The 144,179-nt window shown below is 43.0% G+C and overlaps 1 protein-coding gene across 2 annotated transcripts; it reads right to left on the minus strand.

Moving 5' to 3' along the window:
• Nucleotides 1-4,447: 4,447 nt before the first annotated feature.
• RASGRP1 (RAS guanyl releasing protein 1) lies at nt 4,448-88,707 on the minus strand (the record flags this gene model as incomplete). Of its 2 annotated transcripts, XM_082834781.1 has the most annotated exons (17): nt 4,448-4,582; nt 11,506-11,891; nt 12,728-12,880; nt 13,620-13,656; nt 14,428-14,572; nt 15,292-15,401; nt 16,252-16,356; nt 20,875-20,955; nt 22,452-22,727; nt 25,012-25,128; nt 26,126-26,299; nt 29,796-29,949; nt 31,876-32,007; nt 32,950-33,018; nt 48,969-49,089; nt 83,999-84,183; nt 88,673-88,707. In XM_082834781.1, 17 exons carry the CDS (start codon nt 88,705-88,707, stop codon nt 4,448-4,450), a joined length of 2,415 nt encoding a protein of 804 aa, XP_082690907.1. The 2 variants fall into 2 exon arrangements, with proteins under 2 accessions (XP_082690907.1, XP_082690908.1); XM_082834782.1 differs by lacking the exon at nt 16,252-16,356.
• Nucleotides 88,708-144,179: the final 55,472 nt, after the last annotated feature.

The raw sequence follows: 144,179 nt of genomic DNA on the forward strand, positions 1-144,179 counted from the left end.
CCCTTTGAGGAAATTTGTTCAGGATAGGAAAACATAAATTTTTTTGGTTATTCTTAAGCTTAGATTTTAAAAAAATTTTACATGTAATGAAGAGACTTAATTTCATTTGTGATAGTTGAAGAAAAGCCTTTCCATATAAGGAAACACTTTTATCAGTAGCTATGAACTCTGAAAAATAAATAATTTTTAAAAATATATATGCAAAGACCACTGGAGTAAAATATTTCTAAAAAGTTATTACTTAAACTGTTCATTTAAAACCTTTACATTTCTGCTTCATTTCTTTTCAGGAGCTTTAGTTGCTGATACAGGACGGGTTTACAACTACTTTCAGCTTCTTTTATTACTAAAGGTTTATGGCTAATAATGGTAGAAACATTAGTTTATTAATTTCTGTAAGATTTCTTTGTACCTTCATAGGAGTGCTGTTGGGTTATCTGCTACTCACTGTAAATCTTATCCAAGTTTAGCACTTGCTCCTGGAATCTTGTTGGAGCCGGAACCATTCTTATTTACACATTCCTATAAACTTCACTTGAATGAAAAGCTGAGTGGTCTAGAACCTAATATCTTATTCTTTCCTGTGAGGTAGGATTTTCATGAAAATCTTCTTTCAGTAAAAATTTCCTTCATAGAAAAGTTTGCTAAGCAATATCTAGAATAGCAATAAGGCAATTTGGGGCCTTAATGTGAAAGGCCATAATGTGAAAATGCTTTTATAAATTGAATGCAATACAAATGCAGAGTATGATGAATGGCACTTCACTGCTTCCTAAAATCTAACACCTTCTTCTGTGCCACCTCTTCATCATTCTTTTTTGCCTAGTTCTTAATCTTATTTTTTCCTACTACCTCATTTTCCCTCCCCTTTTTTCTTCTCCCTGCCTTGGTCTATCCTGTGGTATCTAATAGCACCTATAGACATGATCTTACTGGGAGTTTCTGGATTAAAGACGTAACTGACCTGTTACCTGGATTTGTCCATCCATACATAATTACCACAACATTACACATAAGCTCTCGGTAAAAGAAGAGATGAAGTATTTCCTTTTAACCTGTTCCCTTGTGTTCTGCAGATCAGGGAAATCTTGCCTCACTAAACAGAAAAAAACATCTTAAACCAAAAAGCATTTAATTACCTTTATGTGTGTCAAAAGAAGGTATGATAACCCCCAAAATATTTGTGATGGAGAATGTTCTGAGGAATGATACAATCTATACCTTGTAAGGGGCACAGGGTAGAGAGATTTGGAGTGGGAATTGTGGGTGGAGGAGAGGGTAGGTAGTTTAATCTCTCTTCTAGGGCCAAGTTGTCAGTGTGACTTCATTGTTTTGTATGAAGGACTATGAAATGCCAAAATGATAAATATACCACATCCAAGTGTACCAGAATACATTCCACCATGGAATTTGAGTGATTGGAATATGTCCCTGTTCTCCCCCCCCCCACCCCCCTTCATTGGTCTAGTTAAACAAAAGTTGGGTGATCACTAAGGAAAAATCACAGCTATCTCTAATCACTCTAGATAATCATGAGCATAAATGAATTGCTCTGGGTGATCTGTCCACTAGATTGAACCATCCTCTACCAATTCCATCCATAGCTTCAAAGTTTCTCTTCTTTACTTGCTAGTTTTCTTAGATAGAACTGTGGAATTAAAGCTGAAAGCCACAGGAATGACCACCTCAGATTTGTCTCCTTCAGTGTTAAGTATTTGTAGATATAATATTTGGGGATCACTGTAAGTCATTATGCAATAAGATGGGAAAAGGTTGAATATTTCTATATGTTACTACTTCATGTTATAGAAAGATTTAGAAAAATGTATACTGAATAATTAGTTGCTTTGCTTTTCCTTTCAGGAAGACTCAGTTTGGTTTGGTTAACAGAAGTAGGGAGTGGTCTCAGCTGTCGATTATAGTAAAAATTCAGGTGAGGCTTCTATATGTTCATGAACTAGAAGAAACACAGGACATCTATGCCGTAGGGATCCTAATGTCTTTTATCATACAAATATTACACAAAGAAAACTTACATTAGGTATCAAAAAAAACCACCTTTACAATCTGTACATTTGTTTTTTCCTTGCAGTTCTTTTACATTATACATCTTTAAACAGAAATTCACATTTGGCCAGTAAAACAGCAAATCAATTACCAAAGAAAATAAGAAATGACACTGTTGTTAACAAGATTTGTCCTTGTTTCAGCAGATAAATATATGCCCAAATTTATTTCAAGTTGATACAAGACACAAATTTGTATCCTAGGCTTGATGAACAAAAAATTTGTTTCCTATTATTTCTGTAGATTTCATTAATCCCATGTAGTTCAGAGCAAATAATATTAATTTATACACTATACTTATTTGGCCCTTGCTGGACTGTAAAGACTTGTGGTGAAACTACTGCTTCCTGTCCATTTCAGTGATAAATTCTGGAATGCTTGAGACTTTCTAGCCATGTTAATTTGACTAATTAAGGAGACTGTGACCTTTTGAATTCCTCTAGATCACAAATTATTTACATAGAAACTAACCTGGGCTCTGTATTTTGGATCCTGGGTAACAAGAATGAAAAAATTTAATTGTGTTTCGTAACTATGCTTAAAGAAATTGCATTGTACCGTCTTTGGTCAGAGGAAAAGAATAGGTGAAGAATATGAATTTTAAGGATGATTATAAACTCATATTTGTTCCACATAAGGTAAATAAGTAGCAAAGTACTTCTTATAGGATTATATACCAAGTGGTGGACCTAAGCAGCCCTGCCATGGGGATTTCTGAGTTTGGATTTAGAAAAAGGTAGATTTGTGTGTAAAGTGATTCCTTAAATCACTAACTGAAAGCTAGTCACTAGCTTTTTCACTAAAGCTCAGTTCAGTACAAGGAGATATGCAAATGGGAACTGGTCTTTCATCAAAGAAACTTCTTAAATGATATGAATTCTCCAAGGAAGCTTATACTATATATATAATTTGTTTCTGATTAAGACTTGGTGTTGTTGGCTTTAGGTTTGGAACTTTTGGTTGCTGAGATTATATGCTTGGCAGTTGGTCAACTTGTGTATGAACTTTAAGTCAGCTTGGTGTCAGGCTTTCCAAGCATGGAAGGTAAGTTCTCCCCACCAAAAGAAAATGATCATATGAATTTTTTTTAGAGAAATAAGGAGTCTGACAAAGAAATTTGTGAATAGTTGCCCAGATAATTAAATGAGCCCATTTATCATTAACCTTAACAGAAAACTCACAGGACTCTTGTGATTTTTTGCCAAACAATACAATTTACATTCTGAGCAATTTCTTGATCTTGTAGCAAACTGAACTTCGTGAATTTGTGTACATGACCAAAAGTCGTTTAACTCACACATTTTACTAAGGAAGAAACAGAATTCCAAGCCACATGCATGACTGATGTTGTATATACATAATATGTACATATGTACATGCTGTCAGCTGTTATTGAAGCCTCTGATCCAATTAGCTTATTTCTAAATAGTATTAATAGTGAAGACAATACAAGCACAAATTCAGTTCAGAAACTTCAAGAAAAAAAAAATAGGATGGCATATGAGAGTTAAACATTTTTAAAAAGCCATAAATTCTTCATTCTATCCAGTGTAGATCATATGAGGGACAAACATCATGTTTGCATTATGTTTGTTTTAGCTAATTAGCCAGCCATGTGTGAGGTGCTAATAGCCACATTTCCAGGTACTTAACTTGGCTACTTCTTTTATGACTCAGACTAAAACTATGAGTTGACCTGTAATTGGATGATGTCATGTTGTTTAATAGTCCCTTCCTGCTCTCCCCAAATTTATGGCTACATCTCTAGAAGTTCTCTTCTAAGCAGATATCCTCATGTGTGTTAGAACGTAGTGAGGAAGAAGGGGAAAAGGCAAATTGATTAGATCTGAGGTAGTGAAGTGGGAACCAGATTTGTAAAGAATGCTGAAATATAGAGGAAGCGGTTCTACTTTTGGAATGTGAGTATTTTTCCACTATAAGCAAGCTTTGGATGGAACAAAATAAATGCCTCAGGAAAAAACGGGAAGGAAACAAATTCATTTTCCAGGGATTTTAGTTCTAAGGAAGAAGCAGCTGGGCAGGCCACATAGAAGCTATCTTGTCAGAAAACTATAGTCATGTTTTTTATCATGCTTTTGGTATTAGTCCCGGTGGTGGTGGTGGGGGGGGGTAAATTGTGGTATGAATGGCAAATACTTTGCATTCTTCAGCTTTCCTCCCTTTGATTCAACTGGCTGGAAGAGAAAACCATACCACACAGTTGGAATCTTTTAAGTAACAAAAGAGTAACCAGCTTTCCTTCTTTAAAGTACCCTTTTGAAAGCCAGTCAGTCTAAGGTTTCCCAGGTCTTTGTGTTAAGAGTTTTAGGGAATGAGATCTCTGATACACTCTGCAGTTTGTGCTGCTTGAGTTTCTGGGCTAAGAACAGTCACCCTGCTCCATCTGAGCCAAGACGTGATTGCTTCTTGCAAGCTGGAGGGTTTCTATCTTCTTCTGTGCATATTTCAGTTGGATCTTTAGAGCATTATTATCTGTTTTCAGGGTGTTTATTTCCTTTAAAAAAAAAAGAATGAGGTATGTTAATAAAGCAGCAACGAATGGCAAATCAGTTACAGTACTGGGAGTACTACACTTGATTGGCATCTATTCACTGTGGCTGAGAATTAAAAAGTGTTTTCAAGGCATGTATTTTGCCCTGAATAAAAAATAACACATTAAATATCAAATGAACATGTGTAAACAACAATTAGTTTTGTTACATCAAAGATGTGAGTGGCTAGCAGGCAGAATAAACCATTCCTGAGCAATAGATGAATAATGAGAAAATCTTTGAATATTGTGTAACAGACCTAAACTTGGCAGAAATAGTCTTGGTCAGGTCTGAGGTATGAAAGCAGTGACTTGGAATTCTATAATATGTGATATTATAGTTCACATGCGATATTACATATATAATCATATTACATATTTTCTCCTCCAAATCATTGAAAACTAACAGACTCTTGAGAAAGATAAGAATTTTATCCCATCCCTGTAAACTGGGATTTATTTAATTTGCAGTGATTTAGTTATAGAGGCAGCTGTTGATTTCCAGTGTTGTAAGTGGCAGAATTTCATTCTTTGTTTATGGCTGAGTAACATTCCATTGCATGTATGTATATGCATATATATACATACATCTTCTTTATCAATTCATCTGTTGATGGACACTTAAGTTGCTTCTATATCTTGGCTATTGTAAATAATGGTAAGAACATTGGGGTGTATCTTTTTGAATTAAGTGTTTTCATTTTCTTTGGATATATACCCAGGAGTGGAATTGCTGGATCATATAGTAGTTTTTTTCAGTCTTTTGAGAAATCTCCATAGTGTTTTCCATATTGGCTGCACCAATTTTCATTCCCCCCAGCAGTGCACGAGGGTTCCCTTTTCTGAACATCCTCATGAGCACTTGTTATCTTGTGTTCTTGATGATAGCCATCCTAATAGGTGTGAGATGATATCTCATTGTGGTTTTTTTTTTTTCTTTTTTTTGCGGTACGCGGGCCTCTTACTGCTGTGGCCTCTCCCGTTGCGGAGCACAGGCTCCGGACGCGCAGGCTCAGTGGCCATGGCTCATGGGCCCAGCCGCTCCACGGCATGTGGGATCTTCCCAGACTGGGGCACAAACCCACGTCCCCTGCATCGGCAGGCAGACTCTCAACCACTGCGCCACCAGGGAAGCCCTCATTGTGGTTTTGAATTGCACTTCTCTGATGATGGGTGATGTGGAGTATCTTTTCATGTACCTGTCAGCCATTTGTATGTTTTGTTTGGGAAAAAAGTCTATATAGTTCTTCTGTTTTGTAATCAGATTTTGTTGTTACTGAGTTGTATGAGTTCTTTACATATTTTAAATAACTCCTTACCAGATATATCATTTGCAAATATCTTCCCCCATTCAGTTGATTGCCTTTTCATTTTATTGATGGTTTCCTTGCTGTGCAAAAGCTTTTTAGTTAATGTAGTCCCATTTGATGATTTTTTGCTTTTGGTGTCATATCCAAAAATTCATTGCCAAAGACCAGTGACAAGGAGCTTCTTCCTTCGTTTTTTTCAAGGAGTTTCATAGTATCAGGCTTCATGTTTACCTCTTTGATCCATTTTGAGTGAATTTTTATCAGTGGTGTAAGACGGGGGTCGAATTTCGTTGCTCTGCATGTGCTTATCCAGTTTTCCCAACAACATTTGTGAAGAGACTTTCCTTTCTGCTTGGGTGCTCTGGGCTCCCTTGTTGAATATATTAGTTGACTGTATATGCAGGGGTTTAATTCTGGGCTCTTTTCTGTTCCATTGGTTTATGTGTCTGTTTTTGTGCCAGCACCATACTGTTTTTATTACTGTAGCTTTGTAGTATAATTTGAAATTAAGTGTGTAACCTCCAGCTTTGTGCTCTTGCATCAGGATTACTTTGGTTATTCAGGATCTTTCATGGTTCCATATAAATTTTAGGACTTTTTTTTCTATTTCTGTAAAGAATTCCATTGGTATTTTGATGAGGATTGCATTGAAGCTATAGATTGCTTTGGATAGTATGGATATTTTAAGTCTTTTAAAAAAATTTATTTTGTTCAAGTCTAGTTGATTTACAATGTTGTGTTAGTTTCTGCTATACAGCAAAGTAATTCAGTTATACACATATACATATTCTTTTTTCATATTCTTTTCCATTATGGTTTATCACAGGATATTGAATATAGTTCTCTGTGCTATACAGTAGGACCTTGTTGTTTATCCATTCTGTATGTTAATAGTTTGCATCTGCTAATCCCAAATTCCCAATCGACCCCTCCCCCACCCCTCCCCCCTTGGCAACCACAAGTCTGTTCTCTGTGTCTGTGAGTCTGTTTCTGTTTCATGGATAAGTTCATTTAGGTCATATTTTAGATTCCACATACGGTAAGTGATATCATACGGTATTTTTCTACTGACTTCACTTAGTATGATAATCTCTAGGTCCATCCATGTTGCTACAAGTGGCATTATTTCATTGTTTTTTATGGCTGAGTAGTATTGCATTGTGTATATATATATATATATATATATATATATATATATATATATATACCACTAAATCCATACTATCTCTTTATCCATTCATCTGTTGATGGGCACTTAGGTTGCTTCTGTGTCTTGGCTGTTGTAAATAGTGCTGCTGTGAACAGTGGGGTTCATGTATCTTTTTGAATTATAGTTTTGTCCAGATATATGCCCAGGAATGGGATTGCTGGATCACATGGTAGTTCTGCTTTTAGTTTTTTAAGGAACCTCCATACTGTTTTCCATAGTGGTTATACCAATTTACATTCCCACCAACAGTGTAGGAGGTTCCCTTTTCTCCACACCCTCTCCAGTGTTTATTATTTGTAGACTTTTTAATGATGGCCATTCTGACCAGTGTGAGGTGGTACCTCATTGTAGTTCTGATTTTCATTTCTCTAATAATTAGTGATGATGAGCATCTTTTCATGAGCCTTTTGGCCATCTGTATGTCTCCTTTGGAAGGAAAGAATTCAGGTCTTCTGCCAGACCTTTTAGCAATCTTAATTCTTCTGATCCATGAACACAGGATGTCTTTCTGCAAAGTCTTGTAGTTTTCACTGTAGAAATCTTTCATTTCCTTGATTAAATTTATTCCAATTTTATTGTTTCTGATGCTATTGTGAATGGGAAAGATTTCTTTTTCAGATGTTTCGTCCTTAGTGTATATAGAAATGCAACTGATTCTATAAGTTGACTTTGTATACTGCAGTTTAACAAAAAATGTTTATTAGTTTCAACAGTTTTTTTTTGCTTAATCTTTAGGTTTTTCTATATACAGACTCATCATCTGCAAACAGTGACAGTTTTGCTACATCTTTTCCTGATTTGGATGCTTTTTTACTTTCTTGTCTTGCCTAATCGCTGTAGCTGAGACTGTCAGTACTTTGGGTCATATTTTAGATTCCACATGTAAGTGATATTATATGGTATTTTTCTGACTGACTTCACTTAGTATGATAATCTCTAGGTCCCTCCATGTTGCTGCAAGTGGCATCATTTCACTTTTTTATGGCTGAGTAGTATTGCATTGTGTATATATATATACACCACTAAATCCATACCATATCTTTATCCGTTCATCTATTGATGGGCACTTAGTGGTGAGAGTGTTCTTGATCTTGATGGAAAAGCTTTGAAATTTTCTCCATTGAGTATAATGTTAGCTGTGGGTTTGTCATATATGGCCCTTATTATGTTGAGGTTTATTCCTTTTATCCAGTCTGAGCAGGGTTTTTATCATGAAATTTTGTCAGATGTTTTTCTGCATCTGTTGAGATGACCACATGATTTTTATCTTTCATTTTACTAATGTGATGATTACATTTATTGATTTGCCTATGTTGAACTGTCTTTGCATGCTAGGGATAAACCCTACTTTTCATGGTGTATAAAAATCTTTTTGATGTGTTCTTGAGTTCAGTATGCTAATATTATGTTGAGAATTTTTGCATGTATAGTCATCAGTGATACTGGTCTGTAGTTTGGTTTTCTTGTAGTTTCTTTATCTGGCTTCGGTATCAGGGTAAAACTGCCCTCGCAGAATGAGTTTGCAAATATTCCCTCTATTTTTTGGAAGGTTTTAAGAAGGACTGGTGTTAATTCTTTGAGTATTGGGTAGAATTTGCCAGTGAAGCCGTCTGATCCTGGGGTTTTCTGTGTTGGGAGGATTTTGATTACTGATTCAAAGACTTTGTTACTGGTCTGTTCAGATTTTCTGTATTTTTCTTGATTCAGTCGTTTTGGTTGTGTATTTCTGTAAACGTATTCATTTCTTCTAGGTTATCTAGTTTGTTGGCATATAATTACTCATAATAGTCTCTTATGGTCCTATGTATTTGTGTAGTAACACTTGTAATGTCTCCTTTTGTCATTTTAATTTTACATATTTGAGCCTTCTCCCTCCCTTTCTTTCTGGCTGTGTCAGGTCTTAGTTGCAACACGCGGGATCTTCGTTGTGGCATGTGGGACCTTTCATTGCAGCGCATGGGCTCCAGAGCACGTGGGGTTAGTTGCCCCACGGCATGTGGGAATCTTAGTTCCCCGACCAGGGATTGAACCTGCGTCCCGTGCATTGGAAGGCAGATTCTTTACCACTGGACCACCAGGGAAGTCCCTCTTTTTTCTTAGTGTGAATAAAGGTTTGTCCATTTTGTTTATCTATCTTTTGTCAGTGTACATGAAGCTTTGGTTTGCTGTGGCACAACTGGCTGTTTTAAGGGCAGTTACTGCTAAATGATTATCGATTTTATCTTTTTTGTGGATCCTTTCTATTTGTTTTTCTGGTCTCTATTTTATTTATTTCCAGTCTGATCTTTTTCCTCCTGATAGCAGCAAGTTGACGTGGGGCAGGCTCACCAACTCCCTTGGCTTCACAGCCCTCTCTGAGGTCCTGTGAAGCTATTCTCTTCTCTGAAGAACAGGTGGGTAGAAATCTACTACTGGGTGGTCTGGTGTAAGGTGTAGAGTCACTTTTGTTTGTTTATGAATGACCAGTTTAGCTGTAAATAAAAGGAGAGAGAAAAAAGGAGCAACACATGCCACCGTGATGCTGATGTTGCTGGTCTTCAAGACTTTGAATCTCGTGTTTTTACCTTACTTATACCATACTGATTACCCCCCCCAAAATATGGGAGGGTAATTTGGGGTACATGAGTTGTTTCTCAACATAAATTACCTAGATAGCTGTCTGGTAGCTACTGTGTAATATTGAGTATTTGCTATGTGCCAGGTACTGTGTTACATGATTAATAGAGGTGGATATAGTATCAGACTGGGGATTTGAACCTAAGAGGCTTTGCATTTTCTTTTGTCCTGTGGTGGCTTAGAGGTATACACATACTTAAAATAATGTATAATATTTATTAATTATAATATGAATATTACATATTATTTTAAATACTCTAAAACATGCATAGTGAATTCTGGTCCTTAGGTCCCAATGACAAGGATAAAAGTAAAGAAAGAGGGTTTACCAGCTCTGGTATTACCGGGTAGGAATGAATACTGGACCTAACTAACTCAGTCACCTGAAATCTTTCTACCACCCACTTCTTGCAGCAAGAAGTCACTGTTGCCAACAACTACATTGCTCCTTTTACACGGCATGTAAAATGTCAGGATCTGAAGCAAGCTGTAGAGCGCATGGACTGTATTTTACAGAGGACCAAACAGGTCACAGAGTTTATCAGCAGGAGTAAGAAATATCTGGGACTAGAAGCACAGATCTTTGTCCCCAAGACTGAAGTTCTTTCTACTCTATCAAGTTCACTTTTCAAGGTTTCTTTCATTGTTCTTGAAAGTTGATTCTGGCTGCTTCTACCGCTAGAGAGGGCTTTGTGTCACCCGCATCGGAAGATGTTCTCATTGATTCTTAAAGCATGTCTTAAAATAGTCTGAGTGACTACTTTTAATCCAGAAAATCTGTTCTTTTCTCAAGCGTTCCTCCTAATATTATGTTTTTGTTCTAGGCACCAAACCAAGAGTTTCACGTACATTATCTAACTTGTTTCTTCAATTCCTGGGGGTCTGACAGGGAAGGTGCAACCCTGAGGGCCAGGTAGGGAATCCTGAGAACCTCTTGGGCAGTTTTACTATGTAGTGTGTAGAATTATGTAAGGAATTCTACTCCTACTTTCTTTTTTTCTATTCTTAACCTTATTATCCCCCTTCTCATCAAACCTTGGCATCATATTCTTCTTGGTAAACCTTATTTTGTCTTTTCTAACACCTCCATTAGATAACTTATGATTAGGACATTGTGAGCCTAACAGATAAAAAGCAATTCTGCTACCACAATTCTGTTACCATTTACTACATTATATTGCTATAGATTATAATCAATGGTGCATTTTCCAACTACTGTTGATTTAGCTGTGTGTGTGTAAAATCAGCACATCCCCTGATGTTTTAGAGAAGAGTTCCCTCTTTCTGCAGTGAGCTAAATACTCCCTCCCTTTTTTTTGATAGCACGGTGATCACCTCCTTTTAGGAAGATGTCCAGGCAACCATGAAGGCCCCCAAAGACCTCTAGGGAGGGAGGATTTAGGCAACTTGCTTTTAAGTCTAGAAAAAGGGTGTGGTGTCACCACAGTAAAGCTGATCAATAGAAAGTGGTTTTTCTCAAGGAGCCTACTGTGCACAGAGCTTTGGGCCCTGGTACCAACACTTCGAGATTGTACCTTTATGGCACTAGGAGCCCTGTCTATCCTGTCCTAGTTACATAATGTGAACCAGGGCCCCCACTGGTTTCTTTGAGACAAAGCAGAATCCTTTGAATCCTTTCTTTTCCCCTTTATCTTTCTAATAATCAACCTGGTCTGAATCTTCAGTTTACATGTTCTTCCCTGGTTGAGCCCCACTTTTCTCAGAGTCTGAAAAAAAGGAAAAGAGGGTACCTGTTCCAGCTCTTGGTAGGTTGGGAGTCTGAGGTGACGGAGCTCCTCCTTTGATTTTATGAGGGATTCTTTATTCTCCCACTTGACGAAAGCCCGCTTTCTGACCAAGACTGGGCTGGGGCATGGAGATGTAGTGCTGGGAAGTACATACAGAGTATCCTGGGCCGTCTTCCTTGGGGAAGATAGCACAAAGTGACTGGAAGGGCCCTCACTGCCAAGCCAAGACAGTGCTTCGGTCTGGGTGGCCTTGTGGGCAACAGTCCTCTTCAACCGAACAGAAATCTTCTGTGAGGACACTCCCATGAGCATGATGGTCCGATCCTTACTTTCCTCATTGTGTTCCACAGCCTCCCCATTAGGGAATGTGAAAGGTCCTTCCTCTGGTGCTGTAGGAAGGTACGTGACATGTTAGTACTTTGGCTCAGAAGAGCAGAGACTCAATACTGACACATTAGTTTCAAATGAGACTTTTCTTATTGGTACAGGAATTCCATAGGCCCAAAGTGGACTCATTTTCAACAAGCAGGCAGTTTAGGGGGTAAGGGGGCTGAAATCCAGGGGCCTTGCTGGCCAAGCTATGGCCACTGGTGTCAGGCTGCATCCACCCTGAGGAAAGGCCATCCTTAAAGGCTCCTTTTCTGTTGCTTTTTTCTATTTGCTTGCTTTCTTTTGCTCCCCAAAAGGTAGCGTGCCTAAGATTCCGTCCCAAGCTTTCTGTATGTCTAGGGTTTATATTTACCATTTAATAGATAACAGCGATAACCAGTAGTCGGTTTTTTCACTACAAGCAGACCATGCCAAATAGCACTTCTACAGCAATTTTCATTTGTTGCCCATGATACACCTATGTTTAACCTACCTATTAGTCTACTTCCTGGCAGTCCTCCTCTTGTCACTATTGGGCAAAGCTCTGGGGACTGGGGAGAGATGGTCTGGAGAAGAGAAACCTCTAGGTGCAGCCCCTTTCCAGGCTTCACTCTGAGGCCGCAGACCTTCATGGTGCTCTCTGCCACTTTTCTCCCAAGAAAGTCTGCATTGTGTGTGACAGAATTGTGGTGTCCACAGGTGAAATGGAACTCTTAAAATACAGGGTGCATAATATACAGGCATGTTTGTGGTGGTTTTTATTACAAGTAGGAAGGATAAAGGTAATCTTTCCTCCCCGAAAGCCATATTCTTCTACCTTCACTTCCCAAGATGAACATTCCCAGTGCTTGCTTACCATGGTGCAGATCTTTGGCTCCCAATGAGCAAAGGTTGGACGTTGGCCCCACAGAGGTGCTGTTCTCTGTGGGAGCTGTTGAGTTCTTGGCTCGCTTCTTGCACTCGAACACAACCAGGTCTTTGCATTGTTTGTGGCAGTTCATCCCACAGTCTGTGGACAAGACACCCTGATCAGGAAGTCTTTCACTTTCTCCTCCAGGGTCTCAAAACCACATGCATGCAGTGCTCTCGTCACACATGCCTGTCCTGTCTTCTGGAGCTAGGACACTTAACACTTCTATTGAACTTAGCATTCTTCTCACTGGGTCAACCCTGGATCTCACAACCTTGTCACAGCCCTTATGAGTCTGGGAATCAGAAGTGGCATCCTGCTCTCCTAGACAGAAGTGGTGTTTTTCTTGGTCATCCTGCACATACTGCCTACTCTAAGGAGACCCTCTGGAGGCTCCCAGCTGTTAGGTCTTATTCTTTCTTCCTTGCAGTAAAAGGTCTTTTCTCCTTTACTCCTGAACTTTTCTAGTCATAAGGAAGGACAGTTATCCTGGGATATCTACTGATAAAAGGAAAGCTGACAAGGGCCTTTGGTAATCACTTATCTTTTGTTTCAGAAGTGATTCTGTGCCTGTCTTTGGGGACCCATGACCATATGAGAGCATAATCTACCAGTCATCCCTATTTCCAGGGCAAACAAGGCAAAGTGAGGCTCTTGTAATGAGCTGCATAACTAGTCACCCAGATTCCTCTCTTCTTTGTGGTGGCAATCACTCTCAGGGGGTGCTCTAGGGAAGCCAGTTTGAAGATGAGGTTGTGAGGTGTGCTGAGAAGCTGTGGACTGAATGGACAACTACTATGGGTAGAGAGACAACACACTGGACAAAGCTGGGCCTTACCTTTACACCGATACCCTTGTTTGATCACTCCCCAGAGCTGTGGGACAAAGAAGAGACAGTTAGAATGCACCACAGGTCCTTCATCTACCTGGTAGGAGGCTAGACATCTATTACCACAGGTCCTTCATCTACCTGGTAGGAGGCTAGACATCCATTCTTTGTTTTGCCTCATTCTACTCTACCTCCAGTGGGAAGGAAACCTCATTTATCTCTCATGTGTCTTAATCCCTCCTGGCCTTAAACTGAAAACAGGAAAAGTTTGTGCTGATCAGAGGTAAATGTTCTCAAGAAGCTTACTACAGGGGATTTATGACCCAGGCCTGAAGTGGATGAATCACAGGACAAATAGGCTTCTGGAGACTCCAAACTAAAGAGCAAGTATACAGAATCCTGGGGTCACGAACTGAGTTTAGGAGGAAACTGTTGGTCGGGGTGGGACAGGGGAGGGGCAGAGCCCAAGTGACTTCTTACAAGGCAGTTCCTTTTGAAGGGGTGAGGATGTCTCATATTTCTCTTTTCTAACAGCATATGGATATAATACTTTAAAAGTATATCCCAAATTCAACATTTCCTCACCATTTATCCCAGGCCCTTCTACCAGAGGAGAAAATAAATCAGGAAGAAACGGGAAAAGATGAGTGCAAGTAAAACCCATGCATTTGAGGACGAGGTTATTGTAGGTGTTTGCTTAGGCTCTAGGCAGGAAGAGTTGATAAAGGTGCATGAGGTCTGTACCTGGCTTAATCACTTTAAACTGTCTCATACCCCTCCCCACGTTCAACCCCGAAGCACTCTGAGAACAACTCACAAATCCAGCACAGTTGTCACAGAAAGTGGGCTTCAGGTAGGTTGTCTCTTGGAAGTTGTGAGGAAAGCCCAGGCCCAGCTTGGAGTAGATGGAGCTGGCCCTCATGAAGTAGGCAGTGATCTCTTCTCTGCTGATGAGACCTTCCCTGCCCGCAAATGAGAGAGAAGGATGTGAGCGGGGCTGGGTAGCAAGGCAGCTTCTAGCCTTAGAAACTCACTCTCTTTGTATCCTTGAGGGGTAGTACAGTATGTATTACCTGACACTTACTACCATGAGCCCTCCTTTTAATAAGGATATCTGGGTAGCATGCGTAAGGAGGTGAGATGGCATTACTCATTTCCACAGAGTCACTCTTTGGCTAAACCAGGTTTTCCTAACTAACTTAACCACTATCCACAAGACTTGAAAAAGAAGTGATGGAAATGTGGGTATAGGGAAATATCTTATGCTGAGGTTTCTGACTTTAGACAGCACCTACTATATAACTGTAACCCACCAACCAAACATTTGGTTTCACACAACCAACTTCTTGAGAAAAGTAAATATGCTAAATATTAGTAAATATTAGTTGTTCCTCATAATCTGTAAGGACAAAGCAAGAAGGAAGACTAAACTTTTTCTTACTTACAGTTGACTAGACTATTCCTAAACTGGCAGAATTATGGAGTCTTTGCATTTAAAACATGCATTTTTCATGGTGAAGCCGGACAGGCATCTGCTTGATAACGGCTCTCTTAGCACTGAGATTCATTAAGTGGCCACATCAGCAACACATCTGAGTTTACAAATTCTTCTAGTGACACACCCATAAAGCGTTCTTACCAACAGGTTCACAGCCAAATATTCCCATACACAAACCCTCACCTGTCTTTGTCCATCACACAGAAGGAAAATGGAAAACTCGCAGCAATCTTTTCAAATTCTTCCTGGGAAATGTATCCATCCTGGTCATGATCATAGTTCTTGAATACAGACTGTGAAAAAGGAGTTTCTTTGGTGATTATGAAAGAGAAACCAATCATAGCCAAATGACAAAGGGGCCAGAACACCTCAGTCTGAGTGAGAGGAACAAGGAAACCTGCTCCTTAAGCTGCTGCCTGAGATTCAGTGGGCCACACCCCAGGTCTCTGCAGGAACCAGCATCTGGAGGGTGGCCAGATGCTTTCAATTCCATTAGCATGTCAATATGCCCTCACCCCAGCTGCTCTGTACTCCTAGCTCACTGCACTGGGGGATGTTCCCCCTTCACTCTGCCCTTTCTTCACTGCACAGCTCAGATTGCCACTTCTCTGTGTAGCTTCTACTAACAGCCCAGTCGGAAGTGCTCCCTACCCCCTCTTAATCCTCTACCAATTGTTCTGTCACTTGCTGGCTCGTTCTTTTCTTGTTACACTGGAATGGTCCACAGGATAAATGTAGAAATATGAAGGTATGTACCCCTCCTCAGCATTTAGCACAGTGAATTGAATCAAGCAGTGTCACACTTTTCAGTTTTAGATTCTCATCACCCTTACTTACACTCAAATCTTTTCCAGCCTCTCTCTGCCCCCAAATCAACTGCCAACCTTTAAATATATGATCTCTTGCTAGGCCTTTAAGAGGTACACCTCCCCCCAGAAGAGGCCAAAGTGTGTTGGCAAAATGTAACTTCTGAACTGTTCTGCAGCCACAATATGAGAAGTAACTGGTTCCCTGTGCTCACATAGGAATGAGTTTCAAGTTTCTTACCTTTGTGTTTCTACCACTGTGCTCCCCTCTCCCCACACACAACACTAAGCCAGGCAATGCCTTGCTTTTCATCTGTGCAAACACAGCTGTACTTACATCTACCATCCTCTGGACGTGTTTGCTTATGGTCTTTGGATCAGGTTTGGGAGATACTCCAGAGGCCCAGTCCACAACTACTGGTGGCTTTGAAGGTGTTAGTGGCTAAAATGAAATATTCAGAGAAATCCCCATGACTATAATGCAATGCTATAACCTTAAGCTCCTTCCTTTCCCATTACCTGGTAGCTGCAGCTGTGGACAACCCTCAACCATGTGCAGTGGCAAGGAGCAGAGGGCCCGCACGTAACTGAAATCTAGAACAGTAACCTTGCCTAACACAAGTGTTGTGCTTTACAGTTTACAAAGAGCTCCTCACATACATTGTCTCCATCTAAGATAATTTAAAATTTTCAATATGCCTGGAGTTTCACTTCCCTCTCTATTAAAGCTTTTGTTGAAGCTATCGACAAAGAGTAAAGTAGATCATTTAAATTTTCTCTTTCTAAAGCAACTACAGAAAGAAGAACAAACAAAACCCAGTTAGTAGAAGGAGAGAAATCATAAAGATCAGAGCAGAAATAAATGAGATAGAGATGAAGAAAACAATAGCAAAGATCAATGAAACTAAAAGCTGGTTCTTTGAAAAGATAGATAAAATTGATAAACCTTTAGCCAGACTCATCAAGAAAAAGAGGGAGAGGGCTCAAATCAATAAAATTAGAAATGAAAATGAAGTTGCAACTGACACCACAGAAATACAGACTACTACAAACAACTCTGTGCCAATAAAATGGACAACCTAGAAGAAATGGATAAATTCTTAGAAAGATACAAGCTTCCAAGACTGAACCAGGAAGAAATAGAAAATACGAACAGACCAATCTCAAGTAGTGAAATTGAAACAGTGATTTAAAAACTTCCAACAAACAAAAGTCCAGGACCGGATGGCTTCACAGGTGAATTCTATCAAACAAAAAAAAACAAAAAAAGAGATTAACACCTGTCCTTCTCAAACTCCTCCAAAATATTGCAGTGGAAGGAACACTCCCAAGCTCATTCTAGGAGGCAACCATCACCCTGATACCAAAACCAGACAAAGATACCCCCCCCGACCGCAAAAAAAAGAAAGAAATTACAGGCCGGTATCACTGATGAACATAGATGCAAAAACTCAACAAAATATCAATACTAGCAAACCGAATCTAACAATACATTAAAAGGATCATACACCATGTTCAAATAGGATTTATCCAGGGATACAAGGATTTTTCAATATCTGCAAATCAATCAGTGTGATACACCACATTAACAAACTAAAGAGTAAAAATCATATGATGATTTCAATAGATGCAGTTAAAAGCTTTTGACAAAATTCAACACCCATTTATGATAAACACTCTCCAGAAAGTGGGCATAGAGGGGACCTACCTCAACATAATAAAGGCCATATATGACAAACCCGCAGCTAACACCATTCTCAATGGTGAAAAGCTGAAAGCATTCCCTCTAAGATCAGGAACAAGACAAGGATGTCCACTGTCTCCAGTTTTATTCAACATAGTTTTGGAAGTTCTAGCCATGGGACTCAGAGAAGAAAAATAAAAGGAATCCAAATTGGAAAAGAAGTAAAACTATCACTGTTTGCAGATGACATGGTACTTACTATACACAGAACATCCTAAAGATTCTACCAGGAAACTACTAGATCTCATCAGTGCATTTGGTAGTTTCAGGATACAAAATTAATACACAGAAATCTCTTGCATTCCTACACACTAACAATGAAAGATCAGAATGAGAAATAAAGGAAACAACCTAATTTACCATCGAATCAAAAGAATACCTAGGAATAAACCTACCTAAGGAGACAAAACACCTGTACTCTGAAAACTATAAGACACTGGTGAAAGCAACTGATGACACAAACAGATGGAAAGATATACCATGTTCTTGGATTGGAAGAATAAATATTTTCAAAATGACTATACCACCCAGAGTAATCTACAGATTCAATGTAATCCCTATCAAATTACCAATGGCATTTTTCACAGAACTAGAACAAAAAATTTTTAAATTTGTATGGAAACACAAAAGACCCCAAATAGCCAAAGCAATCCTGAGAAAGAAAAACGGAGCTGGAGGAATCAGGCCCCCTGACTTCAGACTATACTACAAAGCTACAGTAATCAAAACAGTATGGTATTGGTGCAAAAACAGAAATATAGATCAATGGAACAGGATAGAAAACCCAGAAATAAACCTACACACCTATGGTCAATTAATCTATGATAAAGGAGACAAGAATATACAGTGGAGGAAAGACACAGTCTCTTCAATAAGTGGTGCTGGGAAAACTGGACAGCTATGTGTAAGAGAATGAAATTAGAACATTCTCTAACACCATACACAAAAATAAACTCAAAATAGATCAAGACCTAAATATAAGGCTGGACACTATAAAACTCTTAGAAGGAAACATAGGCAGAACACTCTTTGACATAAATCGCAGCAAGATCTTTTTTGATCCACCTCCTAGAGTAATGAAAATTAAAAACAAATAAACTGGGACCTAATTAAACTTAAAGGCTTTTGCACAGCAAAGGAAACCATAAAAAACAAAAACACAGCCCACAGAATGGGAGAAAATATTTGCAAATGAAGTGGCTGACAAAGGATTAATCTCCAAAATAAACAACTCATGCAGCTCTATATCAAACAAAGCCACAAACGACCCAATCAGAAAATGGGCAGAAGATCTCAATAGACATTTCTCCGAAGAAGACATACAGATGGCCAAAATTCACATGAAAAGATGGTCAGCATCACTAATTATCAGAGAAATGCAAATCAAAACCACCATGAGGTATCACCTCACACTGGTCAGAATGGCCATCATCAAAATGTCTACAAACAATAAATGCTGGAGAGGGTGTGGAGAAAAGGGAACCCTCCTACACTGTTGGTGGGAATGTAAATTGGTACAACCACTATGGAGAAGAGTTAAAAGCTAAAAATAGAGCTACCATATGATCCAGCAATCCCACTCCTGGGCATATACCTGGAGAAAACCATAATTCGAAAAGATACATGCACTCCAGTGTTCACTGCAGCACTATTTACAATAGCCAGGACATGGAAGCAACCTAAATGTCCATTGACAGAAGAAAGGATAAAGAAGATGTACATATATATATGATGGAATATTACTCAGCCAAAAAAAGAATGATATAATGCCCTTTGCAACAACGTGGATAGACCTAGAGATTATCATACTAAGTAAGTCAGACAAATATCATATGTCACTCATATGTGGAATCTAATTTTAAAAATGATACAAATGAACTTATTTACAAAACAGAAACAGACTTACAGATATCAAAAACAAACTTATGGTTACCAAAGGGGAAATGTTGGAGGGAGGGATAAATCAGGAATTTGGGATTAACATACACACACTACTATATATAAAACAGATAACCAACAAGGACCTACTGTATAGCACAGGAAACTTTACTCAATGTTCTGTGATAACCTATATGAGAAAAGAATCTGAAAAAGAATGAATATATGTATACGTATAACTGAATCACTTTGCTGTACACCTGAACAGCAGGTACACTCCAGTAACATTAAAAAAATTTTTTCCTCTCTGTTCTCTACTTACTATTTAGTAGAGACAAGGATGAGGAGAAAAATAGCTAAGAGGCAGGAAGACACGCAAGAAAAAAAAACAAGAAGTGAGGCCTAGACAAGCTGAGATGGAATCCATTCCTAAGTATCTGAGACTTGGCCCAAATTAAAATCTCTTCAAAAAATGAAAGAAGGTCCCCTTTTCGTTGGAATGCCCTCCAACACCCTGAAACCTGCCGAATATGTTCAGTGAACATCTTTGGTTACAATAGTATGCTAGAACTTGGTCTTTCTGTATAGAAACAATGAAATTTAGCCATCTGAACAGATAAGCTGAATTTCTCATGTACAGGCAACTCTCTACCCTTGAGTACCACTTGCTTGGAGCTGGGGAGCTGCCCAGGAGACTGTGGGAATTATTGGTTCTTCAGAAGGAAGACTGAAATTATTTCACCTGCCTGTAGGAAGCCAGGGCCAGATAACCTGTGAAGTCCCTACTGTGCAGCCAGGACTGTGCACAGGACTTCTCATCATAAGAGGTCAAAAGACCCAGCAGACTGCTCTTTCTGACCCACGTGGATACAAGATGTGGGGGCTTTTCTATCTACCAAGTTGAAAGTCCTCTGAAGCTGAGCATCTGATTAATATACATATCATTATCATCAACAAATGATGAAGAGAAACAACTGCCTTGAGGACACTTTATAATTAACAGGAGGGAGAGGTCACTCCAGCCTACCACGCTATATCCCTTCTCTAACTAGTAAACCACTGGCTGATTCCCCCACTCCTTCTGACACTCATGGCATGTAGTTATTTACTGTTCACATATTAGTCTTATCCCCTCGAGTTGTGTACAAACTCTTTATGGTCAGGAACTATTCCTAATACATATGCTAAAGCTTTTCTTATTCCTAGCACAATGTTGGGCACATAGTAAAAAGATAATATGCTTTTTAACCTGAACTAAAGTCCATTCCCAGATGGATGACCTTGATGAGGCTTGTAAAGCACCTGTTACACGTGGGCGTCTTAATATGAAAAACTCACCGGGGCTTTGTGGTTCCTGGGTTCCCGGGCATAAGAAAGCTCGTAGATTTCGTCTTCAGTGTAGTAGAGATCTAGGGATAACTGCAGATCAAAGGAGAACAGAGTTAATTGCTAGGATGCTGTTTGCCTTTCCCAGGGCCGATGTGTTTCTTTCTTGGTTCTTCCTCTCTAGTGGTTTACCCTTTTAGGCTGTAAGTCATTTGTTTTTAAAAATTCACAAAATTTTGGGGGTATAACATCTACCATTGCAGTAGGGCAAGCGTTAGTTTTTGTTAAAAGTATTTTTAAACTTTGGAGAAGTTTCAAGATGCTCACTTTTAAACTATGGTTTAATAGCTAAGCTTCTAGGCAGAGCTTAGGCCAAAGGCCCTATCTAGTCATATGGTCCACACCTCACGTGTTCTCTCCCAAAGCAGATGGATGATCTGAAAGGACAGTTTGCATGGCCTGATACCATTAAAATTTGATTCCAGCAACAGAACCCAGTTTAAATGATAACAGGTAATATCAAATAATATTAAGAGTTTCATATAAGAAAAACTTTAGAGGAGAGAGGTCTTAGAAATAATCTTGTTCTTAATCTGGATTCTATGGATGGGCTTCAGGGGGTTCAGAACTCAAAAACATCCATATTTTTGAGTATATATGGCTTAAGTATATTTTGGGAGGGAAATGCTTAGTTTTCCTCACAGAATTTGTGAACCAAGAAAGTTAAGGTTCAGTGCCTCTTTCCTCAGATGATGCGGTCTAAGGCTGAAACTAGCCAAGGTCACCTGGACAATTAGCAAAAGGGCTGGGATTAGACACCAGCTGGATGCAAAGCCTGAGGCACTATCAGAATAATCCTGTGAGGTAGGGAGAGGCTACAGTGATTATTCCATTCTGCAAAAAAAGCAGATTAAAAACTGTCTAATTTTAGAACTGAAAGAGAAGGGAGAAGTCATCACAGAGATGAATCCCTCTGATTTTACAGAGAAGGAAACAGAGAGAGTTATGTGCCCACAGTCAGTCACACAGCTGGTGAACTACAGAATCACAGGTCTGGAAGGGAGTTCATCTGATCTCACCCCCCACCCAAAGTGCAAATCCTGGTCTCCTGCATCACTACAAATGTTCGCCTGCCCTTGGCTTAAATGTCTCTGGGATCCAAGCCAGTGGTAGCAGAACCCAAATAATGAACCTATTTTTTCCTTTTCTTTTAAACTCAATGCCTTGTCCTTTTTTTAAATGAAAACCGACTGTCTCCAATCTCTTACCAAGCCTTGTATCCTGATTTGCTATCAGCTCCTCCCAGAGAGCTTAGGACTGGCTTTTGTAGGGGGAGGGGAACACTCCTAGAGGTCCAAAGGGCATGGTGCTTAAGAGCACAGCCCCGCAGTCCCACCACCCGGGTCTGAGCCCAGGATCTGCTGCTTAATAACATGTGGCTTCTGGCAAGTTACGTCTTTGTGCCTCAGCATCCCCATCCATAAAATGGAGGTAATGATAGTATCCACTTCATAGAGTCCTTGTGAGGCTTAACTGAGCTGATCTTTGATGAGGTAGTGCTCAGTAATTTGTCTCCCATGAAGCCTCACCGTCAGCAGGTGCACCAGGTCCTTGTTGGCCTCCAGGGGTGGGGCCACCTCTTGCAGCTGGACCAGTTCATTGATATGATTGTAAAGGGCCAGCAGCTTGTGGACGTTCACCTTCCCCTCCTCCAGATAGTCGGGCATGGCTTCATACAGGGAGATGAGGTCCTTGAGGTGTACCCCCAGGATGGGGATCTTGAAGTGGGTGCACTCCCCGTAGGCACGCCGGTAGTTGTCATAGTTTCTGCAGGAGGACAGCAGCTCGGTCATCTCACCCAGAACCTACAAAGCAGAGGAAGGGAGCCAGTCACAGGTACCATCCAGGCAGGCTGCGTTTCTGCAGTGGCTGCCTTTTACTCTCAGCTCCTACCATAATTTCACCCCATCCCTGATTTGTCAGGCAGGGGGTGGTCCACCTAAAGGTGTAGATTCTGACTCCCCAGTTAAAACTCCAGCTTATGTCAAACATCGCAGAGTAGATTTAGAAAACGCAAGGTGTGCTTTACAACATAACTGGAAAATTCTAAATGAGGTTTTACTTACCATTTTTATGCTAAAATTGTTCTTTAAAAAAATAAGTAAGCACACGATAAAAAAGATTTTAAAAGTACAAGAGTATACAGTGCATAGTAAGTGTCTCTCTGACCTCTACCCCAAGCCATGCAGTCCCCTTCCCTAGTGTCTTCCGAATGATTCCAGAGACACTGCACCGCACAACACTTCAAGTGTGCTGCCCACGCAGCTGGCGCGGGGAAGCGTGTTTCCAGCGTGGCGCTTTAGTCACCTGTCAAGTGTTGTTATTCCTTATGCTGCGCTCTGTGGGCCTTGGCTCGGTGAGTCTCAAGATGGGCCTATGCCTAGGAAGCAGGCGACATTCCACCCATGGACCGAAACCCTGGGTAGGGAGACTGAACAGACTAGACCAATTCCCAGCAATGGACCTGAGAGAGGACGAGGCAGAGGCCGTGGGGGGTCTGCGTTAGAGCCTGTGCTCTGCCGTGGCCAGAGGGCGCGTGGCCGCTCCCAGCACAGCAAGGGCACAGCCAGGTCTGCTGTTCCTTCCAGTGCACCTGCTTTAAGTCAGCACGCAGTTCACAGAACCCCACCCCCACGTGTGGTGACCAGCCTTCTCAGAAGCAAAGACAGGAAGGACAGACTCACGTCACAATACAAAACAACCATTTTAAACACTGTGCCGGAAATTCCTGTAATAAAATCGTGGCCTAAAGAAGTACCCTTTCTCCCGATGAAGAGCTTGAGGTCTGGGAGTCAGCCCCCGGCAGCCATATGGTTGCCAAGAGAGCCTCCTCACACACCTCTAAGGAAACAGGGCGCGCGAGTGTGGAGTGTGGGAAATGCTCACAAGACGAGAGACTAGCAGCAAAGATGAGAGGTATTTTTGTTCCCCTTGGAAGGTGACATAAACTACTGCAGGACACTAGCTTTAATTCTGGACTTAGGAATTCACTATGCAGACCACCCTGCAGGTCAAGCAGCTACAGACAGGAAGCACTGCTATGGGGGGACCCCAAGCTGCAGAGCAGCAAGCTACATCTCGTAAACGAAATGACACGAAGGCCCTTTAAATTCTGTGATTCTCTCCTTCCGAGACACAGGCAGTCTTCAGTTGTTCTGCCTGCTCCCAGCCAGCACTATGAGGGAATTATAAGGTGACCAGACCACTGGGAGGTGGGGGTGGAGCGGTGTCCCCAGACCCCAGCATTGTCAGAGCAAGGATGATTAATAAGAGGCTTTCTGAAAGGAGGCTGAACACCTGGGAAAACGGATGTGGCAACGAGGCTCATACATCTCTCCCTAAGAAGAGAGCTCGCGGGGGGACTGGGGTTTGAGTTTAGTAAGGGAGGCCAAATGAGATGAAATACCCAGAGCAGCTGTTATCAAACCCACACCATAAGTAGCTGCATTTATACCTGTACTATATCATAGTGGTTTACATGTGTGATAACAGCCGTAGGTATAAAGGATTAAAGTCCTTTCTATAAAATCTAATTAATAACGTAGGAAAGTACATAGGACACTTAAGAAAAATGTTCCTCAATAAAATACCACCTATTAAAAAATGGTACCTGAAAAGCTCATTTCCAACTATCTGGAAAAATTCAGCTCTCCATAATGTCACTCTCCAAGGGTTCCAGCTAGCTAGGTTTCTAACGTGTCACTAAATAACCTCACTTGACATGCAGACTGAACTATGGTCACTGAACCACTCTTCCTTGCTAGAGCAAGTGAGTTCTCACTAAAGATGGTGACTCCGGATACTCAGTGGCATACGAACATGGGAAAGACACACACATTGTTTCAAATCACCAGCGGGAACGGGTGCAGTAACACTGCGGCCAGACTGAGTCACAGTCACCCTCAAATCTGTGACATCCCCGTTCCTGTCCTGTGGGTTTTCTTAGGGGTTGCTTCCTTGGTATTTTGCCTGGTTGAAAAGGGATGCTTTGGTTCGGAAATGCTCTCTGGGCTGCCCCTCAAGGAGGAAACGCTGACGCTAGTCCTAGGAATGCTGCTAAGGGGCCCAGGAGGAGACAGGAGCACTGACCTTATTGATTTCATGCGGGACATGTGAACTTGTCTCCTTGAGCCTGGAGATTGAGCTGTGACAGAGCCCTCCTATCACAGCCATCAACGTATTGAAGTTCTGTAGTTGGTGGAGCTTCTGTGACACAGAAAACAGAGTCACTGTACATGTCAGTTACATGGGAGCTTAGATGCTGCTTCTCATCTCTGTGTTATGAGTCTTCCTAATTCTGGCCAAAGGCTAGCAATCAGGTATTGCAATTTTCTGTCCATTTCTTTCCTAAGGCTTAATTCCAGACCAGGAGGTCCCAAATCTAGCAAAGCCTCATGTCTTCCTCCTTTACTTTCAGCTGGTCTGTGGACCACCCTCTACAGCAGTGGCTTCTAACACCCAAAGTACTTAACACAAAGATTTCTGGACTCAAGTACAGATGTTCTGATTCCCCAGATCTGGGGTTGAGCTTAGGGATCTGTGCTTTAGTTAACATCAGAGCAGGTGGTCCATGTACCACACTTTAAGAAACGCTGGTCTAGAACATCTAGAGATGAAAAAAATATATCGTTCAGCATAATCCTTTATATCCTTCACCCCGAAGTAACCAGACTTTTATTTCTGAGGGCAACGCCAATGCCTATATAGGACAGTAAGTGGGACAGAGATGCTAGAATCTCTGTGAAATTTCAAATATGTGTTCACAGTATCTGCTTTTCTCTTATCAGATGCCTAAACTCTGCCCCTCAAACACTAAACCCAGCCATTCAACACAACATGGGCTCACAGACCTAAATCAGGCTGGTCCAGCTCCACTAAAACCTGAAATTGCCCTTTCCTTTGCCATGTGGGCCACATTTGGTAAAACAATATAGGCTGGCAAGCATCTTCTGAAAAATGTGAAAGATCTAAACAGATCTAACCATATCCTGACCTTGAAGGTGGCCTGTAGGGCCCTCTCCATACGGCCCTTGTGTGGGATGTAGAAGAGTCACCGTATCTAGATCTGGGGGCAGCTAAAAGTGCACAAACCCCACCAGGAGGCTCATGATGAGAAAGCAGCTCTAACGGATAGACGAGGCTGGGGGAAGAGGGGATAATCTACCTCTTAGCCCAGGCGCTAAGTCTTAATCCAGTCACTCACCTGAGCCACCTGGATGAACTTGATGAAGACTTCAGCTCGGAGCTGGGGGGTGGGGCGGCTGAGAACCATCAGTTGTACCCACTGGGAGATGCCGTTACACAGGGCAATGGACCGCTCCATGGTAGGGTTCTCCTTCACGCAGCTATTCACGAGGTAATTCTGATAATCGGAGAACTGGGGAAAAAGAAACTCATCAGGACTGCCGCTCCAGTATTCTGGGAGACCCGAGGGGCATATTACCTCTGCTGAGTTGATGGCTAGAATCTGCTAAGGGACAGATGAGCTCTTGGCTTTCCTCTCCTGCAGACAAGGATGGTAGGAAGGACATCTTTCTTATTCTACCCACAGCATGGTCCCTCTACATCAAACGTCATTAGGCCTAAATGGATGTGTACACATACAAGTTAACCCCAATATTATGTTGAGTAGATAGGGATAGTGCCCCTTTTAAATTCTAAAGAATACAGTATACAAGAAAAATCTCAGTACTAGTTCCAGCTATGTTGCTGAAGGTAAGGGGAAAAAAAAAGATCATCTCACAAAATCTACTGTGTCACACACTCTTTTTCTCTCTCTCCTAGCTGTTTTCTTAACTTAAAAATGGGATAGGGCTTCCCTGGTGGCGCAGTGGTTGAGAGACCACCTGCCGATGCAGGGGACACGGGTTCGTGCCCCGGTTTGGGAAGATCCCACATGCTGCGGAGCGGCTGGGCCCGTGAGCCATGGCCACTGAGCCTGCGCATCCGGAGCCTGTGCTCCACAAAGGGAGAGGCCACAACAGTGAGAGACCTGCGTACCGCAAAAACAAAAACAAAAACAAAACCGGGATAACATCTGTCCTATTTAGGACACGGAATTGTTAATAAGATCAAACATGATAACCTGTGAAAGCACTTTAACTTTTCAAAGTACTACATAAGTGTGAGGTGGTGCTAACAGGATATTATTAACCTCATGATCAAACAGACCTGTTTGGATTTCCCTCTATTCGCCAACTCGAGCAGGGGCGAAGTGAGTGGGGTACGTGACACTGGTTAGCTATTATTTGGGGACCACAGCTTCCCATTCACCTGGGCAATGGCATTCACTATGGCTGACGCTGAAACAAACAGCAGATGTGAAGGTGGAAATGTCCCAGAAGATCAGTGTATAAGTCATGACTGCAGCTACTGTGTCCCTGTCACAAACAATCCTGCTCAAATAGTGTAACAGAGGGAGGAGAGTTTGCTCTGCTCCAGTGTTCCCATGGGAGTTTTCAGTGCTGTTCCCCAGCTATTTCCAGCTCTCCATTTCTCAGCTCTGCCCTTTGAGATCAGGTGTGACCACATGACAGTTTAGCCAGGAGAATGTCAGTGGAAGTGACGTGATGACTTTTTTTTTTTTTTTTTTTGGCAGAAGCAAGGGAACTGTTTTAATAATGATGTTTATATTAGTAATAGGCACATTCCAGAAATAAAGAAAAATCCTCTCGCTGGGATTGTATTGGAACGAATGCTTTTCAGGGAAATTCTTTTAGAAGTTGAGCACACTATCATTTCATACCCTAAAGATCTTCAGATATTTAGGAGTTGCTGATAGATGTGACGACTTTTGAGATAGAAGAGCCAGTGAATGATTGGCTATGTTGCCTTTCCAGGCTGCAGAGATCGTGGAGATCTATGTCAAGATGAAGCCTCCCACACCCAGGCTCTGAGCACCTGTGGTCAGCAGAGGCCCCTGTGTAGCAGGAGTGAAAAATAAACTTTTGCTTTGTTAGGCCACTGAGATTGGGTGGGAAGGGTTGAGGGGGTTGTCATCAGTGTACACACCTTAGTCCTGCCTGACTAGTAATACACTGATGAGAAGATCTCATAACCTGAATAAAATGAATGCAAATTAACTGAGCCCCATTTTTCTGTGCTGTTTGCTGATGGGTGGAAAAATATGAGTAGACCAAACCTACTCCTTAAGGGAGACATATACAGCACAAATCTTACCGGTTCTAAGAAAAAGTTCCCCGATTCATTCCAGTGAATACATTTATATACCCCTCCCATTCGAAATGTAACATATTGAATCCACTTGTTTTTTAAAAGAATTATCTCAGTATAATTCTTCCCCCCTCCAAAGTATTATAATAACAAGCAGAAAATATCAAATGTCACTCAATTCATAGCAGAGATAAATTTCCCTCCCACCCTATGTGGGCAAAACTGTTTAGAACTGTGTAGGTAAAACAAAAAGATCCCCCCAAAAGTCTTCTACGAGGTGACCGTGACATTCAAACGAAATGAAAGTTCAAGCTGATGTCTTCATTTGCAGCTAGAACCCTGCACCGACACTGGGGGAGCACTGGCGCAGAGGCCTTGTTCTGCACTGACTCTTCCCTTCCACCTCCACTGATCTGAGCCCTGGCAGGGAGCAGACAGCCCACAGGCCTGACAGAGCAGTCCTACCAGTTGGGCCCCAGTACAGCTCAGATTTCCAGTGTGATAAATGGCTCTTTTCAGTGTCCTTCCCCCGTGACACGACAGGCACTGCCAAATGGAAACCCCCCAGGGGGAGCGTTCCAACTGGGGCCTGTGGTTCTGTCTGAGGGGAGCCAGTGAGGAGACTGGAGGTCCCCATGCAGATGAATGCTTGGAGACGTATTTCCAAATTGGGCTGCAGAGGGTGGGGAGGTTCCTGGCTGATTGGCAAAATAGCTGTGTGAAAACAGGGAGGCTGTCAACATTATGGCAGAAAAGCTATAATAACCCCTGTAACCTGGTTTGCAGCTCTCCTTCCAAACAAGCAGCCTCAATTAATTGGTGCTGAGTGACCGAGAGAGGCTTGTGATCCTGGTCTCAGCTCTGACTCTAATAAACTGTGTGACCTGGTCCAAGCCACCCCTGGGCCTCCATCACCTCAGCAGGGAACAGGTACATCTAAGAAATGCATCCAGCAACTAGGTAGTCTCTACTTTTAGAGCAAAGCTCAGAACTGTATCTTTCCACAGCGGTGGGGGCTGAATGGAGTCATTTCTCAGGAAGTCATGTCGGCCAGTGAGGCTCTGTTGGCAAGTTCTCTTGTGTGGAGCTGGTGTTCTTTGGTATCACATATGGAGTTTCAGTGAGCAGGGTTTGTGTCAGCACAGTTTCTCTCTAGAATCAGGGGAGACTGCTGGACCATGTCAGCACCACCTCAAGGGTTTAGGTAAATTCTGGGCTAGACCAGTAGCATCTGATTTATTTTGAGATTTCCCACAGCCATCCAAAGCCTATTCTAGAATGAATTCAAGTCCTCTTACAGGACTTAGCCTCATTTTTTTGGAGGAAAATTAAAAAAAACCATTCTGGAAGCCTAATGATTATCAGGAATAAAATGTGTGTGTGTGTGTGTGTGTGTGTGTGTATGCGCATGCATGCTGTGTGTACACTCACGTGTGCAGGGTACCATGTGTGCCCACAGTATTGCCACTTGAGCGAGTGCTGGGCTGAGGGAGGTGGGCTTGGAGGATGGGAGCGTGCAGCAAAGCAGGAGCAACAAATAAGGCAGCGTGTCCTGATTTTCCCAACGACACAGAGTGATGGGAAAGCCTACCAGCGCTGAGGGGGCCTCTAGGGTTAGGAGGTGGATGGCCTGTTGAATTCCTCTGCTTATTTTCAGAGATATCCCAGGGAAGCTTTTCTCCGGCCCCTCGGGTACATACAGATATCCTCCGGAAGGACTTGAACTCCAGGTAGGTAAGGTGCTCGGAGAGCTCTTCTGGTTCCAGATGGTCAAAGAGCAGGGAGACTTTTCGTTTCTTGCTGGTGTTCGATTTTATCCTTTGAGTCAGTTTCCTGGACCAGTCACGGGCATTGCTTTTGTGGGTAAAAATGAAAGGGAGAAGACAGGGAAAAAGAATAAATCAAAATTGCTTTTTAATGCAAAATAAATCCATTAACGCTTCCCGCAAGACTACGCAAAGCACCGTTACCTAACTTTCCTTGGTCAAAGCAATGCATTAACAGTTTCCCCACATCAGTTTTTCCTACGGTGGCGACTAGGAAGCTTTGATGGTTTTCCTTGAGCCTTCTGAACGTGCCATGGGAACTGGGTAAAATGCATTTGTCTTAAGCCTGTGGGAAGGACAGAGTCTCGGGCATTGTTCACAGCGTCCTGGCTCCCCTGTGTAGCCCTGGCAGGTCTGCTCTCTCCATGCCTTCTGTGTGTTTCCTCATCTCATGAGGGTGATGGGGACTCTATGTGGTTGGAAATCTCAAGGTAGTGGGGCAGTTTTCATGCCAGAAAAGCACAGAGAGCCACAGAGAGGAGACGCCATGCTGGGTAATCATGTGTAGGAACAGGTGGTCACTCTGGGCAGACTTGTGGCATTTTCCTCAAATGTCCCCAGCCACTGAAATGACCAAGGAAGTCTAGCTAACCCTAGAGTTAGCCCCCCCCACATTTTCTTGTAATCAATCCACGTGTTTCTTACTCAGTTTCAATTTCCTACACTAAGGAAGCAAAGAGAAAGGTAGCAGGCTGCAGATCTGTGTTTCCCAAACCTGTAGTCCTGAGAACCTGGTCTCTTGACAAAAGGGTTCTGTGGTCAAATGAGTTTGGGAAATGCTACAAATTCTGCAGCCCCCTTAGCCAAAGAGCATATTACACACTCTGAGATGCATTGCAAAAAGGAAGTTCGACTCTCTCTTTCTCAAGTGTATCTGGTCGGGCAATATCCCACTGACTAATTCCTGAAGAATATACCGTGGAAAATATTGGTAGAGGAAAGTCAGCTAGGGGTGTATTGGGATAAGGAAATCAGGGTTTGAGAACTGCCCTGGGCCCTGTGTGCTGCATTTAAAAAATGAAGACACTGTTACTGTAAAACCTTCTTTTACCTCTCAAGTTATTATAATTCTAAACAAAGAAGTACAGAGAGTCCAACCCGCTATGTAGATTTAATTGGGACTCTGACATGTGATTTGGAAATCATTTCCACACGGCCACAGCACAGGGCACTGAGGGCTCTCACAGTCCAGATTCTGCTCTGCCATTAACTCAGCTAGCTGTGTGACCCCAGAGAAGCAAGCCTTGCTGAGCCTGTTTCCCAGGACGTTGGATAAAATCATCTTGAAAATATGTTTCAGTCCTAGAATTCTATGTCCTAGGGATCTGTATTATTCTAAAACAAAGGGGCCACATTGTGAAAACCTTAGCATATGATGAGTGTACTCTCCTCTCCCCAGATTAGGACAGGCATTCATTTTTCCAGAGTGGGACCATCTCATAAATAAGAAATCCAAGGAATAATATGCAGTATTCCTGAGATCCTTTCTATCTCTGCATAGGTCTAAGTGTCTCTTGCAGAACTTTTTGGCCTACCGAATATGTTATAAACCCTTTGCTCGATCCATTTTCCAGCAGTCCCTTCCCCATTTATAAGTGCAGGGGCCCTCCAGGCGTTAGCTGCTGAAGAGGCACCAATTTAGTCACCACACTTTCAGTTTACTGGGATTTATACAAATTTTAGTCAATATCTGGCTTCCTGATTTCTTTTTCACTGAGACTTTTTTCCTACTCTTGGATATTAGTCACGTACACTGTTATCACCAGGGGGCTTCTCTGCTTTCCTGCTACATGTCAAGCTTTTCTCCTTCATGAGGCCATCTGAACCTGCCTGAGGGCTTCTTGGGGTGGGTAGAGCAGACGTCACAGCGGGACGCAGAGCCTTGCTGAGCGGCCTGGGTTGTATTACAGGAGGGAGGTGGTTTCGAAAGAGGCGTCAAAACCACGACACTCACATTTGAGTTGTGTCAATCAGGCGGCAGTGCAGCTCCTCGCCGTTAGCTTTCACCAGTTCCTGAAACTCTTCCATAGTGCTTGCCAAGCTGGCATCTATTTTAAACATGATCCAGAATTCTGTTATCCAATACCTACATGGTGGGATTTAAAAAACACAAGCCAAAACTGAAGCCAAGGACTTACATTGTGGTGGGTTCTTCCCGCAAAAAGGATTCAGAAAAAGACGGGCTGGTTTGTTCTATATTCCTGGGAATATAGAATCTATATTCTCTACACAGAATATAAGGAACTGGAGTAGGGGTGGGGGGAAGAGAAGAAAACCACCCACTGACAGTCCTCTGCGCCCCACATATTAAATGCTATGCTATGACAAGATGAATCATAATGAAGGAAGCCACTGCAAAGATTTAGGCACAACCATGTGTATCAGAGAGAATGATAAATAAGACAATGGCAGACAAACCAAACGTCCAAAGATTGGACAATGCATCTGTAAATTACACTTTATTATACCTCAGGATATTACATGGCCATTAAAAATAATGTTTACAAAAAGTTTTTAATGACTAGAGAAGATTCCTATGATTTAAAGTTAAGTGAAAACTACAGGATACAAAATTTTGTATGTATTTTGATCTCTACTATGTTAAAAAACCTACTTGGAAAGAGACAAGGGAAATATACCAAAATAGGTAGTTGGATATAAGTGATTATTACTATAGTTATATTCTTCTTCTCTATATTTTCAAAGTGCTCTAATATGAGCTACATTACTTTTATACTTGGGAATAAAAACAAACAAAATAACCTTTCCCTTATGTCACTTGATACCAAAATGCTGGAAGGTTGACAAAAACATTGGTATAAAATATTAAGCTCAGGCACATCAGAAAAAACCGACTATGCTCTTTGAGGAATTTCCAGTACTAACAATTGCCCTTTCTGGTCTGTCCAGAGGTGTTGTATAGATGGTCAGAAAGGGAAAGGCAGGGAGGACAAGGAAAGAGCTAGAGTCTCTGGCTCTTTCATTTCACCCCACTCCACAAAGTCCCAAGTGCATGCAGAAATGTTACCTTACAAAATAGCAGATCTTCAGGCAAAGCCCTGGTGAATTCTTTGCCAAGGCATCCTTATAGGTATGGCTGTGGTTAAGGGAAATGGAAGCCTCTGTTATAGAAACCAAACAACCTTTCATCTTTGCAAGTATTGCTAAAACTACCCTCCCTCCAGCCCCACAAATAGTTTCTTTTAATGTTTCTTCTCTCCCTGGCCATAGGATAAAACCAACTCAATGTGTGCAGCTGTATGCTTATGAAGGGCAAAGATGGTGACTTTAGCCCATGCTGAAGCCGCTTATGGAAGAAGGCCACAGCATCTCCTCTGCAGAAGTAGGAAGTCAACAGCACAGCAATGTCCCCACACAGGTGACCTGTAAGAAGTAAAGAAGGGGCAAGTGACCTCTGCCCATGCCCAAGACTAGGAGTCTGCTGGAGACAAGCTAAAAAGAAGAGCTTGTTCTTATCTTTTCAGCAACTGATAAAAAATCTGTGCATTGAATTAGAAGAAAGGGAAGGAATAAATATTCAGATGTATTGTAATGATTATCAAGGCAATAATAGGAAAATGATAATACATGCCTAGAAAATGTCAGTAGATTGATCTTACAGGTTGTAATAGCAAGTCAGAAAAAGCCATGTGAATGATCCAAATACAACTGGAGAGCACATTAAGGATCAATACCATTCGGAATATTCCACGAGAATGATGCCATTCTAAGAACAAGAAAGAATAGCAAAGTTCCACCAAGTTCACGCATCTCTAGAGATATAGGGAAAGAATAAGTGTTTACTGTAAAGGTCACAGAAATGCAAAATCCAATCCAGTGACGAACCTGGGTGGTCCTACCCTCTTCCATCAACATACTGAGGAATCAGGCTATGTGGGCTGTGTGCCCCGCAAGACACTGCCCTCTTTCTCCTCTAAAAACCATGTCAAATTAACCACAATCCAGGGCTCCGTGAATTTCAGCAGGGCCCCTGAGAGGAATCCACTGAGCAGCCAGCAGATGTCTCAATTAACTGGGGCTGTGCAGTCTTCTTTCAGTGGCTATGCATATTTTAACCCTTGGAAAACTCAGACTTAAATATAGCAAAGTAAAAAACAGGCCAAATCATATTACTGATTTTTTTATTAGGAAGGGATCTATGCCTTTTGAAATCTTATATACCTTAATGTTTAAGAGCATATTAGAACAAGAGTCTTGAAACTTCAATCTGGAATATACAATTAAGGGATTTACACTTGTGATTTTAAATTCAAATCTTATTAAGTTTATGCATAGCTTTGGAACATCTAAGGTAATGTTAGCTTTACTGTTTATAATTTTAATTTACTGAAGTTATAAAAACTATTTAGAATTCAGAAAAGCCTCTGAAGTATTTAAAAAAATCTAAGATTTAAAATTACAAGTACATACCTATCAATAATTACTTTAAATGTAAATGGACTAAATGCTTCAGTCAAAAGACATGGAGTGGCTGAATGGATACAAAACCAAGATCCATATGTGTGCTGCCTACAAGAGATGCACTTCAGATCTAAATAGTTAGACTCTTCAAGAAAAAAAATGGGAGGGCCCGAATCAATAAAATCAGAAATAAAAAAGAAGTTACAATCAATACCACAGAAATATAAAAGAACGTAAGAGATTACTACAACCAGTTACATGCCAATAAAATGGACAACCTAGAAGAAAGGTACAAATTCCTAGACATGTACAATCTTCCAAGACTGAGCCGGGAAGAAATAGAAAATATGAGCAGACCAATTACCAATAATGAAATTGAATCAGTAATTAAAAAAAACAAAACAAAAACAAACTTGCAGCAAACAAAAGTCCAGGACCAGATGGCTTCACAGGTGAATTCTACCAAACATTTAGAAAAGAGTAAACACCTATCAAACTATTCCAAAAAACTGCAGAAGAAGGACCACTTCCTAACTCATTCTACAAGGCCAGCATCACCCTGCTACTAAAACCAGTCAAAGATATCACAAAAAAAGAAAATTACAGGCTAATATCAGTGATAAAAATATGATGAACATAGATTCAAAAATTCTCAACAAAATATTAGCAAACCAAATACAACAATATATTAAAAGAATTATACACCATGATCAAGTGGAATTTATCCAATGAATGCAAGGATAGTTCAATATCCACAAATCAGTCAGTGGGATATACCTCATTGACAAATTGAAGAATATATAAATAAAGAATAAAAATCATATGATCATCTCAATAGATACAGAAAAGGATTTGAGAAAATTCAACAATTTATGACTAAAAAAAACTTTCCATGAAGATGTATAGAGGGAACATACCTCAACATAGTAAATGCCATATATTATAAGCCCACAGCTAACATCATACTCAATGGTGAAAACTGAAAGAATTTCTTCTACGATCAGGAACAAGACAAGGATGCCCACTCTCACCACTTTTATTCCTAGCCAGAGCAATCAGACAAGAAAAAGAAATGAATCCAAATTGGAAAAGAAGAAGTAAAACTGTTACTGTTTGAAGATGACATGATACTATACATAGAAAATCCTAAATATATCACCAAAATACTACCAGAGTTCATAAAAATTCAGTAAAGTTGCAGGGTACAAGATGAATATATAAAAATCTGTTGCATTTCTATATACTAACAAGGAACTATCAGAAAGAGAAATTAAGAAAACAATCCCATTTAAATCACATCGAAAAGGACAGAATATCCAGGAATAAATCCAACTATGTAAGTAAAAGACCCACAGTCAGAAAACTTTAAGACACTGATGAAAAAGATTGAAGATGACAGAACAGATGGAAAGATATACCATATTCATGGATTAGAAGAATACCGTTAAAATGACCATCCTACCCAAGGCAACCTACTGATTCAATGCAATCCTATCAAAACACCAATGGCATTTTTCACAGAACTAAAACAAATAATTCTAAAATTCTATGGAAAGAAAAGTCCCCAAAGAGCAAAACAATCTTGAGAAAGAAGAATAGAGCTGGAGGTATCACACTCCCGGACTTCAGACTATACTCCAAAGCTACAGTCATCAAAACTGTATGGTACTGGCACAAAAACAAACAAGTAGATCAATGGAACAGAATAAAGAGCCCAGAAATTAACCCACACACTTATGGTTAATTAATCTAAAACAAAGGAGGCAAGAACATACAATGGAGAAAAGACAGTCTCTTAAATAAATGGTATTGTGGAAACTGGACAGTTACATGCAAAAGAATCAAACTGGACTATTCTGGACACTATGCAAACTGGACACTATGCACAAAAATGAATTCAAAACTGATTACGAACTTAAATGTAAGACCTGAGCTGCCTGGAAGCAGAGAGGCAGCATATCCAAAGGGCTGCCTCCATAGTGTGGAGTTCAGGAGTTTGGAGAGCCCTTTGGGGGTCCCAGTTTTACCTAAGAGATGTCAACTTGAGAGTGTGCTGAACTTCACCTTATGCTCCCATATCACGTGTAGTCATCAAAGTGTTTTCTCTGCGGTTTGGCAGACATTCTCAGAGGGGAATCAGGAAGATGGTGGAAGAATAAGAGGTGGAGATCACCTTCCTCCCCACAGATACACCAGAAATACATCTACACGTGGAACAACTCCTACAGAACACCTACTGAACGCTGGCAGAAGACCCCAGACCTCCCAAAAGGCAAGAAATTCCAGACATACCTGGGTAGGGCAAAAGAAAAAAGAATAAACAGAGACAAAAGAATAGAGATGGGACCTACACCTCTGGAAGGGAGCTGTGAAGGAGGAAAGGGTTCCACACATTAGGAAGCCCCTTTGCGGGTGGAGACTGCGGGTGGTGGAGGGGAAAAGCTTCAGAGCCACGGAGGAGAGCACAGCAACAGGGGTGCGGAGGGCAAAGCGGAGAGATTCCGTCACAGAGGATTGGTGCCCACCGGCACTCACCAGCCCGAGAGGCTTGTCTGCTCACCCGCCGGGGCAGGCGGGGCTGGGAGTTGAGGCTCGGGCTTCGGTTGGAGCACAGGGAGAGGACTGGGGTTGGCGGCGTGAACACAGCCTGCAGGGGGTTAGTGCACCACGGCTAGCTGGGAGGGAGTCCGGGGAAAAGTATGGACCTGCCGAAGAGGCAAGAGACTTTCTCTTCCCTCTTTGTTTCCTGGAGCACGAGGAGAGGGGATTAAGAGCTCTGCTTAAAGGAGCTCCAGAGACGGGCGTGAGCCACGGCTAACAGTGCGGACCCCAGAGACAGGCATGGGACGCTAAGGCTGCTGCTGCTGCCACCAAGAAGCCTGTGTGTGAGCACAGGTCACTATCCACACCTGCCCTCTCGGGAGCCTGTGCAGCCCGTCACTGCCAGGGTCCCGGGATCCAGGGACAACTTCCCCGGGAGAACACGTGGCATGCCTCAGGTTGGTGCAACGTCCCGCCGGCCTCTGCAACTGCAGGCTCTCCCGCATCCATACCCCTCCCTCCCCCTGGCCTGAGTGAGCCAGAGCCCCCGAAGCAGCTGCTCCTTTAACCCTGTCCTGAGCGAAAAACAGACGCCCTCCAGTGACCTACACGCAGAGGCAGGGCCAAATCCAAAGCTGAGCCCCAGGAGCTGTGCAAACAAAGAAGAGAAAGGGAAATCTCTCCCAGCAGCCTCAGAAGCAGCGGATTAAAGCTTCACAATCAACTCGATGTACCCTGCATCTGTAGAATACATGAATAGACAACGAATCATCCCAAATCAGTCCAAATTGAGGAGGTGGACTTTAAGAGCAAGGTTTATGATTTTTTCCCCCTTTTCCTCTTTTTGTGAGTGTGTGTGTGTGTGTGCTTCTGTGTGAGATTTTGTCTGTATAGCTTTGCTTTCACCATTTGTCCTAGCATTCTATCTGTCCGGTTTTTTGTTTCTTTTTTAAAAAAATTTCTTAATTATTCTTTATATTAATAACTTTATTTTATTTTATCTTACTTTATTTTATTTTATCCCCTTCCTCCCTTCCTTCCTCCCTCCCTCTCTATTTCTTTTTCTTCCTTCCTTCCTTCCTCTTTCTTTCTTTCTACTTTTTCTCCCTTTTATTCTGAGCCGTGTGGATGAAAGGCTCTTGGTGCTGCAGCCAGGAGTCAGTGCTGTGCCTCTGAGGTGGGAGAGCCAACTTCAGGACACTGGTCCACAAGAGACCTCCCAGCTCCACATAATACCAAATGGTGAAAATCTCCCAGAGATCTCCATCTCAACACCAGCACCCAGCTTCACTCAACGACCAGCAAGCTACAGTGCTGGACACCCTATGCCAAACAACTAGCAACACAGGAACACAACCCCACCCATTAGCAGAGAGGCTGCCTAAAATCTTAGTAAGTCCACAGACACCCCAAAACACACCACCAGATGTGGACCTGCCCACCAGAAAGACAAGATCCAGCCTCATCCACCAGAACACAGGCACTAGTCCCCTCGACCAGGAAGCCTACACAACCCACTGAACCAACTTTAGCCACTGGGGACAGACACCAAAAACAACGGGAACTACGAACCTGCAGCCTGCAAAAAGGAGACCCTAAACACAGTAAGATAAGCAAAATGAGAAGACAGAAAAACACACAGCAGATGAAGGAGCAAGATGAAAACCGACCAGACCTAAAAAATGAAGAGGAAATAGGCAGTCTACCTGAAAAAGAATTAAGAATAATGACAGTAAAGATGATCCAAGATCTTGGAAATAGAATAGAGAAAATGCAAGAAACATTTAACAAGGACCTAGAAGAACTAAAGATGAAAGAAGCAACAATGAACAACACAATAAATGAAATTAAAAATACTCTAGAGATGGGATCAATAGCAGAATAACTGAGGCAGAAGAATGGATAAGTGACCAGGAAGATAAAATAGTGGAAATAACTACTGCAGAGCAGAATAAAGGAAAAAGAATGAAAAGAACTGAGGACAGTCTCAGAGACCTCTGGGACAACATTAAATGCACCAACATTCAAATTATAGGGGTTCCAGAAGAAGAAGAGAGAAAGGGACTGAGAAAATATTTGAAGAGATTATAGTTGAAAACTTCCCTAACATGGGAAAGGAAATAGTTAATCAAGTCCAGGAAGCACAGAGAGTCCCATACAGGATAAATCCAAGGAGAAACACGCCAAGACACATATTAATCAAACTATCAAAAATTAAATACAAAGAAAACATATTAAAAGCAGCAAGGGAAAAATAACACACAAGAGAATCCCCATAAGGTTAACAGTGGATCTTTCAGCAGAAACTCTGCAAGCCAGTAGGGACTGGCAGGACATATTTAAAGTGATGAAGGAGAAAAATCTACAACCAAGATAACTCTACCCAGCAAGGATCTCATTCAAACTCGATGGAGAAATTAAGAACTTTACAGACAAGAAAAAGCTGAGAGAGTTCAGCACCACCAAACCAGCTTTACAACAAATGCTAAATGAACTTCTCTAGGCAGGAAAAACAGGAGAAGGAAAAGACCTACAAAAACAAACCCCAAACAATTAAGAAAATGGTAATAGGAACATACCTAGCGATAATTACCTTAAATGTAAATGGATTAAATGCTCCCACCAAAAGACAGACTGGCTGAATGGATACAAAAACAAGACCCATATATATGCTGTCTACAAGAGACCCACTTCAGACCTAGAGACACATACAGACTGAAAGTGAGGGGATGGAAAAAGATATTCCATGCAAATGGAAACCAAAAGAAAGCTGGAGTAGCAATTCTCATGTCAGAGAAAATAGACTTTAAGATAAAGACGATAAGAAGAGGCAAAGGAGGACACTACATAATGATCAAGGGATCGATCCAAGAAGAAGATATACCAATTGTAAATATTTCTGCACCCAACATAGGAGCACCTCAATACATAAGGCAAATACTAACAGCCATAAAAGGGGAAATAGACAGTAACATATTCATAGTAGGGGACTTTAACACCCCACTTTCACCAATGGACAGATCATCCAAAATGAAAATTAATAAGGAAACACAAGTTTTAAATGATACATTAAACAAGATGGACTTAACTGATATTTATAGGACATTCCATCCAAAAACAACAGAATACACATTTCTCTAAAGTGCTCATGGAACATTCTCCAGGATAGATCATATCTTGGGTCACAAATCAAGCCTTGGTAAATTTAAGAAAATTGAAATTGTATGAAGTACCTTTTCCGACCACAAAGCTATGAGACTAGATATCAGTTACAGGAAAAGATCTGTAAAAAACACAAACACATGGAGGCTAAACAATACACTACTTAATAACGAAGTGATCACTGAAGAAATCAAAGAGGAAATAAAAAAATACCTAGAAACAAATGACAACGGAGACATGATGACCCAAAACCTATGGGATGCAGCGAAAGCAGTTCTAAGAGGGAAGTTTATAGCAATACAATCCTACCTTAAGAAACAGGAAACATCTCGAATAAACAACCTAACCTTGCACCTAAAGCAATCAGAGAAAGAAGAACAAAAAAACTCCAAAGTTAGCAGAAGGAAAGAAATAAAGATCAGATCAGAAAGAAATGAAAAAGAAATGAAGGAAACGATAGCAAAGATCAATAAAACTAAGAGCTGGTTCTTTGAGAAGATAAACAAAATTGATAAACCAGTAGCCAGACTCATCAAGAAAAAAAAGAAGACTCAAATCAATAGAATTAGAAATGAAAAAGGAGAAGTAACAACTGACACTGCAGAAATACAAAAGATCATGAGAGATTACTACAAGCAACTCTATGCCAATAAAATGGACAACCTGGAAGAAATGGACAAATTCTTAGAAATGCACAACTGCCAAGACTGAATCAGGAAGAAATAGAAAATATGAACAGACCAATCACAAGCACTGAAATTGAAACTGTGATTAAAAATCTTCCAACAAACAAAAGCCCAGGACCAGATGGCTTCACAGGCGAAATCTATCAAACATTTAGAGAAGAGCTAACACCTATCCTCCTCAAACTCTTCCAAAATATAGCAGAGGGAGGAACACTCCCAAACTCATTCTACGAGGCCACCATCACCCTGATACCAAAACCAGACAAGGATGTCACAAAGAAAGAAAACTACAGGCCAATATCACTGATGAACATAGATGCAAAAATCCTTAACAAAATACTAGCAAACAGAATCCAACAGCACATTAAAAGGATCATATACCATGATCAAGTGGGGTTTATTCCAGGAATGCAAGGATTCTTCAATATACGCAAATCAATCAACGTGATACACCATATTCACAAATTGAAGGAGAAAAACCATATGATCATCTCAATAGATGCAGAGAAAGCTTTTGACAAAATTCAACACCCATTGATGATAAAAACCCTGCAGAAAGTAGGCATAGAGGGAACTTTCCTCAACATAAGAAAGGCCATATATGACAAACCCACAGCCAACATCATCCTCAATGGTGAAAAACTGAAAGCTCTTCCACTAAGATCAGGAAGAAGACAAGGTTGCCCACTCTCACCACTCTTATTCAACATAGTTTTGGAAGTTTTAGCCACAGCAATCAGAGAAGAAAAGGAAATAAAAGGAATCCAAATCGGAAAAGAAGAAGTAAAGCTGTCACTGTTTGCAGATGACATGATACTATACATAGAGAATCCTAAAGATGCTACCAGAAAACTACTAGAGCTAATCAATAAATTTGGTAAAGTAGCAGGATACAAAATTAATGCACAGAAATCTCTGGCATTCCTATACACTAACGATGAAAAATCTGAAAGTGAAATCAAGAAAACACTCCCATTTACCACTGCAACAAAAATAATAAAATATCTAGGAATAAACTTACCTAAGGAGACAAAAGACCTGTATGCAGAAAATTATAAGACACTGATGAAAGAAATTAAAGATGATACAAATAGATGGAGAGATATACCATGTTCTTGGATTGGAAGAATCAACACTGTGAAAATGACTCTACTACCCAAAGCAATCTACAGATTCAATGCAATCCCTATCAAACTACCACTGGCAGTTTTCACAGAACTACAACAAAAAATTTCACAATTTGTATGGAAACATAAAAGGCCCCGAATAGCCAAAGCAATCTTGAGAACGAAAAACAGAGTTGGAGGAATCAGGCTCCCTGACTTCAGACTATACTAGAAAGCTACAGTAATCAAGACAGTATGGTACTGGTACAAAAACAGAAATATAAATCAATGGAAAAGGACAGAAAACCCAGAGATAAACCCACGCACATATGGTCACCTTATCTTTGATAAAGGAGGCAGGAATGTACAGTGGAGAAAGGACAGCCTCTTCAATAAGTGTTGCTGGGAAAACTGGACAGGTACATGTAAAAGTATGAGATTAGATCACTCTCTAACACCATACACAAAAATAAGCTCCAAATGGATTAAAGATCTAAATGTAAGGCCAGAAACTATCGAACTCTTAGAGGAAAACATAGGCAGAACACTCTATGACATGAATCACAGCAAGATCCTTTTTGACCCACCTCCTAGAGAAATGGAAATAAAAACAAAAATAAACAAATGGTACCTAATGAAACTTCAAAGCTTTTGCACAGCAAAGGAAGCCATAAACAAGACCAAAAGACAACCCTCAGATTGTAGAAAATATCTGCAAATGAAGCAACTGACAAAGGATTAATCTCCAAAATTTACAAGCAGCTCATGCAAAAAAACAAACAGCCCAATCCAAAAATGGGCAAAAGACCTAAATAGACATTTCTCCAAAGAAGATATACAGACTGCCAACAAACACATGAAAGAATGCTCAACATCATTTATCATTAGAGAAATGCGAATCAAAACTACAATGAGATATCATCTCACACCAGTTAGAATGGCCATCATCAAAAAATCTAGAAACAATAAATGCTGGAGAGGGTGTGGAGAAAAGGGAACCCTCTTACACTGTTGGTGGGAAAGTAACCTGATACAGCCACTATGGAGAACAGTATGGAGATTCCTTAAAAAAGTAAATATAGAACTACCATATGACCCAGCAATCCCACTACTGGGCATATACCCTGAGAAAACCATAATTCAAAAAGAGTCATGCACCAAAATGTTCATTGCAGCTCTATTTACAATAGCCCGGAGATGGAAACAACCTAAGTGTCCATCATCGGATGAATGGATAAAGATGTGGCACATATATACAATGGAATATTACTCAGCCATAAAAAGAAACGAAATTGAGCTATGTGTAATGAGGTGCATGGACCTAGATTCTGTCATACAGAGTGAAGTAAGTCAGAAAGAGAAAGACAAATACTGTATACTAACACACATATATGGAATTTAAGAAAAAAAATGTCATGAAGAACCTAGGGGTAAGACAGGAATAAAAACACAGACCTACTAGAGAATGGACTTGAGGATATGGGGAGGGGGAAGGGTAAGCTGTGACAAAGCGAGAGAGTGGCATGGACATATATGCACTACCAAACGTAAAATAGATAGCTAGTGGGAAGCAGCCACATAGCACAGGGAGATCAGCTCGGTGCTTTGTGACCACCTAGAGGGTGGGATAGGGAGGGTGGGAGGGAGGGAGACGCAAGAGGGAAGAGATATGGGAACATATGTATATGTATATCTGATTCAGTTTGTTATAAAGCAGCAACTAACACACCATTGTACAGCAATTATACTCCAATAAAGATGTAAAAAAAAAAAAGTAAGACCTGAAACCATAAAACTTATAGAAGAAAACATAGGTATATGATCTTTGACATCAGTCTTCATAACATTGTTTTTGGATATGTCTCCTCAGGCAAGGGAAACAAAAGCAAAAATAAAGAAATGAGACTAGGGCTTCCCTGATAGCACAGTGGTTAAGAATTCTCTTGCTGGTGCAGGGGACACAGATTCGAGCCCTGGGCTGGGAAGATCCCACATGCTGCGGAGCAACTAAGCCTGTGCGCCACAACTACTGAGCCTGCACTCTAGGGCCCATGAGCCACAACTACTGAGCCCGCATGCCACAACTACTGAAGTCTGCGCACCTAGAGCCCATGCTCCGCAACGAGAAGTCACTGTAATAAGAAGCCTGCACACTGCAACAAGGAGTAGCCCCTGTTTGCTGCAACTAGAGAAAGCCCGTGCACAGCAACGAAGACCCAACACAGCCAAAAGTAAATAAATAAAACAACCAAATGGGACTATATCTAACTAAAGCTTTCGCACAGTGAAGGAAAAGAAACCACCAACAAAATGAAAAGGCCACCTACTAAATGGTGAAGATATTTGCAAATGATATATCCAATAAGGGGTTAATATCCAAAACATACAAAGAACTCATACAACTCAACATCAAAAAACCAACGTGATTAAAAAACTGGCAGAGGATCTGTATATACATTTTCCCCAAGGAAGACAAATGGCCAAAAGCCACATGAGAAGATGCTCAACATTACTGATCATCAGGAAAATGCAAATCAAAACCACAACGAGGTATCATCTCACACTTGTTAGAATGGCTGTTATCAAAAAGACAACAAATGACAAGTGTTGGTGAAGATGTGGAGAAAACAGAACCCTTGCACGCTGTTGCTGGGAACATAAATTGGTGCAGCCACTATGGAAAACAGTATGGAGGTTCCTCAAAAAATTAAAAATAGAACTACCATATGGTCCAGAATTTCCACTCCTGCGTATTTATCTGAAGAAAACAAAAACATTAATTAGAAGAGATATATGCAGCCATGTGTTCAATGCAGCATTATTCACAATAGCTAAGATATGGAAGCAACCTAAGTGTCCATCAAGAGACGAAAGTATAAAGAAGATGTGGTACACACACACACACACACACACACTGGAATATTATTCAGCCATAAAAAAGAATGAAATCTTGCCATTTGAGACAACATGGATAGACTCAGAGGGTACATGCTAAGTGAAATAAGTCAGATAGAGAAAGACAAATACTGTATGATTTTATTTATATGTGGAATGTGAAAAAACAAATGCACAAACATAACAAAACAGAGTTATAGGTACAGAGAACAAACAAGTGTTTGCCAGAGGGGAGGGAAGTAGGGGGAAGAAAGAAATAAGTGAGGAAGATTAAGAGGTACAAACTTCCATTTGCAAAATAAATGAGACATGGGTAAGAAATGCACCGTATGGGGAATACAGTTAATAACTATGTAATATCTTTGTAGGGTGACATATCCGTAACTAGACTTATTGTGGTGACCAGTTTGACATGTATAGACATATCAAATCACTGTTATGTAATAGAAACTAACATAGTGTTGTAGGTCAATTATACTTCAAAAACGGACAAAGAAACAACAAACATAGAAAAACAGATCAGATCTGTGGTTACCAGAGGCAGGGGACGGGAAAAAGGGGGATTGTATGAAGGCAGTCAAAAGATACAAACTTATAAGATGAATAAGTACTAGGGATGTAATGTACAACATGATAAAAATATAATGAACACTGCTCGACGTTATACATGAAAGTTGCTAAGAGGGAAAATTCTAAGTTCTCATCACAAGAAAAGAAATTTAAATTTCTTTAATTTTGTATCTATATGAGATGATAGATGTTCACTAAACTTATCATGAATCACGCTTCAAACCTTAAACTTACACAGTATTTTATGTCGGTTATATCTCAATAAAACTGGAAGAAGAAATAAAATTCATAATTATAGTTTAAAACCATTATTCCAATTAACCAAACATTTTTCAAGGTTCCTTAAAAGTGCCTGGTGGGACATTCTAGACTTATAGGAAGAACAGTAAGATTTGCAAGCTAAACTTGAACCTCTAAAGAAAAACTATGGCTGTGACATTTGTACGTTTCATAAAATGACTTTAACTTAAAAAACCTAAATTTTGATAGATTTACTGTTATAAAATCTGTCCGAGAGCACCAAAATCAAACAGAAACACAAAACACAAAACACACACACACACACACCCCAAGAACAACGGTAATCAATCCAAAAAATAAGCCCAGGCAACTGGCAAATTTCATGAAGTGAATGGTTCCAATGCTTGCCTTTCTTTGGACATAAAAGGGAGGAGTGAGAATGACATGACTTTACATTTCTCTTTACATTTCTTTATACCACATGGGTGAGAAAATGCATCCCTTCGGTGCAAAGAGATTCAAGCATAAGGCACATTCTAGATAAATACGTCTTAGAGTCTATATTTTTATTATTTGATCTAGTTGTTGAAAGATTTAACTTCTTCCTTATTAATGAGGAAGGCACTCACACACACAAAAAAACCCACTTTTCTTTTAAGACAACTGGGTGGACATAAGAATCAACATGGTGCCTTTCATCGTGGAGTTTATCTTCCTTCTGTTTGCTCCCTACCCTTCTCTTCACACGTCCGTTCCCCAGCGCACAGTGCCAGGTGCCATCCAGGAGGGCAGAGCCTCCCAAGGTCGCAGAGCCCTTGTGCCACAGCGGAGGCAGCCTCGAGCAAGGCAGGCACTGCTTTCTCACGTGAGGAGATGAAGCAAACAGCAGCACACGCAGGCCAGTAATCAGGGGCTCAGGCATCTGCTGACCTGGGGTAATCGTCATTGTTTGCTGCAAGCTTCAGGCTCCACATCCTCATAGGCAGTGCTGTGGCCATGAAGTACCAGGGCAGTTCTGGCTGTACTTCTCAGGCATCTGAACTATTCAAAGCATGTTGTTAAATTTTTTTTCTCTCTCTAACAATGGAAAAACAGGAAACAAAAGGAAGCCATCCGAGCTTCTTTAACTGACAGGTAAAAGGAGCCATTCCAGTCTGGTATGTTGAGACGTTCACCGTGGAGGGGAAAGGGTTTCTGAGAGAGCTGAGGATAGAGCAGGAGGGGCACACTGGGCCAGCCTGTGGAGGGCCATTTCCTGGCAACCGAGGATCTGCCATTACCCTCTATTTGCAGAGGCTCTGGAGCATGGCCTGCCTGATTCGCTTCTCAGGAAAGTAACTGCAGAGGTGGATAAACGAGGGAGAGGGTGGCTGTGAAGATGAGAAGCCCAGGATGGGACAGAGGCTGGGGAGAGAGACCGTGAGGGCCCAAACAAAGGCAGAGACATGGGAATGGAGAGAAAAGAGTCACTTCTGATGCAGGAACCCTGAGATTGGGTGACGGACTCTGTAGGTGAAAGGCAGGGAGGACTGTGAGTGCTTTGATGTTGCCGCTTTAAGACCATCGGATGGGCAGCAATACCATGAACTGAAACTGAAAATACAGGTATCAAAGCAGAACTCATAGTAGTAGTAGTTGAGGTGGTGAGTTAATGAGTTAAGTTTTAAGCATATTAGATTGCAGTATCTGCAGGATAAAGTGGTACAAACGTTAAAAAAAAATGGTTTGGGTTAGAGAAATATGGACTTGAAAGACCTCAGAGGAATGGTGGTGGAAATCCTGGTGGGAAATCACCCAGGGGAAGTGCAGTGAGAAGAAACCAGGATGTTATCCCTATCTCAAGGAGGTACGCAAAGAAGAGGCTGGATGGAGAGGTGGAGGAGGGCAGCCCAGGAGGAGGGAGAGCCGGGAAGGTGCAGTTCCCAGGGCTCTGGAGGGAGTCTGGAGAGGCAGGGGGTGTCAACAAGGCCTCTACACAGACATCGCTGTAAACAAGGGTGGAAACAAAAGCCACCAGGCTTGGCAGCTAGGAGGTCACTGGTGACATCAGAGGAAAGTCTGAGTACAGGGGTGGGGCCCACAGTCGGGTTAAGGACTGAGTGGGAGTTGAGCGATGGGAGAGAGTGAGTGCGGACTATTTTAAGAAGTCTGTGCATCACATTTCTAACCCTATCAATGGAATGAAGGGGAGGCAGGGTTGAGAGTTTATTTTTAGGTTGGGGAGACTTGAATGTGTTTTAGGCTGAGAGGCAGGTGCCCCTGAAGAGGCAGGGTTTAGAAGGACAGGAGAGAGGGGAGATAACTTATAGAGAAAGATTCTGTGAGAGTGAGAGGGAGAATGGGGAGGAAGAGAGCTCTGCTGTCACCGTGGGGGCAGGTACCCGGCGGGGCACCAAGACAGGCGCCCCAGGTACAGCTCAGTCCTTAGAGCAACAAAATTTTTTCAGCGAGGAGTATTTAATCACTGACATTGTTTAGAATTGCTGGTACGTGGAGTTAATAAAAAGTAGACCAACTCTGAGTCTGTTTTATTACGGTTTTAAAATTCTCTGCAGGCCAGACATCCAATTATTACCTGCACCTCTCATCACGTGGACCCCTCCCAAGGTTGCACCCTTGGAATGCCACTGAAAACACCTCCTCTGAGATGAGAGGTAAAGGTTTATGAGTCACTTTAGAGAAGAGATTCAGTCTTTACGTTTTTTTCTGTGTGCCATGAGATGAAAAGGGATGGCTGAGGAGAGCGGTAAAGGATTAGAACAGCTACAAAGCATGACTCAGTGCCAGGGACCTGGGCTTCAAGGTGCTAAACAGTCTCAGCCCACCTACAGCCCACAGTGTCATCAGTCATCAGGGAGAGGGAGAAGGCAGCCGTTTTCTCCACCCAACTCCATTCACACCCCCAAGAGAAGGTTAGAATCCGGCAGGGTTTGCTTGGCACGTAGCCAGTGCCTCTGCCTAAGCAAAAAGGCACCAGCAGCCTCTCCAGATGCTCTGGCATCAGAAAGCGCTCTTCAGAACCTGAGGAAGGCTGAAGAATTGGACAGGAAAGCCACAATGCAGTTTATCACTTGAGTCATGCTTGCACCCTTGTCATTTTGCATGGGATAAATACGAATTTTGATTAATCTACAGGAAAACGATTTTTCACTAGCAAGAACTAACAAAGAAGACTATGTTTGCATGTCGATTTCTTTGGCCTCTTCCCAGAGCAATCAGCATCAATAACATTGCCTCGCCCAACAGAAGATACACATACATACATATGCACACACACACACATGCACACAGACACGCACACCGTGCCATGAAAGGACGTATGAACCCATTAACCACTCAGGGTTATGCCAAACCAACCAAAGTGAAAGCATCCTTCCAATTTCAAGACACTGCTGAACGAATCCCACGTGGGGACCGCCAGGCACTGTGCTAAAGGATATAGAGTGATAACTTTTTGGAGCAGTTCAGCAGAGGAAATGAGAATTCGGTGCATGGTCAGCAGGACTTGCAACAGTTGGTTACTTCGACACAGGTTTCCATCTGCATCTGAAAACATAAAGAGCAGCTTCTGAGCAAGGCCCCAGAGAGGAATTAGTTACCTGGTGGGACACCTGCCAGCCCCCTATCACTCCCGGTGGAAGACCAGAGGGCGGGCTCTGCAGGCCCAGCGCCCTGCCCCCACTGACTCTGACACCACACATCCATCCCTCCGTTCTTTGCTTTTCTTTATCCTCCAGCTGCATCCTCCCCAACCCCAAGTGTCCATTTTGAGGCTCATGAACCACGCTGCCAGAAAGGTGGTAGAATCGTGGGGAAAGGATAACATTTGCACCGGTACATGCGAGTCTCTGTTGAAAGCAGAAGCAGATCCAGGCTTTGTGATGCCTGAAAGGCATATAACGGGGGAAGGAGGAAGTCCTTTCTAGGGTCAGAGGGAAAAAAGTTATAGTCTTACCAGATTACAGTTAAAATACCTTATTCTTGCAAGTTTTACAAAAACATATGACCATATGAATACATTTCTAGGGCTGCCCCATGGCCTTGGAAGTGGGCTCATGCAAACGAGGGGTCGTGAAATGTAAGCTTCCCTAGTTCTACGGGCAGTGCGCTCTGGATGGGAATAAAGGAGGAAGACTATGGGCACACATGACTTTTGGAGATTATGGGTGGGTTACAAGTACCCATGATGATTTGTATCAAAGATCATGGTTAGCTCCTTACTTGGGTTTTGCAAATCCTGCTGGTACCACATAACAAGATGCATTCCATACAATGGCATTGGGTGCAAAGATTCCCCCTGGAGTGGTTTTCAAAATCTTTTCACATTTACGGCATGAAGTGTTAAGGGCTGTGCTGGTTATTCACTGCAGATCTAGTCTCTGTCCTTCACCGTGGACTGCATCACCAGGCTCCTTGCTAGCCAGCTTCCAGTTGGGTTCAGCCATTGGGATGCATCGGCAAGAGATGGGAGGAGAGAGAAGTAGGTACTTCTTTCTCCTTCCCTCTCTGCTTGGCACTACTTCCCTGTAGCTACAGGTCTCTTCAATGAGTGATCATGCTGCTTGGTCCCGCTTTGAGGGCTCTAGCTCTCACTGGGTGAGGGTGGTAACGACTTCTGGCTGTTGATAGTCTCTGGGTGCAGCATCTCTTAATTCCACTCTCATCTCTGTAAGTAGGCCCCCATCATTAAAGTGTCTTCACTTAAACAAACCATGTGAATTCTGTTCCCTGCTGGGAACTTGAATGATTCAGGGGAAAAAATCCAATGAAAGAATATACATGGGTTCTTTTATCATTTGCTAGCTCTTTAAAGCACGTTATACAAAAGGGGTTATCATTTTCATTCTTTCCAAGTATACCAAATGGTAAATGAAGGACATAGTGCATTTGGGCTCAGGATTCAGAAGTTCTGGCTCACTCGCAAATGATGAGTTAAAGTCATAGCTCACTGAGGAAATATAAGCAAACGCGACAAGATCGCTCACCTTCCCACCGCCAAATCCACCAATTTACCCGCATTCTATTACTCTTACTGCCTGCCTTCCTCTATTACCATGGAAGGTACTTCACAGGTCAATGCTTCCACTGAGCTCTGGGTCTCCTTTTTCTCAAGGACACTGACACTGTCTTTGTCCATGTTCTCTCCTCCAGTATCAACTTTCCTCTTTCTCTCGCCTGGTTTACTTCCACTGGCATTTAAGCACACCCCAGAATCTCCTATTTAAAACGAAATGAAATAAAACAAAACCTGAAACTCTAGGCACCTCTCCATTCTGTTCCCCTTTTCAGCAAAACCTCCATCATCAATTTCTCATCTCCCATTCCCTTTCATCCATACCATTTCTGACTCCTACCTCTCTTTCTTTTGTTGTTTTATTTGCGGTACGTGGGCCTCTCACTGTTGTGGCCTCTTCCGTTGCGGAGCACAGGCTCTGGACACGCAGGCTCAGCGGCTATGGCTCACGGGCCCAGCCGCTCCGTGGCATGTGGAATCTTCCCGGACCAGGGCACGAACCCGTGTCCCCTGCATCGGCAGGCGGACTCTCAACCACTGCGCCACCAGGGAAGCCCTCTCCTACCTTTCTTATTCCACACAATCTTTTATTTTCAAGGTCTCCAATCTTTTATTTTCAAGGTCCACATTGCCAAATCCAAGGGTTCATGTCTCTGTCCTCATCTTACTTTATGACTTGAGTTGCATTCAACCCAACCCAACCCAAGCTGACAACTCTCTCCTCCTTCCTGGAGCATTTTCTTCGCTTGGCTTCCACAACATCACACTCTCTCAGCTTCCCTCTCCAGCTCTTGTTCTGTCTCCTCTTCGTTTGCTGAGCTTTTAAATGTTACTGTGCTCTGTGGCTTAGTCCTCCCACTTCTTTTTTTTTCTAACAATTTTTAAAGTCTAAAACTTTTTAAGTTTTAAATTAAAAACATTTAACTTCTTTCTTCTAGGTAGGGGAATTCATCTAGTCGTTTGGCGAAAATACCATTGATATGCTCATGACTGCCCAACAGACATCTTCAGCCCTGAGTACCGAATTCTTATGTCCCACATCCTACTTGGCGAATCCACATAGATGTGTAATTTCTGACTTAACTCATACAAACAAAATTCATGACCTCTCCATCCCCTAATTCACTTCTCCTCCATTTTTCCTCATCTCAGGAAATGGTACCACCAGCCATCCTCTCAGTTACCCAAACAAAAAACCTAGTGGTCATCCTTCATTTCTCATTTTTCCTCGCATCCAATACATTAGCAAGTCTTGATTCTACTTTCAAAATATGCCTCAAACCTCTCCATGTTTCCCCATCCTTACCATCATGCTGTGTAGCCATTACCACGATGACCTAATTGACCTCCCTGTTTTCACTCTTATCCACTTACCCACAAACTGCTCTTCACACAGCAGCCAGGAGTGAGCTCCTAAAACCCATAAATCAGGGCATGTGCTTAATACGCTTCAATGGGTTCCATTATACTTGTAATAACACATGGACTCCTTGCTACAGCCAACAGAGCTCTACATGTTCTGGCCCCTGTTAGCCTCCCACTTCATTTCATACCATATTACTCCTCTCTATACCACTGTTTACACCTCGAACGCTCCAAGCTTATTCCTGCTTTGCATTTGTTATTTCCGTCAGTGTGGCCTTTCTTCCCTTGGCCCATTCATGTCATTTATGTCTCAGTTTCAAGGTCACATCCTCAGAAAGGTCTTCCTTAAACTACTTAAGGTAGCCATGGTCCTGCCTGAGTTTCTTCACAACACTTACCAGTGATCTGAAGTTCTCTTTCTTAATTTATTTTCTGAGTCTCTGCTAGAATATAAGCTTCATGAGACCTGACCTTGTCTGTTTTTTCCACAACCATATCTCTAGGGTCTACAACAGTGCTGATACATGACAGTTACTCATGAAACACTTCTTGAGTAAATGAGTGAACTACACCAAATAGGAGACCCCTTAACTCTTCATGTATCTTTGGATATTGAGTTTGCTTTTTTCATTAGCTATTTCATTAATGATATATAATATACACACATTTTCTTCTTGGCCACAGTTTATAAAAGAAACAAAGTTACAATCTGATAAATCATTTTAAAGAAGTATTCATCTAGCCTGTTATAGTTTTATAAATCGTTCATTACTTATTCTAAGCTTGCACTCTGGTGAGGTGGGGTTAGTACTGCTATCTGTTTTCTGGCCCACATAATTTCTGTAATATTTATCTCCTGCCACAAAAATTCTGCATAACAAAACACCCCAAAATTCAGTGCCTGAAAACAGTAATCTTTTTTTTTTTTTTCCTCAAGAGTCTGTAAGTTGGCTAGGGGTTGGCTGATATAGGCTGGGCTTTGCTAGGGCTCCTATCCTACGTGCCCCCCCAGCTTCCCTGGACCAGTGGGCTAGCCAGGGTATGCTCTTCTCATGGTGATGGCAGGGTGCTGTAGGACAACTGGAAGTATCCAAGGCCTCTCAGGCCTAGGCTTAGAACTGGCATGCTGTCACTTCTGCTTTATTCTGTGGGCCGAAGAAAGTAACTGCTGAATCTCAAGTCAAAGGGCAGGAACCTCAAAGTCATATGGAAAAGATCACTGACACAGAGAAGGTAAAATTGGGCGAGGAGGCAATAACACAATCAAATCTACCACAATTATACGGATGTAAGTTTTCAAGTCAGCATCTGACAATATAGTTTTTATAAGGCACCTTTCCTCACAGAATTATATAGTAGTGCTTCCATTCCTGTACGTTATGGTACAAAGCAGGAGAAACTGAAATACATTTGTAGGGTATGCATTAGAATGTTCCTGGAGTTATGGACACAGTCGCAGACTTATTCAGTATGAATAAAATCTAAGACTTGCTATCTCAATTGTTCTTTGTGGCTGGCTAGCATCCTTCCTGGATGCTCGTATATTAGGGAAAGGGGCTTAGCAGTAGCCTGGGTGAGATGAAAACCAAGTCACATACAGAAAGATTCAAGGACCCAAATAGGTTTACCATGGAGAAGACTCAGTAGAGATATTAAAATTATCTTCAAATATTTGTAACGTTAACTGTGGGAGAATGTTTAGACTTGTTCTGTGGGGCCACAAATGGCAGAACCAGAGAGGATGAATAGAAAAAGTTATGGGAAAGAGAACTGGGCACAACACGTGGCAGAAAATTCTAACCATTAAGCCTGCCCAACAACGGAAGCATTTGCATCACAGACCTCTGTATTCAAGAGGAGGCTGGGGAGGGACACTTTATTCAATTATTGTAATTGGCATTGAACCTATTATTTACTGAAGTCCTACTCAATACCAGGGGCTATGCTCAGCACTTTGATGTTATTTCTAATTCTCACAACACCTCTGCAGTGTTGATACTGCTCACAATTTACAGCTGAGGAAATGAAAGCACAGAGAGATTAGGTCGTTTGTTCTAGGTCAAAGAGACAATGGGTGGAGGAGCTCAGGATCTGGCTCCTGGTCTGTTCGATTCCAGATCCCCAGCTCTTTCCAAGACACTGCATGACCATTTGTCAGGATAGGGAATTCAAGTATTAAATGGGGGAAGGGGGCTAGAGTAGATGAGCTTTAAGATGTCTTCCAGTCCCTAGGGCTACAAGTCTAAGAGACACCACTGGAATATTGGATTGGAACCAATTAATGCACATTTGAAAGGATAGCTTTTTGCATCTGATGATTTCTGAAAAACTCTCACATGCCTTGGCGGATTGACAGTGATCATTCAAGTTGGCTTTAAAATAAGACGGGTGCTGTGCCTAAGATTCACAGTCACAGTCATTCTCCACTTTTGCCTCACACCCCCTCTTCCACAGAGTCCTGTGATGGTCCCCCACTACGGCGTGTTAATCCCCACATGCTCTGTGGGAGGGCAGGCTGGCATACGGTAAGGCCAGGAGGGCATCCCTCGGCACCTTGTTTCACAACCCCCTCGTAGATGCCCCTTCTTCTACAGAACTTCCTGGCATGTTCACTTGCCCTCATTCCCGCCACCACCTCTCCCCAACTCGACCATCGACCTCCCTACAACCTCATCAAGGATGCACTCCCCTCCCGCCCTCATCTCACGGAGCAGCACTTCTCCCTTCTTGAGGGGAAGAGCCACCCTTTGAAAGTCAGATTTCAAAGTGGCTGGTCAAGGGGAATCTACCTTCTAGACTGCTGGATTTTATTTTGATAATTTGATATAATTGCTGTAAGCTGATTTAAACATTTCAGTGAATAATTTAATTTTGTTTGCAGCTTTAGGCTTCTGAAAAATGCGGGGTGTCATACTAAAAATTCTAATACGTAAAATGTGCAATGCATAATAAAATGTGCATATTTTCTCATTACCATCTGCTTCTCCTTCTACTTCAGGGGGAGACTTCTTTAAAGGGTTGAAACCTCAGTGGGACACAAATTGCCCATCTTACGTACTCCATCACTCAACCTGGGGAGCAATGTGTGCTGCTAGGGAAGTATGCTAGTCAAAGATCCACCCGACCTGTGGACCATTTGCTCTACAGAGCAAACAGAAAAGCCATGTGGAGAGTCATTTCTCTGTGAGCCAGCAACTGGTTTTCCATCATCAGACTCAGTGCTGGCGTTAGCTATGCTTCATGGAATCACAGACTCTCACGGTGGAAAAGACTTTAGCTGTCTTCCACCTCAACCTTCTAGCTGTTGCATTACTTCCTCCTAAGGGCATCACAGGTAACTGGCTGACTAGGCTCTACTTACACCCTTCCAACGAGAGGATACAGCTCTCTAACTACTCTGTAGAGCAACTTTCATTCTACTTCAATTAAAAACATTTTATAATTAATCGACTCTGTGCAAGGCACTGTCCTAGGTACCAAAGGAGATATGAAGAGCTATAAGGAAACTCTTGTCTAGTTGGAGAATAAGACACGCACCCAACATACTTCATAATATCAGGCAGTCAGTGTTAGAAGTGAAACCCGTGGAGATCATGCTGAATGGTGGCAAAGTTCAGGGGAAGGAGAGATCCTATCCAGTCGTGGTGATTCAGGAAGCATCTCTTGCCATCTGCAGTGAGGTGACCCAAAGCTTCAGGATTCAAGAGGCCATCTGGTCTAGCCGTCTATCTCTCAACCTGCCCATAGCCTCTTTTCTTCCTTTCTGGGGTTTAATCTTAAATAAGCTGCTTGCCTAGAGTGATGCCCTGCTCCCTGATGATATGACTCCTGTGAGAACAAACTTGCAAATGGCTGCATTCGAGGCACTGCTTCTTGCTGACAAGGGGTGGGGGCAACGTTCCTACAGTGAAGGCTTGTCTGGGGGATGAGGCAGCAATGACTCGCTGCAAAATGGACATAAAACATGTCCAACACCAGAGAAACTCCAGTACAGAGTCCCTTCTTCCCCTGTGTTTCGGTTTCCATTGAAATCCCTTGATGTGCGAAGGGATTTTGTATGTATCAAAGACAGAGTATCAGAAATTGGTATATTGAGGGTAAGCAAGCTATCAGCATTGGGAGGGAATCACACAAAAGAACAGGTGTGTTGAAAACGGGGGCCAGAAAATGGCAATGGGAAAGCTAGTATCAGAAAGCCACGGGGCAGGTTTGGATCCAGAGCCTAGAGCAGGGCTGCAGCTGCTAATGCAGGTCAGTATCTCCAGTAACAGGAGAGACTGGATCTAGGCAGAACCTGACAGATACACACAGAGTTCTGAACGCATTACAACACGGTAAATGTTCCAAAGAAATAAACTCTACTTGACAGCAAGACTATTACACTCATTAGATCCTGTTTGGAGAGTGCAGAAAAACTGACAAGCTGAAAATAAGTTTACTGGTTTGTTGTGTGTTTGTTGGTCTGGTTTTTTAGGGCCGACAGCTGCAGCTGGGGTAGGAAGTGCATGCGAAGGAAGAATGTGGTGGCGCACACATGCTTTGAGCCCTCAGAGCTTTTCCTACCTGAGCAGCTTACAACATGTATCGGCAGCACCTTAATCTTTTCTCCAACCAGGAGAGAGCAAGGGGTTTGCTAAGGACGGAGTCTCGCTTCACAGGGCAAGCGTGAGAACCCGCGTGGCTGCCACTGGGGGAGCACTGGTGAGAGTTTAAACAACAGCTCTCCTGGGGGGTGAGGGGGACCCTGATTTGTGGTGCATGCAGATTTCTGTGGTATTAATACCCCCACTGTGGCCGATTCCAAGCCACCAATATGAAGTCAGACGGTGGAGCTGGGAGGAGATGCTTGCAGTCAGCTCTCAGCACCACGGGCTGCCGCTCTCATCCATGGACCCGGGGTCGGAAGGGCGGTGCCTGCTCAGCTTCCGTCCTACCTGGCACCTCGTTCCCAGGTGCTCCCAAACCCACTTTCCTCCTCACCTCACTCCTGACCTCACGCCCTCTGGGCCTTGCCTGGTGACTGCTCACCAGTTAACCCTGATGAGCACATTCCTCGGGGAGGAGGGGAGGACGCATGGGTGGATCCTCTCAGATGTCTGCATAGCAACAGCGACTTCTTGGAGTACTTGGTGCTCTAACCCAAGGAAGAACATTTTAACGTAGGGTGAGAATGCGGGAGAAGGGAAGCTCCCAGCCCTTATAAATCTAAGCCCCGCTCTGGTTCCCTCTGGGATAACCTGGTATATCATACCCAGACAAAACGTGCGCGTGCACACACAGCTGTCCTTGAAGCCCCCAGCAGCGGGAGAGCCACTGCTCTCCCTGGATGGGAACGCCTGAGGGCAAGACTTTGTTTTCACAGCACTGAGGCTCAAGGGACAGAACCACCTGGGCTGAGCACCTGAGTCGTACCGCTCTGCGAGCAGCTGGCACCGTGGGCACAGTTTTAAAGAGGAGGACACCGAGGTGTCGTGCGTTGGCCATGGTCTAGGGCTGGTGAGTGGAAGGTCCTGGACAGGATCGGCCCTCTGGCCCCCAGCCCAGGGCTCCTTCCTTGGCATCTACCTCTCCTCGGGGGATTGCTGGGAGGTGAGCGGGGGTAAGGCCTAGGTATACTGGGAAGAGCTCTGACTTCCAGCTGTGCACGCTACAAGGCTAAACCTCTTACACCCATATCTCAAAAGCCCTACATCCACATACCAACCCTGCCCTTCTCACTGCAGTCACGGTACAGACTAAAAATCTTCCTGGAGACCCGAACCCTTAAACCCACCACTTCTCATGACATCAGCACAAAGGCTGTTACTGGCACCATTTAGCTAGGACGACTAGACCCCAGAGAGCCCGTGGCCAGGTGGGTGAAAACACCAGTGCCCTGAGAGCTCACAGCCCCTGAGTGGCCCACCTCTCCCTCTTCCTGCAACAGAGGCTCCGCTCCCTCAGCCAAAGCAGACGGCCACGGGGACGGTCCTCCCCGCGCACGGCTTTGCTTCCGAAGCGTGAAGCTCTATGTAAAGGATGACCTAGATTTTTTGCATGAGCGACTGCAATCTATAAATGTCTAATCATGCGCACGAATTGCCTAAAGTGAAGAAGAGCTTTCAGCTCTATTGCCTCTGCTGAGCAAGGCCGTGGCCTTCCTTGGGGACTGCAGCCTCCATCCAGACTTGTCACGTCTCAAGAATCAGGGGTCTGAGAAGTCGTGAGGGAAGCTGTCCTCTTCAGTTCTGCAAATTGGACACAGTCCCGAGTGTGGAGGTCAGGGGGCTGGGCCGGCACTAAAAGACAAGGGGCGGGAGGAGGCGTGATGGGTATGGGGTAGGCCCGGTGATGGGGTCTGCGACCCAGTGATGGAGTCTGCGACCCAGTGATGGAGTCTGTGACACTGTGATGGAGTCTGCGACCCTGTGATGGACTCTGGGACGAAGCCATGACCTCAAATTCTAAGAGCCGTTGTTGGAAGGCGGCACCAACTGAACACCCTGGGCAGGTGGCCGCTTCTCCGAGGCCCATCTAAGTCCCTGGGAACAATCGAATTGTCCAGCTGGGTAGAGAAGCTGTGATTTGAGTCCTTGGTGAGCTGCTGTCAACGCAGCCTACTTGGCTCACACAGTGACTGTCCCCCGCACAGCACCACAAGAATGTGCCCGGCGGGGGGCGGACAGGCAGCAGGGCCCAGGCTCAGCTTCCCGAGGACATAGAGAGCTGCCCGCAGGTGGCTGGAGGGAGGCCAGCGGACCCAAGACAAAGACACAACACAACAGGGAAGGGAATCTGGGGCAGCCCTCCCTCGGCTCTCTCCTTGCTTGCTGGAGCACGTTCCTATCGCTTCAATCTTGTCTGTTAAATCCTGGGCCTTTTTTAGCGTATTTGTTGACAGGCTGGATAGGTATTAAGAAGCAGCTCAGGGAACTTTCCAAACACTGACCTAGTGAAATAACACAAGGCCTGTCTGAGACTTACTGGTTAGCCACGAACTCAGCCTTCTTCAGAAAGTTTTTCTCAGTATTGATTTGATCCTAACAGACCTAGACGCCTGGTTAATCTCGTTCCGGTGCACGACAGGGCTGAAGCAATCGGTGTACGTTGCCATAAAATGGCACTGCCCCCAACACTGTCTCACCACAAACTGTGCTTTCACCGTACGAACTGTCCTTGACTCATAATTCTCTGCAATGAACAGGCCTGGACAAAAAACATCATCACACCATCATGTATGGTAAAAGGACTGAGTAAACTCTTTTGTAATCAGACAGAAGTTATTCTGAAAGCCTCCTCGCCCCTTCTTTGGTTGTGGTTAGGATTAGATTACCTTTGATTAAAGACAGAGAAATGCTTAGTAAACTGGGAAGCACTGTCACGGTGGCGACCTGTTCTTATTTCTCTTGCTGGATTTGGAACACTACTTTGCTCCTGCTAGGCTTTCGTTATTCCAGAGTGGAACAATGATTTTTCATGAAATACTTCATTTTAACCACAACCCAAAGAGGGGCTGTCCACGCTGGTCTGTCACACTGTCCGTGCCCATGAGACCAGATGTGGTTTCCTGCAAGCATGGTTCCAATCCATGGCAGAGTAAGTAGGGGCCTTCCAAACTTCTTTCCAGTTCTACGTTCTAAGTGCAACCCGCCCCTCGGGCCCTCAAGACAGAAGGATTTCTTAGGGTTTACTGAGGTGCTAGAGAGAAATCTGCATGAGGACCCAGGAATGACTCTGAAAGACAGAGCTTCACAGGTGGGTGAGGAATCTCTTATTCACTGAAGGAAAGAAAAAACTGCTCTCTACTCAGGAGCCAAGAGCAAATAAGAAGGGGTTTCAAAGCAGCTCACGTCATGAACTGGCGTGGTGTCACCATCTTACAGAATAGCCAAAATGCAACGGAGACTCACAAAGTGGATACCAATCGGAAGATGGGAAGGCCGGGAGCACTAGCTGGTGTTCTGCCGGAGGAAATACAGCATCTGACCGGAACAAGTGAACTACATTCAAAGTCCAGCCTGACTTTCTCTCCCTCTCCCTCTCCCACTGGCGGTCTCTGTTGCTCTCCAGCTGTTAAACATACATGGGGCGCAGTACCAGGCCCTGTTCCAAGAGGGTCTTCACATGTATTAACTCTACGAGGTAGGTGGTATTGTCATGATAGATGAAGAAACCGAGGTTAAAAAAGGGGTAAGGCAACGTGCCCAAGTCTAGCTAGTCAAGGGCAGTCCTGGGATCTGAACCCAGGCTACCAAGCCCTGGGATAGCGCTGTCATTTCCACGCCTCAGTTTGCTCGTTTGCAGAATAAAAGCTTGATAATATCTTGCCTCCATCCCTCCCAGCACAGAGATAATCAGGAGATCAGTCAAGATAAGGAAAGCACTTTGATATCTTTTGGGGAGAACAAGGTCCTGCACTAAGTCCAAACCACCGTGATATCTGGTTGACTGGTGGGTCCTAAACATCTAGGCTGCCTGACAGTACAGTAGTCACGTAGCACACGAAACCTCGTGCCACTGCTGAAGTACAAACAACATGCATTTATTAGGGCCTTCTCTCCTCGCACGTTAGCTTATTTGAACCTCACACCAACTCTGCAGGATGGGTATTATTTTTATTATTTTACAGACGAGGAAACGGAGTAAGGTGAGGTGAGCTGCTTAAAGTCACGTGCGTGGTGAGTGCCTGACCTGAGTCCAGGTCTTTCAACTCAAGCCCGGCCCTTTCCACTGTATCCCACTGCTGCTCATTCTGGGTTGAGAAGATTAAAGGCACATCCTTTCCATCTCAGCTCTGGAGGGTTTCTGGTGCCAGCCTACCTGGAAAGGTACTGAGCATCCCTGGTGCTTGGGCAGGCTAGGCTATTGTGGTGATAGTTGTATTTGTTTTTTCTGTTTTGTAGCACAAGTGCCTGACCTAAGCTTTGATTGCTGAGGCATCCATTTCAAAGAGGTACCCTTCAAAGATGGCTATCTCTCAAATAAACACACTGCCAGCCACAAGACCAGATAAAGGGCCAGGCCACCTCCCTGCACTGAGGCTCCTTGGTTTTAGACATTGTGGTTGATTTCAATAACTGACCATTGGGCTACTTGTTTTTGCCTCTCCTCATACTTTAGAAACTCCTGCCCTTATGTCTTAATTTCACCAATAAAGACTGAGCCCATCAAACATTAGACCCACCCTCGACCCCAATATATTCAGAACCCCTGGCCTGCGTGCCCTTTCTCTTTCTTTCTCTCCTCTCTCCCTCCCCCCACCCCAACCTTGCTGTGTGGCCCTAGGTATGCTGTGTAATTTCCAGGTCTTGTAAGCAATAAACTTTTATTTTTTCAAAGTTTCCTGAGGGTTATTGCTGAACAGTGTCTTGTAATCATAATAAGAACCATCTCCTTTTGAGATGGGCACAGAAGAGTCCTGCTATAGGCATTCTAATTTTCGCCACAGCTCTGCAGGGTAGACGTTGCTGTTTCACACATGAAGAAACAGACACAAGGGAGGTAAAATTACTCATGCTTACCACTCATTTGTAGTCCCACAGCTAGGAAGTGGCAGGAAGGGACTACAAATTATTGTGCTGGTTATTTTCTCATTCTGAGTCCAGAGCTGTAGTCTCTGGGGTACATTCCAACACCCCCAGTGGATGCCTGCAACCAAAGATAGTACCAAACCCTATACTATATACACCATGTATGTTTTTTCCTTTACCAGTGAGTGGGTAGAGTCTACAGTGTGGATCTGCTGGACAAAGGGATGATTCATGTCCTGGGCAGGATGAAGCAGGACGGTGTGAGATTTCATCATCATACTCGGAATGCCATGCAATTAAAAAACTAAAAATAGAGTTACCATAGGATCCTGCAATCCCACTACATATATCTAGAGAAAACTCTAATTCGAAAAGATACATGCACCTCATTGTTCATAGCAGCACTATTTACGACAGCCAAGACATGGAAGCAACCTAGATGTCCACTGACAGATGAATGGATAAGGAAGATGTGGAGTGTGTGTGTGTGTGTACACACACACACACACACACACAAACGGAATATTACTTGGCCATAAAAAGAATGAAATAATGCCATTTGCAGCAACATGGATGGACCTGGAGATTATCATACTAAGTGAAGTAAGCCGGACGAAGACAAATACCCTATGATGTCACTTATACGTGGAATCTAAAAATTAGTACAAACGAACTTATTTACAAAACAGAAACAGTCTCACAGACATAGAAAACAAACTTATGGTTACCAAAGGGGAAAGGGGAGGAGGGATAAATTAGGAATTTGGGATTAACAGATACACATCACTATATGTAAAATAGATAAACAATGAGGATTTACTGTATAGCACAGGGAACTGTACTGAATATTTTGTAATAACCTATAAGGGAAAAGAATCTGAAAAAGAATATATATATATGTAAACACACACACATATATATACACATATATATGTATATATACACACACATACATATATACACATATATATATCTGAATCACTTTGCTGTACACCTGAAACTAACATGATATTGTAAATCAACTCTACTTCAATAAAAAAAATAAAAATACACAGATTTAAAAATATCCCATAAAAAATAAGAAAATGAAACCTATGAATTATTTACTTCTGGAATTTTCCATTTAATATTTTCAGACTGCAGTTGACCATGGGTAACAAACTTCAGAAAGCAAAGCCTCAGATAAGGGGAGACTGCTCTGTATAAGAACAGATACTGACTAGTAGCCAGTGATAAACACAAAACAGTAGCTGTGCACTTATTGAAAGAAGAAAGATGGAAGTAGAATGGAAGAAAGATGTATGTAGAAAGGATTTTTATGTCTGAGATGTGAGGGGATACAAGGAGGTGATGGTAAAGGAATAATTACAGTTTTTAAGAAGAAAGTGTAAAAAGACGAATCAAGAAACGATAAGGACATAAAGCAGGACCTAATGTTCAGGCTCTTCTTTCAATCTGTGTTAATGCCACTGGCATTTAATTCCATTCACAGATCTAGACAGAGCATCCCCTTGACACAGTGACAATCAGAGATTCCCAGATATCTTTAAGGGTCCTGAAATTTAACATCATTGTGCAATAGAACAATTCTCCTCAAGTGAGAAAAGCTTAGACTACAGTTCAAAAAGCCTTCCTGGGCTTGCGATCTAGATAAGAATTGCCAAAGTATATCCACTGAAAAACTGACATTTTCAGGACTGAAAGGGTAAAGGGAGATGCCTGAAGAAGCTGACATCCTGAGTTTCTGTGGGATCTAATAGGCTGATGCCAAGATTTCTTCGACTTGTGTCCTCAACTGATCAGCAAGTCCTTGGTCAGCTCTGGAGCCTGCTCTGAGCAGAGCAGAGCAGGAGGGGATGCCGAGGGCAGGGCCACCAACCCCACATGGCACTGAAAATAACACTAAACAGCTGGACACGCCTGAGCACAGCACTTTTCACCTTACACAGTACTTCCACATGCTTGGTCTCATTTGACCATCACATCCACCTTGTGAGGTGGGTAGGGACACAGTCACTTTGCAGATGAAAAAGGCACAAAAACAGGGCTGATGTTCAGTCTGTCCAAGTGGCATCTGTGTGGACTGATGGGGCCTGTGCCGTGCCAATTACTAAGTATTTTGAATATCACCCTGGATGAACAATTGGCCCATGGTTAATACCACCACCAGTGGCAGGGATGGTGTTCCGGGCTTGGATATTCTCATAACAAGTCCAGGGTCTTTGTTCTAAGAGAGCTGTGCCTAGTAGTGTGGGGAATGCAGAGATAACCAGGGTCCTGTCCCAGCAACTGTCCAGAAGCTGCCAGCTATAATATGGTACAGAACACAGAAGGGCCTGGAGGGAGGTACAAACAAAACACTAAGGCAGTGTGGGGAAAGGGGAAGGCTAGATTTGACTAGAAGAAATGGCTCAACCTTTATGAAGAGGTGGCATGAGGTGGGTCTTGAAGGAGGGGTCAAATATTGACAGACTAAGATGGAGGTAAAGACATTCTGGGTGAGGGAAGAAATGGTTTCTACTCTCGGAGATCAGAGAGTTAAAAGTACATTCAGGAAAGGATGCGAAGTCCAGTTTGGCTTAATTGGAAAGCATTTGTAGACAGGAAGTATGAAAATGCGGATATGGGTCACAGTGTTGGGGACCTCATATACCAAACTGGGGAGTTGCCCTTACTCAGATCTTTACTTTAAAATGCTGCAAAAGCAGATGGTCTGTCCACAGAAAAGGGAGAGCAGCACCCTCTCACCCAGCAATCTTTTAAAACTGGTTATACCTTACAACCCGAGCCCTAAAGGCTCTTTTCCAGGTGGATCATTTCTAAAGAACCTAGTACCTTATTTTAATTTCTACTTGCATCTTTTCCCTAACTGCATAGCTACTAAGGGAAGGTTACAGAGTGTGTGAGTGTGTGTGTGTGTGTATGTGGGCATGTGTGTACACTTACTGCTACAGTGAGATCATATCAGAGCATGAAATAAAGGTTGGTTTTTGCCTAACATGACTAGTTTTGCTGTTCTTCAGGAAGCTCAGTTACTTGAATTGATTATTTTTCCTCCCACACTTGGTCAGCATTAGTATCTTAACTCTCAGTTTCCTTCCCTGTCAACATCCTTCCCGACTGCTTTAAAAGCCAAGGAGCCATTCAGATGGCCATCTATGATTATAAGAGAGCAAGGACTCTAGGGCTTCCCCGATCTGTCACAGGGATGCTGGATCACCCACTTGCAAAAAAATCCAGACCCCAAAATATACAAGAAGTCAGCAAGGATGGGGCTGAACGTTGGCAAGGCCTTGGCTTCATCTGCTTGCTCAGAGTTTGGTCACAGTGGGTCAATATCATTATTTCATCTTTGGCCTCTCATGTGCACCAGCTGGCACATGTGTCCCTCCCTGATCCGTGCTAGCGATTTAGGTAAAATGAGGACGCAGTCGCCAGTCTGAATAGGTATAGAGCAGGCTGTGTAGTAGGAAGCACTTCAACACTTTCCCCACTTAGTGTGTTTTCCCCCTTTACCTCTCACCTTTCCACACACCTGGTCACCTGTGGAAACCATAGGAAAGATCTTCCTGTGTTAAGGTGTTGTAGACTTCAGTATTCCTCTGGTCATATTTGTATAATAATTGTCACTCTGAGAGGAGATAACATAATGAAAAAAAACTCACAATTGGTAAATTTGGGGGCTTTAGTGGGTGATTTTTTTCTTCTTTTTCTAGTGAGGTGGTCTTAATTTAGTGGAGAGTTTCAGGAGAAAAAAAATCAAATGTTTTCTATCCTAGGGTGCATATGTTCAGGCTTACCCAGAAGTAAATGAACATATTAAACCTGACTGACTTTTCAAGACCTGCTGGTTAGCTTAAAAATAAGACGAGACAAAAAATAAACCAAACGACCTTCCCCCCAAACAGATCCCAAGGCTTTATCTCATACCTATTGCATCAAAATATTCAAGGATGGACACAGAATTTGTATTTTTAAAAATCTCTCCAATGATATGATGGTCAGTCAAGTTTGATTAGACTGCTTTAGACCACTTAGTTTATTCCTTGCCCTGGGGTAGGTCTATAAGCTACTAATGACCTCATGAAGACATCTCCAATTGCAGAAATCAGTGGTGAGGCCTTTCAGTCGTTTTCAGGGCTAGACACAAGGGAAGTACTTAACAAATAGGTGATTTGGTGCCAATGTTACAGACTCCTGGGTGGGGACTCAGGAAGCACAATCAGAAGCACATCAGAAAGCAATGTGGGCTGAGCCAGGGGGACCACGATCAAAGGTAACTAATCTGGGCCGCAGGGGGTTTCCCGTCGTACACTAGTAAAGCTCCCCTCTCCCTCGGGCCTGCACAGCCATATTCTGAGGGGATATTTTATCCCTGAAGCCGGAGGCCAGGGTCCTTCACACCCTCCAACATAAAGATGTCAGTTCTCCCGGGGCGTTCACAGGCTCTGCTGATTAAGGGTCTTTGCCTGTGGTGTCTGGGCAGTCTTCTCTCTCCCCTCTTCCCTGGAACCCTGGGAGGCGTCCACTGGGGTCCATCACTTTCCAGGCATTAATGAAGGGGGCACCGAAAGCTCAATCCCAGGGATGACCCTGCTGTACTTTGTCTGGCCAGGGGCATTTTATCCAGGATATGAAAACATATCATTTTCCCTTTCCCACCATCCAACTCTCGGGCCTTTTGCCACTCACAATATTTCTGCCAGAGAGAGGAACCAGAAGGGGATTGAACATCAGTCATTTTATAGTATTTCAGCAACTCTGGTAAAACAGCTGGAACAGACTCACAAGTAGGATTAAAATGAACTGTGTGGGTTCTTGGTAAATTTCAATGAACCCCTCTTCTCCAATGGCATGGTCTCATGAGTTAACTTTCAAGGAGTCTGCCATTTCACCTCTGTAGTTCGTGGGGTGTTACAAAGAGTATTTCACTAGCGGCGGGTCAACTGATTAAATACGGATGTTCTTGGCAGGGTTTTATTTATCTCCCCACCCCTGCCCAGTGATCATCAGGAGGGTGCTCTGGTTTCTGAGTCACTAGACACTTGTCCCTCAGATCTTGGCCCTCACGTATTTGATCACACACAATCATAGAGGAACCCAAAGGATTCAACCAGAGATGAAACAAAAGTTAGTCATCTTCACTTGCTATCTGGTAGGCCTTGAAAATCTTGGCTTTACCTTCTAGCAAGCTCTACCACATGGGAATAGATTGTGAAAAGATGTCCTCTCACTTAAAGTTCCTACAGAAGAAATTTCTACCAGTTTTCTGCTAGCCAGTTTTGGTGTTTTTTTTTTTTGTTGTTGTTGTTGTTTTTGCGGTACGCGGGCCTCTCACTGTTGTGGCCTCTCCCGTTGCGGAGCACAGGCTCCGGACGCGCAGGCTCAGCGGCCATGGCTCACGGGCCCAGCTGCTCCGCGGCATGTGGGATCTTCCCGGACCAGGGCACGAACCCGTGTCCCCTGCATCGGCAGGCGGTCTCTCAACCACTGTGCCACCAGGGAAGCCCTGATGTTTGTTTTTTGAAAAAAAAATTTTCTATCTTACTGAGGTACAGTGGAAAGCACAAATTTTAACATATAGTTTGATGTCTTCTGACAAATACATACATCCTTATAACCCAAACCCTCTCAAGATTTAGCATATTTCTATGACCCAGTAAGTTCCCTTATCTTCCCAGTCAGTTCCTCCAACTCAGCCCGCCATAAAGCCATTTTTCTTATTTTTTTTAAATCATAAATTAGTTTTACCTATTTTAGAACTTCATATATTGGAATCATACAGTATGTATTTTTTGTGTGTAATGCTTCTTTCATGAAGCAAAACATTTTTGAGATTAATCAATGTTGACTACATCAGCAGTGCATTCCTTTTTATTGATGAGTAGGTATTCCATTGTATACATAGCGTATTGTTTATTCTTTCTCATGTTGAGTGATATTTGGGTTGTTTCCAGTTTTGGATCTGTATGGCAAAAGCTGCTATGGACATTCTTGTATAAGTCATATCATGGGCATGTTTTCCTTCCTCCTGTATAAGTGCCTAGGAGTACAACTGATGGGACATAGGGTAGGTGTATATTTATAAGAAACTGCTGAACAGTTTTCCGAAGTGATTATATCATTTTACAATCCCATTCATAATGTTTAAGAGTTCGAGATGCTCCACATCCTCACCAACAGCTGGTGCTGTCAGTCTTCTGATTTCATTGTTTCCATTTATCTGTTGAGTTACTCTTCTGTTTACCTTCCTCTGAGTCCTTCAACATATTTATAATAGCTGTTTTAAATTCCCTAGTTACTAATTCCAACATCTGTGTCAACTCTGAGTCTATTTCTCTTAACTTTTTTTCCTTCTGGTTATGCGTCACATTTTCCTGCTTTTTCAAATGTCTTGTAATTTTATATTACATGCTGGGCATTGTGGATACAATGTTTAGAATTTGGATCATGTTAATTTATAGACACATTTAATTTACTGGAGCTTTAAACTCATCCTGTCAAGGCCTGGATTTAGGCTTTGTTAGGGTGGCTCAAGAGTAGCTCTTACTCTAGGGCTCTAGTACTCCTATTCCTGTGGTGTGGTCTTTTTCATGTCTCAGCTGAATGCCTCAGGTGTTATATCTTTCCATTCTGGCTGGTTCCAAACTACAATATTTCCCAGACTATAAGACTTCCTCTGACTCACAGACCCCCAGTAACAATTTGGTGGCATGGAGTCTTACCATATTTGTACACAGTTTAGCACTTGGCCAAAGACAAGAGATCCCTTCTTTCCAATACCCTAATCCACAAATTCCAGCCATCCCAGAAGCCCTGAACGCAAACTCTGTTTCCTCTGCCAGGCCAGATGCTGCTCCCTGAGTTCTAGTCCTCTGTACAACAATTTGTACAGTGCCAGGAGAAAGCCAAGATAAGTTTTGAGGTTACCTTATATCTTTTCAGTTTATCCATAATCACAAGTCTGTCCTGTTTTCTAATACCTAAAAATAGTTGCTTCAGACTTCCCCGGTGGTCCAGTGGGTAAGACTCTGCCCTCCCAATGCAGGGGGTCCGAGTTCGATCCCTGGTCGGGGAACGAGATCCCACATGCATGCTGCAACTAAGAAGTCCACATGCTGCAACTAAGAAGTCCACATGCCACAACTAAGAGTCCACATGCTGCAACTAAGAAATCCACAAGCTGCAACTAAGAAGTCCGCATGCCCCAACTAAAGATCCCACACGCCGCAACTAAGCCCAGCTCAACCAAAATAAATAAATAAATTTAAAAAATGCATGTTAAAAAAAATAGTTGCTTCACATGTTATGTCCAGTTTTATAGTTGTTTACAGCAGAAAAATAATTCCAATACCCAATAATCTATCATGGCCAGAACTGGGAGTTTGTGTTTTGATATTTAATATGTGTATAAATGGGAAGTCCATTTACTCTGTATCTGTCCTCTGGGAGGACATATACATACTAACTCTTCTATGCATAACATTATCAAGACATACATACACTTAACACTGTTAAGACTAAGAAGAAAGAAAACACTAATTTGTCATCTTTTCAGATGCTGCCATCTTATATCCTCATAGATTTTATTTCTATATCATTCCTTAACTATTTATCTCCTCTGTACTCTTTCTAGCTTTCTATTCCTGTCTTAAAACCCAGAGACTAAACCTAAATTTAATAATGCCCTGCACTCTAGTGCTCGGTCTGATCTTGGTGTAATAGACAGATGTTGGTTTTTTTTCTTCTTTCATCACACCACCACCACCTCCCACCCCTGCTTTCCCCACCTTGGTGTCCATACATTTGTTCTCTACATCTGTGTCTCTATTTCTGTCTTGCAAACCAGTTCATCTGTACCAGTTATCTAGATCCCACATATATGCGTTAATATACGATATTTGTTTTTCTTTCTGACTTACTTCACTCTGTATGACAGTCTCTAGGTCCATCCACATCTCTACAAATGACCCAATTTCGTTCCTTGCTATGGCTGAGTAATATTCCATTGTACAAAAGTACCACATTTTCTTTATCCATTCGTCTGTCGATGGGCATTTACACTGCTTCCATGACCTGGCTATTGTAAATAGTGGTGCAATGAACACTGGGGTGCATGTATCTTTTTGAATTATGGTTTTCTCTGGGTATATGTCCAGTAGTGGGATTGCTGGGTCATATGGTAATTCTATTTTTAGTTTTTTAAGGAACCTCCACACTGTTCTCCGTAGTGGCTGTATCAATTTACATTCCCACCAACAGTGCAAGAGGGTCCCCTTTTCTCCACACCCTCTCCAGCATTTGTTGTTTGTAGATTTTCTGATGATGCCCATTCTGACTGGTGTGAGGTGATACCTCACTGGAGTTTTGATTTGCATTTCTCTAATAATGATGTTGAGCAGCTTTTCATGTGCCTCTTGGCCACCTGTATGTCTTCTCTGGGACATTGTTGGTTTAATGTGCCCAGAACATCAGCATTCCTTTGGGAAAAATTTCTTCCCCAAATTCAGTAATGTGGTTCTAGAGAGAAATGCTCCATTCTTAAATTACTCCACCCCTGTGGCCACAGTTGATTGGTTCAAGCAGTAGCCATCTACCCCAATTTGAACCAACCAAAGTTCTTCCCTGGCAATTTTTTCACTGAACTTGAGGAAAAAAATATTAAATCTCTAATGGTTAGAGATACAGGATTTGCAGTTGTTAGAGCCATATTCCCTTGTCCAGGGAGGAAACAAATCTTCAGTGAAAGAAAATGACTAGCTGACAAGCAGAGAAGCAAGTCAGAGAAAGAAGAAAGAGACAGAAATACATGCTGGTATCTCCTGATGGTGTTCTAGTCCCTAATTTCAGATGTTTCCAAGGCCTGCAGGTATCCTGTACTCCTTCTGTGCTTCAGTTATATGAAATACCTGTATTTCTTCAATAAATTCTGTAAGATAGTTCATGTTGGATTTCTGTCATTGTCCTAATAATTTGAAAAATGAGGGAATTACGTTTTGGGGTCTCATTCACTAAACACCTATTAATATAGCTCATATTCATGTAAAATTTAAAATTACAGTACTACGTACTAGGTTCCTACCTGCCTGTGTCTATTATGACAACATCCGGTAATTCTTTTGACACAGCCATTTCAACCAGATACCTCCATCTTGTATCTCCAAGATGCAATTATGCACCCTTTGGCAGTTTGCATTATTAATCTGGGAGGATGATACACTAACACTCAAGTCTATAACCTAACCCTAAACCCTAACCCTAACATTCTGATTATCTACTATTTTTGATTTATCTATTTTTGATTATCTACTATAATGGTATTTTGATAAAATTTTACATAAATGATTTCTTTCTACTAAGATTCCACTTCACAACAATATAGAGGATATGTATTAACTTTCATGTTGATAGAAACTGAGTCTCAGAAATGTTAAGAAACTCGCTAAGGGCAAAAAGTTCTAGCATTAGGACTAGACCTTATAATTCAATCAGGGTATTAGTCCCTTAACCTGGAAAGTCTATTTCGATTAAGGCAATCCCAGATTACTTTAACTTTTTGAGAAGTCACATGGCACTATAGGCTCATATTGAATTTAAAATCTACTAATAGCCTTTGGTATTTTTCAAAAGATGGCAAGTACCCTAGTTTTTCTCCATCCAGAATACATATAAAGCAATATTATTACATTTCAGTGCAAGACATTTATTCCTATTGAAGTGCTGTCCAAGTTCTCTGCTCTTCCTTATTGATCTTCCTGAACTTTGATTTTCATCTAATGTACTTATTTCCATCAGTGTGTCTAACAAAAACATAGATTGTGTTTAAGTCTGACGAAAATGTCCAGAGCCACCCGTAAGTGTTTACACCTGCAGAACGACATCCATCCATACCCATGTCTGTATGTATACACTTTGAGTATGATTATTAACCAGCTCTGAATCTATCTGGACCTATATGTAGCCTATATTTGCCCATCCAACATTTACTGAGCATTTACTTTGTAGCAGAGCCGTCAGTACCCCCACCCACATACTCTCAGGCCCTCCTATTATAGTGTATGCCCACCCAACTTCAACCTGCCTGAGGGCTTCCTTTGGAGGTCCTTCCCATCCCCGCCTGTGCGCACGGCAGCCCAGACATGCTGGAGAAAACACGCTGGAGAATTAACACCTAGAAGCAGCCCTTAACCAATGACTGGAGGTATTTGCCATATAAACACCCCAGCTCCTTTGCCTTCGGTAGGATAGTTCTGAAGTCTTCTACCTTGATTCTAGAGTAATGACCCACTTGACAATGCACCCTTTATAAGCCGCCTTCCCAGTTTTTGCCTAGGATCATTTTCCAAAGTCAACTATTTGTATTCAAATCCTTGTCTCAGGATCTGCTTCTGAGGAAACCTACCTAAGACAAACATTTAATTTTCACCCAAACTAAAATGACCTTTAAAACCTTTCACCATTATTATCTGTTTTGCAGATGAGAAAACTGCAGTAAAATAACTTGCCTAAGGCCAACATCTGGTAAATGGCAGAGTCAGGAGTGGATTCCAAAGACTACCATGCTGTGTGGCGTCCCATGGCCTCCTCTGTAATCTGCTCACTGCCTTCTTTGGGTCAGGCTCTACCAAGACCATGGCATTTCCCTAATCAAAACTGTGTGTGTGTGTGTGTGTGTGTGTGTGTGTGTGTGTGTGTGTGTGTGTTAGAGAGAGAAAGGGGGGGGAGGGAGGGAGGGAGGGAGGGAGGGAGGGAGGGAGGGAGGGAGAGGGAGAGGGAGAGGGAGAGGGAGAGGGAGAGGGAGAGGGAGAGGGAGAGGGAGAGGGAGAGGGAGAGGGAGAGGTGGGGTGGGGAGGAGAGTATTACATTCTCTCAGTCACTTAACTCCAAGTCCTGCCTCTGATAGTAGGGTTGAAGATTAAAGTCTGCAGTTTTTTTTGTTTTGTTTTGGTCTTTCTGGATACCGGGAGTTCAACATCTCAGTGCTGAAGCAGGGAGTGGGCTGAATGTGATGTGGGGTGTCAAGTACAGGACACGAATAAGGTATTTCAGTGCTGTGCATCCAAAGTACCCTATGTTTATTCTTGACTTTCCTCTTCCCTCTTTAAGACAGACAGAGCACTCTGTTTCATCACCCAAGAAAATTAGACTAGATTCCTTTGAATTTTCTGGAATTCGTAATCATCTATTTTTCTTAGGTTTGAGAATACTTTCTTTTTAAGATCTCAATAGGGAAAATTATAAGCATATACCATAGTAGGCAAAAACAATGTAAGGGACCTCTATGGACCTATCTGGCTTCAACAATGATCAGAACATGGCCAATTCATCTATACTCCGCTCACTTTTCCCTCCCATATTATTTAAAAGCAAATACCAAACATGATATTTCATCAGTAACTATTTCAGTATGTATTTTAAAAAATAAGAACTCCTAAGAAAAAGAAAACCCAATGCATCATTAACATGCCTCAAATAAAATCGATAGTAATTCCTTAATATCATTAAATATCCATTCAGCATACAAATTTCCAAGTACATATAATTATATAATAATTATGAATATGTGTGTGTGTACATTTAGAAAAAAGGTTAACATGTTATGACTGGTTGAAATGTCCCTTAAATCTCTTTTAGTCCAGAGAATCCTCCTCTACCTTTCTTGCAATTTTCAGGGCACACTTTCTCAGTTAACTGAAGCTAAGTCCATCTCGGGCAGATGTTGGTGGTTGCTGACCAGGTAACAGGACTCTGAGCCACTGAGGGCAGAGACGGTGGGGGAACCACAGGCACAGTAATTGTGGGGAATAGGTCCTTCCGGGTTAATTTAAAGCAGCGCCAAACAGTCAGGTGGACCCCAGTCACCACACACTCAGCTCATCCTTGGCAATAACTGAAGACAAAGTCCAGCAGCCAGGAGTGTGACAACTACAGCTGTCTTCTGGAAAGCAACACATCAGAAGCCTGAGTGACTCACTGTGTGTCTTGAACTACCTGGGAGTGGAGGGAAATGGTGAACCCACCAAAGGAGGTTTGGGTGGAGTAAATCTGGAACCCAGGATGCAAGTGAGCTGAGGAGGAAGAAGGGGGGAAGGGAGCATGAAAACTTCCCTATGCACCTGGCATTAAATAAGTGAATGCAAAATTAACCAAAAGGATTAACTGCTCACCAGACTTAAGGATGCTCTGTAGGCTGTAACTACATTCTAACAAGATAGGCTCATAAATCATAATGCTGGGACATTTCTTGGCTTCCTAAATGTCCTGGGTGCCTCCTTTAAATGGGGCTCTTCACAAGATGACAAAAACAAGTCCTGGGGGAACAGCGGTTCACAGACATCCGTGAAGGGAAGCCAGCCAAAGCTACCTTTGCTCCCCTACCCCAGAAATTCCCAAGTGACTTCATCCTTGACTGCCTTACTACTCCGGTTACTCCACTCTCTCCTTCACTCTAAAACTGCCAGTCTCTGCTTCCCCTCTCCCCTCAAGAACAGTACCTCTGGTCCCTACTCCCTTTGTTCATTTCAACTAATTGCTGGTGTCCCTCTAATCCAAGCTCCATCCTGGCAGCATCTTCTGCCTGAAGAGTTTAATAAGAACCTCAGCAGTCTCTCCAGGGCCCTTGACCACTCTTTGGAAAAAACCAAAGCAGACAACATGTCCTCCCTCACACCACTGCCCACCATCTCCGCAGAAGAATCACAAACGTACCAAACTGTAGCATCTTTGTGCTTCTGCTATGTATCTTTCCCAGTTGCTACTTCTTAAGATTCTCTTAGAAAGTTAACAGAGACACAAGATTTTTCCACTGTTTCTGTTTCCCTTCAGCAAAACCTTGCTGACTTTCCCTATACATAAAAGAAAAAAAAAAAAACTCACCTCTAGACTTTTAAGTTAATGGGAGCATTTTTTGTCTCCTTCATTTATTACAACTATAATCAGTCATGTTTATCATAATTCACATTTAGCATTGGAAAGAAATGAGTAACTACTTTTCTTTTCTTGTAATGTTTTTAAGTCCTCATTAGAATCATTTTAGTTGCCAAGCAACCTTCACTTTTATGCCTCATATGTGAAGAGATTAGGCCAGAATTATTTTTTAAAATCAATTTTAGGATGGAATAGCAACTTTGTGTGCTAGCACACCTCTTTATAAATGCTAATACTGATTTTAAGATCATAATTGTTTAAAATGTGAATTATGAAAAGCAAAGAGGTAATTGTAGTCAATCTACCATAAAAAAGTTAATATGACTGCAGTACATGAACATGCATAGAAGAGAATCTAGTATACCCAACTGTGTCGACAGTGCTTATCTTGCTTTTGGTGGTAGAATGGATGCATGCAATTTTCTTCTTTTTACTAGTCTGTATTTTATAAGCTTTCTATAGTGAACATAAATAATTTTAAAAGTTATTAAAATGTTAGCAATTATACTCCAATAAAGATGTTTAAAAAAAAGTTATTAAAATTTAAAAAGTAAGACAGGAGAGCTGAGTTACAATTAGATCTTTGTAAATACAAATATGAGAAGATGGATGTTAGCTGAACTTATTGTGGTAATCATTTCATAATATATGTCAATCAAACCATTGTGCTGTACACCTTAAACTTATACAGTGATGTATGTCAATTATGTCTCAAAAAAAAAACTGGAAAAAAAGTAAGTGTGTGAGCTGAGTTATAGTTAGATCTTTGTAAATACAAGAACTTATAAAGTAGTGGGAATTAAATGAGAATGTGTATATAAAAATATTAATATAAACACTGTGCTGTTCATAGTAAATACTCAAAAGGTAACTATTACTAGAAAAAATTTTAAAGTCTACATACGTGGTATACTTTATGTTATGTACATTTTACCACAATAAAAAAGTCTATGTAAGTACAATATAGATTCAGTCTATACTAATAATTTAGGGAAAAAATCTATTTAAATTTGGTTGGTCTTTTAAGTCTTCACCCTAAGGATACTGGCTCTTCTAATAATCAAAAGTACTTGCTTTAAAAAAAGACAAATTCCCAAAGGACTTACAAGTTCACAGTCAACATCATGATTGAGACCCCATTACGCCTTCTCCCAGACATTTTCAGTCTCAGAAATCATTTCAGGAGTCTGACAGTGAGGGGAAATTGAGGCTCTGAGTTACAAAGTGACAGTCCAAGTGCTCTGGGTTTAAGCCAATGACAACCTCAAAAACAAGACTGAAGGCTTCTTTTTTTTTTTCAGCAAAAACTGTTGACAAAGTTTTTCTGATCATCCACAATAGTGGAATATGGAATGATATCATACAATAGATTTAATAAAACTTTTATTAAAATGATGATGGAATAGTCACAAAGTCTTTGGAATAGGGATTCTTTTTTCAAGTTCAGAGTTAATAAAGGAAAAGATAAAGAAAACATGAAAAATTTAACTACATAAAAATGTAATATTTCATTAATGTCCCCAAAACAACATAAAAACTGAAACGAGAGTGAGGAAAAAAAATGCCTGTAGCAAATGCCAATCAAAGAGTTAACAGGCTTTTTTTTTTTTTAACCATAAAAAGCTTTCATAACCTCTAATAATAAAAACATTAAACAAGTGATAAATAGGCAAAGATATGGACAGCTCACAAAGTTAGAAATATAGTTAGCAAACAAACTTATGAAAACACACTCAACAAAAGCTTGGTTTTATGTATCAATAGTGCCTGTTACCAGATAGAGAGAAACGAAGGCAAACGATTAAACAGATGGAATCAGAAACGAAGAGAGACAGCGTATAATGTTAGCATTTATGAAGAACAGAAGTCACAAAATTGAGGTTTAGTTGATCAGAAATAAGGGAAAGTTTCACCAGGGAGAATTTTTAGAGGAGGTAAATTAAAAAGACAAAAACACAGAATAACTTCGACTCCAAAATGAGAATCTCTCAGTCTTAAATTTCCACTGTGACTTTGTTTTTCTTTTTACTGTTACATAAGTTTCAGGTGTACAACACTATAATTCAATATTTGTATATACACTACACAGTGATCACCCCCAAAACTCTACTTACCATCTGTCACCATACAATTGACCCTCTTTACTCCTTTCACCCGCCCCCCCCAGCCCCCTTCCCCTCTTATGACCTGATCTAACACTTCAAAAAAATTTCTCAACTTCACTGACATGTGACTCCTTATCGGTAAGAGATATGGTTCCTTTTCTTTGAAGAACACATGGAGGGTTGTTTATAAGATACTTAGATGAAAGTAGCAAAACAACGGCAAATAATACTTTCCCCTAAACAGGTAACACAAAGTAAAATTTCCAGTTTTCAGCCTCCCGCCTTTGCCCTTTGCCGTGTAAGCATCCTCTGTAGCTGGGGGAAGGTGCTGGTAAGAGCTTAACGATGGCCTCTCCAGGGGTGGGGTCGAGACAAACCCGATTGGTAGTGTTTGCCCATTTCCCTGGAGTAAATACTCCCAACACAGGGAACGTCAAGCTCCTGGCGTGACTTTCACGGACCACGGAGCTGGGAAGAGACGCAGCGATCTCCACACCACTATGTGTATACGTATGATACGTATGTGCTATACGTGTATAGCATATCACTACATAGCATTTGTACCATACAGACACAGTGGCCATCTCAAGAAGATGGATGACAGTAAAATGTGGTAATACACTAGGAAATGATGAGTTTTGAGGGTTTATTTTTATTTTTAATATAACTGTAAGTTTATATAATTTAATTTTTATTGATGCCTGTATTTAGCAATTGGCCTGCTAAACTCCTGATAATGTAACAACCTGCTCTCACAGAGTAAGACTTTCAAGATTGTGACAGCAACCCGTCAAGTGTGGTGCCCTGTGCATCTGCGTAGGACGTGCGTAGCTGACCCTGCTTCTTCTCTCGCTCTTTCCCTGCTGTCTTCCTCATAATCCCTCTAGGACAACCCCAACTAGCTGGTAGCCCAAACTACCTGCAGACCAAGGCACCAAGTCCAGCAGCTGTAACAGCTCCAGGCAGAAGCAGGCAGGTCCTACCAACAGGAGGTGGGCCAGGGGTGGGTCTGCACTTCAGATAACCTTCCCTGGTGGTCTCACTGCCAACCACAGCCAACAAGTGAACACACCATTTTTGCTTTCACGTTATTTCCTAATGTGTTTCCATCACGGACTTAACAACCGTCATGTCAATATAGGGCCTTAAAAAGTCTGCTGCAAAAGCAGCACTTTTGAAGAAGTGCTCAGAGGAGCACGGCTCCAGTTCCCTCAGCGAAGTCACTACTTCTGGGTCTCTGATCCACGGGGAACTGGCATACACTAGGGAGCCAGGCCCCCAGCATCACACGAAACGGGTCTGAGTGTGGCTTAAAGGTGGAAATGCACATTGGGAATGCTGCCTTTGAGTGCAAGGAACCAAATCATAGTAATAATAGACCACCACTTTCCGTTTATTTCCACGGCCAAAAGACTGACAGGCGGGAAGTTTTCAAAAGAGTTCCCGCATTTGAAAAGGGATAGAAATACAGGAAAATCTGGGCTTCCCTGGTGGCGCAGTGGTTGAGAGTCCGCCTGCCGATGCAGGGGACACGGGTTCCTGCCCCGGTCCGGGAAGATCCCACATGCCGTGGAGTGGCTGGGACCGTGAGCCATGGCCGCTGAGCCTGCGCGTCCAGAGCCTGTGCGACACAACGTGAGAGGCCACAACAGTGAGAGGCCCGCGTACCGCCAAAAAAAAAAAAAAAAAAAAAGTACAGGAAAATCTGACAGCAGTGGGACCAGAGTTGCAAACCTGCTCAAAGGCAGGCCTCTCTCTAGTTAGATCTGGACTGATTGCTTTAGAGATGGCCAGGACACTGGCTTCGCCTCGTGATTGTCTAGTTCATACAGTTGAAAACCTATTTGCTCTATCGTTTTTCAGAGGATTTGTATTCTTTAAGTTTTCCGTGTTTCCCTAGAAAGCCTGAGAAAATGCTCTGGGATGTCCAAGAAGCAAGTGTGCTATAGGATGGTATTTCTCAAAATCAGTTTGTGGGGTCACCTCCTTCAAAACCACGAGACTGAATGAAAAGCTCTGGAGTTGACCCTCAGGAACCTGAAAGTTGAACACACCCCACAATGATGACTATTCATGCTGAAGCTGGAGAACCTCTGGTAGAGTGGAGAGAACAGGAGTGTCAGAGTTCAGATCTCAGCGGCTCTCCCACTAATGAGTTTGGCCACTTTCCACAGGTTACTAACATTCCTGAGCTTCAATTACCTGTTAATTAAAAGAGCAAAATAATATCCACCTCACCGAGTTGTTGTGAAGATGAATGGGGCCAATTCAGGTAAAGGCCCAGCCCGCCAGGCCTAAGAAAGGAGGAGATGGGAAATTCCCTCTAGTCACTGTACCTCACACCTGGAGAGGGCAGACATGCCAGCCTATCAAAGACGCAGCAAGGAGGCTCCTTGCCAATATACAGCATCCCAATCAGAGAATACGAATTCACTCCAGAGGGCTAAGAACAGCCATGCCCACGAGCTGCTCTGATGCCCAGGAGCCTCAGGACGTGGGTGCCCAAAGGACCATCCTATACATATGGTATCTTGCAACCATGACTCCCAGAGATGGGAGACTCCACTGAGGAGGCTGCTGGGACAGCTGTGGTCTTATTCCCAAAGAGCCTGTCTTCACAATGGCCAGCTTTCCTGACCCTACACTTGGCTTTGTTCCTTGGAGTTGCTGGTTCCTGGGTCCGACCGCCCTTCAACATCATGGCCCTTGGCGCCTGGTCTTGTGCTTTTGTTGCCTCTGGGCACTCGGCTTTGGTGCACAGACTAAGTTGCAGAGGGGTGAGGAACACTGAATCTTCCCTCTGCCACGGAGGGAACAACAGTCCCAACGAGTGTGTGTTTGCCTTTTTTGGATCTAACTTTAAAAATAGATGTAGTGTTTTACCCTTAATACGCTGAGGTCTATACAATGCTTTTAACATCCAACTGCAGGAAATACATCTATTAGTGGTACGGGAAATATACCTATTAGTCTGGAGGTTTCTTTCGTTTGGGAGATACAATGCACACACTAATTTAAATTAATTCAGAATTTGTTTGAGAATTCCAAGCAGATATCTGGTATATAGATGGGGTCCAATGAATGTTTCCTACATTGAATGGAGTTTAATTTCTAATCTGGGAGACACCAGGCCTGCAGACTGTGGGCACAGAGTGCAGACTTGTCCTGTGGGGCATGCAGGTCCCCCCGAGTGAAGGGAGCTTGCCCTAGGAGAAGGACCTAAGCATGGCCCAGCTCAGCTTTCCAGAGGCTTCTGGAAGCGTGTTTTCTCTTTAGACTGGGCTGGGGGGCTGGGGGCATGAGGCAAGTTGTTTCAGTTCTCACAGGCTCCACTTATCGTCTCCTCTGTCCATAGAGACACTAATACCTGCCCTATTTCAGAGTTGTTTTGAGTTTCAAAGAAAATGGATACATATAGCCCTCCAAGGAAGAAATAAACAACACACCGTAAATAAGACACTAGCTAAGCTGTGTTTCCTTTCTCGCTGTCGGGTGAGACAAAGATGTGGAGTTTCTTCCCACACTCGACCTGGGAGCAGGAGAGCTGCGTGCTGAGGGTCCCTTGCTGGGACATGTCTGCAGCTTACTTTCTGAGGCTGTCAGAAGTTGTCTTGCATTCAGAGGGGGCCAGAACTGGGATATCTGAAGCCCTCCATTCGGCCCTCAAAGCTGGCAGCCCTCTTACAAAGTGAACACGTTATAAAAAGCCCGGATGATCTCATAGGTCTTTCCTACCTCTGAAACAGATGGTGTGATTCACATACGTTTGACATAAACGTACCAGCGTTGTGATGATTTGCCTCATTATGCTCAGTGGAAGAGTGGATTAATGAGCAATGATATGGTGACAATGTAACGCATGACCTCTGATTAAAACAGAAGGTGGGAGTGGGTTGTTTCATGGTGAAAGCAACACACTATGACTCAAGGCTCTGAATTTCTAATCAGAGATCTGTAACCTTGTATGTGGCATCAGGAGGCTTGCTAGAGGCCTTAATTTGTACGTGCCGGCCACCCATGCCTAACAGCCTTGTAATAAGTCCTTCCTCTGAAATGAATGGTTAATAATACTAAAGAGAGAGCCATCAGTAAGGACTGCCAAATGCCCAGGATGCCTTAGACAGCAGTCAGACTATTAGCTGGAGCTGCTAGAAAAATGCAAACCCCACACTGCTTTTGCCCTTCCGGTCAACCATCTACCCAGGCCAGTGCTATCCCATGGACTTTCTGCAAAGAAGGGAGTATTTTCTACTTACTCTGTCCAGCAGCAGGTACCACTTGTGGCTATTGAGCACTTGAACTATGGCTGGTGAAGCTTAGGAACTAAATTTTACATTTGATTTAATTTTAATTAAGCAAAATGTCTACATAAATAGCCACAGGTGGGTAGTGGCTGCCATACTGGCCAGCACAGCTGTAGCCAGTTCAAACCTCTTCAAGGCATCTGCATCAAGGTGAGGTTGAGACAGTAGTAAAAAGTAGATGGACTAATTAGTCAGTCTGAGTTCAAAAGAGGTTTTATTTCCTCCCTTTTTTTTTTTTTCAAGTTGTTGGGAGGAGTGGCTGAAACCTGAGTCTGAAGGGAGAGATGACCCCCCCCCCCCCCGCACCACTCCTCCTGATAAAAAAAACTTTCCCCACACTTTGGTAGTGCTATTTCCCTCGCTTTCCATGGGTATTCAAATGAGAAGACTTCTAAACTCATGAACAAAAAACTAAGCTCGATTGTTTTACTCTAAAGCAAAAACTCTTCTATACGAACCAGAGAAAATAACCAGTAAGGTAAGTTTCAAGAGAAGCATCAGCCTCGCGTCACTATTCTCGGATAACGTCTGAGGAAACCTCCAGAAGCACAAGCAATGTCCTACCGTGGATAGCTGCCTGTCACGATCCAGCTTTGGCTCCCTGGCCCCCAGCTCTAGCTCCACACCCCTGCCCCACTAGACACGTCCACTGAACCAGAGTCCCATTCGCAGACAAAAGTGTCATCTCCCATTCCCTCCAGACATAGGGTGTCTTTTCTTTTTTGCCTCTTTCATGTAAATTCTGTGGCAGGAAACCCTGCAGGACCTCAGGTGCAAAACCTTGCCTCTGACGGCTCCTTGCTGCCTTCTGGCAGCATTCCCACGCCCTGCACGAGAGGGGTTTGAACAGACCGTGGCTGCTCTCCCTAGTCTACGCCCTCACCTTTGGTGTGAACTCGCTCAGAGTCTACCTGGTTTAAAGAATTTATTCTTCCTGCACACCTTACCTCATCATTGCCCTGGCTTTGGTACATTTTTTCTTTCCCCGAACGGTGCATTCCTCAGGTATTCTAAGCTTGAATAATGGAATAGAGGTTCGGTCACTGTAATTCTCTCATGCAATGCCCAGCCGAGTGTCAGATGCAATTAGGGGCTTAATTAGGGGCTACTGATACTTCATGGTAATGGATAAAAGACTGTTAGACTCAATGGCTTTTTTTAAAAATAGCTTTGGGATTTTAAGGTACTTTTCAGTTCAACATCATTCAGGAAACAGTATCTTTAGCCCTGCTAGGATTCACTGAGGGGAGTGGGTCAGGCTTGGTCATTTTTTATTTTGCAGGACCTCAGAATCGGTCATGTATTTTTCAGGTTGAGGTCATGATGATTTGAAGGTTAGGGCAACAGCCTTGAACTGAGCGGGCAGCTAAATGACTGGCAGGGGAGGAAGAAAGATGGCATGATAAAACTATTGTTGGACCTTGTTTTCTCAACAGTGAAATGGAAAGAGAATAAAAATGCTTATTCATGAAATAGTCACAGTGCCCTGCTGAAGACCAGTAAATAAGACTATCACGACTGTATGAGGAACTTTGCAGCTTATCAAGTCGGGAACCAGGTGAAAGTAAAGTGCATAATGAATAATGGCTCGTTACAGCCATGCTTCCACCCATCCCCCCATCTTCTAGCTTATCTCCTTGCATGGATATTTTCCACAGAGATTATTTTGAAATAGAAAACCGTTCATTCTGCTCCCAAATTCATCCCAGCTGAAAGACTAAAGTGTAACTAAATAGAAATTTAATTAAAATTTAGTGCTAAACTAGTAAAAATACTCCCTCTTTTCCAAGTTAAAAAAAATCTATAATAAACAAGAAAGCAGTGATTCTCAAAGTGAGGTTCTTGATCAGCTGCAGCAGCATCACCCGGGAAAATGACAGAAATGTAAATTCTCGGGCCCTACCCCAGACCTGCTAGAGCAGCCGGCCTGCGGGTGGGACCCAGCAATCTGTTTTACAAAAAACCTCTGTGTGATTTTGCAGGAACATTTGAGAACCTCTGCTTTAACCCAAATGGTGGAATCACCAAAACTATTCTTTTTTTTTTAACATCTTTACTGGAGCATAATTGTTTTACAATGGTGTGTTAACTTCTGCTGTATAACAAAGTGAATCAGCTATACATATACATATATCCCCCCAAAAACTATTCAATGTTTTGCTAAATTGTACTAAATGAGAATCTCCAAAATGTCAATTTTTTCTGAATTCTACAAATAAGGTTTGACTGAGCACTAAACAGGTCCAGCCAATGAATAATCCCTAGCTCTGAGCTCTAACAGTCCTGCATGTTGTGCTACCTGGGATCTGATCAAGCCTCCCCTATACTCCCTGGGAGGCACCAGGGCAGGGCCGGCTGGTGGTGCTTCTGTGCTGAGACACACATGCTCATCTGCTTCCCGGTGGGAGATGGAGGGGTTTCTAAAGGGGCAAGGAGGGGGACCGGTGATATTGAAACTCTATGAATCTTCCATCATTTCTTTTTGGGAACGGGAACAAACACTTAGTACTTTTCAATCACTACTTCACATATAACAATCAAAAGAAAGACAGTGCCTACAAAATTAAAAAAAAAAAGGGCATCTTTGTTGGTAATTGCTTGTCAGCTGCGCTGAGTTGCTCATCCCTCACTGTGAGTACGGGTGATGACAGAGTGCACGCCTAGATAACTCCCTGCCCATGTGTCTGTCTGCTCATTTTATAGATCCTCAATCCTCAGTCACACTGCTCATTTGCCAGTACCTTTCAGGCACAGACATCTGGCTTTGCCTGGTCCTTTCCTATTGCTCCACAACCACCCTCAAGATTGTGAGGGGAATTATTAAGACTTTATTGTCCAAATGATCCAAAGGCTTTCGAATTTCTATTTGATAACAGCGTTTGCTCATGTAACCTAGTCTTCGTGCCCAAGAACACAAGGACAGAAAAGCACCAGATGTACCACTGCATTTTATCATATTTTTCATCACAAGAAAAACCTCCATCGTGAGAAAATTGGAAATGCAAACTCTCCTCAGTAACTTTTCTTGCTTTAAATCGCGCTTCTCATCACGACCTATTACACCCACATAGTCATGTGCCATAGGCACTGCACAGTCTCCAACATTTCAAAGGCTCAAGAGCTATTTTTAAACCCCAAATGCAATCTAGGTTGCTATTCTATAACGCACTTTTTAAGGAAGAACAAAGTAAGAGAGCGATTTTTATGCATGTGGGCAGTTCGCCAACTCACCGAAAGATTGAACACAGCTGTCGATGAGATCGTCCAGGCTGGCTCCTTTGGCTAAATGTCCCAGAGACACCATCATTCGGAACTGGGTGATCTGGGCCAGGCTGGGATGGGAGGGGAGGGGGCTGCTGGAGGGCTTCCCCTCTAGTCTTGCTTTAGGGGCTGCTCTGCAGCCATGAGAAGGTTTCCTGGGGAAAGAGAAAAGGCAGGGAGAGTAGAGCAGCCAGAGGACGACCACACTGACAGCTCTGCGCTCTGCAGGCAGATTGAAGAGGAAAGGAGTAGAGATACGACAATTAATCCCAGGAGTTGGGCTGATAAGACATACCCCTCCCACTAGGTAAAGGCACCAAACGGACTGGTTAGCTGTTAAAGAGACATCTCTCACACTAATAGCAAGGTGAGACTTCAGGTTGCAAACAGGGCTCCTCAGCCTGGGGTTAGGATTGCTTTGGCCTGCTTCCTCCAGCTCCTGAAAGGAAGAGGCAGACGCAAGACTATTCTTGGCAGTTTTTAGCTCCTAGCAATACATTTTTATTTTAGCCCTGAGACCACTGACTTGGGTCTTAAGAATTATTTAAGTTTGGTCTCATCTCCAGCTAAATTCATTCGTCTTGAGCAACATCAGAGTTACTGTAGAAAGTCAGGTGGCCTCAGAAACATCTTTAAGGATTTTGGGGGAGAAGGCAAAGACCGAGGACCCGTGTGCAGGGGGTGAGGGTTATGGCAGTGGTGTGTAGATGTTAATCTAGCCCTTTTTCACAAATCTTGGTTGGTTCTAAGACTCTGTTTTTCATTACTGATAATCATTCTGAGTCATTTTTATCATTAAACATTATTCTATCAAGTCCTTACTGATTATGAGAGCTTTATTCCAGAAGTGAATACAAAAAGACAAGTCTGAATCTGGAAGTGGCTTTAGAGCCCAAGAGGTCACCTTCCTCCACTTTCACTTAGCTTTATCTTTGGTCATGACCTCAACAGTATAAGTCAAGTTGTTTGCAAAATGATATCAGTAGGTTAATTAAGCATTTTATTTTTCCTTCCATTAAAAAAATAAACATAACATACAGAGACTTATCTATCATCTTTGAAGGTTTACTAGTGATACGTGTTGTTGCTGATAACTCCTCTGAGTATATTCTCCTCTCCTTACTGTGGCTTTGGTTATTTCATGTTTATTACCAAAGAGGAGATGAAGAAAAGAAATATAGCGGAGATCCATAACTTTAATTAACCACTATATATTTGATAAACACATGATGGCATTAATTAATCAATAAGTACTTAGCCTATGAGCAACATGTGTGATAGGCCAGAGAGGACCAGTGAGATAGTCTGTGAAGGTACTTTGCAAACTGTAAAACATACTCATTATGTGTTAGTTGTTGTAGTATGAAGGTGAGCTGGAAGTTCCTTAATACAAAAATCTAGTTGGAGAATCAGAACAAGACCAAGAAAAGATAACTCTATAAATCTTAAATAACTGTCCTGTGAGTGTCAAGGGCAAAAAGTGTGATGTTCTCAGAGGAGGGAAAACCAGTTCTAGGTGGAGTGTTGAGGAAAGCTTCTTGATAAGATGTAACCTCACCCAGAAGGGACTGAAGAAGTACTCAGATCAAAATAAAATGCTGGGGCACACATGGATTTTGGGAAACCACCCTGTTAAAAAGACAGTGGGACCACTCAGTACAAAGCCAGACTCGTGAAGGGAACACACTGACCTTCGAGTTCCCTTTCAAAGTAGCTCCAGAATGCTGGTCTGGCATTGGCTGCTGCCACCTGTTCCAACCTAGGATGGGCTCAGTGAAATCCAATCAGAAACTGGCGCTTGGGAATCTGCTAACCCAAGGCAGTGATTTCTGAAAGATCAGGTTGGTGTTACAGGACTTGATCAAGTTTCTGGTCATTACTGATTTTTACCCAGGCCCTGTGATAGCCCCAAGATCAGATCAGCATCTGAAAATGAAAGAAAATAATGGCCACTCTGAATTGAGTACCTTTGATAGGGCAGGCTCTGGGCTGGGGATTTACATGGTCTTCAAAGCTTACAGCCCAGAGAGATGTTATCTCCATTTCACGATGCTGAAACTGAGTCTAAAAGAGGCTGAATGACATCGACAAGGTTGTAGAACTCGTATGTACTAGACAAGGTTGTAGAACTCATACGTACTTGATCTGGGATTTGTACTTGGCACCTCTCTGGTTTGGTTTAATAAATATTTACTGTGCCTGGGACTGTGCACCTTTCACTACATCAGAATTAGCAAGAGGAACTGAAAGGTTCAATTCAACTTAAGACAAAAGTAAAAACCTCCAAAAGCATAGCTGATAACATAAAGGCTGAATCTTGGGTCCTACTTCTTTTTCAGGTCCCCCAAAGTCCTCAGACCCCAGAGCTGGATGGCCCCTCCATGGTCATTCTCCAAGCCCTTCACCCATACATGTGGGGGTCTGGGCTCGGAAGGGCAATGTGACTGGGCACCAGTGAAGAGCCAGGCAGAAGCCAAGCCTCCTGTGTCCATGCCATGCTCCCTTCCCTCCGCAGAAGCAGCGATGACTCTCTAAACCTGGCACTTGTGCAGTGTTGGGATAAGTCAGCTTTTGGCCTTAGCTGCTGCCTCTTCACCATTAAGACCTCTACCCAAGGCAGACTTGGGAAAGATGAAAACAAAGTCCTTCTTGTTAGAAGCCTCTTTTTCTCTTAGGCCTTCCATATTACTTCTCCTTAGCCCCAAGAGAAGAGGCCACGGCAACTGGAGGCTGTCTCCACACACAGCTCTTCCCACTGGGGCCGGGATGTGGGTGTCTACCTCTGTCTCTCATCTGGCCAGTCCAGGAAAAATTCCATTTTCTCCCTCAGTTGGTAGCATCAACAATTCAGGACTCCAAAAACTGCCCTGGCTCTAATTCTGGCAATGTTTCCTAGTGTCACCTGTAGGGGAAACCACTTTGGTGCAGGAGGTGATTCTCAGAGGCAGATGCTTTTTATCAGAACTAGGAGGGACTGGTAAAATACAAGCAGAAAGAATGAACTTGAAGGGAGTATTTAGGGGACGGGGAAGGGAGGGTGAGATGCAGTCGGGGGGAGGCCGCTGAGACTCAGAGGGCTTGGGCAGGAGAAACCAGGGAGAAGAGAAACTGCTAAAACCCAAATGGCATCCTGAGAGGTCAGGAAGATGGGGGTTATGTGCACCATAAACTAGGAAACTGGGCAACTTTGCTGTGAAAGTCTCTTGACTGACTGCTACGTGACAAACCTTCGAAGTGTTCTCTTCTGGTGAAATGGCTATAGATAAGGATTTATAAAATGCTTTATTTTAGACATAGAATGCATTCGCCTCTAAGTCTGCAAAGGCATATGTATTTTTAAAGGAAAGTAGGCAAATGTCTCCTCACCAGCTCTCTCAAGTATTAAAAAAAAAAAAAAGAAAGAAAAAAAAGCGCCCTAGAGAAACAACTTGAAAGTGTTTCCTGAGGCTAAAACTGGCTAAGGCCCCATCCAGTTTGCTGAAGGAGACTGTCAAAACTCTGAAGTGGTTCAGGTGCAATCCATTCCAGCCTCAGGTATCTCAGTGGAGGTCACAATTTCGGGCTGAACTTTTCATGAAATTCAGCCCAGAAGAGTAAGGGATGAAATGGACAAGGAGAACGAACGGAAGCTTCCACAACTTTCTTTGCAGTGGAAGATGGCTTTGATTGGCTTCTAGTGAGGATTTCCTCCAGTCCTGTCCTCTCCCCATTCCCATAATACAGACTCAGTTGAATGTACTGAAGCTCCTCCTCTCAGTCCGGTGTAAGGCAAAGCGCTGGACCTTCACGGTACAGGACGGGGTGGGGGAGGGCATAAAGGACCAAGAACTTTTAGATCCGTAAGGTCCATCAGAGCAACACTTCCTGCCTCGACTGGGCACGGCCAGGAGCAACAGAGTCTGCGTGGATGGAGGTGGAAAGAGCACAGCTTTCCCGGCCCTATGCTGAGCCCAGGCTGTCGCCAGGCAGTTGTCTAGTTCTGGCCCTTTGGGGGACAAACTCAAAGTTGCCCGGCCCCTCCAGGCCTCCTTCTCCTGCCAATAGCTTTTTCACTCACGGTCATTTTTCCTTCATCTTCTGTCACCCCCAAGACACTCCTAAAACATGTCTCTAGGATCACGGTGGGTGGAGGGGAGTGCAGGTTTCCACCCAGGTGGTTATGTGGCTCACTGACCCCTGTGCACTCCCGGCAAAGGCAGGCAGTTGGCCTTCTGGGTCCGGCCCCACGTCCGCAGGGCAGGACGGGCCGCCAGGTGGCGCTGCCGGAGCTGCGGCAGATGCAGGGGCGCGTAAAGTCTGCGAGTGGGAGTTCCAGGGGCCCGGCGCTGGGGGACCAGGTCGCTAAGCGCGATTCCGGGGCTCGCCGGGCCAACTCTGGCCGCGCGTCCGCACAACCCGGCTCCCTCCCCAGTCCATCGGGCGAGACGCGCAGGGCGCTCCGGGTTCGTCCGTCCCTCGAGCCCGTCTCCCCCGACTTCGGCCGAGACCCCGACCGGCTGCCGCCGTCCGCACCCCGGGCCCGCAACTTCCCGGGGGAGGCGGCGCCGTGCCGGCCCCCCACCCCACTTCCCATCCCGGCGAGGTCCTGGGGCCGCGCGCGCTGTGGCCCCCGCCCCAAGAAAGGAAACGGGCGCCTCTACTCACCGCGGAGCTTCTCTCGCTTTGCCCAGGGTGCCCATGGCCGCGGCCGCGCTCCAGGAGCCACCTCACCCAGCGCGGCGGGACAGGCTCGGCGGGGTGCGGCGCATCGCCACCACCCCCTGCCGGGCCCCTCCGCCCCGGCCTCCTCTCCCAGGACGCCCGACCGCGGCGAACCCGCAGGCACAAACTTTGTGTGAGCGCGCCCCTCGTCCTCCTCCTTGCGCGCGCGCGCACACACACGCCCGCTCCAACCACCTGACAAGCGCTGATGTTATCGCCGAGGAAATGTGTGGCGCTGTTCAGCTCTTCCCCGAAAACTGCCCCCATTACTCGGTAGTCCCCGGAGGCCTGCGCCTTCCTCCAATCTCGCCTTTTACCCCTGGCGGCTGCTTCTCCCGGCCCGAGGCTGAAGTCGGAAGCGGAGCTGGAAGGGCGGGGAGGCTCCAGGTGCCCTCGACATCACCAACCCAGCGCCAGGAGAGGGGTTGGGAGCCGGGGGAAACCGGCTTCACCTGGTGGCTCTCGGGGCAACGCCCCCTCCCCCGCCCCCACCTTCCAGAATTTTCAGTCCAGTTTCCCGAAGACCCCTCGTCCCCTCGCAGGCCTCTCTGGTATATATCAGAGCGTAGAGTTGGGGGTGGGGTAAAGAACGAATACACGGTTGTGGGTCCGCCTTAGCCTGTGCCTTTGGGTGTCTTCTTGGTAGCAATTAACAAGACTGGTCTGGAGATACGTGCTCGGCACCCTGCGGGAGGCAGCGAGTGTGCAGGTGCGCTGCAGGTCAGGCGGGACACAGCTGCCTGGCGTCTGCGGATATGGCAGAGAGGGGGTCAGGGCTGGGGAGGACTTTCTGACGGCAGATCTGGTCAGAAATGGCTGCCTACCCCTGCTTGCCGAAAAGATAGTGATGACAGCAATAGCTAATGTTGACTAAGTACCTAGTGCTGAGTGCTTTCTGTACATTCCTCATGTACACCGTCTCCCCCAAATACCAAGAGGTCACTGTTTTAAAGATGAAAAAAACGAAGGGTTAGAGAATAATATGCTTCCCGTCACACAACTAGTACACAACAGAGAGAACCACGACCTGGGCTGAGATCTGGCTGACTCCCTGTAATCGCTGTGGGGTTGTCCTAATAACATACCCATTATCAGTGTCACATGCCCTAACTCTAGTCACATTAATAAGTCCCTTCCCAGCCATAATGTTCTGGACCTTAAAGCCTCATATGTATGTGCCACCTTATCCTAAACACAACAAACAGTTCAAGATAGCTTACAAAGATGTGTAACTCACAAAAAGAAGTGTATGAAATGAAAAGTGAAAATTAAAGTACATAGAATGGAGCCAGAAATGAATTTTTTTTTTTAATGCATCCCATGGAGTCCAAAACACTTGCTACAAGTGGGACCAAAGATTTGTCTCCTGGATTTCTAGCAGTCATGTTCAAAAGGGAAGCCTTGTCTAAAATTCAATCTCTGTCACATGCAAGACAAAAAAAAAAAAATTGCTCAAGAGAAGATCAACTCTTTTGATCCTGAGCAGTAAGAAATTTCTCCAGAGAATCCTCATGAACGTTGTGTAATAGAACCAAGTCCTCAGTCACAGCCACACACATAGAAGGAACATTTGGATATTTAATAAACATTAAATTATGACACTCTTCCAGAATTACACTGTATATGCCTATGTATACATGCCAAATGGATAAACACGTACCTTTATATAAATGCATAAATATATGTAAATGTGTTTAGATAGATAGGCTACTGGGTGTATACACACACTACTGAACACAGTTGCAGGCAGTTGTATGCAGCTATACACCTGCAGTTCATTATGTAATAAGTATAGAAATGATTAGCTATTAGTTCATTCAAGAAACAAGTCTTGTGAGTCTTGCTGAGTTTTCTAAAGAAAGAGGCCTGCTTCTACCTAGGAGGCTTCTTCTGCTCGGGCTTCCTGAGAGCTCTGCATTCCACTTGCACCTGATTGGGTTTCTGGGCCCAGCTGAGCTCTTTGAAGAGGCTTTCTGGCTGTTCCTACTTGAGCAATTTGTCTTTTCCGAACACCTAAAAAATTAGAAGTTAGCTCCATCTCTTTCTTCATCTTCTGCCATGTGGTTAGTCTCCGTGGTACTGAGACACCTCTGACCTCAGGAACAAAGTGCTCCTTCTTTTCTCTTGTTCTCTTATCCTCTTTTCTGCTCTCCAAACTCTTTGATAGGCAGTAGTCAATGTCTCTGTAACAGTTGAGAAAGGTTGGGGACCACTGTTGTCTTCTGCTCACCCTTTGGGTAAGGTCATTCCTTGGGACCCTTTCCCTGTTATTCTTTCTTCTTTCAACCAGGGACTCTTAACTGATATCCCCAGACCTTTTACTTGGCTTTTTGGTGAGTATCTGCGAAGCCTCTGAAACTAAAAACACATGTTTTCATCAGATTTTCTAAACGATCCACTACCCAAATCCGGTGGGTTTTTTTTCAAATTAGGTGTTTTTAATTTCTTCCATGACTTCAACAGGACCCAAATGACTCCCATGTCTGAATATCTAACCTTGATATCTAACATCCCAAACCATATTTCCAACTGGTCGCCTCCCCGAGTTGTCCCCCAGGGCTTCCTCTCCATCTCCACAGCCACATGTCTTGGCCCCAGTTATCTCTGAACTTGAACATGTGTCATAGCCTCATAAATGGCCTCCCTAGTTATAGAACCTCCTCTTCTCTGATCCTTTTTTCATGTTTTCAGAATTACCTGATCATGTCATTTCTTTGCTTCCAAACTGCCAAGGAATTCTCCAGTTGCCTACAGAATAAACTACAAACTTAACGCTGCTCACCTTCACAACTAACCTTACCTGTACAGCCTGGCCTCCAGCCATGCCCTCCCAGGCACCTGACCTCTTAGGTTGTGACTTGGTCACTGCTGGTAACTGCTGTGCCCTGTGCCCTCACGAGCCTCAGTGCTCTTGCTTGTGTATTTCCTTCCGCCTGCCATCTCTTTTCACCTAGATCACAAAGGCACAGTTATACGAAACGCATAGCAGACTGGCAAGTCGCCCCAGAGGGCACACGCAGGGCTGCCTTCCAGAGGCAGGGGGTGCAAACCCATCTTGCAGAATCTGCCTGATGACTGGTTATGCTTGGAGTACCTACTGGCCACCACAGCTTCCACTCTGTGGTCTAACATTTTTTCATCCATTTGAGATACATTCACTGCGTGCCTACTTAGTGTCAGATGTTGTCCTTGGCATTGAGAATCTGACAGAGAACATGACAGACAAGAGCCTTGTTCACACGAGCTTACGTGTCTAATAAACAGACAAGTCCAAATATGCTAGGATGTTATACGCTGATTTCCAGGAGCTGCCACCGCAGAGTTGGGTTACCCCCGCTCTCATGGGGACACCATGGGGTATTCCGGTTAAGGCACCCATATGGACCAATGAGGACAAAGCTGCCACATTTAGGGACACACAGCTCCACGGGAGAGTGAAGAGAGATGGAGAGAGAAAAGGAGGGAGGGGATGTGGCACCATCCTTTCCTCTCCTGCCGAGTGTTGCTTCTGTTTCTGAGACAGGGAGAATTGGCCTCATTATTTTATTATTGTGACTGGCCATCCCACACTGAACACTGTACATCCCTGCTGCGGCTCACCTTGGACCAAAGCTAGAGAAACTGCCCACGTGAGAAGCAGCCACTTTTGCTCCGGACCTGTAGTTTGGGGGCTTCTGGTTGGACTCCTGCATGTTTCTTTGTCCTCGGCATCTTCCCATGGAGGCAGCCCACGCCTCTTTGGGAGTCTCTCTGTCCATGGGCCAGCTCTTCTGGAGAGCGTTCTACTTCCTTAAGGTACCCCCAGGATTCTCTAAAGGGAATTTGATGAATGTCATATGGATGGTATTTTAAGATATCCATTCTTGTTTTCAGCTGAAGGATGCTGCTCGTCTCTGTTGAAGCCCCTTCCCAGGGACCCTCTCCCCACAACAGGTCATGTTTCTTTACATCATGGAGCCCATATGTTTTATCTGATTTTGGAATTGTTTTAGGATATTAACAAACAAACAGAAATATATGTTGTCTCATGGCTTTTGCTCTCAGTGAGATGGGGGTCCCTGGAAGAGTTTGAACAGAGGAGGGAGGGGATCTGACTTCTGCTTTACAGGGTCCGGCTGCTGAGTTCCAGAGTGACTCATGGGAAGTAAGGGTGGGAGGTTCTCTGTGGAAGCGGCCTTCATAATGTCCAGCTTCCGGGTCTATCCGGTCGGTGGCCTTCCAACAGCTTTGAATATTACTCCGTGGTGAGAAGTGTAACATCACATTTTACACGCTGTGACTCAGATGTACATTTGTGTTACACGTCAAACTGAAACACAAGCTGTGTGAAACATGATCCTTTCAAATCTTTTTTTTTTTTTTAATGACATTGAAAAACAAATGCTGGTCAGGACCCTCAAAATCGATCCATTAGTAGGCTGGGATCATAGTTTACAAAATACATCTCTAGGGCTACCTCTCATGATGATAATAGATCTCAGTAGTTATCTCTGGAAAAGGGGAGCTAGGTGGCTCTGAGTAGGGGGAATCTTGCTTTTCATTGTTTCCCCTTTTGTAACTTTTATTTTTGTATCCTGTGTGAGAATTTAGTCCATCAATGAATCCTATTTTGAATCATTCTGGCACAGAACTTCTTGCTTTCTGATTCTGGCCCAAACAGCTTAAAAAAACCAGAAGCTGGGGCCAGAAAAGGTTAAGTTGTCGGTGAATCTGCTTTGTTCAACTTTATCAAAAAATATCAAACAATATGTTTTTCACAAATATTTGGCAGGCAGAATGGCACAGTAATTCAAAGTGTGAGCTCTGGAGTTAGACTGATTTTGAATTTCAGCCCTCATGCTTCCTAGTAATGTGACCCTGAGCAAGTTAACTTTTCTAAGCCTCAGTTTCCATGTCTGTAAAAATGGGTACAAACAAGGCCTACCTCATGCAACTTTGCTAATGACTATATGACATGGTCTATGCCTAGCACGTAGCAACCACTGTGGACACACTAATGTTTTGAGTGCCAGGTTGAGGTGAATGTTTTGGTAACCTAGTAAGTGCTATGCAATCACATCCAAGGGACACCTGCACTAGTCTTGGTCGATGGGGAGCCGACTTCTCAGAGGAAGTGCGGTGGGGGTTAAGATGTAAAGGATGACATGAACAGCTCACTAGCCAAAGAAAAGTGAGGGAAGAGGAGAGGCGAGGCCCGTGTTTCAGAGATGAGGAAGATGCAGAGGTAAAGAAGAAGCAGGGCAGAGTGCTTTGCTGAACTACACACAGGAACTTTGATTCTCCCCACCCCCTGCCAATACATAAACAAGGTTCTCAAGTCTGACTTAATCTTATTGCCTTTGCAGAATCTGAGAGGCTTCTCACTTTGAAGGGTCCCCCATGAGCACCTTGAGTCCCTCACTCCACTTTAGATGTGATTCAATTAACGCCGCTTCCCAAGATAGCCTCTGGGTGCTTGGGTTGAGCCCTGCTGGAAAGAGGGCTGAGTTAATTACCATCCAACACTGAGCTTTTCAAATGGCTGCGCTGCAGTCAGAACAGCAACAATTTAAAAGCTAAAACTAGTTTAGTAATGCAACCGCTATTTTTAAAACTCCGATTGTGCACCTGAGCACCACCCTAGCACTAATACTACTTAATCATTTAACACCTACAAAGACACGGGTAGAAGCTCGAAAAAAACCCAGTTAATAGAAAGATTCAAGTGGCCTGGACCAGTCAAAGGATGTGGTTTTCTGAGTACAAAAACTGTTTAATATGCATTCAAAAAAGTACTGTGATAAGCATAGTATTAAAATGAAAACTCCTGAGTATTAATAAAGACACTTGCATGTGAGCGATGGAGAAAATCATTGTAAATTAATATGGGCAGGTGCTTCTCACACGGGTATCATCAGCAGACACATCCTTAAGGGTCTAGAAGAAATTTTTTTCCCCCTTAAAAGGGGTCATATTTTACTCATATTTAAGAAATACTGAAGTAGGCCATTTCACACACAACTCACAAGCATTTTACTTCTTGATTTGACAGTGGAGTTCTAACACCCCAGCCCACTCCCCTGTGCCAAAGCCGAGTTTTCCACCCCACGTGGGATGTTAAGTATCTTTTTCTTCAGTCTGATTCTTTGTGGTGGGAATAGAGAGTGAAACTCTCATGGGCAGATAGCAGGCTTAGGAAAGTATACTTTGGGATGGAATAATCTGTCTTGCCTGTTCCTCTGGATTTGGAGGTGGGAAGTGAGCCCGACTAAAAAGGGTGTGACTTAACCCTGTAGGTAGCTGTGTTCCCTTGGTACAGAGACTGTTTTTCACAAATAATAGTCACACCCAAGACAGCATCATGAAAATTAGAAATTCACTGATTAAAAAACAAAGCCGAAGGCTTAAGTTTGCGGCAAGTATTGATCAAGATTGATCTGCCTCCCTGTCTCACTGGTAACAGACTCAACACATTTTGGTTGAAGAAATTTCTTGGCATTCATCCAAATGATAGCCAGCATTTACTGTAAAAGAAAACTGTCTTTTTTTGTCTTGTCTTGTTTTGTTTTGTTTCTGCACCTTGCATCAAACTGAGAAAACTTGCCTCTGAACAAAGTGTACAGCTGGAGTAGTCTACATGATGGCTTCGTAAGTATGGATGGAGACCCAACCAAGTGTTCAGCTGAATTGATTTTTCAATTAAATCAATCAGTGAAAAGTATCGCCATATGTTGTGATAAATCCAATCAGTGCCCATGTATATATGATTTTCAAGTGCCCCAGGAATGAGGCTTTGTTTCCTGAGGAAGGTCACCTCATGCTGGCCCCTACCCTGGCTCATGCAGGTGTGATCCTGATGTTGTGTTAGTGCTTTGGCATCGTTTCTATTTGGGTGGAGGTGTGAAGAAGTCTGGGTTAGACATATGATGGAAACAGACAAGTTCCATATAATCAATGTTGGCAGTTGTTTAAAACATCCTCTTTTTTAAAAAACGGAAGTATAGTTGATTTACAATGTTGTGTTAGTTTCAGGTATACAGCAAGGTGATTCGGTTATACATATATATGATTCGGTTATATGTGTATATATATATATATATTTTTTTTTTCAGATTCTTTTCCCTTACAGGTTATTACAAAATACTCAGTACAGTTCCCTGTGCTATATAAAAAATCCTCTTAAAAATCTGAGTCGCTGTGACTTTTTGTCCTGTACCAGACAGAGGAAATAAATGGGTCACGTAGGAGGCAGGGTCCAGGTGGGTGAGTTTGCCTCCGGTTCTCCCCACATAGGACCACTCTCAACTCAGCAGGAGTGGCAGGGCCGCAGTGTATTTGTGAGCCCCTTCCTCCGTAAAAATATATTTTAAAGTATATTTTATGATTGTGTTGGCATAAAGATGAATAGAATCCGGAATGGATTCAATGATTATACATACGTTCTTATCACCTTCATTTTTTTCTTTGGTTTTAAAAAGAAATTCGAACCTCTTTGTGGGCCCCTCTAGGTACTGTGGGCTCTTGGCCCCAAGCCTCCTGAGTCCGCCCTCAGCGTGAGCCTGGCTCCTTCAAGAAAGACAAAGTGCTCTTTTCTGGCTGTGAAAGAGTACTGTCTTCTGGCTATTGAGAAATGTTGGTATAAATATAAGGGGAAAGGTGAGTTTCAAGGAGGGGCTCCCTCTGTCCCTTTTGAACACCCGGTAGGGAGGCATATGAAAGGTGACCTGGAGGGCAGTGAGGTGAGAAATTGCATGAAAAGTGGAGGTTTGCCTGGGGAGGCGAGATAAAACTAGGGGCGCTGGAGGGTCATTCAAGGCCAGAGGGCCCGGCTTGGAGGAGCTAAGAAAGCAGTACTTACTGACCAACTGGCGGTCGGTATAGGGAGTAAGGAATACTAGCTCTGTGCCAGGGAGTGAGTAAGTACCCACTGCTTCCATGTCAGACTTGAACTTGAAACTATAGTACCCAGAGGCCTAGCCAGAAAAGACCTGGCAGCCCCTGGGCTATTGCAGAAAGTAGGCTAGACTGTTGGGCGCAGTTGGCAGGCAGCAAAAACAACCAACCAAACGAACAGAAAAGGGCCGACTTACATGTGAAGCTATGCTGAGCTAGATTCTACGATCAAACAGAATGCTTTTTACTTTTTTGTCTGTATTTTCTGTTTATCCTAGGTTCCTCACGATGATTCTATGAGCTGACATATTGAGCACTTCCTACATGTCAAGCACTGTGCCAAGAAATAAGTACACATTATTTCATGTCACCCTTACAAAAAGAATTTATGATTTACCCTTGTTGTCCTCTCTTTATAGGTGGTGGGGTTTAAGGCTCAAAAAGGTTAAGTGACTCATGCAAGGACACACAGCTAGTGAAATGTGAAGCTGGGTTTCAATTCAGTGTGATTCTGAAGCCCAAGCTTATCGCCATTTTGTTACACCTCCCACTCATAATATATTAGATTTTGTACCCAAAACAGTTGATCTCATTGGCTGTAGCCTATTAGAAAATTCTGGGTGAGGTAGAGAGGATCAGTAAACCAGCACTAACCATATTGTTGATGGTCTCAATGAAGTGCTGAGGTTTTAGCTGTCTTATCAACCACAGCCAGAGAATCAAACGGTCAGAATTTTGGTCTAGTTACACTGATAGTCGGCCCAGCTCAAACCAGAATTGCCTCTGAAAAGACTTGGCCATTGGTTTGGGGAGGGAGAGCCACTGACTTGAGATTTCTTTAGGCCCCAGTTTTCACTTTCAGTTATTTGAAAAGTGAAAGTATAACTGTTGTCAATGTGCTATGAATACGTTGGTCGGGGCCTTGTTACCTTATTATGTCACTTCTCATATAACATGTATCATACCTCTCGTGTGTGTGTGTCTGTGTGTGTGTGCCTACACCTGTGAATGTTTCCTTAGCAGATTGGGCTAAAAATTCAGTTCTTACTGTAATTTCTTCTCCATGACTCATTTTTTAGGGGCTTTGGTCTTCTCTTTAAAAATGGGGAATTATTATATCAAGTGATCCCAGCATTATTCCTTAGGGCTTCTTTACTACAACCCAAGAGTGTTGATTTGTTTGTGTGTTTATTCATTTGTGTGAAGAGAGTTTTAGCTCATCATTATACTTCAAAAAAATTCTCATGACTGTACTCCAATCTTAAAATCTACCCTCAACAGGTGTGACTATTTTTCCGAGGTGCCAATGTAAGTTCAGTCTTTTGGTCTAACCTGGTCAAATTAGGAGTTAAGTCTGATTTTGACTTCTGGTGTTTATTTTGCCTAGTCCCTCAATTTCCCATTTGGACCATCCTTTCCTGGAACATCCCAGAAACCCAGTGTTCTCAGTATCCCCCTACCTTGTGGTCCCACCCAACATGCTTACAGCTTCTGATACAGATCTGGGCACTGAAGAAAAAGGGTCCCTCGCTTGCCTTGCTTTCAACACAGAGCAAGTCACATGCTGGGAAGTTCCTGACTCAGCGGTGCTGCTTCTCTTCCTGGTTCCCAGCCTCTCTAAAAGACTCACAGATGACATGTCAACTTCCATTTCTTGCTATTTCCATCAGTGTCTCGCCTTTCCTTTTTCTCTTCCAGGACATTTGAGGACCACTTTTTATTTTATCTTCTGTTTAATGTGATGTCTGGCATCTCTGCCAGCCCCAAGAGTACATGACAAAACCTGTCCTTACAGACACTGGAATACATGAAGGAAGGGCAAGATAGCCAACTATCCAAGATGCCTATAAAATGGGGGGGCTAGAGATAAGGAAATACATGGATATGCAGTAAGCAGGAAGGCTTGCCTACTTTCTAGCTTCTGCTACAGAGAAGCATGATAGGTCCAGGTTCCTGAGAACTTAACTATGTCCCGTCCTATTTCATCCTCTGGGAAAGATTTTTTTCCTTTGAACAGTCTTGTGTTTTTTGCCCTCATCACTTGGAGGCAGGGGGTTGGGCTGCCTGAGACTGACAACAGTCTTAACATTTGTTGCACCGTAACTTTACTAATGTTGTGGATATCCCAAACCTAGGATAGGCTTCTGAGAGTCAGGGATGGCTTTTGATTCAGACTCTCAAGACCCAATGTTTTTGGCAGATGGAGCTCCTTCTGAACAGTAAGTCATTGTTGAGTGACATGAATAGGACCAGAGCTAAAGGAAATTAGGCTTTAAAAAGATGGCCTAAAACAAAAGTCCTTTCAGTCCCTGGTATTCCTGATTTCATCCCTGACTGAACCAAGGTTGTTCATTTTTGCAGGGAGAAAGCACACGAAACTGTGCAGTCTGGAATCCAAGCACACTTTGATTGGCAGGTCAGTCGCCATTTACAGATAGGAAGTGCTCATTGCTTGGCATTAAGTTTCATCTGGAAGAGGAAGAAACAGCTAACCCTTTCCTGTCCTACCTATACTTATTCTCATCTTGTATTTCATGAGGGGCATGGCTGTCATTACAGGTACGAATCAAACAGAAAACACCATCATTCCAGCAGATAAAAGAACTCAGGGAAATGGTTGCCAGTTTGCCAGGTTCCTTCTTCCCTATGTCTTTTTTTCCCCCATTGTTCTTGAAAGCTGCTGAGGTCTAGTTGTTCCCTAAGGAGGTTTAACTCAGATCTCAGCCAGTGCTGATCTAGAGGACTCAGGAAGGTCTTAACAATTGTGGTGTCAAACAAAGCAAATCCTGTTCTGGGCATAACTAGGAGGACCCAGAACTCTGAGACCTGTAAGAACCCTATTTATGGACACTTAACGATGGACTTGTTTGCTGAGGGAGAGTTAGGGTTGTGAGAGTCCCCTGGAAACATGCCAGACTGAGACTTCATGACTGGGGACTAGACTTTCAGGGCTGAGGGGTGGGGAACTGCAAACCTTCCTGAGTTTCTCCTGAGATTTTGGTAGACAGATGGTTCCTCTTAGTTCACAGAGGACTTTCCATCCCTGTTCTTTGCTCATTATTCACAGGAGTCTGTGCTGTGGCACAGAGCTAAGTGACTCGGTTTGGGCCACAAGGTGAACCAATTAACTAATTGAGAATTGCATCATGTCTTCAAAGTCTAGCTTGGCCTCTTGACCAAAACAGCATGGAGTCTTTCTAGGAAAGATTATGTCACAGGTGGTAGGCATTTGTCTTTGTCTTTCTTCATTTCATTTCTGTTTCCTGGTGTCTAGCACGTATTACCTGAAGAGTCTGGTTAGCTTCATAATTGATTCATATTATACAGTTTGATTTTTATATGCTCCCCCCTCTGTTGAGTTCTTTTGTTTCATTAAAAAGAGGAGAAATCTATGTAATAAAAACAATAAACTGGTATGTCAAAATTGTCTCTGTCCCTGAAATCATCTCCATTGCGACACTTGCTCTGTGCTGCACCTGGTCTTGTAGTTTAGGAAAGCAAGTACTCAGCTCAATCCCTAAAAGCAGTTTTAGTCTTGACCTTAAATATGTCATTTTGGGTTTTTTTTTTTTTTTTTTCTTTTTTGCGGTACGCGGGCCTCTCACTGTTGTGGCCTCTCCCGTTGCCGAGCACAGGCTCTGGACGCGCAGGCTCAGCGGCCACGGCTCACAGGCCCAGCCGCTCCGCGGCACGTGGGATCTTCCCGGACCGGGGCACGAACCCCGTGTCCCCTGCATCGGCAGGCGGACTCTCAACCACTGCGCCACCAAGGAAGCCCCAAAACAAATATTTTTGTGTATGTCAAGTGTTCTTCGTCCATGGGGATGACTCCTTCTCACATAATTTGGATTTTTCTACTTCCAGATATTATTTGGGATTTCATGGTTTCAAAGTCATTTCCGGCCATATGCCCATATGTCCCTTGCTGGTGGTTCTGGTTGTCAACTCTGGAGAAGTGGTGCTGACACCTGCACAGAGCGAAGGCTTCCTCATCACAGCTCAGGAGTGTGTGGCCAGGGACAGAGGCTTTGGAGAGCCTCTTTCCAGGTGGACAGATAACAAAATGATATAATCAGGGTTCGTTCAACAAAAACAGCTTCCTCACTCGCTGGCTCCTAAGCTTGAGATTCCTGTAGAGTCTTTACCATTCATAGTTCCCTTTAAAAGGCCATACTAGATGTCCTTTGTGTAACAATTAAGGCTATAGTCTGTCTGATTATCTATCTATCTTAATATTATTATATAGTAGTAATAATTATATAAAATACATATAATTATAAATTTATATATATTATTAATATGTGATATATTTATATATAAAATATTTTATATAATTATATGTAATAAGGAAATTGAAGCTTTCTAAGAAAGGGCTACTCAAGTTACATAACTAGTAAATGGAACCTTGATCTTTTGTCTTCAAATTTCATGTTCTTATTACTAACAATGTTGCTTCCTCTATAAAATATTCTACCATAAAAAATATTTTAACACAATTAGTTCAGCAGATTAAGAGCCTCCAACAGATAAATTTTCCCTGTTTGGAATGGAGTCTAGGGCAGGAGTGTGTGTGTGTGTGTGTGTGTGTGTGTGTGTGTGTGTGTGTGTGTGTGTGTGTGTGTGTGTGTGTGTGTGTGTGTGTGTGTGTGTGTGTGTGTGTCTGTCTTTTACCCAAGTTTTTATTATCAATTTCAAACATAGAGGGAAGTTGAAAAAATAGTACATAGGACATCCATCTGCCTTCAACCTAGATTCAATAATGATTAACAGTTTGCCATATTTGCTTTCTTTCAAGAACATTCTTTTCAAGAATAATTTTCAGACATCATGACATTTTATCCCTGAACACTTCAGCCTAAAACTCCTAAGTAGAAAGACACTCTCTCACATACCCATAGTATTTCACTTATAACTAATAATAGTTCTATAATAGTATCTAATAACTAGTCCACAGTCAATTTTTTTTCCCATTTGTCCAGTCCCTATTCAAACGTTCTCAATTGCCCTAAGAATGTCTTTTATAGAACTAGATTCCAGATTAGAATCACCCACTGATTTTGGTCATTGGGTCACTTTATTTCTTTTAATAGAGAACCACACTCTCCTGTGCCATAGCTACTAGCCAGATGTGGCTTTTGGGCACTTGAAGTGTGGCTACTCCAAATTGAGATGTGCTTTAAGTGCAAAATATACGGCAGATTCTGAAGACTCAGCATGAAATAAAGAGCATAAAATATCTCATTAGTGTAATTTTAATATTGACTACATGCTGAAATAATACTTTGGCTATATTGAGTTAAATAAAATATATTATAAAAATTAGTTTCATCTGTTTCTTTTTATTGTTTTTTTTAATGTGACCACTCAGGGATTAAAAATGACATGGCTTGCATTGTCTACCAGACAGAGCTATTCTAGAAAGAGCCTCCTTCCTTTTTTCCCCCATGACCTTGACTGAATTAAGTGTATATGACAGTTATCTTTAGAATGAGTCAGGTATATCTTGGTGGGAAAAAAGGGGGCTAGGAAAAATCTGCAGGAAGGGCTGCTTCCTGGGAGGAACCCTAAAGAACCTGCTGGAAGGCTGCTACGAACCTCCACTGTCACGTGTCTGCTCAGTGTGGGCCAGCCTGTTGAGCGTTGCTCTGTCTGCCCCCTTCATACAGATTTGTGAAGTGTCTGAGGATTCCCCGTGTTAATATTTTGGTTTTTCCTTTTTTGCCTAAAGAATTTTTTCTCATTTTCTTCCCTTCTTCTTCTTGTGCCTGCTCACTTCTCAATTCATTCTCTCAGTTCACTTTGGGGGAAGCCCGGTGTTCCTGAGTTCTACTCTACCCATCCCTCAAGAGTCCCTGGACATTATCACCCTGGGTAAATTAATGGGTATTAGAGACATTCCAGACCACACGCTGTATCTCCCGTGGACACCCGTTGACCCTTCCCCTCCCACTAAGCTGCAGATGCCTGACTCCTAGCTGGCTCTCTTTTAGGACTTTGATGAAATGTCCTAAAACTCAAGAAGAGTTCTCTTCTTGAAAATAACAACTTCTCATTTTTATTACAAAAGTTATATGTGTTCAATTTGGTAAAGATAAGAAACATAGATAAGCAAAAAAATTCGTACCCCCCCCAACCATTATACAATAGGATCGTTCAGCTGCTCCGAGCACAACAGCAGTATTCCCACCCTCCTCTATTCGTTTCCTAGTTCTGCTGTAACAATTACTCTGAATTTAGTGACTTAACACAACACAAATATATAACCTCACTGTTCAGCAAGTCAGAAGTCTGAAAGGATACCCAAACCAGACAAAGCCACTACCAAAAAAGAAAATTACAGGTCAGTATCTCTGATGAATATAGATGCAAAAATTCTCAACAAAATATTAACAAAGAGAATTCAACAACACATAAAAAAGATCATACACCATGACCAAGCTGGATTCATGCCAGGGACACAAGCATGATTCAACATACACAAATCAATCAATGTGATATACCACATCAACAAAAGAAAAGACAAAAACTATATGATCATCTCAATAGATGCAGAAAAAGCATTCAATAAAATTCAACAACCATTCATGATAAAAACTCATACCAAGGTGGGTATAGAGGGAACATATCTCAACATAATAAAAGCTATTTATGACAAACCCACAGCCACTATAATACTCAATGGTGAAAAACTGAAAGCCATCCTGCTAAAATCTGGAACAAGACAGGGATGCCCATTCTCACCACTTCTCTTCAACACAGTATGGGAAGTCTTAGCCACAGCAATCAGACAAGAAAAAGAAATAAGAGGTATTCAAATTGGTAGGGAAGAGGTAAAGTTGTCATTAAATGAAGAACACATGATACTATATATATAAAACCCTAAATACTCCACACAAAAACTACTAGAACTGATAAATGAATTCAGCAAGGTGGCAGGATACAAGATTAACACACAGAAATCAATTGCATTTCTTTACACTAACAATGAACTATCAGAAAGGGAATGTAAAAAAACAATCCCTTTTAATAATCACATAGAAAAAATACTTCAGAATAAACCTCACCAAGGAGGTGAATGACTTATATGCTGAGAAAGAAATGGAAAGATATCCCACGCTCTTGGATTAGAAGAATTAATATTGTTAAAATGGTCACACTGCTTAAAGCAATCTATAGCTTTAACGTGATCCCTATCAAATTACCCATGACATTTTTCACAGAACCAGAACAAGTAATCCTAAAATTTACATGGTAACCCTCTGCCGAAAACTGGGAAGTGAATGAATCGGAGGTGAACCCACTCTGGTGAGAAGGGGCCCATCTGTTGCTGCCTCCCCGGCCCTCAGCTGCCAGGGGCACTGAGGAACCTCCAGGTCCCTGAGGCACACAGTTTGCAAACCACAGGGTGAGGTGACCTCACATTCCCTCCCACTGACATCTCACCATCAGGTGTTTTGCTGTCAATGAACTGCTGGCTGTCTAGACGGGTCTGAGATCACTATTGCTGGGGCCTGCCGTGCCTGCTCCCTAAGTGGTCAGCAGGTCCTTGTTAGTCTTAGGTAACAGCCATTTCACAACAGGTATGAGGCAGGAAGGACCCTGCAGGCCAAGCTGAATGGGAAGAAACTGGGCCACACCCACTTGGGGGAGATGAGTCTGGAGCCTAGATGAGACAGATGAATCGGGAATTCCTGTGACTCTGAACTTGGGGAATGTACACAGTATATAATAAACATATCATCTTAAACATACAGGTGACTCTGAATATTGACTCTAACCTCCTCTTTTTGCAGATGAGAAAATGGAACCAGAGAAGGTAAAGGTCTCACCCCAGGGCACACAGCAACTTAGTGGCATAATCAGGCATCCTAAAAACTACACACAGGTTCTTTTGCTTTTACTACATTTGAACATTCCTCCCCTACCCCCTATAAAAGGAAAAGGACAGAAGGGAGGAAGAAATTAACATTTAAAACACCAATTATATGCCAGACAATGATCTAGATGCCTTCCTTATACTTTGCTTACCGTCGGGATGGGGCAATGTACTGTTGTGCAGGTGTGGTCTTTGCTTCACAAAGACCTGGGGTCCAGAGGCACCCAGCGGTGAGTGATCGTGCTGCGAATTGAGCTCCATCTCTCACTCCAAAGACTAACCTTTCCCAACTTGGATCTATTTTATTAACCTAGAAAGGTACCTGTTGCCTAAATATCAGATTGCAGAGGAATTTGGGAAGTAATTTTAAGACTAAATAAGGTAAAAGGTGATAAACCAGAAAATGATTAATAGGTAAGACTCTAAATAGGATGTAGACACAGTGATTTGATTCAAAAACATCGACTTAGGAGAACATGACCTGAAACCCTGCCCAGAACATGTCCTTGAGGGGGTGTTTCTTGGCATGAAGGTTGGTGCTGCAGGAAGTGGTGTAAGATATAGAGAGAAATCCTCTCCCTCGAGTCAGATTCCTCTGGAAAATTCCATGTAGAGGATGGAATTCCATCAACATTCTAATGTCCTCTCTGCCTGGGAAACTTAGGGTACTCTTCATAAGAACGTGAGGTTTGGGTGTAGATCTCTAGTCACTCAGAAGGCTTGGGTACCCAAAATGCAGGCACAGGGATTAATCCCTGGCGAGATGAGGGGCTGTGGAGGCCAGGATAGGTGCACAACTACCTTAAGTTTGAACTCTAGCACCACCTTTGGTCCAGTCCAAGTCTACAGCAGAAACTGTGGCCGGAGCCCTGCTCTGCTTCTCCATCTCCGAAGAGTGGATTCCAAAGCCACTGCTCTTTGCCCAAGTCATGTAAGAGTGGCCTTTTATTCCTGAAAACTCCAAGCTGCTACAGCAGTCTGGAATGCTCTCCATTGCCTCTCAAACTCACACCTCCATGGAGGCCCATCCCCTGTTGCCTTCCTGGCAGCATCACCCCCTACTGTCTTCCCTATGTACATTGGTTACATCTTTCCTCTCTTAAACCACAGAGATTGTCACTAGCTGCTACATTGTATTGCTCTCCGATTTTCCATGTGTGCGAATCCCATTGAACTCAAAATTTACACATTTCCTGAGATTAAGGCAGAGATGGGGTAATGAATTTGACTACCATTTCAGTGCAGTAAATCTTAGAGAATGAATGCACGAGAGCAGGACTTTAAGTCAGAGTGCCTGAGTTTCAATGCAGACTCTGCCTCGATCAAGTTACTTAACTGACCTGTGCTCCAGTCTCCTCATCCATAAAATGGGCATAAAAATGGCACCTACCTCACAGGGCACTAATTAAATCAGAGAATTCATATAAAGTGCCTGGCACATTAGAAGTCCTCAAAAATGTCAGCTATTAGTATGCCCACGTGCCGAGCACTGCGTGAGCCATTTTCATTCACCCTCTCATCTGCCCATCACGAGAGTTTCATGGGGTGGTGTAGTGAACATCATTGGTTGCTGCATCAGCCACCTACTGCTTCTTCCTCGTCCACAAAGTCCTGCTATTATTTAGGTTTTTGTCCTCCTATCATCCTGTCTTTGGCGAAGCTGATTCTGCCCTCAGCCTAGGGGTAAGTGCTGAATACTTTAAACCAACCGTGGCCTCTGTCACCAGTGACTGGGTCACAGGTGGTCGTGTGAACCATTCAAGCCAGTGAGTATGAGGGAAGCCTGGCCGGTGGGGGGTGGGAGTTTGGAAAGCCTTCCTCATTGATGAAAAAGAGGCATTTAGGAAGAGATATCCCTTCTCCCTGCTCTGGACCTTGTGGTGTCTGGATGTTTGCCTGGCGCTTCTATGTAAAGGAAGCCAACACGGACGGAGGAGGTCAGAGCCAAGCAAAGCAGAGGCAGGCCCCAACCCCTGGCATAGCTGTGCACTGGCTGATATGTGAGACGGGACTGACCATTATTGTTAAAGCACTTGAGTCATGCTTTTTCTGTAACCTACACCCCCGAAAAAGCATCCTAACTAATACACTTAAGTATTTTGCTCCTTATGTCTCAGACAAGGAAACTCAAGTTCAAAGGGATTTGCATTATTTACTCAGAGTCAGACAGACAGCAAGTGGTCCTGCAGAGCAGTGTCCTATGTCCCCTGTAGCCTCCAGTGCCCAGGGCATCACAGGACAAATAATTGTTGTTTAATAAGGAGGTAGCATCTCGGAGACTCCTGATGCTCTTACCTGCCTTACCTGCGGGTGTTCTGAGACTTCTGTGGCCAGGAGTGCTGAACGTGACATGCTTCAGCAGTTTTAATGACTTTCCAATGCAGTGTGCACAGCAAGTCTCATGAATTCTCTTAAAAGCAAGAAGAGTCATTATCTAAAGTGATTCTCGTTTCCAGAGCATACTTCAACACACTCAGCTCTGTCATAAGTAATGCTTGCTCTTTATTTAAATGACAGACTTTGGTTTGGTAGTTACCACTTCTCAACGTCATCTTCTTTTAAAGAGACAAGATTCATGCTATAAATGCTTAGGATGTCTAGTTCTCCTTTTCTTCTGCAAATTGTGCTGAATTGATCTTGATGTTTATCTCTACTCTAAGAGTCCTCTAACTGGGGGTCTGGTAGGAAAGCTTGGGGTGGGTGTATGAGAACAAGAGCCAGTCGGGGTGAGAAGGGGATGTCTCACATTTTTCTTATCTTGAGAAGGGGATGTCTCACATTTTTCTCATCTGAGGAGCCTGTGTCATGTCTTAATAGATGCCTCTGATCTTTGTCAGGGCATAGAACACCAAAATACACCTTTAATTCTATGGGAAGCTCACCAAGGGAAAGTAACTACCAGTGACATACTGCATAGTCTCAGAGGCAATGACTGGGTTCCCCTTTGTGTCCCTGCCTCATGCCAAGGTCTAACCAAGCTCAGTCCCCACTGAACACGCACCTGGGCAGAACTTCAAGGACAGTGACCTTGACTGGTAGGGCCAAATGAGGGAGTTATGGGCCAGTGGGCTAAGACTGTAGCCGGGAAATTGCCTCAGTATTATACCCATGATAGCTAAATTAACTGTTAAACCCTCCTCCTACCTGAAGAAATAATCATAGGAGAGAAGCCAAGAGTAATAAGGGTGACAGTTAATACTTACTGAGCATTTAACACACATCAAGCTCTATTTTAAACTCTATATATATATTGATTTTTTTTTAAACAACAGAAATTTATTTTCTCATAGCACTGGAGGCCAGGAGTCTAAGATCAAGGTGGCAGCAGATCCAGTTTCTGGCAAGGCTCTCTTCCTGGCTTGCAGATGGCCACCTTTTCCCTGGGTCCTCATGTGGCCTTTTCTCTGCTTGTGCTGGGGAGGGAGCCATACATACATACATACATACATACATACATACATACATACATACATATATATATATATATATAGTAATTTTTAAAATATTTATTTTATATTGGAGCATAGTTGGTTAACAATGCTGTGTTACTTTCAGCAAAGGGATTCAGTTATACATATATATGTATCTATCCTTTTTCAAATTCTTTTCCCATTTAGGTTATTATAGAATATTGAGCAGCATTCCCTGTGCTATACAAGTAGGTCCTTGTTGGTTACGTATTTTAAACATTGCAGTGTGTACATGTCAATGCCAAACTCCCAGTCTATCCCTCCCCCTGACCCTTCCCCCTGATTACCATAAATTTGTTCTCTAAGTCTGTGGGTCTGTTTCTGTTTTGTAAATGAGTTCATTTGTACCATTTCTTTTTCGATTCTGCATATAAGCAATATCATATGATATCTGTCTTTCTCTGTCTGGCTTACTTCACTTAGTATGATAATTTCTAGGTCCATCCATGTTGCTGCAAATGGCATTATTTCATTCTTTTTAATGGCTGAGTAATATTCCATTGTATATTTGTACCACATCTTCTTTATCCATTCATCTGTCGATGAACATCTAGATTGCTTCCATGTCTTGGCTATTGTAAACAGCACTGCAATGAACATTGGGGTGCACATATCCTTCTAGACCATGTCTTTCTCTGGGTATATGCTCAGGAATGGAATTGCTGGATCATATGGTAGCTCTATATTTTTTTCCTTAAGGAACCTCTCCATACTGTTCTCCATAGTGGCTGTACCAATTTACATTCCCACCAACAGTGCAAAAGGGTTCCCTTTTCTCCACACCCTCTCCAGCATTTATTGCTTATAGATTTTTCGATGATGGCCATTCTGACTGGTGTGAGGTAATATCTCATTGTAGTTTTGATTTGCATTTCTCTGATAATTAGTGATGTTGAACATCTTTTCATGTGCTTTTTGGCCATCTGTATGTCTTCTTTGGAGAAATGTCTGTTTAGGTCTTCTGCCCATTTTTTGATTGGGTTGTTTGTGTTTTTTATATTGAGCCCCATGAACTGTTTGTAAATTCTGGAGACTAATCCCTTGTCGGTCACATTGCTTGCAAATATTTTCTCCCATTCTGTGGGTTGTCTTTTCATTTTGTTTATGGTTTCCTTTTCTGTGCAGAAGGTTTTGAGTTTAATTAGGTCCCATTTGTTTATTTTTGTTTTTATTTCCATTACTCTAGGATCTTGCTGCAATGTATGTCAAAGAGTGTTGTGCCTACGTTTTCCTCTAAGAGTTTTATAGTATCTGGTCTTACATTTAGGTCTTTAATCCATTTTGAGTTTATTTTTGTGTATGGTGTTAAAGAATGGTCACATTTCACTTTTTTACATGTAGCTGTCCAGTTTTCCCCGCACCATTTATTGAAGAGACTGTCTTTCCTCCGTTGTATAGTCTTGCCTCCTTTGTCATAGATTAATTGACCATAGGTATGTGGGTTCATTTCTGGGCTTTCTATCCTGTTGCATTGATGAATAAGTCTGTCTTTGTGCCAGTACCATACTGTTTTGATGACTGTAGCTTTGTAGTATACTCTTAAGCCAGGGAGCCTGATACCTCCAGCTCTGTTTTTTTTTCCCTCAAGACTGCTTTGGCTATTTGGGGTATTTTGTGTCTCCATACAAATTTTAAGATTTTTTGTTCTAGTTCTGTAAGAAATGACATTGGTAATTTGATGGGGATTGCACTGAATTTGTAGATTGCCTTGGGTAGTATAGTCATTTTGACAATATTCATTCTTCCAATCCAAGAACATGGTGTATCTTTTCATCTCTTGTGTCACCTTTGATTTCTTTCATCAGCATCTTATAGTTTTCGGAGTACAGGTCTTTTGTCTCCTTAGGTAGGTTTATTCCTAGTCATTTTATTCTTTTTGGTATGATGGTAAATGGGATTGTTTCTTTAATTTCTCTTTCTGATCTTTTGTTGTTAGTGTATAGAAATGCAACAGATTTCTGTGTGTTAATTTTGTATCCTGCAACTTTACTGAATTCATTGATGCGTTCTTTGTAGATTGTAATTTGAATTCATATAACCTGTGTTAGTTAAACTGTCACAGCTTGTGTTAATTAGGATACCTCTCACAACAGTAATAGTAGATACCACTATTATAGATGAGAAAACTGAGCCACTGATACATGAACTAACTTACCCAGGGTTTCAAAGCTAGGAAGTGGCAAAGTCAGAATTTAAATCCTCGTCCAGAATCCAGCTCTACTCACCACCCTCTAGTGCCTTAATAGCCAAGATAGTTCATGAGAAGGAACAGATGGTTTGAAAATGGTAAGCAGATGGTGAAGAGAAAAACACTTTGATCAAGCCCATTTTATTTCTCCACCTTAACTGTGCCCGAGAGGCAGTGGGGTAGTGGGGAGAGGCTGCATGTCGAGATATCTGGAGCCCAGTTTGAATTCTGCCCTGACTGGTGTTTAAGGCCCACAGAGGATAAGCACCGTCCTCCCCTCTTTTTGCTATTTCGACTGAAATATAGTGAATTACAAACTTTGAAGCATACTCAAATCACCATTGGTTCACAATCTTTAGGATGGAGAAAACCCATCTGATTTTATTTTTTGTTGTTTTTTTTTGCGGTACGCGGGCCTCTCACTGCTGTGGCCTCTCCCGTTGCGGAGCACAGGCTCCGGATGCGCAGGCTCAGCGGCCATGGCGCATGGGCACAGCCGCTCCACGGCATGTGGGATCTTCCTGGACTGGGGCACGAACCCATGTCCCCTGCATCGGCAGGCGGACTCTCAACCACTGCGCCACCAGGGAAGCCCACATCTGATTTTTTAAAAAGTTCTCCTGGTTATTCAGATGCAGGTGGGCTTTGGATCAGGCCTGGAAACCAGCTGATTCTTGGGGCTCGTTCTGCCCCTTATTTAGTGACAACAGGCTTCTTGCCCTGGTGGATATGTTTCTGGTCTGCTTTTGTCTGCAGAGGGGATCGGGGCAGTGGGAAAAGCAAGGCTGGGGAGTCAGCAGTTTGTGACTGTGGCCCCTGCCTTGCCAGCGCACTGATTCTTCTGAACTAAGATTCACAATGCAGGGGGCGAACGTCCTGGTGCTGTTGTTGTTGTTGTTTAGGTTCTAATTCGTCCCCTCTCCGGTCCTGGTTACTGTACTCAGTAGATTTAGATGGCATGGACTTGAAATAAAGCACCCTTGTGTTTAAAAAAAAAAAAAAAAAAAAAGGCTACTGTTCACTGCCTCCAACCTTATTTTTTTTTTCACGTAAAGTACGATAAAGGAGACCAAAAATCAGGGGCATGGAATGAAATAGCTGCTCGGTAATGTCGGCGGCCATCCCCTGATCATTACAGCCACATTCTAGTCTATGTTGCCATGTCTGAATTAAGAGCACTGCAGAGAAAAGTTGGAATCTAAACAGTCACTAATTCTTTTTTTTTTAATGTTTTACTTTTATTGATTGATTGTGGTAAGAACACTTAACATGAGATCTACCCTCTTAACAAAATTTGTAAGTGTACAGTACAACATTGCTGACTACAGGCATAGTGGATCTCTAGAACTTATCGTGTATAACTGAAACTTTATACCCACTGTACAGTAAACCTATTTTCCCTCCCCCCTAGCCCCTGGCAACCATTTTACTCTGTTTCTATGACGATTTCAGACACTTCATATAAGTGGAATCATGCTGTATTTGTCCTGCTGTGACTGACTTATTTCACTTAGTATAACGTCTTCCAGGTTCATCCATGTTGTCACCATGTGGCAGGATTTCCTTCTTTGAAAAAACTGAATAATATTCCACTGATCTTGACAATGATTTCTTATACATAACACCAAAAGCACAGGCAATTAAAGCAAGAATAGGTGAGTGGGGCTATAAAAATAAACGAAAGAAACCCCAATTCTTTTTTTTTTTTCTTGCAGTACACGGACCTCTCACTGTTGTGGCCTCTCCTGCCGTGGAGTACAGGCTCCGGACGCACAGGCTCAGCGGCCATGGCTCATGGGCCCAGCTGCTCCGCAGCATGTGGGATCTTCCCGGACCGGGGCATGAACCTGTGTCCCCTGCATTGGCAGGCGGACTCTCAACCACTGCGCCACCAGGGAAGCCCCAAGAAACCCCAATTCTTAACTAACTTAAGTAACACAAGTTAGAACTCTCTCTTGCTCTCTTCATCTAGGTTTTTGCATCCCTCTCTTTAAGAAGATTCTGTCCAGGCTCCCTTAGTGTGGGTCTAGCGTACACATGGTGTACCGGCAGACATACCTCTCATGTCCTTTCTTTGCACTGATACTGCGAGTTGATATTTTCCGGTGGGCCCAGGTGCATCTCAATGCTCCAGGAAGTCTCTGCCAATGAATTAAAGATGCTTTATGAGTCCTAGTCCTCAGGGTGGGGGAGGGATGGGTTGGAAGTTTGGGATTAGCGGATGCAAACTATTACATATAGAATGAATAAACAACAAGGTCCTACTGTATAGCACAGGGAACTATATTCAATATTCTGAGATAAACCATAATGGAAAAGAATATAAAAAAGAATGTATGTATAACTGAGTCACTTTGCTATACAGCAGAAATTAACACAACACTGTAAATCAACTATACTTTAATGCAAAAATAATTAAGTCCTAGTCCCCTTGCAAGGAACCTTTTAAAACTTTATTTACTTCTAAAGCTGCCTCTTTTTGAGCGTCAGCATGATCTGGCATCTGGTCTAATCTTAAGGTCACACCCTAGAAGAGTAAGAAAGGATTTTTATTGCTAGCTATCAAATTGTGGAATCTCTATTGTCAGAGAATAATTCTTTTTAAAAGGTAAAATTGTGACTCTTGGGCTTCCCTGGTGGCGCAGTGGTTGAGAGTCCACCTGCCAATGCAGGGGACACAGGTTCGTGCCCTGGTCCGGGAAGATCCCACATGCCGCGGAGCGGCTGGGACCATGAGCCATGGCCACTGAGCCTGCGCGTCCGGACCCTGTGCTCCGCAACGGGAGGAGGCCACAACAGTGAGAGGTCCGCGTATCGCAAAAAAAAAAAAAAAAAAAAAAAGTGACTCTCATACAAATTGAATACACATCAAATATTCACTCATGAATATTGAGAGAACTAGTAAGCTATTACAACTAGCTCAAAGGCAAAGCTGAAGTCCAGTTCTTTATACAGGCAATCAGAAATGCTGGTTTACATTGCTGCTAGATGCAAAAACAGCCTGTCCCACAGGGTGGAAATCAGTTTTATTTTTCACAGGACAAAATTCATTTGGTTTTTCATGAACAGGAATCATTTGCATCGCTCTCAGCTCTCCATGAGTTAAAGTCTGTCTCTACAGAGTTGCAAAATTGTTGAAGACCGAGAAAGGCACAGACCGCTAATGAATCGGACAATCCTGGGAGGGTCCTCCAGACAATATCTTGCATTTCACTGAAAGGATACTCGATAATCTTTTTGCTCATTTCAAAGTTTTTTGCCGTTTTTCTTGACCCTGCTTTGTGCTTAAATCTGCAGGGATGCTAAACATCCTTTGAAATCATGGCAGGAAATCCCCTCTTGCTACATTATTATGTAGTTGGAAACCAGTTAAAATGAGCATTAAGTTCTCCTTGAAACTGGTACTTGCTCTGCCTCTCCTGCCTCTTGTCCACCTGACCCGGCCACTGAGACCTAGTGCTAGTGACTGGACCCCAGGAGGTGGTTCTGTCTTGCTGTCCCCCACCACCCAGGACCTTCTCAGGGAGTTCGTGAAAAAGAGCTCAAGGATGAAGAGGGAGAACAAGGCGGAACTCGAGTCTTGATTAGAACTCAAGTCTTCTGATCCCTAACTTAGCCCAATTTCTTAGAAAAGAAGTAGCACTAGGGGGAATGCAGGGGGGCAAACCTGGTGTGTGCGTGTGTGTTTGTGTGTGTGTGTGTGTGTGTGTGTGTGTGTGTGTGTGTGTGTGTGTTGACAAAGACTCTCTCTTTGACCAAACTTTCATCAGGTATCTCTCTCTGAGCCCCTTTCGCGAAGTGTTGACCTTGTCCTGTCTTGGGCCTATTTGGTGCAATTTTAGCAAGAATCCTGCTGAGTCAGTTAAGCAAGAACGCCCCCCCTACCCTTGATATCTGATCAAGTGCCTCATCCCCCATCTTTGATGTCTAAGTCTTTGGCCTGCCTTCCCAGGTAAGAATCTTGTTAGACCAGTTTAGCAAGAATACCCCTACCTTTGATGTCTCCTCTTAGTAATTTTCCATCCACTGGACCCTCCTGGACTCAGTCCCTACTGGCCCTGAGCACAACAGAACCCAGCAGCCCATTTTACCCTACTGAGAATGCAGGGGGAGGAGGCAGGGTAGCTCCCAACCAGGTTCATGCTCCATTTCTAGGTGGCATCTCAGCTTCCCAGCCCTGCTCTTTCCCTTCATCTCCATGAGGGGGACACCAGGACACAGAGTCTGGGAGGAAAAGGTAACACCAGCTCTGCCACTCACTACACTAGCTGAATAGGGAATTTACTTTACCTTTCTCTCCCTCAGTTTTCTAGTCTGTAAAATGGACATAATAAGAGTACCTATCTCATAACATTGTCATGTGAGTTTATTAATATTGTATTTATGAAATATAAACATTAATATTTATAAAGCAGTTATGTACATTTCACATATATGTTTGATTTTGTTATTATTTAAATAACTATTAGGTAAAAGTGTTACCTTAACCTTTAAGAGAAGTGTCATTTCTAATCTAGGTAGAGTGATATAAATGGTAAAAAGGGCATTACAAGCAGCTGAGAAGGGGAGTCATTTGAGTAGGGGTGCTTTTTTCTGCTCTGGGTGGTTAAATTCTGCAAGAAAGCATCCTTCACTCTGTAATGTCTAGCAAGTTAACTTTGCTCTCGCTCTGAGCAAGCGAGAGAGAGATAAAAGACATGGTAACAGGCTGGACTTCCCAGAAGTGTGACTCAGCAGTGCTCAGGGTTGGCCATAAAGTATCAGCCAAACGACGGAGGGGGCAGCCCTCAGTCAGCCGGCTCCCCAGGAGGAACCATGCAGGAGCGCACTGTCTTGCTGGGCAACATCGACTTCAGGGCCCTGGAGATAGTGGAGGCATGGAAGGTGCAGTGGTGGCTGGGAATCCTCTCTCCATCTCCCAGCGGGCGCTCAGGAAGGCGCTAACTCATCTCACTCTTGAGAAGCCCTCTTAGAAGGAATACATTCCCTGTTTCCGGAGGGCAGGTTGGACTACTGAGGAAGTGATGTCTGCAGCCTGTGGGCCAGAGAAGGGGCTGCCCTCTGGGGCACGTTGTCTTAAACACTGAGGCTGTTTCCTGGAAGAACCGCTCTGATGGTACAGAAGAAACCTTAGAGATGAGAACATGAGTCGGAGAAAAGTTCTGGGAGCACTAGGCCATGTTGGATCATGTGAGAAGGAAAACACGTTACAGAAAGTGGCCAGTCTCCTAAACCCTCCCTCGGCCCCAGGTGAGGACAAGGACTAGAAAAAACATCTTAAAATACGACTGCTTTTGGGAATGGCCACAGGCGAGGAAGCTCGTGCGTTTCCCCAAGTGGGAAATGTGTTCAGTAAATTGGTAACTTGGATCAATGAATTTAATCCGGATGTAAAAGAGGTAGGGCCAAGCAGTCTCAAAATTAATTCTTTCAAGGGAAGTTGCTTTGGTAGATAACTGGGGAGCTCCGGCCACTGATAAGAAGGTGTGAGAAAGTAGTTTAATAATGAAAGGCTCACTCTGTGCAGTGGATGTTGGTTGCTTAATGAACAGTCCCTTTCTCCTTAATGCTGCCATCATTGTTCCCAGCAACCACAGGGTGGTTGCTTTCACCTTCATAGAAGATGCTGATCTCCAGAAAGACAATTTTCCCAGGGGATTAAAGAAAGTTCTCTTTAGGGGGAAAGCCACAAGATGAGGAAGGAAAGGGGAACCATCTCAACTCCACACAGCTCTGAAACTGACTTAGATAAACGAAAAGTATGTAGGGGGAGAGAAAAAATGAAGAGAGAAGGATACCTGGACTTTCCGTAGGCCACCTTGAAGTTGGAGATAGAAACTCTATTTCTATATTAATCAGCCCTCTTAATGCCTACTTCAAATCTTTCAAGTTTCATCTCCCTTTATATGCCTCCTAACAGCACACTGCATGTCCAAAAAGCTTCCTTAGAATTAGTATCACTTCTAGAAATTTGTTTGGGCCTAAGAAACTGAGGATCAAGCAAAACAGAATGAGGCATAATTTTTTAGTTAATTTACTTATGTCACTGAATGATTGTTTTTAACATAGTCTAAAACATTTTCCAAAGAATAGTCCACTGTATGATATTAATAAATAACAGGGCTTCCCTGATGGTGCAGTAGTTGAGAGTCCGCCTGCCGATGCAGGGGACGCGGGTTTGTGCCCCGGTCCGGGAGCATCCCACGTGCCGCGGAGCAGCTGGGCCCGTGAGCCATGGCCGCTGAGCCTGTGCGTCCGGAGCCTGTGCTCCGCAACGGGAGAGGCCACAGCAGTGAGAGGCCCGCGTACTGCAAAATAAAAAATAAAAAAAATAAAAAAAAAAATAATAACATACCCCAAAAGAGTTTGATGGTCAAATAGGTTTGAGGATTACAGGGTTGATATGAATTATATAGATTTCTTTGTGTACAACTGCTCCGAGCCTTTAACAAACTAATGTATATTATAAATCAAGATGGGCTACTTGGTAAGCAGTAATTCCCAAGCATATTCTCAAAGCATAATGACACAATAGTGATTTAAGGAACACATCTTAAGACACGCCGATTATTTCTCAGCCAGGTGATTTCACTATTTGGAAGGTTCCTTCTGTAGTTTTCACCATGAGCGCACACCACAGGGAGACATCATGGGGCAGTGAAATGACAGGGCAGTCAGGAGACCTGGGTTCTAGAGTCCTTCTAGTTCTTCTCACTAGCAGTGGCAATAGTAGTAATTTGCTTGGCCTCAACCTTATCATCTGGAAAATTGGAGAACAGAGGCTTTACTTTGTTTGCAGGGCAATAGTTGGGAATCAAATGAAAATTTTGAAATAACACAAATATAAGTTGGTGGCTGTTGTTACGCCTGGGCTGAGAAATACCTTATCTTGTTTGTCTGGATGACGCCGCAGGGCAGCACTGCCTCCTTCTGTTCTTTATCTACTCTTTACAGAATCAACAAAAGTCAGAATGCCTGTTTTGTATAAGGCTCTGTTTACAGGGATTCTAGAAGAACTATCTGGGGTTCATAGCAATCCTCTGGAAATGCTTAAATTCCCTGGCTGGGTACGGTGCCATCACTTAGGGATATCGTGTAAATGCATAAACTCACTCTGGCTGTCTGGACAAGCTCAGTCTGACAGTCCTTTTTGCCTGTTATTTATGCTCATTAATGAATGACTTCCTTGTTAAATGGGCCAGTGGAGCAAAACCTATGCCTTCAGGAGCAGAATTTGCTGTCGGGCATATCTGCTTATTGCTTCTGTGAATTCTATTTTCTTCCTTTAAGACCTTCCCAAAGATAAAAGCTAGCATTGGTTTGGGTCACTTTAGAATAGCCCTGGACATTTTCAGACTGGGAATTATCCACCTTTGTTGTCTAAGGGTGTTATCAAACCCACACTGGAAGAGGATGTGCTTCCAGAGACATTTGAGTTTGGCAATTGTTGAAGCATATGTTTTTGGGTTTTTTTTAAATAAATTTATTTGTTATTTATTTATTTTTGGCTGTGTTGGGTCTTTGTTGCTGCACGCGGGCTTTCTCTAGTTGTGGCGAGCAGGGGCTACTCTGTTGCGGTGCGTGGGCTTTTCATTGCAGTGGCTTCTCTTGTTGCAGCGCACTGGCTCTGGGCGCACGGGCTTCAGTAGTTGTGGCTCGCAGGCTCTAGAGCGCAGGCTCAGTAGTTGTGGCGCACGGGCTTAGGTGCTCCGCGGCATGTGGGATCTTCCTGGACCAGGGCTCGAACCCGTGTCCCCTGCATTGGCAGGCAGATTCTTAACCCCTGCACCACCAGGGAAGACCCGAAACATATGTTCTTGAAATAGGTGGGTCAGGCAAACAGACTAAGTTGGGAGTCAAGGGCATAGCATACTAGAATACCAGAGCAAACATGGTTGTAGTACAGCTTGAATAATAATGCCATTCATAGCAATTACTCTGTACCAGGCACAAAGTAATGCACTATACACTTCCCATGGATTAACTCCTTTAAATCTCATCATAGCACGATGGGGATGCCTGATTCTACATAGGAGGCAAGCAGCAAATTTACAATGCCTACTCCAGGCTTCTGTTTCCAAGGATAGTAAGTGATGTCCCGATATAATGTACATATCTGGCAATTTATCTATACTACCCATAGTTCTGGGGTGACCCTCCTGGCTATGGCTGATTGGTTCCTGGATAGATACCTGACTCAAAGGCAGCCAATCCATTGGATAATCATATACTCTCAAGAATCTGAATTGGGAGTCACAGAGATATGAGTCTCTATAAAAGCTCTAGGGATGAGGCAGCCGTTTTGTATCACGCGCCAGTAGCTGAGAAAGTAGAAGGAGCTCTCCTACTGAGCGAGGCAGAGAAGAAAAGAGCCACCTGATGCTAAGAAATGAAAAGACTGGTTAAACACTCCAACTCTCGGGTCTGACAGGCTAGGGTTCTAACCTGGACTCTGTTATTTGTGAACATGGACAAATTACCTAACTGCTCTAGGACTCAATTTCCTCATCTTTAAAGAAGTAGGATGGTATCGCCATCAGGTGAATTGCCCCAGCACAGTGTCTGGCACAGGATAAGCACTCACAAACGAATAGCTATTAGCATTATTATTACTACTTCTGATGGCTTTTCAGTGCTCCTAAGGCTTGACTTTACCTAATTCCCTTTTCTAAGATTCCGTCATCTCTGTGTCCTTATCATAACCCTCCTTCTACTAGAATGAGACTTGATGGAAATGCATGAGTTGTCACACAGCACAGTGATAACTAACCCTCTCCTTCACTTTTTAAAAATAGACTTTATTTTTACAGCAAATTTGAGAAGGCACGGAGATTTCCCATATACTCCCACCCCACACGTGCACAGCCTCCCCCATTACCAACCTCCTCCGAAGTGGGACATTTGTTACAATTGATGAACCACTGTCAACACATCATTATCGCCCAAAGTCCAGAGTTTACATTAAGGTTCACTCCTGGTGTTTTTCATTCTATGGGTTTGGACAAATTAATAATGACATGTATCCATCATTATAGTATCATACAGAGTAGTTTCACTGCTCTAAAAACCCTCTGTGCTCCACCTAGTCATCCTTCCCTCCCCACAACCCCTTGCAACCCCTGATCTTTCTACTGTCTCTACGGTTTCGCTTTTTCCAAAATGTCATATAGGCGGAATCACATAGTATGAAGCCTTTGCAGATCGGTTTCTTTCACTTATTAATATGCTTTTGAGCTTCCTCCATGTCTTTTCATGGCTTAATATCTTATTTCTTTTTAGCACGGAATAATATTCCATTGTTCAGACATACCATGGTTTATTTACCCATTCACCTACTGAAGGGCATCTTGGTTGCTTCCAAGATTCGGTAATTATGAATAAAGCGGATATAGATATCCATGATTGGGTTTTTGTGTGGCCATAAATTTTCAGCTTATTTCAGTAAACACCAAGTAGTACCACTGCTGGATCGTGTGCTAAGAGTATGTTTAGTTTTGAAGGAAATTTCCAAACTGTCTCCCAAAGTGGCTGTACCATTTTGCATTCCCACCAGCACTGAATGAGAGTTCCTGTTAATTTATATCTTCATTTGGCATTGTCAGTGCTCTGGATTTAGCCACAATCCTTCCCTTTTAAGACCAGCTCTTTACAGCATGGTCTGGGGCATGTATAGGATTTGTTCTTCATAGAATCACAACCAAAGGAAGACATATAAGACAATATAAATCATTCACTTTCCCACCATTCCATTTCCTTCTCTCCTCATCAGGTGTGGCAATCTAGCATCAACAATTTATTATATCTTCACCGTGTACTGCACTGAACTGTGTGTGTGTGTGTGTGTGTGTGTGTGTGTGTGTGTGTGTGTGTGTGAGTGAGTGGGGAGCCCTGCTCCTGGACAGAGCAGCTGATGCATTGGTAGGAAAAAAAAAGGTAGCAAACTCCAAACAGTAAAAACCCTGATGACAGTATATATCAAATACGACACGGTTCTTTAGAGACCAGTGACTCTTAAATGAGGGTCTACAGGTACATAAAAAACCAAACCAACCCAAACCCAAACGCAAACCAAAAAGACAGATTTCCCATCCTGACTCCCCAAATTTCAAGTTCAGACAGTCTGAGGATGGTGATGGTAAATATTTAAAGAGCTCCTCAGAGAGTTTTGTTTTGCCCCAGATTTCAGAACCACCCCAAGGATTACAAGTACAGTTAGAATTTCTGGAGTTCAGAGTTGTCAAGGATGCCTTGATAGGAGGTTGAAAGTTAGAGCTGAATCTTAGAAGGTACGAGATAGAGAAACAAAAGGGGGAAACATTCCAGAAAAGGAGGAGCATATGCAGGGGATTTGGAATCTCCATGGTTTCTGTTAAGGGGTGGGAGGTGGGTGAAGTAACAAGACCTATGAAACAGGAGCCGTAGGTCCAAAAGGGAGAACCGCTGAGGCGAAGTATCATGCTTACATTCTGCATCTACATTTGCAGAGTCAGCATCATCTTGGCCTATTTTTGCAGCAGTCTTTCGCAAGGTGGGTGGAGCAGTACTCCTGCTGGTCCTGGTGGTGAAGCTAGGTAACCTCTAGTTAGCTCTGAGGAGGTCTCATTTCTACTCCTAGTCTCCGCTGTTAGTGCCATAAAGCATAACCAGCCCCAAGTGAGAGGAGAGGACCAGTGGTGTTTGCTTAAGTGCCACCTCATCTTTGCAGGGAAGTTCTGGATCGGCTGCTTCAAGACACCTGGAAAAGTCGCTTCAGTCCAACATGAGCCCAGCCTCGGGCTTGGCGATGGTCTCCAGGAAGTTGGCAGCTCAGCTGACTCATGACTTGGTTGTGTGACTGAACCCTCTTCTACAGAAAAGGTTTATGGAGGATAGAGGAGTCTTAGCTCAGGAAGGCTTCTGAGAAACTAGAACGACGTTAACAGAAATATTGGCCATGTGTCTTTGCTATATATAGCTCCCCAGTGAACACAGGCCTGCCAGCTTCCTTCTTCCCAGGAACCAGCAACCTGTGCACTGATCTGATGTGGAGTCTGTCTTTTCTGAGATATCTCTTCCTCTGGGACCCGGCCTCCCACAACTTTGCCCCATGTGCTCTTCTCTGTGTTATCCCAGAGTCTAGACACGGTCTGTCAACTCTTCCCTTGTCAGGTCTTGCCTATCCTGTGTCCTTTGATGTCAAGCCAAGACTGAATCTATGCAGAATGAATCCTACAGCAAATATAGCAAAAGCTATAGCAAATTCCATAGTGTTTGGGGCTGTGACTGCTCTCTGAATCAAAATATCGAGGGCCCAAGGACTTACATTGTCAACCATGATTGGAATTTCTGATACCCGCTGCCCTTTGTGGCCATATGAACACAGAGCTTCTGGAGACATCCTACCTCAGCTGAAGTCCCATGGTGAAAATTTCTTGCTCTGTGATATGGAAGGAGGGGAGAAATGGATTTTGAGTAGAGGGCCTTCCAGGCCCTGGAGACTCTTGTTGTCAATGAGTTTGATGGGTAGTGTTTGTCAGCACTGACAGATTCAGACTCAGGTGCTCTTCATCTCCAATGTTCAGGTACAATCTGCCTTACTGCTACTGTCCTCCCCACCTCACACAGTCCTCACACAAAGGACTGCAACAGAACTTCAGTGAGAATCCAGAACTTCAGTGAGCCATACTCTCTTATTAGAAGTGAAGACAAGAACATTCGCTGTGTGAGCACTGTTTTTTTCCTCCCTCTCTGTGTGCACAGACCTGACGTCATTGCTGGGGAGCCCTGGGCTGGGTGTGTACTCAGGTGACTCATGAGGAAGAAACATTCCTCTGGGGAGCATCACCTTTCTCAGAAAGCATAAAATAGTCACCAGTATTAGACTTACAGGACACTTACCAGGCCTTTTTTTTTTTTTTTTTTTGCGGTACGCGGGCTTCTCACTGTTGTGGCCTCTCCCGTTGCGGAGCACAGGCTCCAGGGCCATGGTTCACGGGCCCAGCCGCTCCGCGGCATGTGGGATCTTCCCGGAGCGGGGCACGAACCCGTGTCCCCTGCATCGGCAGACGGACTCTCAACCACTGCGCCACCAGGGAAGCCCACCAGGCCTTTTTTGAATAAACTGTGTCACTGAATGAGTGAGTCCACATTAGTAGAACAAGTCAGAGTTCTCCAGAAGTATTTGTGGCAACTGTTTAGAAGTGTGATGGACCTCCATGTTAAGGAGTGAAGAATCTCACTGTGCCATTCACTGGGCCACATCTCTGAGGGGCCCAGCACAGATGGGGCCTCTGAGGGGTATTCCATGAGATGCTACAAAGGCATATGAGTTCCTTGAAGTGCCAGGAAGGTGAAGGCCTCATCTGTCTTGTTCATCATGGTGTCCTCAGTGCCTGTAGTGGTTGCTCAATAAACCCATGTTGGATGAATGAACTGATTGCCTTTGATGGACCAAGTATGGCGCTAGTAGTGTGAGTTGGCTAAGATATGGGTGCTGTCCTTGAAGAGTTCTCAGGCTACTATGTATGGCAAATAGTAGGAGGAAAAAACAATACATAATGTAGTAATTGATGTATATAAAGGTCCCAGGGGGGGTCCAAGGAGTGAGTTAATTGTGTTGGGGGGCATGCAGGTGGATCAGGGCTTTATGCAAGAGGCAGACTTGAAAGGGACATGTGAAAAAGGTTGAGAAACATGTGAAAGATTGAGAAACATTAAACAGTCAGAAAGACTTCATGCTTCACCAAAGGAATGGGAGATGAGATGGCTCTTGAAGCGTGTGTGGGGGAGAGAAGAACAACGCAAGCATGATTTCTATTGCTGAGGAACGCTCCGTAAAAGGGAGGGGCAAATCTCTGTGAAGGGACATTAGAAAGCATGTGTTACAGGATGTTACGATGGGACCGTTCTTGCCTCTGTTTTGACTGAGGCACCAACTTGATAATTATCAGCTGCTAAAGAGAGTAAGGAACAGAATGTGCCACCTGCACACCCTCTGTAGATTTATGCAAGAAATAACCCTGAGGATGCGCTTCACGTCTCCCAACCCCCTCAGCCAGATCAAGGACTTTTCAGGGCAAGCCTGCCGTAAATGTCACCCCACGTCCTGTGGACTAGATGAAGGCCACTTGGGAGAGAGATGAGATGGAGCCATCTTGGCTCCTGTCCAAAAGAGGTCCTGTCTTGAGGGGAGAGGAGAAACTCCATCAAAAGGGGCCAGAGGTGCACTGCCCAATGCCCAGGGGATGAGGAAGGAGCTGCAAGCGGCTACCAAGAATACAGATGTATTTACCAGGTCAAAGGGGCTGCGGGGGAGATGAGCCTAGCAGGGGACCCATGAAGAGCTGCAAAAACACTTCATGAGAGAAAGAGTTCACCTGCCCAGGGACACCAACACTAGCAAGTGCCAGGCCCAGAGCGCACAGCTGCCCAGTCAAGGAAGTCCTGCCCGATCCCCACCGCTCTCCCCACTCCTCCTCTCTGTTAGGTACGATGGTGAGGGAGTGAGGAAGATCATGAAGTGGGAGGCTGAAGTGTCAACCCTCCTCCCCCACTGTGGGCTCCCAGCCTGAGACAGACCTGAGGAGAGGGGATTCAATACTAAATTGGGTTCAGCCTCTTGATTAGTACACAGGACTGGACATTATCACGACCAAAGTGAGAATGTCTTTGTGGCTTAAAGTGGCTCTAATACTGTTCTATTACCTAGGAGTGAGCAAAAATGCCACAATACTTGCCAAGGTTTTTAACTAGGGGCAGGAAAAGTTAACCCCCTGAAGAACCATTATGGGACAATGGGAAACACCTACACTGTTGGTGGGAATGTAAATTGGTGCAGTCACTATGGAGAACAGTATGAAGATTCCTTAAAAAACTAAAAATAGAACTATCATATGATCCAGCAATCCCACTCCTAGGCATATATCTGGACAAAACTCTAATTCGAAAAGATACGTACACCCCGATGTTCACAGCAGCACAATTTACAAGAGCCAAGACATGGAAACAACCTAAATGTCCATCAACAGATGAATGGATAAAGAAGATGTGGTATATATACACAATGGAATATTACACAGCCATAAAAAAGAATGAAAAAATGCCATTTGCAGCAACATGGATGGACCTAGAGATTATCATGTTAAGTGAAGTAAGCCAGATAAAGACAAATATCATGTGATTATCACTTATATGTGGAATCTAAAAAAATGATACAAATGAACTTACTTACAAAACAGAAACAGACTCACAGACACAGAAAACAAACTTATGGTTACCAAAGGGGAAAGGAGGTGCAAGGGATAAATTAGGAGTCTGGGATAAGTAGACACAAACTACTGTATATAAAATAGATAAACAAGGTCCTACTGTATAGCACAGGGAACTATATTCAATATCTTATAATAACCTATAATGGAAAAGAATCTGCAAAATTATATATCTATATCTGTATATATCTGAATCACTTTGCTCTACACCAGAAACTAACACAATGTTGTAAATCAACTATACTTCAACAACAACAAAAAAAAAAAAAGAGAGAGAGAGAAACAATGGGAGATAAAACCAATTCCGAATACATTATGAGTGAGATTATTCAACATGCCGATTACATATGCAAATGGTGCTTGGCACGCAGCAAGTGTTCAATAAATACCTTTTTACTGAGTTATGTCCACAAGGTTTAATGAATGCTCCAGAACTCTCTACATGGAGACATAGAAGTCACAAGACTTTGACTTTCACAAGTCAAAGTCAAACCTAGATGTTGTATTTCGGGTTGCTATGAACTCTTTAAGGGCTGTTAACTATCTGACCTCACACAAAAAGTCATGATTACAGAGGGACATCAGTGACCTCATGGCACTCTGAATGGAGTATCCAGGGAGCCAAAGTCCATAGATGATGTCTCTTGGTAGAAGACAACTAAAGACCAATGACTCCTGCTTTTCTTTGTCCATAGAAAACACACAAAAGTTGTTTTAAATCTCTTCACAAGTGAGGATAGAATGCTACCTTAGGATTGGCTTGAACATGCTTACTTTGCAATTGATAGAAGATAAGAGGATAAGGCCTTCTCTGAGGTTTCAGCAAAGGAGAATATGGCGACATGGCTCATCAATTCGTCCTGCCCTCCTCCCACACTGCTTTCTTCTATCCTGCAGAGGCTGGAAGTCTAAAAACTACATTTTCTCAACTCCCTGCAAGCTAGGCTTCCTGAAGTGATTCAAATTTGACCAATTAGTGGCACTCATGTAGATCTGGAGGACAGACATGGGTCATGAGGCATGCTTCTGCTGATTCTGAGGACCAAAAAGCATGTGGGGGCAATTGGCCTTTCTAGAGTCTACTACTTTCATGGGTGATGAGAGGCAGAGCGTGGGGCATTCATTTATACGGCAGCAGGTGTGTTGTGATCTGGAGCTGGCAGCAGTGGAGGATTCCAGGTCTTGGCGCCTTCCTGGTTGCTGTGGCAGTGGTGTAGTTCTGATGCAGGTAGCTTCCTCGTTGTAGAAGAGGCAGCAGCTCCCTTGATGGGCTGGTTCTGCAGTGTGCTTCAGGAGTCTTTCCTGACAGCTCAACCTAGAGTCTGTTCCTTCCCGCCCCAGTGATTCTATAAGGCATTTAATAAATCCCTTCCTACTTAAACTAGTTAGAAAGGATTATGTTCTCTACCACTGAACCCCAATGGATGCAGCATGGCATGTAAAGAAAAATATAGAAAAAAATCAAAATATGTCTGAGAAGCTAAACACAGGGAGGAATAAGGGTAAGAAAGAACTGTTTTATCTAGAAGTGGTGGGTAACATTTATCCCTTCATCCATTTATTCATTCATTCCATATTTTTTGAGGGCTTCCATATCCCAGACACTGGGAGCAGCAAGCCATTCACTGGGGGTAAAAAAATGGGATCCCGTATTCATGGTGCTCAAGGTCTCATGGATTATTCTTCTTTTTCTCCCCTATTCTCTCTCTCTATCTGGCTGAGAACATTGACTTACACTTCTTTTCATTTAGTGATCAGATAGTTGAGTGACTTGCTTAATCAAAGAATTTGGTTCCTAGAGAGCTAAGAGCTCCAGGAGCAAAGCTTTACCCTCAACTGTCCAGCCATAAACAGTAGCGATTGAGTTTTTCCTATCCGGTACACCAGTGATTAACTAACAAATAGAACCTACAGTTAATCTGTTATCTTAAGATCAGGGTTTACTCCCTACACATGGAGAACAAGGTTCTACCATCTATCAGGACAGTAGATTCTCCTCTAAGTTCTTTTACGTCAGGATGATGCGAGTGTTTGGCAGCTGTGGAGATGTGTTGCTCAGATCTCCCTTTAAGAGAGAACCTGCCATGAGGCATTGCTTTGAGGGCAGGTTCCTTTGGGATCTGCCTCAGCTTTGGAACCCATTAAGCACCACTCAGATGGCCCCGCCATGACTGAGCTCAGGGGGACAAGGGCCAGTCATTTCTTCTCTGTCAGCAATCTTTGCCCCCAAACATGCTACCCAATCCTCTCTTCTGTTCCTTTCCTGTCGGGTGTCAGACCTCCATCATTGTCTGAAGACTTTCCCGACCTACTCCTGCCCTCTTTCCTCTTTCTCTTTCACAGGTCTTACCTCCAGTAAATCTCCTGGACTCTTAACTCTGTCTAGGCATCTGCTTCCTGGAGTGCACAACAAGCCCACTGTGCAAAGATGCCTCTTCTTTTCGGAGGTTCACCCACGTACTTCTCACTGAAGAGCTTTCCCACTTGCTTTTGTCTCTCTCTTTCTCTGAATGAAGGCTTCCATATCTGAGGCTCTAGTTATTCTAATGTAGGCCCACCTCAATCCCAGCAGTAAAGGAGGTGATAAGGGACCTTTGGAAGTAATCAGAGTAAAACAAATAAATTAGAGGAAATATTGGGTAACTGGCATTTGGCTCAAAAACGTCCCTGACCCTGGTACAGCTTGGGAGAGTCCTGGGCTGCCCTTCATGGAGCCAGATCTTCTGTTGTGACGAGAACAGTCACCAGTGGACACGGGTGTACAGCCTCCCCTCCAGCATGTGCTATTGGACTTGTTTGCACAGTGAAAATAAATGACCGAGTGGGAATGCCCTGCCCAACATCAGTACCCTTAGCTAGCTGCTTTTTCTTCAAGGTCCAACTCATCTGTCTCCTTTGTGAAGATTTTTCTGCTCTCCCAGGGAGCATGGCCCAGTCCTTAGGTGCTCCTACTGCCAGGTGGACGCAGTTCCCACAGTGCATGGGGATTATTTGAACACGTGACTCCTCTCTGGCTAGGCTGGGAATCTTAAGGGAGGGATGGTGTCTGTCTCAGGCATCTTAATATCCCCCTCACAGGTGTGGACCCGACACTTTGTAGGCGTCCAATAAATGTTGGGTGAGTGGACAGTGTCTGCCTGTCTGGAATAAGGCAATGGGCTAGACACTTGCTAGGAAGTTCTTTGGCCTGTGATTTCAGTCCCAGGCTCAGCCCCAGGGCATTCCTGTACATCTGGCTGGTTCAGGAGGATTGGCCCTTGTTCACAGCATGGTGAAGAGTAAAGAGAAAAGGTAGGAGGCCAGGCTCAGCTCCTCGCTGGGCTTCAGTTTCCTTATTTATAAATCAGGAGATCTGGTTAGATAGCCTGTGAAGACTTTCTAGCACCATGGCTCCAGGTTTCTATGTCTGAGGACACATAGCTATGTCATCTGCCAGCCTGTTTGCTTCCAAGGAGGATGTGTCTGACCTGGAGATGACACCTCCCTCACTGTGACATGAATATCCTCCATAACTGCTTGCTCAGACCAGGGAGGGAGAGGCTCTTCTGCCTATAGCAAGGAGCTGTCGTTTGTGTTCAGAACTGAAGGGTCATAAAGAGGAAGAACAAACGTGTTGGGCACCTACTATGCCTGCTGCTTTCACAAATGTTATCTAGTTTTAGCTCAGTTTACAACAACTCTGCAAAGTTAATAAGATCTCTCATTTTAAAGGTGGAGAAATGAGACTCAGTGGTTCAAAAGAAATTGCCTTAGATCACACAGCTAGTGAACTAGCAGAGGTGGGATTTCAAGCCAGGTGTCCAGACCTCTAGTCTGACCCTCCTCCTGCTGTGATTCCAGGCAGATGGCAGATGTGAATAAAGGCATGGAGAGTGTTGGGGAATTAGGGAGTAGTGCAGGTGGAGGGTGGAAAGCAGAGGGTTTAAAGGGGAATGGGGTGAGACAAGGCTGGCATGCTAGAGTGGGCAGGCACATCAGCCAGGGACAATGAACTTGTTGTAACTGTGTGCACCAGGGAACCATGGACAGTTCTGAGCACAGATATGACATGCACAGAATTGTGTGTTATGAAGGTTAACCTGGCTTTGGAGTAAAGTATGGATTGGATGGGGAAAGATGAGAGACTTCTTAGAGAGCCTATGGAAACAGCCTTCCTCCATGATCCGTCATTCAACAGACAGAGTGCTTCTATGTACAAACCCCTGAGCTCCACACTGAAAGATGCAGAGATGAAATAGATGTGAGGCCTGCCCTCAAGGAACTTATTATCTTATAGAAGTGATATATTACCAAGAGGACTATGTGGTCTTAACAGATGTTAGTGCTAAGGAGGTACAGCCACATCCCTGCCTTTGCAGAGTTTCCCATTAGATGAACCCCCTCATTTTAAAGGGGTCAGAAGTGAGTTTTTGGATAGCTCTGTGTACCAAAAAAGTGGGTTTCCTTTCCTCCTGTTTGCTTGGATGTCTGAGTGTCCACCTCTCAGTATAAAAACAAATTGTGACTCACTGACTTTTCTTCTTCTCCTTTAAGCCTCCACTCTCCTTCTTGTGTGGGTCAAGGCGTCAGAGACTGCGCTCTGGTCAGTGTTTGGACTGCAGTGCAGAGCTCCCTTCCCTCCCATCTCCACCTGGAATTAAGGATCCTCCTTACTGGTTCCTCCCCCCCTTCTCCACCGAGGCCAGCACTTCTTAAATCTCCAGGTGCCCTTAGCTCACTACTGGCCTTGAATCCCTTGATCTCAGGAGATGTGGAGTGGCTCTTACTTGTGTTTCACCTTTGGCTTAACTCATCTAACGCCTGCTACTTCGCAGGTGGCCCCCGCATTACAGCTGGGCCTCACCTTCAGTCGCCCACTGGGTGCTTAACTAACAGTTCTTGGATGTTTAAATAACAGTTTTAGGAGGGACACTCCTAACTTTCAAATAGATCTCCTTTGAGTGGGACGTAAAGGCAATAAAGGAATAGAGGCAATAATAAAGGACATAAAGGCAATAGAGGAACTGACACGTTATTCTTTTATTTTTCCCTTTTTCTTCTTCTCCTTTTGTATGTTTAAACCTTTCCTCTGTGCCCAGGAGAGCCGAGAGATGGAACAGGAGTCAGGGGTGTTTATTTGCTCATCAAAATTTTATAGAACGCCCTATGCCAGACATCTTCCTCTTTGGGATTCCAGCTCCTCAGCAAGGAGCTGCCCCTGGTTAGACTGGTGCCCATGCCATTAGCCCTGAGCGGCTGAGAATCATTCTTTCTTTTTCTTTAGAAGTCTCCCTCTTTTCCCAACAGCCAACTGCACACAGCAGCTACTAGGGAGGAAACCCTATGGAAAATGAACTCTGAAGCAGAGAGGAATTCCAAACTAAAAATAAACAACAGATCTTTACCTGGCTCTATACCCCGGCTGTTGCCCTTGTCGTTGACTTTTCCTTACTGAAAACTACTCAGGGACCTGAGGAAACATTTGTGCTAATACTGATATGATTGCACTTATCACTACCTGGCTCAGCGTCATTAAATATTTACGGAGTTCCACACAGTGCGAGGTGCTCTGTTGCACTTAGTTCTATGTGGAGACTTTCACAAAATCCTCAAAATCACAATGTGGAGGAGGAAAAGCTCTGAGAATCAGAAGGGCTGGGTTCTGGTCTCACTTCTGCCACTTTGCCTCAGTCTCTATATTCTCAGAAGGGGCTGGAAAACTGAGTTTGTACTTCTGGTTTGAGATTCGGCGATCCTGACCTCACCACTTTCTTTTCACATTCTATTATCACTGTTTTTTCCTTCTTTATTTAACCATCTTTTCTCCTTGTCTCCCTTCTCTCTCCCTCCCCCCTCCCCTTTTCAGCCCAGCTTACCATCAACGCTGTTGCCTTAGTTTATAAGGAACCGCTTCTGGAATACAGTCTTACAAAAACACAACTGTCATTCCAAGCTCTGGAACTGAGTCCCTTTTCTCTTACCAATACTTGAGCAAGTGGGCATTAGTGCTGAGCCCCCAATCTACTTGTTTTCCTCTTAGCAGTGAACTTTGAAAAAGGATTTGGGGGAAACAAACGAAGGCAGAAATAAGCTATGTTTTGCTAGATCCTTCTGTTCTCCAGGCCTCTCTCCTTGTCATGTAGTTTACCTGGGCTGTTTGTTACAACTTCTACCCAACAGAGTAGAAAGATAAGCTTGTGATGACCAAAGGTCATTTATTAAGTTTTTAATTGATTTCTAATCAATTGGACCAATTGGGGTTTAGGGTCAGGACGCTGGAAGATTAAGGAAGGAAATGGAATGTCTCACAATACCTATTTCTAGGTATAAAAGAACCTCCAGGAAAATTTTATTCTAAAAAGACAGACATCCAGGGCAATAGTCTACTCTGTGAAGGCTTCAGTTAAGATGTATTTGTTGGAGTGGAACCACAGGGGCTGGGAGGATGACTGGCTGTACTTCCCTGATGCTAGGAGGATAGCAAGGGCAGGGCTGCTCCACAGGGCCCTGCAGCACTAAGAGCCCACCGAGTGCTAACTGCCATTTCCTCTCACCCAGATTGCCGCATTAGCCTCCTAAACCTGTCTCCCTGCTTCTGCTCTTCTCTCCAATCTGTTTCTCACACAGCAGCCAGAACCTCCTTGTAAAAATGCAAATCAAGTTGCGTCACCTACTGCATGAAACTGTCCAGTGGCTTTCCACTGCATATAGGATATAATGTGAGCACGTCACATTCTTACTCTGGTCTGGTTCTTATATTCCTACTCTGTGTACAGAGCCCTTTGAAGCCTTGGCCTTCATACACCTCTCCAGCCTCAGCTAGGGCTCCCTTTCCCTTATGGAATGTGCTCCAGGCACAATGGCCTTTCTTCTGTCCCTTGAGCATGTAGAGCATGTCCCTGCCTCAGGGCCTTTGCACTTGCATCCTTAGCCACTCTGACCTCATTTCTTTGAACGGCTGCTTCCTTCCCAAACTTCTGGTCTCAGCTTAATGACACACCCACTCTGAGACCTTCTCTGACCTCCTATCTAAATGAACTTAGGAAGTCTCTCACAATTATATTGCCCTATTTTATCTTCTTTATAGTCCTTATTGCTTCCTAAAATTATTGTATTTAGTTAATGATTCACTAATTTATCGACTGTTTCCTAACACTAGACTGGAAGCTTCAGAGAGTAGGCTTGTAGCTGCACGGTACGCTGATATATATGCAGATATAAGCTCCTGGAACATAGTAAGTCCAGAATAAATAGTTTTGGTTGGTGTTGATAAATGATGAGACTTAATCCATTCTCCCACCCCTCCCCTCGTATTGACATGCTCTGTGGATGGGACATACCTTTCCTTTGTAAAGTGGGTTGAAGTGTCTGTTGACCTTGGAGGAAGGGCCAGTCCAGGACACACATTAGCACACTCTTCAAGCACTTAGTTTTAGGCAGGGCTCACGCACAGCATCTAATATCACCCAAGAGGGGCAGTATGATGGTCTCCAAAGATGGCCACCACCAATTCCTTCTCTCCTTGTATATACATGCCACTTCACTCATCAAGAGGTGGAAACCATTTCCCCACTCCTTGAATCTAATCAGTCTCATGATTTGTTTTGACTAATAAGTAGAATGCAGCAGAAGTGATATCCTGGGACGTTTAAGCCCAGGCCCTAATAGAATTGGCAGCATCTTTTTCTTCCTGTTTGGAAGCCAGCTTCCATGTAAGAAGGCCAACACCCTGAGAATTCAATGCTTTGAGAAAGCCTGATCTATCCATGTAGAGAAGCCCCAGGGAAGAGCACTGAGGCACCAGATATATGAGCGAAAACTTGGACCTTGCAGTCCAGTCCGTGAAAGCAGCCCACGCCACTTGAAGCAGAATCTACCAACTAAGCCAAGTCAACCTACGGAATCATGAGAAATAAATCATTAGTGTTTCAAGACACAGTAAATTTGGGGGAGGTTTTTTTACGCCGCAGACAGCTAATGTTAGCTAAATCCTGAGACGTGAAGAAATTTTGAGCTTCTCAAGCTTTAATCTGCAGATAAATCATGAGGGCACATTGTTAAAAGGCTGGTTCTGATTCTGTAGGTCTGGGGTGGGGTGAAGATTCCACATTTCTCACTAGCTCCTAAATGATGCCCATACCAATGACAGCGTGCACGGACTATACTTTTAGTATAGTCCATGCCAGTCCAACTGGCAAGGCCAGTTCCCAGCCTCCAGGAAGTTCCATACCTAAATAATCTTGGAAAACCCCAGGTTTTCCCCATGTATATTTGAGGAAAGACTATTATGAAAAGGGTTCTGGTCAAATAAGTTCGGGAAACACCACCTACTCCATTCTGCAACTGGAGACTCACAACATATATTAGCTATTCAAAGCTCTTAGAGCTCCTCCAGTAGAGAAATCTGTTCAAATCTATTTAGCACAATATTTTCTGAGTACCTATTGATGATACCTATTAATGTCTTAGAGAACTAGCGTCCTGTGGGACATACTTGGAGAAGCACAAAACCACCCTGTGTTTTTGTTTTTTTAAGTTAACTCAGCCGGTTTCTCATTGTCCCTCAATAATGAATACTTATGTTCCATAGCTTTGCAATCTGGAATCTTTTTTCCTTAGATCTAACCTAATTCCTTACCCCTTGCTGTAGTGTAAGAAGTCTCTATTCACTTCTCATAGAACAAGAGGACAGTGCATGTCCCTGTTATCTAGCCCTTTCTGTCCTTGAAGGTCTCTCCTCCTTGTCAAAGTCCCTGATCTTCCAGTTCTTTCAGTTTTTCTTTCCATTTCCCAGCACTTTTTCCAAGTTCTACCTCTTCACCAGTGGAGTGACCTTAGATTAGTTTCTTGGTATCTCGAAGTGTAAATATGCCCATTTGTAAAATGAAGCTACATCTAGTTCAGGGATGAGTATTAAATGAATCAATCTCTGGGAAGCACTTAGCATAAGGCCTGCAAGTCTTAATCACTCGATAAATGTCAGCTCTTATCGTCATTCTTCTGGGTCTGAGCCTCATCTCTTATAGCCCTAACTCTCCAGTGCTATGGGTATTCATGTCCCACTGAGGCTGGGAGGAGGTAAGAGACTGGGGGGACATGTGGTTGATTGAAACTCATCTAATTCCACAGTCTGATTTGAGCTGCTATTCTTAGCTGCCTTCACACTAAATCTTTCCCCCGGTACTGCTGAGCAGCTTTGGAAAGTTCAGGCTAAAGTTAGATTCTGAATCTGTGTCTCTGGAAGTCCACCCACTCCTCGTCTCTGGAAGCTGTTCTTTGAGGCTGACACTGGCATTTCAAGGGTTATCTGCTATTTTTTACATTTTAATCATCTCTTTGCTGAAACAAGTCACAAATCGCCCTCCAGAAGCCAGCCTCGATACTGGTAGGTTTTGCACTGAAACATGGTCTGAAAAACATCACGTCTCCCGTTTACCCGTTTATTCCAGAGATTCCCTGTAAATCGGGTTGAATTCCTTGCTTCTCTTGTTCCTCACTTGCTTAGGAGAGAGTAGGCAGCTTTTCATCCATATTAAAAACCTATCGCACTTTTCTTTTCATTGGCTACTCTCTCCTGACATTTGCAGACCCCACTAATAGCATCACACTGTAAGTCTCTGCTCCTATAAAAGATGCACAGGGTAACTCAAGCTGTCCTTAGTTCTCTCTTCCTCGGCCTTATAAGTAAGTAGCTCTGGTCACAAGACAAACTTCCTTTTCCATGAAGTAGGAGGAAAACCTGTTGGATTTTGTTTGCGTTCAAGCCTGATATGATTTCTTAGTATGTGCAGATATGACGTAGCTATTACTGTATTTCTTTGCGGCCACAGATTGCTGTCCTTCACATAGGCTAGAACCCAAGCCAGGACAGAGGACAGCATGTGCTGTACTTGAATGCAGTGATTCAGCTTTTCTCTGTAAGGGACATCAAGGCTAGTATTTCCAATTAACTTCGAGATGGAGGAGAACCCGACACAATAACAGCTAGGGTTTAACGTTACTAATGTGCCATGCACTGTGCTAACCAAACACTTTGCCTATAATCTCTTCTGTTTCCTTTTTTACAGAAGATATGTAGGAACCCAAGGCTTAAAGCAAGTGACATGACTTGTCCTAGGTCACAGAGCCACTCAGTGGAAGAGCAGAGATTCAAACCAGAGCCTGGGGAGCTCCAGAACCTCACTCCTGTCCACTACAAATGGAAAGTTCCCTTGGAAAGCCAGTTGGGGCTGTTCCGGGGGGGCCAGTGCAGAGTTATGGACTTGGGCCGTAGGGCTGCAGGGCCCTCTTGAGGCCACTTAGCCCATTTACATGTCTCCAGAGAGCATATCACGTGGCCAGTCCACTAAGACATGGTGGCTCCTTTTTGTAAACAGCTGTGACTTAAGTCATTCCACAGCAGAGCCTGACAGATCTGTTGGGTTTCACGACCCTTAGAAAGGAAACGTCAGCCTGAGGTTTCTGACTATTCACATTGGAAAAAAAATCTGTGTGCTGAAACTCAAACCACTGTTATTTTCTTTAGCTTCCCACGGATAGGAAATGAATCCAAAGAAGTTGCAACTTGAAACGGGAGTGCACATATGGTGCTAGTCTTAGGACTACTGGTGATCCAACGAAACTTTTCATTACCAGTCTCATTATAAATTTTGCTTATTACATGGATTATAAAGTAAAAAGTAGCAATGACTTTGATTTGAAGGTGGTTTAGTCCTGTTTATTATTATTATTATTATTATTAATGGCCTTGCTCCTTAAAGTGTGTCTCAAGGACCGGCAGCAGCACCTGGGAGCATGTTATCAATGCAGTCTCTCAGCACCCCTTGCCCGCCTAGAACTGTGGAATCAGAATCTGCATATTGTTTTTAACATCTTTTTTGGAGTATAATTGCTTTACAATGGTGTGTTAGTTTCTGCTGTATACATATATCCCAATATCTCCTCCCTCTTGTCTCCCTCCCACCCTCCCTATCCCACCCCTCTAGGTGGTCACAAAGCACCCAGCTGATCTCCCTGTGCTATGCGGCTGCTTCCCACTAGCTATCTGTTTTACATTTGGTAGTATATATATGTCAATGTTACTCTCTCACTTCGTCCCAGCTTAACCTTCCCCCTCCCCATGTCCTCAAGTCCATTCTCTACGTCTGCATCTTTATTCCTGTCCTGCCCCTAGGTTCTTCAGAAACTTTTTTTTTCTTTTTTTAGATTCCATATATATGTGTTAGCATACGGTATTTGTTTTTCTCTTTCTGACTTACTTCACTCTGTATGACAGACTCTAGGTCCATCCACCTCACTACAAATAACTCAATTTCGTTTCTTTTTATGGCTGAGTAATATTCCATTGTATATATGTGCCACATCTTCTTTATGCATTCATCTGTCAATGGACACTTAGGTTGCTTCCATGTCCTGGCTATTGTAAATAGTGCTGCAATGAACATTGTGGTACATGACTCTTTTTGAATTATGGTTTTCTCAGGGTATATGCCCAGTAGTGGGATTGCTGGGTCATATGGTAGTTCTATATTTACTTTTTTAAGGAACCTCTGTACTGTTCTCCATAGTGGCTGTATCAGTTTACATTCCCACCAGCAGTGCAAGAGGGTTCCCTTTTCTCCCCACCCTCTCCAGCATTTATTGTTTGTAGATTTTTTGATGATGGCCATTCTGACTGGTGTGAGGTGACAGCTCATTGTAGTTTTGATTTGCATTTCTCTAATGATTAACGATGTTAAACATTCTTTCATGTGTTTGTTGGCAGTCTGTATATCTTCTTTGGAGAAATGTTTATTTAGGTCTTTTGCCCATTTTTGGATTGGGTTGTTTGTTTTTTTGATACTGAGCTGCATGAGCTGCTTGTATATTTTGGAGATTAATCCTTTGTCAGTTGCTTCATTTGCATATATTTTCTCCCATTCTGAGGGTTGTCTTTTCTTCTTGTTTATGTTTTTCTTTGCTGTGCAAAAGCTTTTAAGTTTCATTAGCTTCGACTGCTGCTGCCCCCATCTCAGCATCACCCTCTCACGAAAAAGCCAGAATCTGCATTTTAACAGCATCCCGAGCTTATCCATCTGCATAGAAAGTTCGAGAGGCACTACTTTATGGGACTTAAAGCTTGAAGACAGGGTACAGATGGCTTAGGTGTTAAGGCAATTGTTCACAGCGTTGGCTGCACCTTAGGGTCAACTGGGGAACTTTAGAACGTGTTAAAGATTGGGCCTCACTGCTCGAGATTCTGCCATCACTTTATCCGGGGTGGGTCTAGGCATGGGCATATTGTAAAGTTTTCTGGGTGATTCGAGTGTGTCATCAGGGCTCAGCACCACTGCCCGTGGAAAAGCAGAGTCCTGGCTCTGTGTCCGCCATCATGAAGGCGTGGATTGGTATGAGGACACGGGGTCTCTCTTCTGAACTCTGTAACTAAGGCAGCATGGCTGTAGACGAGGCTCAGGGAAGGACAACAGAATAAATATTGAAGCACACAATCAAGCCCTATCACGTGTAGATATTTTTTTGAGAAGGGGAGCCATGGGGACTATGTTTAGACAGAATCAGGGTTTGGAAAAATGCACCTCTAACTCAGTGGAAAGATGTTTATGGGGAAGATTTAATGTCCTTCATCCAAGATTTTAGCATCTTTCATTCAGCACGTGTGCCTGTTTTAAAGTCGTCAGATTTAGCAAATATAAGATATAGGATACTCAGTTAAATTTGAATCTCAGCTGAGCAAAGAGTTATTGTTTAGTATAATTTCTAGTATGCAATATTTTGGACATACTTACATTAAAAAATTATTCGCTGTTTATCTGCAACTCAAACTTAACTGGGGTCCTGTATTTTATCTGGCAACACTAGCCTGTTTAGAACAGGGAATCTCAATGCTTCAGGACACCATGCATATCAAAAAAGATGCCCTTGGTGATCGTGAGGGTGAGCATCTGTGTGTGTGTGTGTGTGCGCACGTGTGGGTAAAGGGTACTGAAGGGCTGGGGTTGCTTGGAGAAGGGCAAAAGTTTCAATAACAGTAAGGAGAATTCTCCCAGCATGTCAGGAAAAAATTCACCCAGAAGTCACAGACTAAAAAAAACTGAAGAAGCCTTCATAAAGGAAACTTTCTCCCATGAGAAAGTTTTTGGTGTGTAAAATTATCGAAGGGATACATGCTTGTTGAATTTTCTAACGGTTTAGACAGGTGTGGAAAGGAAAACAAAAGTATCACAGCCCTTTGATATCACCCCTAGAAGTTACCGCTCTTAACTTTGACTTCTGTGCCTCCCAGAAATTTCTTGGGCATGGATTAACATCTGTGTACATGAATTACTTAATTTCAAAGAAAATTTAAAATTTTACACACTTCTGCAAGTTGCTCTTATTTTCACTTAACAGTACATCTTAGATATCTTTTCATATATGCATATATACACTTACCTCATTTTTTAAAAGAACTATATTATAGTTTAGTTAATATTAGAAATATTTAAATTTATTATTTCTTTAAAGGACACTTAAAAGTACTTTCTCTCTGCAGAGCTTGGCATAAGTGGTTGCTTCCCCTCACTCACTATTTAATTCATCATCATTACTTGGTAAAAGTTCAAATATCATCAGCCCAGAGGGGCCTCCCCTGCTGCCCTGTAGCAAAAATAGCTTTGTGCCTACCCACACCCTCAGTTTTCCTAACAAATTACCCTGGGTTTTTTTTTTTTTTTTTAGTGGTGTTTTTCTCAATCGGAAATGACCTTATATTTTGGTTTGTTGGTTTGTCTATTTCGACCTGTCTTTCCTCACTATCCTATAAGCCTGAGAGCAGATATTGTCTAGTTTGTGGCTGTCTCCCCACCACTGACAACCTTACAAAATATACAGCAGGTGCACAAAACGCATCTGTTAGTAGATAAACGATTGAATGATTGAATTGAGCATACTGTGGCCTATGTAGAGCTAAAAAAGGGATAGCCAAGAAGCGTATGATTTATGGAATAGGGAGCAACAGATGGCAAGAACTGTAACTCAAGGATCCTGTTTTAAGAGCGAGGTAAAATCCACTCTATGGGAGCCCACTGAAGGGAGCAAATCATATACAGTAGGCAGACAGGAAAGGTGTCTTTGGGAAGGTGAGTCTGAAGTGACAGTTTAAGGATGAGAATGACCGGCAGGCAGGGACTGTGGGCCTGGTCCTGCAGGGTAGAGAACACGTGTAGACGAAGTCTGGAGGCAGTAACTGCCTGGCATGTTTGGGGACGGGCACCTTGGCACCATGGTGGGAGCTCAGGATGCCCGTGGGAAGGCAGAGTGGATTGTGGAGGGCTTCAAGGCTGTATGGAGGAATTTGTATTTTTTGCTCTAAGCATTGGGGAGCTATTAGAGGGTTTTGAGGCAGGAGTGATGGGTTCATGATACAGTCAGTCCTTGAACAACACAGGTTTGAACTCTGCGGGCCCACTTACAAGCAGATATTTTTCAATAGTAAATACTATAGTACTATTGGACCAGCGGTGGGCTGGATCCAGGGATATGCAGGGGGTTAGCATTCTTAAACCCCATGTTGTTCAAGGGTTGATTGTGTATTCTAAGAGGATAATATTGTCAGCAATAGAAAATATATGTTGGAGAGGGGAAAGACTGGGATGAGAAGAGGTGTTGATAGGGAAGATGAAGACCTGAACTAGGGCAGGGGCCAGACAGATTTGAGGGAGTGGCCTTTTTCAGATGGGGAGAATTAGCTGTGTTTGCGGTTTTTCATCAAGATCAGGGGTCAGCAAACTGTGGCCTGTGGGCCAATTCCTGCCCACTCACCTATTTTTGGGAGTAAAGTTTTATTTGGAGACAGACACACTGTTCTTTTATGTATTGTCTAAGGCTGCTTTGGTGCTGCCTTACGGCATGAAAAGCCTGCACAGAAAAAGTTAGCTGATTCTTGGTCAAGATTGACAGTATCTATATATCTTAGATATAGGTCTTACATGCTCAGTTCAGAGCCATCTTAAAAGAGAGCAGGCTCTGTCCCCGCAGTCTGGGAACCAAGGGTCACAGTCTTCCCATCAACCAGCTGCTGCTCTTTGCCTTGGGTTTTGTCCTAAATCCTAGTGAAGCTGGCAGCCATAGAGCCAGCACCATGAGATACAGCTCTGAAAGGCTGACTGGGAAGGAGACTGTCGTCTCTGACCAATGACCAAACAGCTCAACCTCCTGAAGAACCAATCTTTGCCTTTGCAGAGCCCACCGGCTTGCCCCTTTCAGAACATTGCCCCCTTCAACCTCAGAGCCACTTGCAACCCGGTCTCTTGCCCCAGACTGTACTTCCTCCAAGGACACTTCAAAGTTTTCTGATTTTCCTTAGCAAACGGGAGAGCAGCAGTGACATGACAGCCTTTCACAATGCTGATGGTCTCTCTATACACAGGCACGTGGAAACCTATCTCCAACAGAGTGAAGAGCCCCATGTTCACAGCAGACAGCCTTTTGCCAGCATCCCTGTTGCTAGGATACGTGTCATCTGATTGATGTTTTCAAGATCCTGTATGAAATCCCTTTGTTTCCTTTGTCTTAAGGATGTGTCTTCAGGTTTTGTGTTTTAAATGGAGTCTGTGGTTGTGTCAAAAACAGTGGGTTGACAAGCTGAAAACTCACTGAAACATCATTCCTCCATTAGTAACAGTGATGCAGACTTTCCATTTTGGCGAATGGCCCTACAGTTCCTCACTTCAAGGTACTGGGTGAATGGGAATTTCCTTGCTGGCTTTTTTCAGCTTGTTTTTCCCCTTTGACCTACCCACTTGAAAATCATCTCTTGCCTATAAATAGCTCATACTTATTTCTAGAGTCAAGAGTTTGTTTGTAGGTTGTTTACTGGGATGTCATCCACCAAACTGCAGTGTCAGGCCACTCAGGGGAAAGCTAATTTCCTTTTGAAAATTGCAATTCTGAAAGGTGCACACATTTTATCTCCATCAGCAATAGGAACAAAAGTATACATACTTCATGCTGAGTGATATGCCAGCGGGCTAAATATCAATAAAAATAATCCTACTCTTGCAACTAAAAATAGATAACATTGGTATGAACTGACCCCACAGTTGCACACACAAAATTAACTTTCAGGACCTCTGAGCCATCATCCTTCAACAAGAAGCAAGCCATAAGCAGTATGACTCTGAAGAGAGGAAAGAAGCAGTAGTTTCAAATAAGTTCCAAATTGAAAGTGACAAGGACAGATGCTTCAATTTACCGGCAATGATTTGCAAATAAGTTATTTCACACACAGGCAACTCTAGGTAGTATGCTTCAGGGCACATAGCCTAGGGCAGTGTTTTTCTCAACTGCGATAGTTTTGCTCCTCCCCCCACCCCCCGCCCTCCCCCCACCCCCACCAGGGAACATTGATAATGTTTGGAGCCATTTTTGGTCTATTGGAAATGGGGATGCTACTGGCATTTAAAGAGGCCAGGGATTCTGCTAAACATCCTACATTGTACAGCCTTCTACAACAAAGAATTATCCAACTGTCAATTGTCAAATTAAATCTAGGGATTTAATTCTTTAATGGTGATTAGATATCCTCCTGAGCAGCGCCTAGGTGGCCAGATATTCCATGTGTATTTGTAGTCAAGTGTCTGTTACTGCAGAAACTTGTCACTGATGGGTAGTACATAGTGAGACCTGTGAAACCCATGCCAGTGGGCCCCACTTGGAGGAAGAGGTGGAACTTCAGGAGTCCTAAGGGTGATGCAAGGGAAAGCCTGTGGAGAGCCAGAGAAGGGGCTGGGCTTTCCATGCCCAGGTTTGTGGAATGAGAAGTTTGGTTTGGGTTGAACTGAAGAAGAGTTTGCTAGAAAGTAAGTGATCCTGTAAAGAAGGGAAGGGGAGCAGCTGGTGACCTGGTGGCAGGCGGAGAGTTCCTTACTAGAGCACAGATGGCTTCCCGTTCACGGAGGCCGGAGCCTCTGCTCTCACTCATGCTTATAGTGTGACGCTCCTTAAAGGAACCCCTTCTCTTATGGAGGGAGCAGGACTTCCACCACTCCTGGCGCTCCCTCTGCTTGCCTTTTGAGTCTCCCTTCTATATGAACCTGCAGGGAAGCAGGAACATGCTGTTCCCTGGGAAATTCCCGGGCAGCTCTCAGCAAATGAAGAGGACTTGGGAAATGAGGTCCTAGACAGTGAAAAAATCCCTTTTCCAAAATGATACAAGCTTGCTAAAACCTTTCCAGTTAGAATCAGAAACAAGTGGGATTGCCTGCCATCAATATTATTATTAAGTATTGGCTTAGAGATTCTAGTGAGTGCAATGGTATTTTTAAAAATGAAATGATTTGTAAAAACTTTGGGAAAAGAAGAAAAAAATAATCTCTTCTGATGGATATGCAATTGTGTACTTGGAAAATTAGAAGATCAGGTAAAAAAAAATAATAGAATTAATAAAAGAATTAAGTAGGTGGTTATCTATATGATAAACGCATATAAATCATTAACTTTTCTCCATATTACCATAAGCACCTAAGATGAACATAGAGAAAATATTTCATTTCCGATAGCAATAACGATTATAAAAGATGTGTAAAGACATACTTTGTTCTTATAAAAAAGCTTAGAATTGCAAATAAATCTTCCTCAAACTAATGTAAAAATCTGATTAAACTTCAATAAGAATCTCAATAGACTTTCCCCTTGGAATTGGATAAAACAATCTTAAATATCACACAGGAGAATAAATGTCCAAGAATAGCTAGAAAAAGGGGAATAAAAAGAAGGGGGGATTTTCTTGAGTTGGTTTTGCTTTACCAGATATCAGAACATTTTGTAATCATAGAAGAATAATGTTTTAGGAATAGAGAAATAGATTAGCATAACAGAATAAAGAAACTAGAAAACAATTGAAGCATATGAAGGATTTAATATACTTCTAAGGTGATTCAGTGAGGAAATGATGGATTTTTAAATAAATGGTGCTGGCACAACAGTTTCCTCATCTTCATCTGGATAAAGATAAAATTAGCTCTATCTTACAGAAAGTCAAATAAGTTTCAGATGACTAAAGATGTACATGCAAAAAAATCAATGCAACAAATACAATAAAATCTAGGAAACTTCATGAATAATCTCAGATAGAGAACATTTTCTTAACTAAGATAGGAAAACCAGAGACTACAAAAGAATAGATAAAAGAGTCTAAGAATATATATACATACATGCACACATACAAACACACATACACACACGCACACAGAAATGACAAGGAGAAGTCGAAGGAGACCGTAAATAACATGAAGAAACAAATGATAAATATGGAAAAATATCATTCCAATGTAGAAGATTTTCTCTAAATATGTGAAGAGCTCTCATAAGTTAATAAAAGACAAATTATCTAACAAAAATAAGGTAAAGGATATAGAAAAAACAATTCATTAGGGAAAAACCAAAATGGTAACAAATACCTGAAGAAAAGCTCACAATCACTAGTAGCAAGAGAAATGCACCGTAAGTAACAATAAGCTATCTCTTCAGTCCCATCAGACTGGAAACAATTTCTAAGAGCCAGCAATCCTTTTTCTGAGCACACAGCTCACAGAAATAAAACACCAAAATGTGGAGCTCTACATTCGGCCTTATTTGTAAAAAAAAAAAAAAAAAAAAAAAAAAAATCTGGAGACAAGTAAGTGCTCATTAAGATGGGAGTGGATTAAAAAAAGATTGTGGGCCAAGGTCATATCATAAGATATTATGTAACTTTAAAAAGAAGAATTTGGAACTGTACCATTTGACTTGGGGGAATTTCTATGACATACTGTTGACTGAAAAATGCATGATGCTGAAATGCTTGTATAATGTGGTTCCCATTATTGTTAAATAAGTAATGACCCATTATTGAATATGTATGAGTGTGTGCATGGAGAAAAAGATACAGAAGGATACCTACTAGGTTTTTAGCGCTCTGGAGGCAGGAGGTGTGGTGGAGGAGGCCAGCAAACAAGAAAAAAGAAAGGACTGCAATACAATCCCCTCTCATATCTATGACTTGATTCAATTTATAATTTTAAAAATTTAGTATTATATTTATTTATGTATTATGTGTATGTTTATTTAAAAATTTTATATGTGTGTAGCCATATGTGCCCAAGTTAACTGGTTGGGAAAAAAAAAGAAATTAACGTAAATAATGGTTTTCAAAAAATATGCTAATGCTATTTTGAATTTATGCCGCAGTTTTCTCTCAAAGAATTCTTAATGCTTTCATGTATGCCATTCATTTCATCCTCTCAACTTCCTAGGAGATGTGACCTTTGAACGTCAGAGCCTGCAGGGCTCTCTGCCTGGCTCCAGGGATGGACATGTGCAGTGACATGCCTGGGGCAGCTCGCCTCCGCTGTGTGAGCGGATCCAGGGAGCTGGAGCTGGCTGCTGGGCGCTTCCTGCCTGCAGGGCTCTGGGTTTCTCCAGGCTCCTCTGTAATGTGTTTACTCCTCCAGACACAACTCATCCTCTAGGTGAAAGGGAGAGCTTCCAGGCTTTATGCAGCTGGGGGTTCCAGAACCCGAATCAAAGCACAGGTGAAGAGAGAAGGAATATCCTCAGAAATGACTTTTAGGGACTGATATGGGAGGATCACTGAGCGAGAGAACTCGTCCTAGGAAGAAGTAGGTACACTGTTCAGTACAGTAAAAGCAAGGGGCCTCTTCCTTACAGAGGCTGAATGGGGTTGTGTGAAGAGTGTGAGCTTAGGATGCAAGAATCAAGGATGAAATCCTGGTTTTACCACTTCCTTGGAAAATTATTTAACTTTTCTGAGCTTGATAAGCAAACCCTCCCCAAATCATTC

The sequence above is a fragment of the Leucopleurus acutus genome (assembly GCF_964270905.1).
Source record: "Leucopleurus acutus genome assembly, chromosome: 1".
In the NCBI taxonomy this organism is placed as follows: Eukaryota; Metazoa; Chordata; class Mammalia; order Artiodactyla; family Delphinidae; genus Leucopleurus; species Leucopleurus acutus.